General features: G+C 39.3%; 1 protein-coding gene across 1 annotated transcript; it reads left to right on the top strand.

Annotated features, from left to right (window-relative positions):
- The first annotated feature begins 47,262 nt into the window (after window positions 1–47,262).
- Window positions 47,263–130,257, top strand: Scn2a (sodium voltage-gated channel alpha subunit 2). Its single transcript, XM_038336059.1, is given in 32 exon segments — window positions 47,263–47,529; window positions 48,413–48,531; window positions 56,459–56,548; window positions 57,460–57,588; window positions 58,157–58,248; window positions 59,119–59,391; window positions 64,000–64,063; window positions 65,525–65,666; window positions 65,808–66,014; window positions 67,213–67,500; window positions 81,314–81,661; window positions 84,842–84,974; window positions 89,465–89,703; window positions 91,931–92,104; window positions 93,917–93,997; window positions 93,999–94,043; window positions 94,045–94,152; window positions 94,154–94,279; window positions 96,723–96,746; window positions 96,748–96,786; window positions 96,788–97,201; window positions 107,012–107,062; window positions 107,064–107,133; window positions 108,892–109,046; window positions 110,685–110,858; window positions 113,862–113,984; window positions 116,211–116,492; window positions 117,445–117,498; window positions 120,894–121,031; window positions 121,610–121,714; window positions 125,890–126,160; window positions 129,062–130,257. Coding segments are annotated over 32 exon segments (6,021 nt in total).
- The last annotated feature ends 13,922 nt before the right edge of the window (window positions 130,258–144,179 follow it).

Raw genomic sequence — 144,179 nt, 5'->3', positions numbered from 1 at the left:
GTGTAATTGTTCAGTTATTATCCTTCATTGTCCAGCATTTCCATGTATACAAGTGTTTTGTGTGTGTGCGTGTGTGTGCTCCACTTTGCCAACACACGACCTCATCATTAGAACTCTAGTTCTCAATGTCAGTTCAATCTGAATTTCAAAATCGCTATCTTGTATTCTTGACTTGCCACCACCTTCATTTATACTTTGTACTATGGCTTTGGACTTTGCTGTAACCATGGTGTAGGATATTTCTGGTCATTATCCTTTTACCTTTAGTATGTACGGTACATATATGTGTGGGGTGTATGTGTATACATACATATGAGTATGCAGGCGCACTACCTTGTTACTGAACATGGGCATGCCAGAGGTTGAATTGGGGAATCCTCCTCTATCATAGACTTCTTATTTTTTTTTTAGAGACATGGTCTCTCACTGAGTCTTGGGTTCAAGATTTATTTTTAGAATGACTAGCGACTGAGGAAGAGGATCCACCTGTCCCTACCGTCCTTCAATTATAGGTGTATTCCACCATACCTGACTTTTATGTGGGTTCTTAGAATCCAAACTCAAGTCCTCATGCATGGGTAAATGAAGCTCAGCCCTGGCACCACAAGAGATGCTTGGTACGTGTGTCCACATATCTAGTCATTCTAGCACTTTCTGGTCTGAAGCATAATTAATAAAAATTCAGGATCAGAAATTGGGGTTCAACCTGAAGATCAGAAAAGCAAAACAGCCAGCCACTGGTTCTTACCTTGACCTCAGTCTATAATAGCGATCCTTCCTTTAGAAGTCTCAGAATGAGACTGTGTGTGAGAGCTGTCTCCCCCCCATTTTATATACCCCTCAAGGGCTGGGATTAAAGGTGTGCACCACCATGATTAAAGGCATACGCCACGCAATTTCTATGGCAACTAGTATGGCTACTGGGATTAAAGGTGTGTGTTCCCATAATCTTGTTTGTAAGGCTGGCCAGTGGGACTGTTTTACTCTTAGATCTTCAGGCGGTCTTTATTTATTAAAATACATTTGAAACGCCACTACACTGGTCATTGATGAGAAGCTGTTAATTTTTTATCACGCTGCCTGTCACATTTACTGATTTTGAAAAGGTGAAATGTTTTATATGATCTTTGAATAGATTTGAAGCCTTTGCTTACCCAAAAGATCTATTTTCTTCCACTCTGCTTAGTGGCCTGGATGGTGTGACGGGAGTATGCTGGGAGGACATTGCTTTCTTGGAAAAACTCCGCCCCATTTTGTTTATGCAGGATGCTGGTTCTGATGAGCAGAAGATTCCACTAGAAATAAAGTCTTCTTTGAGACCTGGGTTACTCTTTGATCTGTGTCTCTAATTTATTATAACTGGTCACAGTCTGAAGGCATCCCTGCTCATCCAAGGCCCTTCTAGATCCTTTTCCTGTACCAGCGTATATATCTGTGGCTATATATCTTGATAGTGACATTCTATTCCAGGAACAGACCCATTTAAGCTATTTCTTTTATTTCAAAATCACTATTTCTACGTTAGTATTTACTGGCTGCTCTTACATGGGGATTTTGTGTTAACAATTTCAGACCAAGAAGATGCCCACTTTAATCAAATCAGCAGAACAAGTAATTGATTAAATAGACGCATCTTAGTGTGCTTTCTGTCCCTGAAACAAAATACCTTCAATAGCTAATTTATGAGGAGGTAAATTGAAGGCCCACTTAAGAAAACCATGCCAGGCAGTGGTGATGCACACCTTTAATCCCAGCACTCAGGAGGCAGAGGCAGGTGGATCTCTGTGAGTTCGAGGCCAGCCTGGTCTACAAGAGCTAGATTCAGGACAGCTAGGACTGTTACACAAAGCAATCCTATCCTGGGAAAAAACCCAAGGGAAAAAAAAGAGAGAAAACCATATCAAACCAACCAGTTCAGGTCTTGAAGAACTAAACACCTGTGATTTCTCTCTTCACCCTACAGAGACGCTTCCAGAAGCTTTTGTTGAGATCAATTAGTAACAAGATTAGTTTTTCCTCTCTTGTGTTCTCTAGACCACAGAGAGCAGAAATTGCAAGAAAGCAAAAAGCAGAGATTTACCTAAAGCACTCTAATCAAGTGAGCCTTTAAAAAAAAAAAAAGCGGATAATGACTATTGTCAGCAGTAACAAGGAAGACGTGCTTAGAAAAATACTGTCAAGTGTGACCACAAGAACAATCAGAGAAGATGAACCTGACGACCAGTCCTCTGCTGGCCAGGGGGATGTTTGTGAACCTTGCTGGGTCTATGGTGGTGTAGGGGTCGACCAATGTGAGTTTGTAAGACTGGATCTTTACCATGCCAGATTTAGTTGTTTGCTCCAGGAAAAAGCACACCTCCCAATTAGCAATGTCAGGACAACCTAAACGTACTCTCTTACCCACAGCAGGGAGCTGCCAGCCAGCAGAACTGTATTTCTGGAGCCACACACAGGAGCTTGGGAAGCAACTGTAATAACTCTTGGCCCCTGGGTCCTGGAACACTGCTCTCTTTTAGGAACTTCTAGAAAAGGAAGGAACTGAAATGGGGATTCTCTATGGGTCTTGTGTTTCTCCTTTTCCTTCACCGCCCCCCATCTCCCATATTATCATCTTGTGAGACCAAACCAAGTCTCCACTCTCCCTCATTCCTTCTGGTTTCTTTTCAGCTACCCCTTTCATCCTTGGCAAACCTGTTCTTAAAGGCCAGCGTGAAAAGAGCTGTTCTCAAAGAGAACCTTCTCACCCTCCTGACTCACGAAACTGATGAATAACTTAGACGAGAACAAAATTCTAAAGGTCAGTGAAATCACTTCCTCAGTTTGCTTCTTTGTCTCAAGCAGTACCCAGAAGGAATGCAAGTGCCAAAAACCAGCGCCTGAGTTAAGGTTAGCGTGTGTCATTTCCTAGCTTTCTCTCCCTGCTTTTTAAACAAAAAAAAAAAAATAATTATAATGAAAATTACTTCACAGACCTGTTTGAGATTTAATGGCACAATTTGTGCAAATTGCTTACTCAGCACACTACCGACTCAAAAATATACAATAAACTTTTTTTTTTTAACATTCCCTCTCAAAGACTGGAAAATATGCTGCTGCTCAAATTTTGTTTATGGAAATTAAAAGGTCTTGCTAGCCTAGTTTCTGTCCTGTTTTTGTTTTTTCATCTCTCTATGTATAATATTTTGTGCTGATCTGGTTTTATCCTTTCAGAGAAACTAGAGCCACTGGGAAGGAAAGACTCTCACTTGGAGAGTTGCCTCTATCAGATTGGCTCATGGGAAATGTCTGTGGGGCCTTTTCTTGACAGTTGATTGCTGTGAGAGGGGCCAGCACCTTGTGGGCAGTGCCGAACCTATGTAAGCGCTCCTAGGTTCTATAGGAAAGCCAGCTGGGCCAGTCATAAAAGCAAGCATTAAAAAAAGTCATAAAAAAGTCATAAAAGCATAAAAAAAAAGTCATAAAAGCAGTGTTCCTCGGTGGTCTCTGCTTCAGCTCCTGCCTCCAGGTTCCTGACTTGGGTTCCTGTCATGACTTCCCTTCATGAGGGGAACTGTAAACTGGAAGGTGAATTAAACCCTTCCTCCCCATGCTGCTCTTAGCCATGCCTTCTTCCCACAGAGATAGAGAGCAAACTAGGACATATTCCGTGAAAGGTCACTAACTTGTGTTAAGTGGAACTAGTGTGCTAAAAGTCTTATCTCATCAGTATTAGCAGGCTGTGGACATAGCATGAGATAGCTACCCCTTGAGGCTGAGAATGATACTTCAGAAGTCAATAGCACTTGATGCTTTTACAAAGACCTAAGTTTGGTTCCTAGTCACCACGGCAGGAAGCTTCCAACCTCCTGTAAGTCTAGTTCTGTGGTATTGGATGTTCTCTTCTGACCCCTCTGGGGATCTGCACCCATGTGTCCATATCTACACATAGACACACAAGCAGATACATAATTAAAAATATAATAAATCTGTAAAAAGTCTTCTCCTTGTATTGTGAAGGTCTGTGACGCTCTAGCAAATGATAAATATAGGAGAAGCATTAGACATGGAATCAGAGCTTTCAAACTGTCCTGAATGGGCAATGAAGTATTTAAAAGATGCTAGCAGACTTCACTGTGACTAAAACTGTATAAATTAAACCATGGCTGGGAATTTTGCATTCACTTTTATTTCCTTGATGCATATATTTTACATATGGAAAACCGAGGCAAGAAAAAAGGGAAACAACGCTAGGCATAAACAAGACTTGGAGTTTTGTTGTTTTCTGTATCACATGACTGATATGGAGAGGTAAGTGAGACACCGTAAAATAAAGTATAAAAAAGCATGTGTGCCTCAGTCAAGGCTCAAAATTTGTTTGAAGCAAAATAGGTCAGTTTTTCTGCTATCTTAAAATAATTTTGAAAGTAAAGATATCAAAAATAAGTACCTGGTATCTATGGTTAAAACAAAGCAACACAAAAGGACAGTGTCACTGGGAAACCACGTCATGGGCTTATTGTTGGTAGCAAAGTCATTCTCGAACTCAACCTGATTTCCAAAGGGGGAAAAAAGTGGACTCTATGTAAATATGGCTATATATGCACAAATTGTTGTGTATAAACATGCAAATACCTAGCACAGGAAACAGTGTTGATACTTTGCATATTTTCTTAAAACAGATAAAATGTTATAGATAAGAATAAAGGTTCAATGGTCACCTCAGAATCTGCTTATTCCAGGAAAGTGCAGGCAGGAAGTAAGATCTGCATAATGCTAATTTACCCAAATTTGGCAGAATGCCGCTGAAAACAGCCCAGGAATGTAGAATTTCATTCCACCACAGGCATTATCAAATCAATACATTTAACAGATACTGTATGTGTGCCCACATGTGTGTGTGTGATACAAACATATAGTTTAGATAGCCTAATGAAAGTGAATGCTATTTACTTCATTGATTTTATACTTTTTGCAGGCATATTAAGGAGAACATAGGAATCAAAACACAAAAACAGAAGCATTTGTACAATGAAATTACAAACCTAATGCAAATTCTTTTTCTGGACATTCATTCATATTTGGGCATAATTCATGTTTCAGGTATGCATTTAAGACCCAGTCTTATAGAAGTGACCAAACAGAAGCTACTATAAAGAAATCAGAATAGAGAGTGTGAGGATAAGACCAAACAGATAAGAGACAAGGGTGTGAGCCATACTCTGAGCACACGGCTAGGCACTGGTTTTAATGGAAAGGAAGTAAGTAGCCAGTGAGATGTTTTGAGGAGCATGTGGCACAACCCACAGTTTAGAGAAATTATTTAGAAAAATTATCCTAGCCATTGCACCACATAATACCATGCCAACTGAATACTGGATTTTTATGCCTAAAGATACACACAGCTCAAGTACACATTTAGATATGTGCCCCTAAACAATAAAATTTTCTCTAAAGAGTATGGAAGAAACACCTACTTGTTTTGAAAATATTTAAATACTACAGGGGTTATTGTAAAAAATCCCCTGAAGTATAAATATCAGTTAAAATATTTTAATAGTATTTCATGTTTGGGGAAGCTCAGTATTTGATCATATCAGATAGGAGAAAGACTAAAAAAAAACAGAAAACTTAATTGATGATGGCATAATCTATGTTACAGAACTTCGGCACACAATGAAATCTAAAGTAATTCTTTTTAGACTCATCAACATTACAATTTCTGATTTACACACATGTATATTTTATGACTACCACTAATCACGTATTAGATATTATTATTTATCGGACTGATTTGGAACATCTTACCTTTAACTTCTGAGTTATATGCATATGTGTGCACACGTGTGAGTTTGTGCCCCTGACTGCAGTGCCTGCAGAGACTAGAACAGAGCTTCGGATCATCTGGAGCTAGAATTACAGGAAGTTAGGAGCCCCCTGACATGAGTGCTGAGCATCAAACTCAGGTCCTCTGAAAGAGAGGTGAATGCTCTTAATCACCGAGCCATGTTTCCAGCCCCTAATTTAGAACTCGTAAGACTAAAACTTCTATCACATTTTAACAAAAATTTTATGTCAGCTTAAAACCTAGGACACTCCAAGAGAGCCTGTAATTGGGTTTCAGGACCACGGACAGCACCCAGGTTCTGAGCCCTGATTTCAGACCCTGCTTAGTGACATTAGTGTTGACAAAAGACAGACCTACCTTTTTTATTTCAAGTGGGTTATGACCCAGGATTTCACAAACAATTGCATAAATTAAGTAAGTAACCTTATGCATATTGAACTGATCACATACGTAGTAAAACTTTGGTTTTCTGACTTGTTTAACGATCAGAAAATTTTTAATTCTGCTCCTACCCTCCTAATGAGACCTAGCTTCATACCGTAGCACAACACAGTTGTCATATTTCAGATTGCCTGTACACTTTGAAATGTTTCAGAAACCTTCAATTGACTTAAGATTTATCTCCTCATCACTTCATTATTCTGTTAAACACAAAAGAAAACATACCTCTCCACAAAAAAAGATGACCAATAACAGTAAGATTAATCTTAACAATTATTTCCATATAGCAATTTTAGTAATGTCATGATAATTTAATCCTTATTTTAATGTAATAAAAACACATCCAACAATCCTTCAAAAGTTGAACTATAACTTTTTGAATTCATAGTATAATAATGACTTTTCTGTGTTTTATTTGTGGCTAATTAAGGTAGTTGAAGTCAAACACATTAGAATTCTGAACTATATATACCATCTAATCTTATTTGTTGAATGCTGTTCTGCCAAAGGAACTTGAATTACTGTGATTCCACTTACGACCAGGAGATGGAGCTGTCCCGCAAGCGGCTCCTTTAGATTTATTTATTTATTTATTTTAATTTAGCACGCTGTTTTCTAACAGACAGTGGGTACCATCGAGTGAGTGAGTGTCAGAACAGAAAGCTAAGGCAGAAGCAGAGAGGATGCAGTGAGTGTCCTGTCTTGGCTCTTCTTTTTTAGTAAGGACATTACACATGTGAGATTTTACTTTCTGCTGTAGGCTGAATTCTAGAGACCCGCATTGGAGACTGCCAGATTCATCACGCACATGGATTCTGTGCTATGATTACCATTCCCTTTATTTCAGGTAAGCAAGCATGATTCTATTTTTGTCGCCTCGGTGAATCATTATCCTGCCAAATGATGGCATTTTTTAATTAAGATGTGCTTTGTAATCTTGTATTCAAGCGCAAAAGGTTCGGATGCTTTAATTCTGGTTGTGCTGCATTTAAAAAAAAAAAAATCTTCCTATGCCAAAATGATCACTGGCTGTTCTATGCTGTATTTTCATGTGTCCTCGGCTTCTCGGCCGTTCATGTCGGTGACTGGATTTGTTTGACTTGGGAAGATAAAGCTTTCAGAGTGAGGGATGGGCCTTCTCCTCACAAGGGGAATACTGATGCCTAATGCGCTGAACACATCATAGAGAGGTAACGAAGCCGATTAACATGGCAGTGGCTCTGCCGGAGCCAGCAACTGAGCCCCCTGGGCACAGCTTGAGAGGCACTCCAGCATCCTCATCCCAAGGCCTTTGGAACAATCGCTCCTGCAGGGATGTTAGGATTCTGTGTGCTTTTGTTTTAACCTTTCCGAATGGTATGTAAGTCACTTCTCTCCCACGAGTGAAGATTGATGTAATGTGTTTCATAGACTCCTAGCGACAGCATTTGGCTCGCCCTCCCCCATGTGAGCAGAACATGAAAACTCACTAATTGTTGGGAGAAATTGATTTTCCCTATTTATGAAGAAAGGGTGGTAGACATTTAGAATAGTTTATATTGTGGAAAGTGCTCACATTTTAAAGGATTTTAGGTCATGTGATGTTAGCTGTGCCACAGAGTGGAATGACTCAGGAGGTGGAAATGGCATGCAACAACCTTTCTTTCCTCCTGCTTCTCATGATTTCTCATAAAGGTTCTTCTATGGTTATCAGTATAATCAGGGAATGAAATACAGACATGTCATATTCAAAAGCTGGGGTTAAAATTTGACTCACCATTTGGCGTGATGTTAATGAATTTTTAAAATGCATAAAAATATTTTTGTAAGATGATTAGCTGTGTCACTCCCTGTTGTGGAGGTGTGTGTGTGTGTGTGTGTGTGTGTGTGTGTGTGTGTGTAGGTGGCAGGCAGTGGGGTGCATGCATTCAGGCTGTTTCTAGCTCAGTCATCGCTTTCCTGTAAAAAGGTAGTTGGCTGTGTCTGAGCTTGTGAAAGCTGTGGAGGTTTGAGATGTTTAGGAATACTGAAAAATATATATATATAATTTGACTATGTAGGATCTACACAGAGTTCCCAGTAATGCGTAGGCGAATACATAGGTTGATTGAATCACAGATTTTTATGTAGCATGTATCCATCTTCCATGTAGAGAAAAACAACTGTAGCCGACAGGCTACATGGACTTTACATTAGATGAGTTATTGCACTCAGAGTCTGGGCTCAATTAGCAGCAGCAGGTGAGACTGGTACCCTGATTGGCAGTTTCCAGTTTCCTCTACAGCAATTATCTTCACTGTGAACATACCCAAATGGTATATTCCAGATGTGCTGATATTGACTCTGAAAGATGTTGACTTGGTAAATTCTGTAAAATAGTTCCTTTCAGTGTATGTTGCTCAAGGGATTATCATAGACAGGGCTAAATTTTCTCAAAGTTCTTTCCAAAATCCACAAGAAAACAGCTCAGTTAAACCGCTACGGAGATTGTATTCCTTAATACTGTGTTTTCAGTTCGTATTAGGGATATTGTCTACCTTGTGCTCATGAATGACATAGGCAGCCTTAGAGGCTCATCAGTCTGTTTCCTGCCCTATAGAATACTCTGTAAACAGAGAGAGTGATAGGTGGATGCTTAGATGGCTCTGGGTACAGATTATATACTTCTTCAACATCTGGAGAAAAGAAGGGCATTGACATGTGTCATTTCTACACACATATTTGTGGAATGCCATGTCTTTATCCAAGAATGGTCCATGGTAGGAACTGAAAAGTCATTACAGGAACTGGAGAGCGGACTCAGTGGCTAACAGGAAGTGCTGCTTTTGCAGAGGGACCTGCATTCAGTTCCTAGCATCCACTCTGGGCAGAGTACAATTTTCGATAGCTCTAGTTCCAGGGAATCTAACTCCCTCTTCTGCCCTCACTGAATGCTCCATTCACATGGCATGCTCATTCGCAGATACACACACAATTTAAAAATAAAACAAACCTTTAAAAGAGAAAATTTGCTTCAGAGGATATGACACTTTATCCTGAACTCCGTGGAACATCTACTTATTTACTTACACACTATTACCCCCCCACACACACACACTGACACATGCATACACACAAATAAAAAGCTAAATAAACTGGACATTGTGGTGGCTCGTGCCTTTAATCCCAGCACTTGAGAGGCAGAGGCAGAGGCAGGGGATCTCTGAGAGTTCGAGGACAGCCTGGTCTACAAAACAAGTTCCAGGACAGCCAGAGCTACATAGCCAAACCCTGTCTCAAACAAACAACAAATAAAACAAATAAGAAATGAAATCGATTTTAAATGGAAATATACATGTGCAGATACTGTCATTACTTAAAATATTATAAACACTAATGAAGAAAAGGAGAAAGTGAGTGGGACCAGGATGTGAGAGCCTGGTTCATGCTAGGTACTATGCAACAACTTAGCTTCAAAGTTTCTGATGATAGAACTCCCAGGAAAAAAATAAATTTGAAAAAAATTAAATATCATTTGATATTTAAGAAAAAGTTGACTATAAATTAACAATATATTTTAGGCATAAAGACGAGGTAAGCATATAGAAGAAAGTAAAACAGGAAAATTATGGAGAATGAGCAATAATCTAATATGTTTATAGCTTCTTGTTTGCTTATTTTATTTTTGTTGCTATTTTATTTGTGGCTAGCTACTAAAATTAAAGGAAGAAATTTGGTTTTCAGTGTTAAGCATTCAAGACATTCAAGCAAACTTTCATGCCAAGAGAAAATTTGACGTCTAATTAGAGGAAATGTTAAGGCTGGACTTACGAATCCATATGAAGTCATGGGGATTTTGTAAGTCTCACACAAATGCAAATCCACAGTGTACAGAAGTACAGCTAAATTACTGGAGTATAATCTTCAGGTTTGGCAAGCAAGGAAGATCTAGAAAGGATATTAATTCATCACAGGAAGTGATGGGAAAGACTAGACGAGTATCAATACGGTAGGAGACACAGTATATAAACTGTATTTCTGAATGAGAATTAGAAACAGTGGAAAGCCCATAAAGCTGTTGGTTGGCCTGGCAGCAGGATGGAGGCAGTGAACTTAGTTTTGATTAGTAAGTCTTAGATGAGTGTCAAGACATTAGAAAGCTGACCATGATCAGAGCCTCTGTGGAGAAATGAGGCAGTGGAGAAGTCTGTTTAAATATTAGGGAACTGACAAGTTGAAGCTAAGGTGATGCTCTACAGGATGGAGAGGGAGGTACCTTTGACGAAAATTCATTTCAGTTAGGACCACAGAAAAATTAGTCTATAAGTCATTGGAGAGATTGAAGAGAGAAGCAACAATCACAGTGTTAGGAGAGACAGAAAACAAGGTTCAGGGTCTGTTTAAAGCATAAGACCAGATTTATGCATATTTTTTAAGAAAGCATGAGACCAGGAGGTAAGGAGCACTGACTCTTCTTCCAGAGGACATAGGCTGAATTCCCAGTACCCACGTGGCAACTCACAATCGTCTAAAACTCCAGTCCTTGAAGATCAACCACCCTCTTCTGGCCTCTGTGAGCACTGAACACACATAACACACAGGCTAAACTTCCATACACATACAATAAAAATAAACAAATCTTAAGAAAACCATCACAAGACCGGAGGAGATAGGTGATGTTTCAAAACAATGCAATGGCAGTCATTTTGAGTGGTTTGCCCTTGTCTGTACAATAGAACATGTGATCTCTTTAAATCTATTGATTGCTCAGAACGGGTCATTTGTGGCATATGGACGTTCTTGAAGGAATAATTAATCCTCAGTAGCAAAACACTTCCCTGCAGAGCACAGTTTGGTCGCATTAATCCTTGAATGAGCGGCTTTATAACACTGCTTCGCAGCAAGTATGGCACACGTATCTCCGTCATATTTCTCAAGGATCACTTAAAACTTGCTCTTGGTTGCTCCTGTGCATGCCTATTGCACACATAGTGGTTTGAGTGGGCTATCCTCCATAGGCTCATATGTTTGAAGGCTTCACCAGGTGGTTCTGTTCTTTGTGGAGGCTGAGGAAGGTACGGCCTTGTTGGAGAAAGTGTCTCCCTGGAAACAGGATTTGAGAGTTTAAAGACCATCACAACTTCCAGTTCACTCTGTTTGCTTCAGGCTTGCAGTTCAAGATGTGAGCTCTCAGCCTCTCCTACTGTTGCTATGCTTGCGCCTTGCTGCCGTGATTACCCGCTGGAACCATAAGCCCAAAGAAAATCTTTTTTTATATAAGTTGTCTGGGCCATGATGCGCTATCATAGCAGCAGGAAAGTAACTAATACAACGTATCAGTACTCTGGGCTAGTTTTCCCACTTCTGAAAGAATTCTTCAAGGTCTTTACTCAACTATCTCATATCATTGGTACTTTAACCAGATGTGTGTAAAGAGAAAAGTCTCCATACTCACAAACATCCTTTACTAACATCTACGGAGCTTCCTACCAGAGCTCCTCTTCCTCCTGTCGGCAAGCGCGGAATTCTCCTTGTTCTTCCTTAGAGTTGCTCTCTAGTCAGTCCCAGTGGTGAGGTGATGCCTTGAAGATGTTGAGGAAGAATTTTTTTTTCCTTCATCTTGGAGTTGTTCTCCTCATTCAACCAAGCTCGGTTCAGTTTAGAGCTGACTGAATGAAGTATGGCATCTGGAAGCCAGAGCTCACTGCATACTGTGGGGCGAGAATGAGGTCAGAACACGGTATGTGAGATGCAGTGTGTCTGCAGATGGCTTTCTTTCCCTCAGGGCAGATGCTAGGAAGCGCAGTAAAGGCAGAGACCTCCAGCCGCTCTTTGTCCTCAGCGTCCCTCTTGTCTTCTCCAGAGGAGGATCTAGATCCCCTCACAACATCCTCAGCTAGATTCTAACTCTCCTAAGTAAGAGTATCTTTATTTCAGTACCTTGTTAATAAAATAAGATATAATTTAAATTGCATGCGTGGTTTCTAAATTGCTTCTTAACAAGTTTTGGTTCTGCGGTCATCTACAGGATTTATATCCTTGTAATTATCTGAATTTTGATATGACTGTCTTCTTGGAAGACTAACATGGACGTTTTGAATGTGTGGAGGGGATCTCACTGTGAGGAACGGAAAGACTAACTCCGTCTCATCCCCCTAACATCTGCTGAGCACAGGCAGTCGATTCTTCAAAGATGCCTCCATCTGGAGCTTCTGAGATACGTATTCACCACGGAGCAAACCCAGTGATCATTTCGCAGCTTGGAGCACTTCCAGAGGGTCTAACTGCTTGGCTTGGTTGTTACCTTTGTAAACATCTATTTTATTTTATTATCTTATTTTTGGGTTTCTTTGAGAGTGGGTTTCTCTGTGTAACAGGCCTGGCTGTCCTGAGACTCTCCTTATAGACCAGGCTGGCCTCGAACCCACTGAGATCCACCTGCCTCTGCCTCCCAAGTGATGGGATTACGGGCATGTACTACCACTGCCCGGCTAAACATCTATTTTATAACTTAGATGGGTCATAGAAAATGCAGAACAAATTTTACAATGACTGCCTTCAGCTTGCTGTTCCAGGCAAGTCTACTAAAGAATCATCTCTGGGTAGTCTGAAATTTTCATTGAAAACCCCTGTAATGAAGGTCACACAGCCCTCAGCCACTTTCAGATTCTACCAGCTGAAAAGCAAAAGGCCCATTATTTTTCCTGATGTCATCACTTTGAGCATAAATTACTAATACTTTTTTATTCAATGTGCTTTAAGTACCAAAAATGGTGAGTTTATTTCAAAGGAAAAAGCAATCTTGTTAAAAACAAAAACTAAAAGATTCAAATACAAACTCTGCATTTTAAGATTCTGTCAATGTAGAATTTGCTGACGGCTTCTTTACATACCTGTTATCTCTAAAATACATGCTTGCATTTTCTTCTCCAAATTTTAATACAATAGAAATAGAATTTATTTAAAAAGTTCACTGACTTTTGTTTGATGATGGATTCTAGTACTTGGAGTTCATAAATAAAAATCACTCATAATGTCAATGAAGAAAAATGAGAGACTTAATAACATAGCAGCATATTATACTTATTTCGAGGTAAGAAAGTTTTATTTACGTTTTGAAGATAAAAGGGATTATCATTGGCAATAGGGTGATACCTATTGAAATATTGTTTTAAAGTAGGAAAATATCAGTTGAATCAGGAGCATGGGATAAAATCTTATGAAAACCGAAAAGTGGATGCCCTTTCTTTGCTTTCTTTAGCAATCACACAACAATGTCATCTTCCCTTACAATCCTAAGCTGTAAAATAGCTCAGCATGATAGTTTTCATTAACTTTCGATTAAGACCTTTAATTGAAAATTAAATACCTTCATTATGAAGATAGTATCATTACTGTTGTCTAATATGAACAGCCTTAAAATTTAATTTCTGAAACTTTCACGGAGTTTAAGAGGCAAGCATATCTCTAATTTGCTAAATTTTTTGCATTAGTTTTTGAAACTAGGTCCTGGTTGACCTAGAACTCACTTTGGAGAGCAGGCAGGCCTGGAACTCAGAGATCTTCCTTTCTCCGAGTCCCAAGTGCTGGGATTTAAGGTATGTGCCACCATACCTGGCCTTGAGGCAAATTTAGTTCAACCCATTTTCTGTATCAAATTGTTGTAAAAAAAAAGTTTTGATGGTTAAAAATATATCATCTTAGTACGTTAAAGTTTTTAGAGGGTAAAGTCGTAATGGAATAAATCAACCTGAGGGGGAAAAATCACCCTCAAGAAGAGTTTTAACTGTTTCGATTACTCTTACACTTTTGAGATCCTCTCTTTTGTTGCTGTCTAGAAAAGGCTGAGATTCTGTGTTCTCCATGTGAGCATGTCTGGATGGTATTAGTGGATAAGTGTGCAATTGTGTGATTGTGTAGCATTATCTTAACTGTGTCTTGGGTTGGGAGCTATGTCGGAGAGGGCAACAACGGAATAACAGAATGCTTACGAGGCTTGTGTGAGGAGTTAGTTGGACTGTCATGATAAAGGAGAAGCTTTATCGTTAGAGCTTTTAAAAGATAACATGAACACTATTTCCTTTATGTGGATAATTGATGTCAGCTGTAAATAATTGACATCAAATGGGAAACACCTAAGACATGGAGCTCGCCATCTGGGGAGGGTGCTGATGCTGTCTTTTATCACCCAGCATCTACTACTAGCTAGGATGCTCTTCTCTTCACAAGAGACCATCCATGTCTCTTGTGGACTGAAGGCTTGAGAGGGTCTAGTGTTAGCAAAAACTCCTGAAAAGAAGTCTGCAGAAACCGATAGGTTGGTTTGAATCTCAGTACAGAGGAGAGATTGAAATGTTGCAGGGTCAGAGACTAATTACTTATCTTGGGCTAGTTCTGGCCCTCGCGAACAGCCATCTTTGCCAACCTATGTACGGGTACTAACATCTTCTGGGTAGTGGATGAGAACCTATTGGAATCTATTAACTTAACTGAGCAGTTGCTTCCACCAACCCAGCAGTTAGAATCTCATCAGGCAGCATCTTGGGCCTATAGAGAAGCTTCCCACATCTTGCTGTACCTGCCTCTCTGATGGACCCACCAATGTATTTTAAACTTGATTTGCTTTATGGATTTCTCTGTTCTGAGAGAATGTAAAATTTTATGAAACTGTTTCTGTTTTAGAATACAGAATTTGAGGTTACCTAAATACTATTCCCAGACCATGGTCACTTGAAACAAACTGCCCAAGACTTCCTTTAACATGAAAACTGTGGGGGTTTTTTTCTGACACTTGTTACAGGGAACGGGGCCCCTTGTTCCAGATGCCCCACTAGCTAACACTTGAAATAATCACAAAGAAACTATATTCATTTAAACACTGTCTGGCCCATTAGCTCTAGCCTCTTATTGGCTAACTCTCACATCTTGATTCAACCCATTTCTAATAATCTGTATGTTACCACGAGATCGTGACTTACCGGGAAAGATTCAGCATGTCTGACCTGGCAACTCCATGGCACTTTTCTCTCTCTGCCCTTTTTCCCAGCATTCAGTTCTGTCTACTTAGCCTACCTAAGTGCTGCCCTATCAAAAGGTCAAGGCAGTTTCTTTATTCAACCAATGAAAGCAACACATAGACAGAAGAACCTCCTATACCAGATGCTAACAGCTTTCAGACTGCTCAGATCTGCTGGGCAAGTAAGCGTTCAGACTCCATGTGAATATTTTTAGTTTATAGAGAGGTGATATGTAATGTAGCAACTGCCCGAGAATGTGATTTACTAACGAGTCTTGAAGAAGAAAGTGTGGACTGGTCACAGAAAACTGTGGATGTTTGATGGTCTTATTTCTATGGACTGAGAGGAAAAAAAGCAACCACGTCTTAAATTGAATCAGTGGACCCAGATCAATGAGTCATGATTTTAGTTCCTAGGTGTCAGAAAGTTCAAATGTAAAGTAGCTCACCATTTAGATAAAGAACATTCAGACAAGCTATCCTAGCCAGTGGCTATGATAGACCAGCAGTCAAAGTCCTGAGGGACACTTGAGCCCTTAGTTATGTCACAAGGAATGATATAGTTCTGTAGATTTTGAGACTGGTTTCCTATGGAAGTCAATTCTGTATAGAATAATAGTTAGTAAATTGCACTGACTACTGATCTAGATCCATAACAATCAGACCACAGAATCTCATTCTCCACTGGGTATACCTTGTCCACAGGCCTTTAAGGAGTCTGTAATTGTGACTTCTGGAACTAGCTCTCTGGCCCATGGCCAAAAGCTCTCTAGATATCCAGTAATTTTCCCCCAGCTAGTTTTAAATAAAGTAAGTCTACCAAAGTAAAAATAACAATTCATAGAAATTCTATCGCAATTTTAATTTCCCCCTAGATTTATTTATTTTACGTGTCTGCATGTTTGTATGCAAGATTTTTTTCTGTGTACCATATGCATATAAAATGCCTGAAGAGGCCAGAGAAGATAGCAAATACCATTGACAAGGAATAACTGGCATTTATGAGCCATCCTGCTGGTGCTGGGGTTGGAGCCCTGATCCCCTACAAAAGCAGCAAATGCTTTTAACTATGAAGCTATCTCTCCAATCCCATAATTTTTAGATGGAGCAACTTGGTGAACTAAATGAACAATAAATACTTTTATTAACATTAAAATAATTTCAATGAAAAGTCTTTAAATACAAATTTAAGCTCATAACTGTTATGAAAACCTCAATATACAAAAATAATAAGAGAGTTAAAAACTTAGATGACAAGCATGACCTCTGACCCAGGACTATGGGCAGACAAAAGGGGTGGTTTGTTGTTTAATTAAATGAATTAAAGTGGGAATTAAAGTGACGTTATGCTCTTTGTACTTCAATTTCTTAGTTCTAGTAAAATTATTTACTGCTTTATTTTTTTAGAAACCACCATTATTTAATCAAAATTACTCAACTGACACTCTTAAAGAGTTAAAATTTGTGTATTATTCTAAATCTCAGCTTAGATACTTTTTTTCCTATTGTCTTTGTTTGGTTGATTTAGTTTCCCTGTTTTCTTTTTTATAAAAGATTTTTATAAAATCTTTTTTATAAAATAGATTTAAAAAAAAGCCAGTAGTACTGGCTATCCTGAAACTCACTCTGTATACCAGGCTGGCCTTGAACTCATATAGATCCACCTGCCTCTTTCTCCCAAATACTGGGAGTAAATGTGTGTGCTACCACCTCCTGGGAACTAGATGCTTGTTTTTATGAATAGAAAACACAAAACTTTCCTTGAGCAGGCAAAATGGCTCAGTTGGTAAAGACACTTATCGCCTAGCCTGATCACCTGACTCCAATCCTGGGGACCCTGTGGCAGAAAGAGAGAACCAATTCCTGTCCACCACACTCACACTGTGGTGCACACTCACTCCCAACACACAATAAAAAATTTGAAAGAAATTAAGAAAGCATAATGTGTGTGCGTGCGTGTGCGTGTGCGTGTGCGTGTGCGTGTGCGTGTGCGTGTGCGTGTGTGTGTGTGTGTGTGTGTATCAGCTCTTTCTCTATCTTACACTTTGAGACAGGATCTCTCATCAAATCCGGAGCCCAGCAACTCCAGCAAGTGTGGCTGAACTGTGTCTCAGGCCTTCTCCCGCCTTCGTCTCCCCAGTGCTGTGTGGGCACTGCTTCTTCATATGGATGTTAGAGGCCAAACTCAAGAATTCTTGCTTGTGTCTTTTACAGTCCAACCCTGGAACATTTAGCACTTCCAATATGAGCATTTACTGAAAAGTTTCCATTGAATATATTTCTCTACCTTATAAACTTCAGAGAAATATCTTGTGACATAAAATATGAACAAAACTATCTCCTAATTATATCTATCTCAAATATTGCTTCCTTTATAGGATTCTCTGTTACCATGTGCAGGATAAATGTCCATTGCCCTAACCCATCTCTATACTTGTTATAATATAGATTAGACATCTGTGCACCCAGGTTATCATCCCTCAAATGAAATTTTGAAGATTAGTGAGACAGATATTGTGTCTTCTGTTTCCACCAAACTACGCAGAACTGACACACATGGCTGTGTTATTTGGCATTCTAATCACTGTGGGGAATGCCTGATATAAATAATTTAAAAAGTGGAAAGACTTCTTCTAACTTAGAGTGCCAGACATTCCTGTCTATGCTGGCCCAGCTGGTGGAGGTAGAGTAGTATCCAATCTGTAGCAGCCAGGGGGCGGAACAGTACAGGAGTGGGTGGAGGGAGGGCAAGATATAACAGCCAAAGACACTCCCCAGAGACCTGCTTCTTCTAGCCAGGCCTTACCTTTGAAAAGAATAGTCCTGTCAAATCTTTAATTCATCAGTGGATTAAATAACTCATTAGGTCAGAGCCCACATCATCTGATCGTCTCGGGAAGGGCTTTCACAGGCACGCCGCGGTGTGCTCCACTAGCCTCGTAGGTATTGCTCAGTTCAATCAAGATGACAATCAAGATTAATAATCACAGCTGACTTCCTTTGGAGGCCATCAGCGCGCCTGCAGAACTGAGTTATGAGCAGCTGCAATCCAGATACTGCTGGAAATCGTGTGTGTGTGTGTGTGTGCGTGTGTGTGTGTGTTTGTGGTGTAAATGTGCCCTGCCTCGGGAAGGTTACTGAAATAAGAGTCATAGTAGCTCCTTCTTATGCCTGTGCCTTTAATAGTTTAAGAGCCTCTTAATTTGATTTTAGTTTCAGTTTACTCCTGTTTATATGTGCAGTGGAGCAAACATACTATACATAAAATTGTCAGAGGAAACTAATAATTATTGTTCTTGTATCATCTGTCTGTCTCTTGAGTGTGCACATTCTCTCTGGAATTTTCTAACTCCATAATAGAGTAACGTTTATACTCCATGTCTCAGTTCAGTTTCTATTGCTATGAGTGATAAAGACCCTGACCAAAAGCAATTTGGAGAAAAGGGTGGTTTATTTGACTTACATTTGCTGGGTTACAGTCCATTGAGAGAAGCCCATGCAGGAACTCAAAGGAAGAACCTGAAGGCAAGAACTGAAACAGAGACCATGAAGGAATGCCGTGTATTGACTTGCTCCCCATGGTTTACACAGCCTGCTTTGTTATACAACCCAGGACTACCTGCCCAAGGGCATTACTGCTCATAGTGAGCTGTGCCCTGCCACATCACCCACACCAATCATTAATCAAGAAAATGCTTCATGGAGTTGCCTACCTGCAATCTGATGGAGCATTTTCTCAACTGAAATTCCCTCCTCCCAAATAACTTTACTTTTGTCAAGTTTTAAAATACAAAGTCCCCCCAACCCAGCCAGTAATTCAGTAATAGAATTAACCAATCAAAGACACACACACACATACACACACATACACACACACACACACACACACACACACACACCATATACATATGCAGCCCATATCCTTCCCTCAAAATTGCAACCTAAACAATACAAATACCTAATTTCCATTGGGGGAATGAAATATAGATAGCAACACTCTTTTGACATTTTGACTGCAAAGACTGTAGATTTGGGCAATAATTTCAAATCTTTAATTAATAATTTATACCACACTTTATCGTGGCCACATTTGACATCAAAGAATACAAAGAAATTAGAAGTTGCATTGCTCAGCAGTCATTCAGATTAGAAATGTTCCTAGGTAAAGCAAAATGCATGGAGATAGACATCAGATCTGGGTTTAGACTTTGTAATAAATGAATTCACATGATTTTAAAGAGAAACACAAAGAACTAAGAGAAGTATATGCCTGAAGGGTCTAAGTCCATACATCACACATTCAATAATTCTTGCACATCATGTTTATTGCAACACTGTTCACAGTAACCAAGATGTGCTGGGACTGGAGAGATGGCTCAGTAGTTAAGAGCATTGACTTCCAGGATCCAAGTTCAGTTCCCAGCACCCATCTAGCAATTTAGAGCTGTCTGTAATGCCAGTTCCAGGGAATCTGACACCCTCACACAAATAAACATGCCAAAAAAACACCATTCAATACAGATAAGATAAAAAAATAAAAGCAATATTGAAGATCTAGAACAGCCTACAAGCTATCAATAAATGAATAGCTAAAGAAAATGCGATCTCCACCTATCCTAAATGTAACCAAAGGCATAAAATTTCTCCTGAAATCATGATACTTTGAAATCCAGCATCAACAATGACCAGCAAACAGAAGAAAGCTCAGTTACTATGTTTCAGATATATTTATCTTGGGGTTGATACTTCTGCCTTCTTACATTGCTCTCTCTGAAAATGTACAGTAGCAGTTCCTCCAAAATAAGATTTTGCCCTTCAAGAGAAAACAAAAGAAAATGGCTAAAAAAATAATGAAACTGTATCATTCACTGGGAAATGGCTGGAACTGAGGTTACTATGGTCAGGGGAACAAGCCAGCATCAGGAAGACACACGATACATGTTTTATCTCTTATATTATGCTTTATGATATGAGAGAAGACATATTGTGAGTGTGGAGGAGGGAATTCCCAGAGGGAGAAGAAGAGGATAAAAAGGAGGAAAAGGAGACATTATATATATATATGTGTGTGTGTGTGTGTGTGTGTGTGTGTGTGTGTGTATGTATATATATGTATATGTGGTGTCACAATGATACCTAGTATTTTGCAAGCTAAGAAAAATTAAATTTCAAAAAGTTATACAGAAAGAATCATGTTTTGATGTATAAACTCTGCAAACAAAATATATGGGAAAATAGTAAGTGATAAATAAAAAAAAATGTAAAAAATATTGAGCTCACAAAAAAATAAAGCACAAAGATCTGGGTGTAGAAATAGCTTATGCACAAATTCTGCATTACCTGGATGCTTCAGGATATTATTAAGTATAGCTGTTCCTGAAATAAATGGAAAGAGGAAAGATAGCATCTTCTTTAAAATATAAACACTTAATGATTCAAATATATTTCAAAAATATCCATCTACTCCTTGTGATCATTTCTATTGTTCAAAATATATGACATACTGAGGGTCGAAAACTATATACTGTCTGAATATTTACAGTTCGGTAAAAACTAATAATTTCATTTTATTCATCAATTATTTCTCTGAAAATGCATACCGTTTTTACAGAATTGTATTTTCATTTTTAAAATCCATTAAATGTGCAATTAAGACAAAAAGTTTGAGAAATTATTTTGTATTAGAATGTTTTATTTTGGAATATTATTTTTTATTGAAAATAGATTTCTTTCAGACAACAGATTCTGGTAACAGTTTCCCCTCCCCCAACTCGTCCCAGATTCTCCCCCAAAATACAGTTTTGTTTTCACAGACACACTTTTTCTACAGAATCTCAAATAATTTAACACAGTTTTTCAAAGCAAGTTTCATTATTGCATTTAGTTATTGTTAGCTTTCTCATTTGCTGGTTGCAGATTTCCCTTGATTTTTAAGTTAAAACTGGTAGGATTTTCCATTTTTATTGGAAGTTTCATGGACTAAGTCTTAAGATACATTCTTAGATTGTTTTGTTTACTGATTTATGGATTTCTTATGCTCTTAAGTTATTGCTCTTTATTTAAGGTGATTGGTTCTTTTGTCTTGAAAAAAATCATTAATGGTTTTTTTGCTTGAGTACTAAATAATTAAGGAGTCATATAAGGTCTGTAAATTGCTTTTCTGAAAACCACTATAACCATATCACTATAAGATTATGTCTGTACTATAATTCTAAAATATTCTTTGAGCAAAGATTTTTTTTAAAGATTTTGGGGTTTTTTTAGGTTTCAGATTTCAATAAGTAGTTAACATTTTAGAGAATGTTGTAAGTTTGATTAATGTAGCCAAAACTCTTGGGTAAAGTTTCCAAAATATTGACTTTAAAAGCCATCATGAGTGTGGTTGGTAGAATACTTGCCTGGTAAAAATGCTAGGCCACAGAAAGCCTTGGTTTTGATCCTCTGCACAACACACACCTTTTATCCTAGCACTAGACAGCTGAGTCACAAAGATCAGAAGATTAAGGTCTTCTTTGGTCCCATGTTAAGTCTGTGGTCAACTGTTATACAGAACCTTGTCTCAAAAATCATTTGAAAGAGAAAGGAGGGGTTATTCTACAGGATTTGGGCTTTTATTACTTTATTCTTTGCTAACTGATCAGTTCAATAAATTATAAGGCAAATTTTCACAATGTAGTATTGTTTGATTCATTATCATTAATAAACTTCAATCACATCTCTAATACTTACATTCTGCTTGCAGAATTCATCTCTTAAAAATTGAGAAAGAAGAATTTATATATCTTGCAATTGTAAAGTATTTGTAGTAGTTTTATATGAGCCACTGCTGCTAACTTTGTCACCTTATGGATACTTTTATTAAAAATATACCAATTTAATATAAAATTATCTTATCTATACATGAAATTTTTTGTTCCTTGATACACATTTTGTCTCAAGTAGCTTTGCAAAACCTACATCTTTGTTTATATCTGACTGATGTATTTTTGCTCTCATCTTTTTTTAACTTTCGCAACTTGCTCCATGCCTCTTCGGAATAAACAGCATCTGCTCCTCTCTTGCATTATGATCTAATTTGGTGCTTTTTATTAGTTAATGTGAATCAAACAGTTCACAATTTATTATAGCCGGTTGGTATATTTGGTTTTCTGTCTGGTAATTTTTTTTATTGTTTCTATTTTTTAGTTCTGTTTTTTTTTCTCATTTTTTGATGACTCTTATGGCTTTTATCAACCAGTCTTTTTCTTACCTCTGCTTTTTCCTGGTTATTTATAATACATTTATATATTTATATATATATTATTTTATGATTTTTTTATCTTAAAAAGAAATGATGACGATCATGAATGAAACACTAGCTATTAGCCACCACTATGTAAGATAAAATAATAATTATTTACTTGCTTACCCAACAGTTTTCGCATATATATGGAGTGTAATTCAGTCCTCAGTTGGCGGGCTTGAAGCCCCGGGTATGATCCCTAGCACTGCGGACTCAATCAGTCAGTCAATCAATGTACTTTGACATTTTATACGAAGTTCTGAGAAACATCTTTTCTATTGTGATTTACCACCATTGACAACGATTTGCATGTAGCTCTCTGTGGACCTCACACTTTGCTAAAGTTCCTGAGTTACCACTTTCCCTTTCCTCTGTCTTTAAGTGTGCTCAGACTCCCTTTATCACAACACGCGAGTTGGTGGCATATTTCCTCAGCTGTGGCTGGGTGACTTTGTTTTTCTAATGCTTTTATCTAAGAAATACAAGTTCAGTTGGTGCACAAATATTTTATTACATAAATATTCCAATGTTTGGCTCTCCAATGTCTAATATGGGAAAAATATGACAGCAGACTCTTTCTCTTGCTTTTCCTTCCATTGGAAGCTAGGTTTTTCCCTACCAGAGATGAAACTCTTTGTGTTGTTTTTTTCATTAATGTTTACCTTCTCTAGCCACAACAGGATATGTTTACATTTGGGGTTTTTCCATTAATATGGGCGCTTTTCAATAATGCCTTCAAATTTAAAGATTTCCTTGGTTTGACAGTTCCATTCTAGGGAGGAAAGGGTGGCTCAGTGCCCAGTGAGTAAAAGCACTTGCTGCACAATCGTGAGGCCCTGAATTTGAATCCTCAGCATCCATATACAAGCCAGATATGGCCACTTATTACTAGAACCCCAGCACTTCACCAAGGGTCAGAGGGACAAAAAAGATCCATCGCTGGGGCTTCCTGTCCAGCCAGCCTAGCATAATATATATCAGCTTGAAGGTCACCTGGATAGAAAAATCTAGGGAGATGACAATGGTTCTCATTTGATCTGATAGTCTACACATAAAACAAAAGTCTTAATCAGGAGAGAGAAGACAAGGTTTCTCATGTTCATGATTTCTACTCAGTATAGTATTTAGAGTCCAAAGCCAGTGCAAAAGAAAAAGAAATAAAATTCCTTGAAACAAAAATGGAAGTTATCAAATGTCTCTGCTTGTGGATGACACAATTTAATATGTAGAAAACTTTTGGGATGACATTTACATTAAAACTATAAAATTAATAATGAACTAATTAATAAAGTTACAGGATACATAATTAGAATATAAAAATCAGCAAATACCATATAATAACAAGGATTTATCTGACAGAATAATTAATAAATAAATCCTATTTAAAATAGCACAAAATATTTAGGAACAAAAATAAGGAGATAGATGAATGATATCTACCATAAGAACTATAAGCATCAAAAAATATATTGAAGACACACATATATAAAAAGATATATCTGTTCACAGATTTGAAGAATTATAATGATTCCACGTAATCCATATGACTGTTACAATGAGGTTTAATATAAAAATGTTTTTAAGTCCTAAAATTTTAGGACTTAACCCAAATAAGCTAAGTAATTCTGAGCAGAAATATTAAAGCTAGAAACATTATAATAACTTCTTTCAAAATACAGTGTATGAAAAAATCAATTTTCAGTAAAAGAAAATAAGCTAAAATATAAAACTACAGTAACCACAGCATCATGCAACTGACATAAACTCTGACACACTGATTAGTGGAACAGAGCAAGGAACCCAGAAGTATGTTCATATGTTTACTGTAACCAATTCTTGTAAAAGTGCCACAAAATAGGAAAAGGACAATCCATTTAATAAATGGCAGTTGGAAATTGGTTCTCCACATGCAGTGGGATGAGATGAGATCCCAGTTTTACACCATATATAAAATCAACCTAAAACAGATTTACTTGAACAGGAAAACATGGATCATAGGAGAGGTTTCCTTGGACCGACCCGAGGAAGGGTCCTGTTGGCTATCATGGCCAAACACATCGGAAAGGAAGCTAAAAATGGACAAGTAGGATTACAACAGGCTAGAAAGCTTCTGCATGCTAAAGCCAGCAATCCACAGAGTAGAAAGCCTTTGCAGGCCAGCCATTCAATAAGAGGTTAAGATCCCAAATATGTCAGGGATTGCAAACCATTAACAGCTAGAAAGTCAATAACTTGATGGAACAGTGGATAAAAATACCAACATGTGTATGACTAGCTATCTAAGTTGGTATTTATTAAGAAAACCAATGTCTCTAATTTTTTGAATTAGCATTATTGCTGCTGTTAGTTAATTCTACTGTAAGTATTGAACGAACTCATTTCTGACTGGTGATAACTCAGATGGTCTTACAGAGCTGGAGAGCTAGCTCAGCCATTAAAGGCACCCTTTAGTCTTTTTAAAGGATGTGATTTCATTTCCTAAGTGGCCTTCTTATTCTCTCCAGCATTTCTAATTCTGCCGTCTTTCTTCTATCCTGTTTGTTCAGGATCCTTCTCATTGTAGTATTGAAAAGGCCGGGTGCACGTTGATGTCATCTTTGCTTTCTTCGTCATCCAACCTCAGGTTTCGTCTGCTTTGACTTCCCCCACGTGCTTAAAGTTATCCTTCCTGGTTTCAAGGTTCGTCTTAGCTCTTGAGTTCATCCCACCGCCCTTATTTTAAGATGAATTCCTCTTAAACACTTTCTTTTCCACGTGGATCGCTTATTCTCATTAAGTCCTTTATTTCTCTCTTCAATGAAGTGTGATTCTCTCACGCGGAGAAATGTGTGTTTTGGTGGAGATTTGCTTCCCACCCTAAGAGAAGCACCTCCTAAACAAGATGGGCTCTTCTCCTTTCTTTACTTCTTTGTAGCCCACTCACCACTTACCCACTTTTTACCAGAATCATAGATACACTGTAATATTAATTTAATCCTGTAGTACTTCATGTGTTCTGTGGTGTTTGTGTCTTGTTTCACTGTCTTCCTTAAAAGCTACAGCAAATCCCTTAGCGACCCTTCTGTATCTCTTTGTCACCTTCCCACTCAGCTGCATTCTTTCCTGACTAAACCTGCAGCTTGACCCTCTGTCCCCATCCAGCTCATCCCCTCTTGTCCCCATATGCTTCCTTTTCTATATGTCCAGAGCCAGGCCCTGCTGAGACCTGGGCTTGCTTATAATTTTTTTCAACTGCAATATTCTCTTACCTAGGCCATCATTGGCAGCCCTGAATAAGGGCCACCTCAGCCAAAAAGCCATGGGAATCACTTTGTATTAATTTCCGTTTCTATTGCTGGGAGAAACAATCTGGCTAATGCAACTTAAAGAATGGTTTATTTTGGCTCATGGTCCATCAATGTGGGGTAGGCATGGCATCAGGACCTTGAGGCAGCTGGTTTCATTGGATCCATAATCAGGAAGCAGACAGATGAACAAGGATGCTCAGCTTTCTTTTGCTAAATCTAGGACCTCACCCCATGGGATGGTATCATCTTAATTCATTGTTATTCTTCTTACTCAATTAACCCAATAGAAACTCCCTCAAGGCCATTCCCAGTGGTTCGTCTTCTAGATCAAGCTAGACCCTATCAAGTTCATGATCAGTATTAACTATCACAGCCCTAAGTGCCTGTAACCTTTTTCAAACAGAAAACAATATAGCTCTATGCCCTTTTGGTTGCTATTGAGAGGGACAAAATATAAGAACTAGTCTTGTTGTGGTAGGTGACATATTTGATAAAAACATCAGGTTCTTCATCTAAAATAATGATGTTCTATACCCTTTCTTGATTTCCCTCTCAGAACTGAAGTAAATGGTAAGTAGAATAGTGTATATAAAATCACACTGATCCATAAAATAATTTACATGCTGCAGATGTCCATTTTGCAATAATTTTAGAAATTATAAGCTCTAATTATTTTGTCACTATCAAATTGTAGGTGGCCTTGTTTTGCAGTTTTGTGTCTTTTATGTCATGACTGGACTTCTTGTTTCTGTCTTTTCGTAGGATTATTGTAACTACTTAGTTCACTAGGGGTCAGTAGCTAGTTCTTTTTTTTTTTTTTTTTTTTGACTTCTACTTTTGGAGATCAAATCTAGTATCTTGCATGTGTAATGCAAGAATTCTGCTATTGAGACACCCAACCTTAATTATCTAAGTTTTTTTAAATTCTTTGGAGGCAGATGGTGTGTTGGAGTGGGCTCCTGTTTATTTGGGAGCTAATTATCTCCAGGACATGATTGTGTGCACTTCCTGTTAAAGTGTGAATCCGTAAGAGAGAAGCTTAGTGCGTTCCTACTGGTCACACAGAGACAGCAAATTGAAGGTCACTGAGAGGTGCGCTTGGCCAATAGAAAGGGAAAGTAAGAAATCTGGAGAATGGGACAGATGGCTTGTTGTCTTAACCTACTCAGACCTGGTTTAGTGTAGCCACAGATTCTAGAAAACTGGAAGTAGACAAAGGTAATGGAGCTAGGGTTCATGTTTTCTTTCACTGAAATACAATTTCATTGAAATTAAAAAAAAAACATTTCTGAATATACACTAATTTGAATCTGACCATTGTATTCCTCACCTGACCACAATCCCAACTAAAATAAATAACCTTTGTGTCATCCAGTGAATGTCTTCTGCTCCATGACACATCACTGGGCTCTGACATTGAAGCATAGTTTGCCTGCTTAAAAGCTTCACATGAATGGTACCATGCCAAAATATTTTTTCTTGGTTTCTTTACACTTGCCATAATATTATTTCAAGTTAAACATTTCTTGTACATATAAGCAGTCATAACTTTTTATTATCAAGGAGTATCATTACTTTTTCATTTCCCAGTTGATAAGATTTGAGCTGTTTGGAATTTTAGCTATAATTTAAAAAAATTAAAAAGGTTGGTGTGATCATTTTTGGCTGGTCTTTTGGGAAGTAGAGACTTCATTATTCTTGTGATTGTCAGACCTGAAAGATCAAGTTCTAGAGCTATGCTTTTTCAAGTGATGTATTTTAAATGTAATAACAGGAGCAGTTTGAAAGTTAAACAGCAAAAGATGCAGAATGCAAATATTAAGCAAAAATGATGGGATTCTACTAGTAACAGATAATGTACATTTCTTGTCAGAAGACACTATACAAAATAGTCACTGGATAGGGAAAAAACAATTCATTTGTTTGTGTGCCCATGTGAATACATGAGGATGTGTGTCTGATGATGTACGTCTGTATTTGTGTGTGTTTAAGTACAGGTCTATTCATGTGTGTGTGTGGATGAACATGTGCCACAGTGTACATGTGGAGGTCAGAGGTCAGATGGCAGCGTTATCTTCTCTCTTGCCTGAGACAGTGCTTCTCTTTGGCAGTTATCTGCTTTCAAAGCCCAGGCTGTGGACCCTTGAGTTTCCAGGAATTCTCCTGCCTCCATCTTCATTCTCACCATAGGAGCAAAAGGACTGCCAATGCGTGCTACTGTGCCCCACTGGATTCTGGAAATTCAGGCTCACACTAACATGCAGGCGCACTTTTCTCTTGAGCCATCTTCCTAAACAACCCAAGTAGGCAATTTTTAACAAAATGATGATTTTCCAATAGTTTTCAAAACAACAGTCTAAAAAGTAACAGCATAACAACAAGTAGACAGATTTCATTTTGTTAAAATTACTTTTTTTTTTCCTTTTTTTTTATTAAAGATTTCTATCTCCTCCCCCTTCCCTCCCCTCCCTTCCACCCATACCCCCACTCCACCCCTCTCCAAGACAAAGAGCCATCAGGGTTCCCTTCACTATGTTAAGTCCAAGGTCCTCCCAGCTCCCCCTAAGTCCAGGAAGGTGAGCAACCAAACTGACAAGGCTCACAGTGAGCCCGTCCATGCTGTAGAGGTCATGTTCATTGCCGTTGTCCTTGGTTTCTCAGTCCTCCTCCGCCGTCAGCCACATTCAGAGAGTCCGGTTTGGTCCCCTGTTCCATCAGTCCCATTCCAACATGAATATCTTGCATATCACCATAGAACCTTCACCTAGCATTGGATGGAGAAAATGACAGAGCCCCACATAGGAGCACCGGACTGAGATCCCAAGGTCCCGATGAGGAGCAAAAGGAGGGAGATTATGAGCAAGGAAGTCAGGACCGTGAAGAGTGCGTTAAAATTACTTTTAAGACAGGACCTCACTATGTTGTCCTAGCTGACTTAGAACTCACTATGTAGATTGTGCTGACCTTGAACTTGAGATGATCTGCCTCACAAGAGCTGGGATTGTTTCAATAATCCTCTACTAGTAACTGGTAAGACAAAAAGACAAAAGGAAGTATAAAACAGAGGAAAAGAATAAGTATCAATTATCAAACATAAATATACTTGACATTTATTTATACCCTAAAATTTCAAGATAATAATTATTATTTTTGGCTGTACTGGTTTTGTTTGATTTTTTAAATGTATTTTTATTAATTCTGGAAGAATTTTGGTCATTTTTTCACTTCCAAACGCCTCCTAGATCTCCTCCTCCTCCATTACCCACCCAACTTCATGTCTAAAAAAAATAAATAAATAAAGACCGATTCTTTTTTTTTTTTTTTTTTTTTTTTTTTTTTTGATGCTTCCCCTTCCTCTGAAGCCTGGCTGGGTTAGCAGGACCTGTTCTCTTGGAGAAAACCAATCCTCCCATTCCCAATAGCTATTGGCTATCAATAGCGGTGGGACTTCATGCCCACCTCTCTTCTCCGTGCTGGATTTGGTCTGGCTAAAGCATGTACAGGTCTTGTATATGCTGCCATAGCTGCTTTGTGTTCATAGATGCAGCTACCCTGGTGTTTTCAACAGACACTGCTTCTTCATAGCCATAGATTACTCGTGGCTTTTATATTCTTTCCATCTCTCTTCAACAAACTTTCCTAAGCCCTGGGAAGAGGAATCTCAGTATACATGGTTCATTTAGGGCTAAGCATTCCTCATTCTCTGTTCCCTGTGCTTTGGCCAGTTGTGAGTCTCTGTGCTAGTCACCATCTATTGCAAATATCAGTTTGTCTATTTGGGACTGAGAAATTTACAAGTACAATGATAAATCCTTAGGAGTCAGGTTAATACTATGTCCAATTAAAAATAATTTTTACTAGGTTCTTTCCAAGAACATACTATCCAGTCATAAATCGTAGGCCAAGCAATGATGCTAGGTATGGATTTTATCTGATGGACTATGATATAATTTCAATTAGAATATGGTTAGTTATTGTGATGATATTTATGCCATTTCAATTTTCTTTCATTTTTTAGAAAATTTTGTGAATGAGTACCATATTTATATCATATCCACTCTTCTCCTCTACTCTAATGCCTCCTAGGTCCTCCATGACCTGTTTAATTACTGTTGCTAATACATGATATATATATATATATTCTTATATAATAAAAATATGTGTAAATATAGCCTACTGAGTCTTTTAGTGCTGCACACGTGTATATGTTTTTGAGCTTACCTCTTCAGGTTAGATAAACTAACAGGTGGGTTATTCCTGGAAAACACCAATCTCCTTCTTTTAGCAACTATCTATTGTCTATAGATCTTTATCTAGGAGTTGGGCCTTGTGTGACTTTCATATCAACACTGACATGTCAAATAACATTGTCATTGACTATGCCTTGTTTAAAGAACATTTGGTTGAGATTTACTGGGTATAGCTTCCCCTTCTTACATGGAAGATATCCTGATTCTCTGGCTCTTACAGTATTTCCACCCTTTCTTCCTCAATGTTCCCTGAGCCTTAGCTGTTATATGTTGCATTGGAGATGATCTACTGGGTTTAACCATCCCATGCTTAATTGTTCTCTACATTTTGACCAGTTGTGGGTTTCTGTAATGGTCTCCTACTGCTTTAAAAAGAAGCTTCTCTGATGAGAAGTGAAAGGTACACCTTTTGTGAGTAAAAGGATAGATATATAAAATGCACTTAGGAATTCCACTGGGTTAGGGAGATGGCAGTAATAGGTTCTCTTCTAGGTTCTGTGACTCACCTGCCGTAGAAGTTTGGCTCAGAACATGGCATGGATTTATTCCTGTTGAGTGGACATTAACTCATGGGCAAGGGACCTTCTTGTGAATTTGTGCCCCAACAATTGGGCACCAGATGTAGCATGATCCTAATTTGTCTTAACAATAAAAACCCCAACTCAATATTAGGGGGTGAAAGCTGGAAGATCAGAGAAGCAGGGCAGTCAACCACTAGAGTTCTTACCTCTCCAAATCCCCTGGCTGAAAGATTCTATCACTATGAATCCTCAGACTAAGTGGGGAGATCCTGTCTCTATGGATCCTCAGACTGAATGGGCTGAGATCCTGTCTCTACTCGCCTTATATTCCTGTCTCCACCACCCAGGTGCTGGGATAAAAGAGATCCCAAGTGCTGGGATCAAAGGTGTGTGCCACCATTGCCTGGCCTCTATGGCTAACTAGTGGCTAGCTCTGCCCTCTGATCTCCAGGCAAGCTTTATTTGTCAGAACACAAACAAAATGTTACACAACAACTCCTAATGGATAAGGGCTACTATTGTACCCTTGGAGACATCATGTCATGTTGGTCATTGTGTCTCACAGGATTTACAGCTGGGTAGGATAACTTTATTGCTCCCCCCACACACTTTAAGCTTGAATATCACCAGATACCATGAGAGTTAATCCTTCAATAGAAAGCTTTCTGGTCATTTCTACCTTGATTCCTCCAAGTCCTGTGTTCAAAGTGTGTGTTGTCTTTAGCAATAGGGTCTTATCTTTAAACTCTGGAATGTAACCAGGGGTGATGGCAATAGTCTAGATCATTTTGGGAGTCTATCGAACTGCCTTGGCTAACAACTCAAAGGGAAGCCTCTGGCTGAAGCTGGAATTTTTTTAGTCCGTGGCTCTTCCAGGAATCCTTTTCACCCTAAGTGGTATAACTTCATCGTGAGTGAGTGTGTGTGTGTGTGTTTGTGTGTGTATATGTGTGTGTAAGTAAATATAAAATAGTATGTTTCCTATAGCCTTTTCAAACATCCCTTATACTATTTATTACTCCTTCCTCACCCTCTACATTGCCTTCCCTATCCCCTTCTTTCTCTTCTCAAGCTCCTCCCATCATTTTTTCCTATTTCCTCCCTCATAGCAACTAAGTCCGACTAGTCCCTTCTTCTAGAACTCTTTCTCATGGCCTCACAATGGTACCTTTTTACTTTCCCAGTTTCTGTGGTTACTGCAGGTAACATACTTACATCTAAAGATTTGGAGCTAAGTGATCCACAAATTATAGAGGACATGCAACATTTGTCTTTCAGGTCTTGGTTACTTCACTGAATATAGTATTTTCTTTCATCCATTTACCTGCAAATTACATTTTTTCTTTACATTGTGTAGATGTACCACATTTTCATTATCCATTTAAATTCTTTTCAAAAGAACTTTTTGCCACAAATCAAATCCTACCTATAAAGTAAGTCTTGATCCATTTCAAAGATTGTTTTATTACAGTGGATTAATTTTGAAGCCAAGAGCAATAATAAATGTAGGGGAAAAAAAAGTCTGCTTGTTAAAGCTGAGCAGCACATGTTAAAAGTAAGCAATCCATAGATTAAACAAGGAATAGCAAGACTTAGAAAACATCCTGTCCTGAATGATGATTAAAACAGTTTGTTAAAAAAAATTCTATGTTGAAGCCTTTAATCAACATTGTGTCAGAAACTGTTTAGACAAATTATCATTTTATTATCTTCAGAAAGCATGAGGAAAAGATAGGCAGAGAAGCAGACAGGGGACTGAGAAATACGGGAATGATGCCCACATCAACCCATGTCTCCATCTTATAGCACATGTAATGAAGTCAGGGGGTCTTAACTATAACATTAGGTGAATGCAAACAGAACAGAGACTAAATCTTTGAGCAAGGTTTCTCTGGAAATCCTTCTAGCCTGGTGTACAATGGTGTCAGAAATGTTTGCATCAATATTAAAAAATATATTAACCGTGACAGCGATAATGACGAGAGAAAAAGTTAGATGGTGATTGCGGAGTTGGGTAGAAAGCCTAAGACAGCTCTGAGAACTGTGATGAGGGAATGAGACAAAGCCATCTGCTTCTGCTTCCAGTTTTAATCCATAATGACTGCATGAGATTTGACTAAACGATCTGGTGCAGGTCCCATCCAAACAAAACCCATTGTTTTCATTAGCATTGACTCTGGTGCCAACAGAAGAAAAACTGTGCACGATCATAAAGAAGGGGATGGCTCCGATTCCAAATCTGTCGTGTGTTCTGACTTACAAAATCTTCAATTTGGAAAAATATTTTCTTTCTAGAACTCAAACCATTTCCCTCCCTGGCTCTCTTTTATGAGATGCCAAAAGGAAATTGGTTTGCAGTTTGTGATCATGATTTGAACTTTTCAAAAAAGGTGTGAGTCATCCCTTGCTCTTTGATAATTTCCAAAGGACAAGGCTTTGCTTTCAGGGATCAGCTCTAGGTTTTCGTTATTTCAGTATATTTTTGCTTGGTTGGGGATGAGAAAAATAAATGAGAAATGCCACTTATGAGTATGAGTCCATTAATAAATTTGGAGAAAGTCAAGGGTCACCTTTTGGGGACAGAAAGATGATTTTTCTGAAGCTTTTGCCCTTTTCCTTTCTCCAGCAAACTCTTTTTCTTTCTTCCTTTTTAAGGTATCTGCTATAGGTTTAGGATGGGAATCACATAAACCTAACAAAAAGTTGCTACAACTCTGAACCTACGTAAAAGTGCAGTTCAAAAAAAACGAGTCACATTATGAATTCTAACCGTGCTTTTAAAATTAATGTATATAGAATTGCTTCCAAAATACTGAAATATGGAATGCAGGAGATGGCTTTTGTTTTAGGCACCCTTCTTCTACTCACTGCTATGGGAAAAAACAGGAAATTTAATAACATTAAAAGAAAAGAGAAAAAATGGATTCTCAAATGCTTTGCTCTTCAAGAGAATGTTCTTCTAATAATCTGGATTGTTTCCAGTAGCAGCCCTATGGAGCTAGCTGAGACCAAAGTTAATTCTTAACCTGCGAAAAACAGAAAAAAACAAAATTCAACCAGGCCAAGACTGATGGCCTGTGCCTGTCATCCTAATCTGTTTTTTTTGAGCCTGTCCTGGAACTAGCTCTTGTAGACCAGGCTGGCCTCGAACTCACAGAGATCCGCCTGCCTCTGCCTCCCGAGTGCTGGGATTAAAGGCATGCGCCACCACCGCCCGGCTGTCATCCTAATCTTTAAAGAGATGAGGCAGGAGGATCGCAATCTGTTTTAGGTCAACTTACACTATAAAGTTGAATTCCAGGCCAGCTTGTGCTATCAAAGAAAGAATCAAAGGAAGGTGCATGCAAGGGTACCTGCCCATATATGGAATAGATAAGACTTTCCCAACATGGTCAACATCCGTTCACTCCAGAGAGCAAGCAAACACATTGTGTGTCAGTACCTGTTTTAGAGCGAGAGTCTTTGCTGTTGCTATCATCTATTCTGAAAGCTGCATCATAGTTAAAAATAGCATCCCTTCTCCCCTCGAAGATGTTGACAGTGTTAAGGAAAGGCAACACTTTGTCTGTGTTTCCAATGTGCAGCTATTTCTGTGCTAAATTTGGCTACTGTGCTCCCTGTATCTGTAAGGCTGGTCCTGGATGCTGGCCCATTCAGCCATGCAGGTTTGGGGTTTTTTTTCCCCTCTAGTCCTGGGCAAGGCTGTCCTGCATCAGAATCTCCTATGCTTGCTTAAGTTGAAGCCAAGGCAGCTGAATACCAGAGATCTTTCTTTCCTCTGTTGTTTGATTGCTGGTTCTCAGGGCCTGGCTTGGGCTCTGATCTTGACATTTATGTCACAGGTGTCACTGGCGCAAGTGCTGTGACTCCAGATGGCAGGCCTTCCCGAGGTTGGCAGCGTCTGCTATCGTCAGGGCTACCTGTTCTACTTTCTGCTTCCTGCTCGTGTCCCATTGCCTGTGTTGCCATTCCATGTGTTCGGTGCTATTTGCCTTCCTTCGGGCCTTTCCAAAATGAACATGAATACCTTTCCAAAAGTCCACTCTGCCTGGATCTCTCTCTTCCGGGAAGATTCACAACAAGGCTGCCTTCCTCCCCTTCTTCCTTAAGCCACAGCTCTTCAGCAAGAACCTCCCTGATCACCCTGCTTAAAATTGCAATCTGCCTGCTCTCTCTTCCCTGTAGGATTACTCTGGTGTTCTACATTATTTTTTCTAAAGCAGTTACCATCAACTGCTGTGTTCTATATTTAATTTACAGAGACATTACATATAGTTCTTATAAACCCACAAAAGCAGGATTTTGAGTGCTTACTCAATATTCTATGTTGAGCCAAAGTAGTCGGGAAAATGATGCTCCTCTGTAGATGCTTAAATTTTGTTGCTTGGCTCACACATCCCCACCACCAACAAATAAAATATGAAAGTACAATAATATGTAAACTGTTGAATTATTATCTGGATTATTAATATTGAGAATATATAAAATGATCGCTTTACATTTAATTTTATTCATATGTTCAGCATAATGTCACATGCATAAGACCTTGAAAAGCACAGGGGTAAATGAATATTCATAGCATTCAGTATTTTGTGCATCTTCTAGCTCTTTTAACCCTGGAAATAACCTAAGTACTTTCATCAAAGAACCACAGCCAGAAAGCAGCAGAAAAAAGAAGCAAACAGTTGCATCTGCAGTGAAATTATTGCCTTTGTCCAGTGCCGTGGTTCTACCCAAGAGCAGAAAGCAAACCCAGATCTTCTGGATGGAAGATGCTGCATATGCACAGCTGGAAACAGAATGGCAAAAGCACACATGACTCTCCCACAGACAAAAGCAGCAACTGCAAAAGGAGACATGCCCAAGTATGGAGAGCCATAGCACTCTGAATTAAAAGGCTGCATTTCCAAACTCGTTAATCATTAATTTTTGACATAGTCACTGAAAATACATATTTATATATTAGTCAACAGTGTAAAGAATATATTTTACTCCAGATGCTAGAAAGGATATTAGAGGATCTCATGGCATTGCTCTTGAATGCTTTTCACAATATAGTCCAAAACACTCATCATTAATTTCATTTAAAAATGGATTCTTCTGTCATATATTACACCTCAACCACAGTTTTCCCTCTCTCCTCTCCTCCCAGACCCTCCCCACCATTTCCTCTCTACCCTAGATCCACTTCTCCTCCATTCCCTTCAGAAAAGGGCAGGCTTCCCAGGGATAGCAACTAAGCTGCATATTATATTGCAGTAAGACTAAGCACATCTCCTCATATTAAGGCTGGATGAGGCAACCTGGTAGGAGGAAAAGGGTCCCAAAATCAGTCAAGAGTCAGAGACAGTCCCTGATTCCACTGTTAGGTGTCACACAAGAACACCAAGCTGCACAACCATAACATATACAGAGGACCTAGCTCAGACCCCTACAAACTCCCTGGTTGTCAGCCTCTGTGAGCCCCTATTAGCCCTGATGAGTTATTTAGTGAGCCATGTTTACTGATGCAATAATCCCTTACTTTGTCTTCTCCTCTGACATATTTAGATCTAGGTACGCACATGCGAATTTGAATTCACTGTTACTTCAGGACCGTGTGTTTATGAAGACCTCACACGGTGCAGGAGTCACTAGAGGCTAGAGTTTCCCCACCAAGCCTGCACTTGTCATCTGCTCTGGAGGAGGGAGTGGGCGTGTGGGACTCTCCACTGATGAGGGGGATGACATGTTCTGGGGTCACCTCCAGAATCTGACTGAGGTCTTATCCAGACTTTACATAAATGATCTTAATAACTATAAAATTGTACTTTGACTTTTTATTTAGTACAAGACAAATTGCTGATAAATTATAGACTCTAGAAGTAAAAAACAAAACAATTGAAAAAAAACTATATATATATATATATATATATATATATTCTGGATAAGTACATACATATAGCCAAATGTCCTGATGATAGTATCTGCTTTGTTTCAAGCAATGGGGAATTGCGAAATATTTTTAACCATTCATTTTGTTTTGTTCAAGTCTTAGTATTTAACCATTATTACCCATATTTCTTTTTTCTTTTACTGAAAATAGATATTTTTTGTACAATATATTCTGATGACATTTTCTCCTTCCCATACTCCTCCCAGTCCTTCTTCACCTCCCTTCCCACCCAGATCTGTAGCCTTTCCGTCTATTGTTAGAAAACAAACAGGATTCTATGGGATCAAATAAAATAAACATAAAACAAACACATCAGAAAATGACAACCAAACAAGAAATAGAGCCAAAGAGATAGAACATAGATGCAGAGTTACACAAGGTCACACACACTAGAATTCCATAAAAATTCAAAACGGGAGGCCATAATACACAAAGCAAAGGATCTGTTTAGTTAAAAAGATATGTGACCTAACTTGACATTATGAGACAAAGAAATCCCAAAGATGACATTAGTTCCTATTGTGTTTTTCATCTATGCTTAGAATGAAGTCTGCCCCTACGAGTGGCTTGCTATATTTATAACGAAGTAAAGCTAAGGCATAACACAATTTTAGGATTTGTGGAAACATCAGTTCTTCATTCAAACAGCTCCAAACTAGAGGTGTTTTATAAGAGAGGGTTCAAGAGTAAATCAAAGGAAATCTGTGTTCAAATACAGCAGTTGGGTCACAAGGAAAATCCTTCCTTACATAACTGCAATGCTTGGTACTTCTGATTGGTTCACACTGAGTTTTATTTTTTACCGATTGAGGCAGATAGAAGGAAGTGTTTCAGTTGGACCTTGTGTCTTCAAATCAAGATGGATACTATCATTTGTAAGGTCCAATGGTCTTTGGCTTACTTTAGGGTACTAAGAGAGATTTTTAGTCAGTCAATATTAGTTTCAGATCTGCCCATGGAGTCACAACAGCCTTCTGTACACAAAATCCCCTCCAAGGTGCTCAGAACAGAGTCTATGAAATCTCTTGCTATTCAGTTGCCTCTCTGAGTGTTTGCTGTGTGCGAGTTATTACCTTATGTACTAGAAGAATGGCAAGGCAGAAAACAGGAGCGCCTCCCTGCTTGGTAATACAGGTGATTGCCTCTGTCTTCACAATCAGAGCTTGGGTAGCAAGTTTCCTGGAGGTTGAAGAAGTGAAAGAGCATCCCCAGTTGGAAAGCAGTGAAAATATTCTTGGAAAATATAATATTTGAGGCTTAAGGTTGCTAATGCCAGGTTGAACTGGTATATGTTGAATTTTGGGTGATGGAAACCATGTCAGGTGACTCTTGGTAGCAGAAACATGTCAAGAAACAAGCTTAGGAAAATTTAACTATCATGTCTGAACAAGGTAAAGATAAATAGAGCAGGAAAATCAGACAGTTGGCTGTTTCCTCCATGGTGCAGTTGGTACATGTTGGTACATCTTCTGAATGATAGTAGGGAAGGGTTGGAGTCTTTGGTGGAGGTGGCAGATGTGAGGTGATTGTTTACTGTTTTCAGCCAAAAGTAGATTAGGGGATGAACTAAAACAAAGAAAGCTGTTTTCAAAGGAGAGACTTGAAAGATTAATACCAAACAAACTTTCTACTTTAGATGAGAGATAAATTTAGATAATGAAGAACGAATTTAACAAAACTTCCCAAAGCAACTGGAAATTGATCAGCTTTTTAAAACATCAAATGAGTGTTGCCCTGGTGTGCCAGTGAAATAAGACAGAGTCAGAAAGAAATGCCAAGCAAGTGTGTTGAGTGTGAGTGTAGAACTGTGGGGGGGAGAGGTGAATGGAGGACAGAGGAGAGGAGGAAGAATGAGGAGGAGGGGTGAAGAGCCTGGTTGACTGTGGGTTGGGAACCATGCATTAGGAAATGGAGGTATCCTAAGTGTGCCCAGTTACTTACATAAACTTGTAAATGAAACTCTGAAACATCAGACTCCTATAAGATCCCTTTCACCCTACCAAGGGAGAGAGCTGGAGAGATGCTTCAGTAGTTAATAAATTGCTTCTCTGCCAGGGGAAGGAGAAGAGATGAATGAGAGTCATGCAGAGGTCTGGTTGACATCATAGGTTAGAGCAACATGAAGAAGAGAGAGCCAGAGAATGTTGGCACTACGAACACAGGAGATGGTGCTTCTAAAAGAAATAGAAAGCATAAGTAGTCTGCTGCATACCCAGAGTATCACAGAACCTGTGCCTGAGAAGCTACCCGTTACATATCTATATACTTTGTTCTATCTATATATTTGGTTCCTGTTAGAAACTAGAGATAGTCCTAAGCGTAGCTGACACAGGAACAAAAAAACTTACACAGTTGCCTCATTTTGACACCATGTTGCTCTACCCAGTGCAGGACCACAGTGGTCCTTTCTATTTCTTCTAGAGATCTCCTGCCTTTCTGTAGGTTAGTGGCTTTCTTCTAGGAAGCTGTAGCTATGCCACTTTTTGGAGAACTGCCTTTGGATTATTTGACTCTCTGTTCTCACTTAATAAGAATGCAGAAAGTGCCTACGAGTTTCTATTTCATACATAGTTAGCAGATGACTAACTACTACAGTTTCATGAAGAGTCAGGGCAGCATTTGGAAGTCAAATGTTTGGTTGGCTTCCTCTTTGTCCAGATCTGCAACTCCATGAAAGACCTTACCAACTCATCCTCCAGAGGCTACCTTAACCCAGTTCAGTTTCTGCTTCTGGAGCGACTGACATAAGATGTGAACTTTGCATTAGAATTGACAGAGACAGGAATTATAAGTAATCCACCCATATAATAATGAAACAATAAAGGGAAACACGGAGAAGATGCTGTCATGGCGTACATTTGAATGTGTACAGATGGTTTGCAATTTTATGCAGCATGGTGGGAGAAGGAATCATCATTGAAGAAAAAATTAGCAAAGATTATGACATAGGAGGGAAATGAGTCAAGCAAATGAGTAGCACTGTGTGTGTGCGCGCGCACGCGCACAAGTGTGGCACTTCAGGCAAAGAGAAAACCAGTTTATGTGTATAAGCTGAAGTTGTGTCTTGAGTACATGAGAACAGTGACCATGGAGGACAGCAGAGGGAACTGAAGAAAGACTGTAGAAGGTGATAGTGGTGATAGACAGAGCTTCGCAATGAGCACGCTTTGATTTTTTCCTTGAAAAATGGATTTCATTTTAGAAGTTTTAGTAATCTAGTGGCTGGGTTTGTCTTGCATTTTAAAATAGGCTGGCTTCTATACTGAAGAAGTAAAAAATAAATCAAGGAGAGCAGTTGGTTGAGAGTTTTATCGGGGCTGGATTTGCAGGGAATCTTTCAGACCTCTGTGTTTCAATCTACACCCCTGTCCCAGGAATCCCAAACTGGTTAGGATTCTTGTTCTCATCTCCTCCCAATAGCTATTGCCACACTCCAAGGAGAATACTAAGCTGCAGATGGGAAGAAATTCGTGTTCTACTGTCGCTAACTTTGCTGGAATTTGAAAGACACAAATGCATGCCAAGGTGCCATCAAGAGCACATTCCAGCCTGCCAATGCCATGGCAAGCAAGAGACATGGCTTTGAATCACAACTAACCCAAGGGTGCTCAGATATAAAGGCAGCAGCCCACTGGAGGGGAAAATCTACCTCAACAGCAGTGAGAGCAGGGGACTCACAGAAAGAGTAAATTGAATTCTCTGAGAGACAGAAGAGGCACAATCCCATTTTGAATCAAAGGAGACTTTGCAGACCAGTGCTTGCTCTGTATCTTCCTGCTTTAGTTAATGCAGCATTAAATAGCAAATAAAAACCATAAAATCAGAAGAGTGGTCACATGTCTTTGTGTGTGTGTATGTGTGTGTGTGTTCACGCCTGTGTGTGCTTGCACACATGCACACATGTGCACACAGGAACATGTGTTTATAGTTAATGTATTATATGCAAGTGTGTACACATGAGGGGGTTGCAATCACCTCTGTGTGCATTTGTGGAAGTCAGGGACTTTCTTAGTTAGGGTTTCTACTGCTTTGAAGATACACCATGACCACAGCAGTTCATAAGGAAAGCATATACTTGTGGGGGTTCATTTACTATTTCAGAGGTTCAGTCCATTATCATCATGGCAGAGAGCATGGCCATATGCAGTCAGAGGTGGTGCTAGAGGAGTAGCTAAGAGCCCTTCGTCTTAAGGGCAACAGGAAGACAACTGAGACACTGTATGGTATCCTGAGCATGGGAAAGCACAAAACCTGCCCACACAGTGACTCACTTCCTCCAACAAGGTTTGACCCATTCCACCTTCTAATAGTGTCACTCCTTACGGGATTATGGGGGCCAATTCCATTCCAGCTACCAGAGGGACCAACTCTGGGTATCTTCCTCTATTGCACTCTGATTTTGAAGAGCAGAGTCTCTCACTGAACGTGGATTGTGGAAATTTTGCTGGATGGCCTTGCCGACAAGTTTGCTAAACACATATCTCAGCTTCTCAATGCTTGATTTCAGAAGGCATCACCATGCCCCAATTTTATGTGGGTTCTGGGAATCTGAATTCAACACTTTATTCACTGATGCATCTTTCCAGTCCTGAATATCTCCCTTGATAAGTTACTTTTTCAGAAAAATTGCACGTACAATGATTCTTTTTCAATCGACATATCTCACTGAGTTCATCATGGTACAATTTACAAGCATTTCTGTAAATCAAAAAAATGCAAAGACATAACTATCATAAAAATGAATGTTTGTCTTTAACAAAAAATACCCAGTGCATATAAATATGAAGTCAAAGAACTGAAAATGAATTTGTTCCATATCAGAATGCATCTAGTATTGAAAAAGAAAAACTGACAGTTTTCAACATGTACATCCTGCACTCTGGTGCATTGTGCTCCCTTCCTAATATACAACAGAAGACATGAAAGTCTGGTTGTCCAGAATTTTCTCCCCCTTGGGGAAATTGTTCTTTACAGAAATGGGCTGGATTCAGGCTGAATACAGAGAAAGGAAACACAAAACCACAGCAGGAGACCACTAAAAAGCACAGGACAGACTCAAACGCCAGGACTACAGGCGCTGAAAAATCTGGAGGGAACAAAACTTCAAATAAGATTTAGCAAGTGTTATCTAAGTTTTTCCATATATTGAAGAAAACAAAGTCACTATTTAAAAACAGGACTTAAAGGGCACTGCTAGAAACCCGTATTTCTCAGATTTTCCCCAACCTTCTTCACACTGGGGTGCCAAAATCTCTAGGATCTTAAGTTACCCAGAGCTATTCATTATAAATTACTACATGATTACATCCTTATCTACAGTAAATAATAATAGTCATTTTCTTGCTGTGTTTATCTTTACAGTACTTATTACATTATATAAATGTCAATTCTTATGCAGAGGAATTAGTTATGCAATAGCTACTACATAGCCTTGAGTTTATAATTGTCCCTTTATGTAAGTATAAATGTATCATTTATGTTTATATCATTACGTATAATAAAATGGCTTAATTTACATTTTATTTCATCAATGTTCCTTTGTACATGTGTATGTTTATACACATATAGATTCATGTGTCTCTCTATATGTGCATGGTATGTGCAGATACATGTGCACACATGTGTGGAGAACAGAGGTTGAGCCCCAAGTGCCAGTCCCCTTGTTTTCTTTGTGAGATATGATCTTTCTCTGACATGGAGCTTGCCTGCTAAGATGAGCTGGCTGTCCAGGAAGCCGCAGGAATTTTCCTCTTTCCATCTTCCTAGCAAGCGGATTACAAGAAAGCAGGACTATCCTTAGACTGTCTCACTAACTCTTTATGCTCTTCATTTTTATGATTTGGAAAGCCAAAGAAAATAAATCCTTGACAGAGAAATAATCGAGCAATGACAATAGAATTTAGAAATACAATTCTAGTTCTTTCTTTTTCCAACTTCTTTATGTAATATTGCTGTCTCTCCAGTTTTTTATGAGTCTTCCAAAAATAAAACCTCACCTAAAAAGTTAGTACAAAATATTCTGCATGAGGAGGAACACAAATGAGTAGAACTGAAGTCCCCTGGTAACTACGTGTACATTCTGATATTGATATTGATTATTTCCAGGCATTCAAATTTCACTACTAGTATATTACTAAAGTGCATATTTGTATTAATATATCCTACTACATTAATCACAATTCTGTTTTTTGAAGACTTTTTTCATTTTTATTTGTGTGTATCATAGACAGAGAGAGAAAGGGAAGTCATCAGACATACCAGACCTGGAATTATGAGAATTAAATTGTGAGGCACCAACATAGATATTGGGTACCAAACTCAGGTCCTTTGGAAGAGCAGCAAGTACTCTTAACCACAGAGCTGTCTCTTCAGATCTCTCCCCACCCCATGCTAGTTTTGAGTACGTCTATTCCACCAATATGACCTTATGGTTCACATGCCTTAGGGGAGGATTTTCTATTCCAAAGCAAGTAGCTCAGGAAAGGCTTGTTCATTGGAAACATTGCTCTGTACAAACTGGCCCTTTAAGACCCATCTAGAACTGGGGCCAGTGAGAGACAATAACAGCTTTTTGGCTTTTGTTGTTTGGGGTGTGTGTGTGTGTGTGTGTGTGTTGCGTTGTTGTTTTTCTTATTACACTTGAGTTTGGGAAGTTGGCAATCTGGACTTTGTGTAGGCCTAAGAGCCTCTATAAAGTACCTCTCACTATAAGAGCGGAAAGGTACAGTGTTACTCTGTGCTGATGACATCACTTGAGGTCCTCCTGACTCCCCCTATACTTAATGTTAGCCTTGAACAATAAACTGCAAACCAACAAATCCTTACTTTTTTTTATCTTCTTTTTGCTGTAACCTATTTGAGTCCTTTTCTCTTACAACCAGAAGATATGCTCCAGTGAGTAAAATACTATTTCTGGCTAACTTTCGCCCTTCTTCATTTCCAACAAGTACAATCTCTGCTGAAAACAAGACAAGAAAAATGTACAGATATGTAACATTGGTAGATTAACTTGTATTATCTACTTTTCATGGAAGTTACAAAATGCCTGATTTAATAAGGTGCCCAATCCATCGTGGTGGGAAAGGCACAGGGACAAGAGGTGGCAGCAGCATGTGGCAACTGGGGACATTGTGTCTGTAGTCAGAAAGCAGAAAACTCTGCTAGTCCGTTGGCTTTCTCCTTTTTTTTTTTTTTCCCCTGTGCTATTCAGTCTAGAATTCCAAACTCTGTCACAGGGCCTCCCATAGTCAGTGTGAGTTCTCCTTCGTTTAAACCTTCCTGAAAACACCCCCCATAAACATGGCCAGAGGTGTGCCTCCTAGGTAATCCCAAAACCAGGCCGGTAGACAATAAGGACAAACTTGCACCACTGCCCAGTGTGTGGTTTCCTGTTCACTTTAGGCTGAAGCTGTGTGAGTGTTTCTTTTCATGACTGTGGAAAGGTTACAGGTTTTGTTGTCAGACTTGCAGCTTGAGTTGTGTTTACATGACTTCAGGAAGACTTCCTGATCTCAGTGTTCCTCTCTCTTTTCAAATACGAGTCCGGAAAGCATGACTTCATAGAGTTATGGGGCTGTGCGTGCAGGCATCTTAGCCCAGTGACTGGCACATAGTAAGCCCTCCATCTTATTATGTTATTAGTTGACAGAGTGCCAGCTGGGGTCTCAGTCTCCAGTCAGAATTACTTTTATTTTTCTGGTAGCTTTTCTTTTCTATATATATTTTTCCTTTAGGGCTTGTGTACCTTGATGTTCTCAACCCATGGGTCACAAGCCCTCTGAAGGTTGTATATCAGATATCCTACAAATCAGACGTCTACATTATGATGCATAACAGTAACAAAATTACAGTTATGATGTAGCAATGAATAGTTTTATGGTTGGGGGTCATGGCAGAATGAAGACCAGCATTAAGGCATCACAGCATTAAGACAAATGAGAACCACAGGTACGGATTGTGTATTTCAGTGTGTGTGCATGTTTGTGGAAAATGTACATGGAGCCCCGTGTGTCAAGGTCAGCTATTGGGCTAGGTATCTTCCTTGACTGTTCTCCTTTGTGTTTATTGACCTCTCAGTTGAACCAGGAGGAAAATGCTTTGGCTAGTCTACCTAGCTCAGCTTGGAGATTCACTGTCTCTGCTTTGGTAGCCCAGGGACTGCAGGCGGCCTGTAACATCTGCCTGCCTTTTTATGTAGGTGCTGTGGATACAAACTGAGGCTCTCATTTTTGTGCAGCAAGTGCTTTATCCACGGAGCCATCTCTCCAAATCCCCTCTGGTTACTCTTCAGTGACCTAGTCAGAGGGAAAAAAAATCCTTGTGCATTATTAAACATTTCTTACTGGAGAACATTTACTTACACAGCACAAGGGTTGCCTCTCCGTTATCTCTGCAAGCAATCTGTTGGACCCCAGATATTCTGAAACGGAGAGCACTGTTAAATCTGACTGTGTATAATGTGTCCATTAATATGATTTCATTAATAGAATCAGCAACCAACTACTGAGACTGGAATCTTTTTAACCCGTGGCTATTGGCTTCTTTATACTTTTGCATAATTTATTTTGATGAAATAACGCTCTGGCTTAGAAAATAGAAGGAACGCGTGGAAGCGTTGCCGTTCAGCTAGGTAACTCCGCCACCTGTCGCGATGCTTTAGGTCTCCCGCAGTTTACAGACCCTCCGGGCTCCACCCCTGAACTCTGCGGGCTGCCTGCTGCCTCCGCGGTGTTTTTCTGAGGTTTTTCTTCACAGCTCCCAGCCCTCTAGTGGCAGTTACAAAAATGTCACTTTGTAGTCCCCAGACAGGAAATGCCCGTTCTTACTTCAGTTACCAGAATCCTCTTGCAGGAAGTTAGGTGTGGTCTTTAAAGGAGAATTTGGAAAAAAAAATTTTTTTCTTTTTCTTTTTCTTTCTTTCTTTTTTTTTTTTTTTAAAGCATGATGGAATTTTAGTTGCAGTCGCCTTGGCTCCAGCTTCCCAAACTCTGAGTACAAAAGCTTCTGCAGGGGTAATGTGTTCCTGTTCTTACTATGCTTGCTCTCTGTGAGGTTTCTCTACCTTTGCAGTAGAATCCTTGGGGAAATCTATAGGGGAACCCTTTTCATTTTGAAACTGCCGGCTGCATGTTTTAGCATGTCTGTCCCCCTAGGCAGGGGTACAACAGTGTCCCCCTTGAATGTGGAAGGACCATCCTGATGCCTGTGCCTACCGCTAGGCAGGAGAACCTCTGGGAATGAGTGAAGGCAGATGAGGGATGGTTTGGAGACCCTGTGATGCTGACAGGGCAGACTGACACCCGGAACCGGGAAAGGTTCTGGTTAACTTCAAAAATTATATTTATGTACATTTCTTAACTGAAAACTATTCAGCAGCAGCTTGTGTTATTCAGATTTTCTTGTGTTTTACTAGGTGGAGACTGCAGAAATGAATTGCCAACTTGTGATACTCCTTGAAGAGGCATTTCACATATGACAGTGGCAACTCATTTCTGTAGTGTGGAGGTTAAAATGGATTTTTTAAGGAAAAAAAAACAAATTAAGTGATTTTTGAAGAAATGGCATTCTAGGGTCAAAAATGTTGCTGTATTCTTTAAATAGCACAGAAATTCCTGTAACTGGCTGAGATAACATTTGCAACCACATCTGTCAAGTTATCTACTTTAATAAATAAGATGTGATTTGAGCATCAGTTAAAGCCCATTTACATCATCAGGAAAACCCATGCCATGGGGCTATGCTTAAAAGAGAAACTGTGTTAGGCTATTTTATTTTTCCAAATCCAAATTCTGAAATAGATATTTGAACTACTCTGCTAGATTTTTGTGAAATGGGACTTCCTCGGAAACCTGGTATCCCTCTGTGGTGTTTCTTTGCGGACTGCGAACTCGTTCGTTTAAGAAGCAATTATACTAGTTGGCAACAGTTTGTTAATCTAGGAAGCCCAAGCTCCAGACCTCTGATGGGAGTGACATCCTGCCTATGCTGGCAGGTGCCTGGTCCCTTCCTGCGCAGTTTGCCAGCAGGTCCAAGCACAGCCAGGCATCTCCTGCTCCTCCTCACTCTGCCCCCTCCCCTCTTTCTCTACCTGTTTCTACAGGCAGGTCTTGCAGGATTTCCTGAGTTCTTTCTCAGTAGACACAGTTTTGAATGAACTCTTAAAGGTGATAAATTGGGTCAAAGGAAAACAAAAAAAAAAAAAAAAAAGAAAAGAAAAAGAAAGAAAATGGAGAAAGAGAATGGGGGGGGCAAGTTACCACACAGCCCTGCTTCTATGATTTTGTGTGAATATTTTTGCTCTTGTTTTGAAACTGACATATTTCCAGAAAGAATGCAAGAGAGGGAAATGACTCCCCCCAAAAAATATTCACACAGGTGAAACAGCAAGCATGCCCCAGTATCTTCCATTTGCAAGCTCTGAGCAGGGTGTTTTCCCCCAAGTGGCACAATCATTTCAAACATTTCAGGAGTGGGAGAACGGATTACCTCATACACACCTACTGGATGCGAGCGAAAGATCCCCATGCAGGCAGAGGAATGCATGCACGGGGAGAGAGCTCACGATGCTAGCTAGATGCAGTTGCCTTTGCGAAGTTCTCTAGCCCTTTGCTTTACGTACGTTGTGCTCAGTGTCCTGTGATTGCCGCCCTCACCTTCTTTCTTAATGGTCATTGCTTTTTCCCCTCCTGTCTCTGTAGCACTTTCTTATGCGAGGAGCTAAACAGTGATTAAAGAAGCAGGATGAAAAGATGGCACAATCAGTGCTGGTACCGCCAGGACCTGACAGCTTCCGCTTCTTTACCAGGGAATCCCTTGCTGCTATTGAACAACGCATTGCAGAAGAGAAAGCCAAGAGACCCAAACAGGAACGCAAGGACGAAGATGACGAAAATGGCCCAAAGCCAAACAGTGACTTGGAAGCAGGAAAATCCCTCCCTTTTATTTACGGAGACATTCCTCCAGAGATGGTGTCAGAGCCCCTGGAGGACCTGGACCCCTACTATATCAATAAGAAAGTGAGTGTGTAGTCCAGTTGCTTTTATTTTCATGTTTCCTTAAGACGGTGAAGAATGAACTTCCTTCCATCTCTTAAAGTATCTCTAGGATGCTGGGTGGGCCTGATCCAGCAATGGAAGGATTAGTTACCATAAGGGTTTGTGAAAGCACTTGTTTGAACCTGCCTTCTTGGGACAGGCAGATACTGAAGAGGCATCCCGCAAGAAGGCATGTGAGGGAGACAAAGGCAGTTTACTTTTATTAATAAATAAACATTACTTATTTTTATAATACTAATTATACCATAAATTGAGTGCAGATTCACCCTGTTTCTACTGCAGTGTGATGAAGCGAAAAGTGGAAATTGGAAGCATATGATTTTTATATTTCTAAGGGCAGTATCTAAGATATCCCTCTACCCAGAACTTGACAAAAGGCTTATGTCCTTAGCAGGCTTAATTATGCCTCCACACCACAGACCGTCGCTGCCCTGTGACTCCCCTCAGGAGAAATAAGACTAGAGTACTTGCAAATGCCTCCCCCCAAAAAAGCCTAACAAAGACCATATTTGGAAAACCCCAAGGTTTTCATGAGAAGATTTCCTAAATGAAGACGTTTCTGAATCAGCCTCATTGCTAGGTTTTGTGAGAACTGAAAATACGAGTGAAGTACTTGTCAAAGGTGCCAAGAATTCCTGTGGCGCTAATCACAAAATTATCTTTGTATCCCTTACCTCCCAACGTCCCTTACCAAGTTTGGGATACTTTGCCATGCCGAAAAACGCAATACCATGTGTTGGTAACTGTTACAACATGTGGTGTTTTAGAGGGGTCTCTTACTCTCTTACGGTGGCCTTGATGTGCTCGGTAAATTCTCTTCCACCTGTTGTGTTTTCTTTTTCAGACCTTTATAGTATTGAATAAAGGGAAAGCAATCTCTCGGTTCAGTGCCACCTCCGCCCTGTACATCCTAACTCCCTTCAACCCCATTAGAAAATTAGCTATTAAGATTTTGGTACATTCATATCCTTTTAGTAATATGGTCATATAAGCGGTATATTTTTTTTCTTTGACTTCATTATAAAATTGAGCCTTTTCAAATTATGTGTGACTGTCAGTGTTTCTCTCTCTCTTTCCTCTTCTTCAGCAGTAAGCCTGTGGCAAGGGGGGACAGCGGGTAAGCAAAGCTCTTGTCTACCTTCTGAGTAGCTCTCTCCTCTCCGCCTCGAAGCTTCTTTCTTTTCTCTTCTGTTTCCTTTCCAATGACTCGCTACCCCCACGACGTCATTCATTTTAACTAGACTGCCAGGATAGCCTTTCATGCCTCCAATTCTACAGTGTTATATTTGAGCAGTTTCTATGCAATACTTTCCCTCAGTAATTTATTGTTTAAAACACACAGGGACACCGAATCTCTGCTATGTATTCTGCATCTTTTTGGTCAGAACTGTACAAATTTCTCTTGTTACCTTAGCGCTTGTAAACTTTGAGTTCTTGAGTATTTACAAATAAGTTTACACACACACACACACACACACACACACACACACAACTTAATGTTTTTCCAGGTTCTCTCCCCAATGGCATTTGTACTGACTTTCTTCCCGACTCTGGATGGAAGAGAAAATCAATTTTGTCCTCCCCTGATGGAAGAAGTGTTAACCCTTGTATAAAAGAATGGGTAGCCCCTGTATCAAAGAAGGAGGCAGCATTCTGTTTTGAATGTAAGGAGATCATATCTTCTATATGACATTTCATAAAAGTTATTATCCTCACTTTATAAAAGGCCTTGAAAGTTAAGAATCCCAGGAGACAGCCTCAGCAAAAACATTCCCTAGTATAGGGCACAGGCAGTATCAGAAATTTTAGCAGAGAATCTGGCTGTCAGGACATGGCTTCTACTAGGATCTCTCTGGAGATTCAGATGATACATGCATTTGTCTTTTATCATAAGGAACACAGCTGCAAAATGGGTAAGCAGGCTTATATTGATTAAGGTGGCTAAAAGGAACTCATATTTTAATTTTTAGATTTGTTTGCATTTGTTTATTTGTGGGAGAGAGATTTGCACATATAAGAAGGTATAGATGTAGAGGTAAGATGACGAGAGGGAGCAACTTCTCTCCTTCCGCCGTGTGGATGCTGGGGATCAAACTGAAGTCATCAGGTTTGATGGCAAGCTCTTTAACCCACTGAGCCATCTGGTCATCTTCAAGATGAACTCTTGGGGTTCCCGGGGCCTTTTAAGTGATGCTGAGGCATAGATTTTTTTTCCCTTATAGGGAATTAAATAAGTTTACTCCCTAATTTCATGAATTAAAATGTTATATTTCAAATATACCATCTTGAAGTAGAGATACATGAAGAAAAGAGGCAAGAGGGCTCATAGTAAATGCAGATAAAGTCTTCTATCTTTTGGTGATAATGTAACTGGGCAGAGATCCCACCAAACAATGTATGTGACACTGACCGTTTCTAGCTGGTTTTTAGAATGCTCTGCGCTTCACGTCACACACAAGCTCAAGTTTTGGTCCTGTGGTTCTCATAGCGATGCCTTTCCTGTGTTAAAATGCTTGGGTGTGGCCACAGGGCAGTAGTTGACTATGGGCAAGAGAATCAAAGTGCCATCAAATTTACACGCATACTGCAGAAGGGCTGACAGTTTCCAGAGCAACTGAACGTGGGCAATAATGTAGTAAGAGAAACTAAAGATGGCACTAAGTGCTTAGTTTGGACCAGAGAGAAAACCGGAGTTCCTATGGACTGATTCTAGAACAGCTCTGAGGACAACACCTGTAGACAATCAACTGCTTGCTTTTCAGCACCTGCATTTGTGACACCTGTTAGATATCAGGACAAGAACTGAGGACTTAGGTACATATGCAAGTCTAAAATCCAGAAATGATGGGGCTAGAGAAGGATACTGTGTGGATGCTATGTATGGTCATTACACCCGATTAGACCACTAAAATCCTGAGACCCTCTACAGCTAACACTGAACTGTCCATCTTCCACAAAGGGGAGAAGAAGGGAAACTATCCTGCTAGCGATCAGAAGCCAAGACTCCAATCCTACCTGAGATGTATTTACTTAGCATACAAGTTAGCATTTTATCTCAGTTTCTCCACTGGTAAAACTGCAGCCATAGTATGTAAATCGTGACAATAAATTCATTGTTGGCTGGTGGAACAAACCTGTAACCCACGTGCTCAGCGACAGATGCAGATGGCTCACAAATTCGAGGCTATCCTCAGCTACAAATGTGAGTCCGGGGCCAGCCTGAGCTACATGAGAGCCTGTTACAAAGAGAACAAACAGAATGCGTGACAAGTACCTAGTACCAGGATCCAAGACAAGCACTTAGGAAGTACTTGAGAAAGAGTACTTAGGACAGCTCCTGGTGGTGGCCGCTGCAAATCTAGCGGCAACGCTACAATCACAAAAGAAAATCTTCCCATCACCTAGGTATTTCTGAACGAATTCTGCATGTATCAGTACTCTATTCCAGCTTGTACTGAGAAACAAAAGGTTCCTAGTCCTCCTTGGCATTTGAAGCTTGAAATGGCCAAAACGCAGGCAATCCCCCCCCCCCCCCAATACCTTTCTTTTCTGATGAGAAAAGCAGCAGAGCAGTTTCTAATGCTTTAGTCCTTATCTGAGACATAGCTTCCTTGCTCCCTGTCTCTTTTTGTATCTCTGTCTCTCTCCGTCCCTCTCTCTTCGTCTCTGTCTCTGTCACTCTGTCTCTCTCCGTCCATCTCTGTCTCTTTCTCTCTCCAGGCTCTCACTAAGCAGACCAGGCTTGACTGGACCTTTCTGTTGGTGCTCAGTCTTTCAGTCATAGGTGTGAGCCAGCAGCCCCAGATTCCTGAATGTTTTCGGTCAGTCCTGGGGCTAAAGGTTAAAATAAGTTATCCATTCTCAGTCAAGTGATGTTGCATTTTTCTTTCAATGGAAGAAAGCCAATTTTGGAACCCATATCTAATACATTGGAGGTATTAACAATACTCATCTCTGTATTTTTTAAACGTTCTTTTCCCTGATTCCAGATATTATATTTACATGATATTTGTGCAGACTTAAAAAAAGTTTTCTATATAAAACAATGATACTTCTCTGTAGAAAAGAGAATGGTTCAACCTAGTTCCCTTTCTTTTTCCTTTAATAGTCAAAGGTTGTTGCCTGACTATCTCCTAACAAGTTACATATATATATATATGGATATATATTTATATTTATTATATTAATCAGTAATTTTCCTGGCTTAGAAATATGCTCATATATCAAAAGAGACCTAACCCACTATTTAATCTTCACATCAAGTTAGAAACTAATAACATGAAACATTTTTCTGCCCATAGATTGTATGTGAGTTTTTTAAATTCCTCAATTTCTCTGGATATAGGCAAGACTACTCTGTTCTAAAATGTGTAGTCTTGCCTTCCTTGAGAGCAACAACAATGACAAAAGTTCTCCATATTCAAAAACCTTACTGATGAGTGATAATAAAAATAGCTGATAATTGTCTTAGCAGATAACGACTGTATCTTATGAGAAAAGTGTTGGTACAAGCACCCACATTAATACAATAAAACTGAGCCTGCCACTACATTCTGCTGCCAGTTCAAACTGAACCACACAGCTTGTGAAACCTGCATGGCTGGTGAAGAATGAGTCATACCCTTGAGTGCTGGACTTAAAGCTAAGACTGCCCTCGTGGGCATAGAGGTGGGCCTGCCAATGCTCCTTGTCAAAGCTACATAATCACTTTCAACATAAGCTTTTAAAAAAGCATTTTCTTACCACATACACATAGAAATTATTTAAAAATTGTCAACTGTTGAGTTAGTATCTATTAATAGGTCAAACTACGTTTATAAGTTTTTGGTACCAAGAAACCAATAAATCAAAAAGATTGGTTTTTTTTTTTCTTCTGATAGGCTACAGTTTAGTCTGCTTGTATTTTATTTTTATATAGTCAAACTGTTATGGATGTATTGTTTCAAGATAAGTTAGACTTTTGAAAACTATCTTCAGTTTATCTCTTGGCCTTTATATTTAGAAAATCATATAGGATGTCTATATTTACTTCTGGTTTTAGCTCTTAAAAATGTGCCTTGACGTGCAGTTTCACAGTTTTTCAATATGTGGTCCTGCCAATGTAACATACATATCTATACTATGTCTCTAATGTGGTTTAAATTTTGCTGAATCCTTACTAATTTAGTCACTCATGAAAATCCAGAAATTTGAAAATTATGATCAATTAAAAATAATAACTGATAATGATTAATAAAGTAGTCAAATTTGAAATTTTGTATTTGCAAATACATGCTCTGCTGGAAATATATGAGCTTGACTCTATCTCTTATTTTGAAAGGAAAATACTTGTGTTTGTTCAGTGCCTACCATGATTATTAACCAAAGTCCATATTTTGCTATCAAAGTGATAACTATATGATATGAACAGTTATTTTAAATGTGTTTTAGTATCTGTAATTTATAAGATAGTAATCATTATCTCTACCGTTTATCTTGGAATATATTTTACTTTGTTACATATAATTAAAATTTCCTGTTAGGAATAGCATTTTCTAAGAATTATAAGACCATGTCTCAGTCCACTGTGTGGCATAATTTCATGAGGGTTTTGGTTTTCACTTTGTGTCTATTCTACATGTTCAAACCTTTAACAGTAAAGGAACCTGCATCCATTGTGTATATAGACTTTGGCATTAGACTACTATGGTAAGGTAACACAAACAGACCTGATCAGATCAATCCCTGTGTGAATATTAAACAGTGTTCATATAATATGCTCATCACATCCCATAACTTTAAAACAAGTAAAAATGATTAGGATGAAGCTAGTACAATGAAAAGCAAAAGAGCTGAAGACATCTTAGAATCCTGACCCTATGTTAATATATTATAGCATCACATAGTGATGGGATATATAGGTTAGTGGGAAGCTGCCAAAATGGTCCTTGTTACATTTGCAAAATCCATTTTGGTGCAGTATGTAGAATGAACTAATTCAGAAAGATTATCTCTGAGGAGAGCACAATAATGTTCAAGCTTTGTTACATGTACTGTTGGTCTTGGTGAACACTTGACAGACTCAGTAAGATGGAAATGTAGAGTAATGGGCTGAATCCAGATATAGGCAACAAAGCTGGAAATGTTCCGTGGAAGTTAGATATGGAAGTTCAGGAAGAAAGAGAAATCCAAGCCATCTCCTAGGCTCCTGACGAAATCATGAGAATACAGAGGTTGTAAGGGAGCTGTAATCCACGGTAGCAGAGGGATAGGAAGGATGTGAGTCTGGTTTGGGAAACTAAACATCTTTCAAATGGTTTGGAAGAGCAATGGGATAGCTAAGTGCAGACGTCATACGCACAGCTTAGTGTATGGACCTAGAGAGGTGTGTCACCTGGAGAGAAGGATTTGGCACCTGTACAGACACAGATGACACCTAGAGCTTCCTATTGCACTTAGGTAGGATGCTGAGAGCAGGCAACAGGGTATAGATTAGATTTTGTTTCTTTTCACAAAGGACAAGGAAAGATTTCAAACGGCACAGAAACACAGTTGCTCCTGAGGCAGACACTATCTGGCAATTGGGGCCTTCTATAAACAAAAGAATGTAAAGGGGAGGGGTCATCTTTGGTGCGCTCAGCTGAAATGCAAGTCAGACAATAACCATATAATAGATTATCCTTTTCTTCTCAGTGCAGCAACATAGAGGTTTTCATCTTTAGACAGAATAACTGGAGGGCTGAAGATGAGATAGGGTCGTAAGGACAAGAAAGATAAATATCTCTTCCAAGAACCTTGGATGTGAAGTGTAGAAAAGATGTGAAACCGGAAGCTATGATGAGGGTTGTGGGTTAGAAGGCCTTCCCTTTCTCTCAAGATGGGGGAGACATAACCAAGTCTGTGTTGGTGGGAAGAGGCTAAGGGACACAAAAGGTAGGAGAATGGAGAGCTAAGATACTCCTAAAACATCTGGAAAAGGTAGCTGCCCAGAATACAGGTGGAGAGATGGAAATCTCGCCACTGTAACGAGGGAAAGAGGGCTAGTCCTGACAGAGAGAGCTTTGCCAAGTTGGGGTGGCAAGCAGAATCTGATGTTATCATTATCTCTCTGTGAAGTAAGAAATGAGGTCATCAACTTGCAATGGAAAGGGAGGGAAGGAGAGGATTGGAAATTGAAGGACGTAGAGAATGTTTGGAATTATCTTTGTGGGGGGTAGGAAATGGATCCAAGTCAGAACACACAGGACTGTGTTTGGAACCACTGTGGTTAAGGATCATGCATTTCAAATGTTTCCCATCTGCCAAGAAATTATGCATCTTCGCAGGCCCCAGCACAGAGGGACTTCTACTACCTTATACTGATTGTAAATTTCCATATGTATATATTAAATAATATATGTGTAGGTATGTATATATACACACACATATATATATATACACACATATATACACACATATATTTTGGTGTTTTCAGCAATGAAGGAAAATGTGTTTCCTCTTGAAAATCCTGTTTTCTATTTCTAGACTGTACTGCCCTCACATAGTTGATCCCGATCACTCATTTAGAATTACTCTTATGTAGATATATTTGATCAAACTGAGAATTAAGCATAAGCAAGAATATTATTAAAACCCAAAATCTCAGTTATTGCTTTGACTAATGCCTGTTATAAGTAAAAGCTGTCTTTCTAGATTAATAGAAAACTACACACTCCCTGGCCTTCAACAAGGCCTTTTTGTTTCATAAAAGAGATTAAATGGTTTATGATAAAAAGAAGCAAGAAAGAATACGAACACCATTTTCTCATCTATGAGATGATTACGATCATGTGTACGTTCATAAGAAATGGTGTTTTCTATAATTTAAGTGCGATTTATGTTAAATGTGGAACACCGATCGTTTCAAATATTTGGTTGTTGACCCCTTTTATAAGAAACTTTTTTTCTGCTTGTTTTCATTTCGCCAAAGGAATGAAAGATGAGTACTGGCTATACATTCGAGGGTAATGTGGGAAACAAATCAGATATTATAATCAGTGCTTTCTCTGTTTGGGGGGGGCAATAAAAAGAACTGTTTGCTGAGTATGGGCTCTCTATCAGGTATAATGAGTCATAGGATATTTAACATGTTTTGCTAGTTTGGTTTTCATGGTAGTTCTGTGATATTTTTCTGTTTTCTTCCTTTTAAAACCAAGTTGATCAATACTGCGAACCCAAGAGATAACAGTATTATCAGCAGCCATATTTTTTTATATTTCAGGATGTTTTGTTAGAAGTTGTGCCTTTCATTTAGAAAGGGACTTTGTGTACAACATTCTCCCAGGGTGACCCTTAGAATAAACCTATCATGTATTTCACTAGATCTTTTAATTCTTTTTTTTGTTGTTGTTGTTGTTGTTGTTGTTGTTTTTCGAGACAGGGTTTCACTGTAGCTTTAGAGCCTGTTCTGGAACTAGCTCTTGTAGACCAGGCTGGCCTCGAACTCCCAGAGATCCGCCTGCCTCTGCCTCTTGAGTGCTGGGATTAAAGGCGTGCGCCACCACCGCCCGGCTTAATTCTTTTGTCAAATGTTTACGAGCCTAGTTTATTTATAAAGTGAACTTGTGATTCTGTAGTTTGGTTGATTCTATCCTGAAGAAAATTTGCATCGATAAATTATTCACCAGTTACCTCAGATCTTTGCATTCTCTATACTTAATTACGTTTCTTACTAGTCTAAAGAGAGTCTGATGGTTTCTTGAATGTACATTTTGCATGTAGAGTTGAAGCACAGACACGAAAGAAAGCTGACGATAGAATAATACGTGGTATTTAATGAGCATGCCAGTTTTAGAGTTGGTGGGGTGACGACAGGGGCTTGCATGAAGGTGGTATGCTGCTGACTTTGTTTTCCTTGACAATATATTTCTACTTTATTCAATGTGCTCATCATGTGCACGATTCTTACCAACTGTGTATTTATGACCATGAGTAATCCTCCAGACTGGACAAAGAATGTGGAGTAAGTATGAAATGCATGTTTCCAATTACTCACTTAGTACTTCAAAACACTTCCGGTTTTCCTTACTACATTTTTTTTTCTAGCCGTTTGAATCATGAGTTTCATTCACATTCATGTCCACACCGACTTCCTCTAGGAGAGTGGTTCTCAACCTTTCTAATGTTGTGACTCTTTAGTACAGTTCTGCATGTTGTGGCGACTCCCACAACGATAAAATTATTTTTATTACCACTTCATAACTGCAAGTGTCCTACTGTTATGAATCACAATTTAAATATCTGTTGTGTAGGATATCTAATATTCGACCCTTGTGAAAGGGTCATTTGACCCTCCCAAAGGGGTTGCAACCTACAAGTTGAGAACTTCTGCTCTAGGTCAGAGGTTTCAGTGTCTCAAAGAGCTGCGTTGATTTGCCTGTTGATATTTGTGGACCTAACCTGCCTTTTGAATTTTGCATGCTCGAGATTACTGATAGCTGCGCCCTTACTCAGTGAGGGATTAGCATCCATCTGCTTAAATCATACTGAAAGTCAGCCGGAGTAGTTCAGATACTATCATCATACAGAGTAGTGTTTTTTACATCCTTTACATTGAATAATATAGCAAGCAAAATGTCTATTGATATGCAGTGGATGAGAATATCATTTGGAATGCAGTGGTACTTTTTGCCTTAAGCCCTGCCTAAGCATGCTATTAGAAACCAAGGTGGAGCCTGTATTCATGTGTGTCAGCCAAGTCAGATTTAAGATATGTACCATCAGGGCTTGGGAGTAGACCTCAGCAGCAGAGTACTTTCTTACTATGTGTGAGGCCTTGGTTTCAGGTCTGGCACCAAAACATCCTTTAAAAATTAAATATATCTATGGAACCACCTATAAAATCTTTAATGTGAACTCGGCTATTTTTCTCAGGTATACTTTCACAGGAATTTATACTTTTGAATCACTTATTAAAATACTCGCAAGGGGCTTTTGTCTAGAAGATTTCACATTTCTACGGGACCCCTGGAACTGGTTGGACTTCACAGTTATTACTTTTGCGTGAGTATTTTTGTAATGTTTTCTATCTTGGTAGAATGAATGCAATCGGAGCCTCTACTGTAGTTCTCGGTTGTTGGCTTCCTTTGACTTATAAAGGATCCTTATTAGTTATCATATGAATGTGGAATACTTTTTCCAGTCTAATTAATCAGTTTAGAGAAAGTAGGAATGATCCTAATAAATTATATGGCTTAGTTTCAATTAGCTGTAAAGTAGCAATAACAATTCCCAAGTAACAGCTCATAACCAATGGCAATGCCATTCTCTTCTTAATTGGGAAATCTGATGCCAGCACTCACTGAAGTTGAAACGGTCTTGCTTTAAGACCAACATAGACTTAGATTTCCCCAAATTCTGAATAACTCTGATTTAATTCTACAGGTATGTAACAGAATTTGTAAACCTAGGCAATGTTTCAGCCCTTCGAACTTTCAGAGTCTTGCGAGCTCTGAAAACTATTTCTGTAATCCCAGGTAAGAAGAAACTGGTATAAGGTGGTAGGCTCCTTATATCTCCAACTGTTTCCTGTGTTCTGTCATTGTGTTTGTGTGTGAACTCCCCATTGCAGATATGTGACAGAGTTTGTGGACCTGGGCAATGTCTCAGCGTTGAGAACGTTCAGAGTTCTCCGAGCATTGAAAACCATTTCAGTCATTCCAGGTGAGAGCTAGGTTAAACACCGAGGCTGACTTTAGCTGCATTGATGCCCTGCTTACAGCTTTTTGGCAAAGGCCTGGCTGCTTGTTGTGTACCGCAAGACAATGGTCAAAAGCAGAAACTGACCCATCCTCATTTGGATCGGTTTGATTACTTGCTTTTGAACGGTTGCTTTCTCTGAATTGGTTCTAAATCAGCCTTCGAGTTTAACGAGTTTAACGAGTTTTGCATGAGGCACTTACAGTAACAGGCTACCTGATTTGCATCTTACAGCATCAAGCTTTCCGCATAGAAGCTGAAATGTGAGACACGTGGGCCAAGGCAAAATTGAACAATTAGCTCTAAAACTGGCTGTCTCCTTAACTGGAGTTAAGTAGAGAAGCAAGACGGAGCATGAGCGCTGCATGGGGCTCAGCTTGCAGATGTCTTCCTTATTGTGGCCCATTCTCAAGCTTTCAAAGTTCAAACACGGTCATTCAGTGGCTTCAGGATTTTTCACTACTCCGCTACTCCTATAGATTTGTCTAAAATCCAATACGGGGTTAGAGAGTAAGACATCTGCAAAGAAAAGCGAACTCTTGACACAAGGTGGACGGTCCAGCATGAGTAACCCAATCGTATCTTTTGCTGTAAGGAGCGTGTGAAAACATTTGATTCATTTCCATTTGATTTTCTAAAAACCATGTAAGTTTGGCTTTCATCCATTTCCACCAGCTAGCAGGCTTTTTGTGACGTTTTTATTGGGCCACAAACATTAATATTGTTGGCATTATGCATGACATTCATACTTCCGGGACAAGCTCATATTTTTTTGTTGGTGAATTCTCTGTTGAATTGCAAGTGATAAGCCCCTCTCTCTGGTTTTGTTTGCAGGCCTGAAGACCATCGTGGGGGCCCTGATCCAGTCGGTGAAGAAGCTGTCTGACGTCATGATCCTCACGGTGTTCTGTCTCAGTGTCTTTGCGCTAATCGGGCTGCAGCTGTTCATGGGCAACCTGAGGAATAAATGCTTGCAGTGGCCCCCAGAAAACTCTACCTTTGAAATAAATATCACTTCCTTCTTTAATAATTCATTGGACTGGAACGGTACTGCCTTCAATAGAACAGTGAACATGTTTAACTGGGATGAATACATTGAAGATAAAAGTAAGATATACTCTTGTAGCCATTACATTGTTTGGTTCTTAAAATATTAAGAGTTGTATGTGGTAGAAAGTATCTAAAGTTGGGTATGAACCAAATGTCGTAGACTAATTTGCAATAACGTCTTACATGTCTTAAGAATACCAAATTTTATCGTTGCTTTATCCTAATCCAACAAGTGACATAATGAAATAGCCAGTGTGTAGCCTGTTCCTAGACCAGAGGTGAAAGTTATCCTACATCATGATGTATATAATCAAAAGCTTTTGTTATATAGACATTGGGCAGGAGTTTTCAAACATCTTTTTTTTAATTTTTTTATTGAGCTATATGTTCTTCTCTGTTCCCCTACCTTCCACACTTCTGTCCTCTCCCATGATCCCCACACTCCCAACTTTCTCAGGAGATCTTGTCTTTTTCTACTTCCCGTGTACATTAGATCTATGTATGTCTCTCTTAGGGTCCTCTTTGTTGTCTAGGTTCTCTGGGATTGTAAATTGTAGGCTGGTTTTTCTTTGCTTTATATCTAAAGGGCCACTTTATGAGTGAGTATATATGATATTTGTCTTTCTGGGTCTGGATTACCTCACTCAGTATGATGTTTTCTAGATCCATCCATTTGACCACAAATTTTAAGATGTCATTTTCTTCTGCTGTGTAGTACTCTATTGTGTAAACGTATCACATCTTCTTTATCCATTCTTTGGTCAAGGGGTATTTAGGTTCTTTCCAGGTTATGTTATATATATATTTGGCTATGACAAATAATGCTTGTATGAACATAGTTGAGCACATGTCCTTGTGGTATGATTGAGCATCCTTTGGGTATATACCCAAAAGTAGTATTGCTGGGTCTTGAAGTAGATTGTTTCCTAATTTTATGAGAAATTGCCATACTTATTTCCAAAGTGGCCATACCAGTTTTCACTCCCAGCAGCAACCGAGAAGTGCTTCCTTACCCCACAACCTCTCCAGCATAAGCTGTCGAAGGTGTTTTTGATCTTGGCCATTCTGACCGGTGTAAGATGGAATCTCAGAGTTGTTTTGATTTGCATTTCTCTGATGACTAAGGATATTGAGCATTTCCTTAAGTGTCTTTTAGCCATTTTAGATTCCTCTGTTGAGAATTCTCTGTTTAGGTCTGTACCTCATTTTTTAAATTGGATTATTTGTTCTTGTGATGACTAATTTCTTGAGTTCTTTGTATATTTTGGAGATCAACTCTCTGTCCAATGTAGGGTTGATGAATATCTTTTCCCATTCTGTAGGCTTCTCTCTTGTCTTGTTGACAGTGTCTTTTGCTTTACAGAAGCTTCTCAGATGCAGGAGGTCCCATTTATGAATTGTTGCTCTCAGTGTCTGTGCTACTGGGGTTAGTTATATTTAGGAAGTGGTCTCCTGTGCCAATGCATTCAAGTGTATTTCCCACTTTCTTTTCTATGAGTTTCAGTGTGGTTGGTTTTATGTTGAGGTCTTTGATCCATTTGGACTTGAGTTTTGTGCATGGTGATAGAAATGGACCTATTTTCATTCTTCTATATGTTGATATCCATTTATGCAAGCACCATTTGTTGAATATGCTTTCATTTTTCCATTTTATATTTTTTGCTTCTTTGTCAAAAATCAGTTGTTCGTAGGTGTGTGAGTTAATATCTGGGTCTTTGATTTGGTTCCATTGGTCCTCCTGTCTGTTTTTATGCCAATACCAGACTGTTTTCAATACTGTAGCTCTGTGGTAGAGTTTGAAGTCAGGGATTGTGATGCCTCCAGAAGTTCTTTTATTGTACAGGATTATTTTGGCTATCCTGGGTTTTTTGCTTTTCCATATGGAGTACCGTTCTTTTGAGGTCTGTGAAGAATTTTGCTGGGATTTTGATGAGCATTGCATTGATTCTGTAGATTGCTTTTGGTAAGATTGCCATTTTTACTATGTTAATTCTACCTACCCAAGAGCATGGGAGATCTTTCCACTTTCTGGTTTCTTCCTCAATTTCTTTCTTCAAAGATTTAAAGTCCTTGTCATACAAGTCTTCCACTTGTTTGGTTAGAGTTACTCCTAGATATTTTATGCTATTTGTGGCTATTGTGAAGGATGATGTTTCTCTGATTTCTTTCTCAGCCCATTTATCATCTGTGTAAAGAAGGGATACTGATTTTTTTTTTTTTTAGTTAATCTTGCATCCTGCTACATTACTGAAAATGTTTGTGAGTGGTAGAAATTCCTTAGTAGAATTTTTGGGGTCTTCAAAGACTTAATTACAAACATCTTAATGTGACATTAGTTCGACTCATTCAGTGCCTTATACTGCAGCGTCTCATGAGAACGACCAGGAGAGAGGCTGAAAAACAAGCTTAGAAAAATAATAAAGTGCTTGCCTACCATGCAGTTTAATCTCTAGAACAGCCTTAGCTGAACATAGTGGCATACATCTGCAATACCAGCATTTAAAAGGTAGATGAAAGGTCAGAAGTTCAAGGTTATCCTTAGGCACATAATGAATCCAACGCTAGCCTGGGATACATGTAATGAATAGACTTGAATCTTTTTGGTTGATTCAGTCCATATACTCTATCTGGATAGAGAAAACATTTGCCAAGGTGAAATCCAAAATTGTGTACTGATCAGAAAGGTAAGCAGCCATGATTTAGTTACTCCGTTACTGACAATTTAATATTTATTCCTTTGCATGAGTCTTCATATTAGAGTTGTGTATCATTATCATTTGATTTTATTTGAGAAAAGGATGTTAGAATAGGTTGATGTTATGTTGTAAGTTACCATTTTTTCTTATTGAAGCTGGTGTCTCTGTCACTTGATGACCTAAACTACTTCCCCATGAACTGCCAGATTAGTCAAATTCCACTCTCTCTTGGTAACCTGTATTCCAGGGAGTTTTTTTACTCTGCGATTTCCTTCATGGTCAGCATGGTTTTTTTTTATAAAAATATGAGATTTTATCATCACTCACTTGATACTACATTTATAGTTTATATTCTTATGAAGGTTTTACTTGAAAAGATTCATTGGAAAAAAATGAGAGATTTTAACAGCCCGAGTATGAGGTTTTCTACTCACTAATAATATAATAGATGATGAAGAACTTTGCCCATAAATCTTTTCTCTGCGTCTGTACTGCTACAGATGGATTTCTATTTATAGTGCTTCAGTGGGAGGGGTTGATTGTAGCTAAGAATGCGGAGACACAGTGTCCAATTGCTCTCCTCAGAGGCCACACTGCTTCATAGATTACCCCACTGGCAGGCTCAAGCCCCTGGACTGCGATGAATATAGATTCTTACCATATTTGAAAATCTTCCTGGAGAGGAAAATAAAAATCAGTACTTGACTGTTCTTTTTCTTTGTTCCTTAATTAATAATGTGGAGAATTTTAAAGTATGTTTTCTAGCATCGGTGGCACGTGATGTATCTCCTACCTTGTGGGATGCCTGCTGATGTTTGTGCACATTATTTTACCAGGTGGTAGCATTTTGAAGGAAGCCATGAGGATTCTTCATGAGCGATTGTTTTTGATCACAGCAAGTCTACTTTCCAGCGTATTTTTCATCTTACTCCTTGTTTGGGGTCCTCGGGTTTTTTTTAGGCAACCCAATCACCAATATCATTTGCACATTTTTTTCCTATTTTTGTGTTCATAAAATGCTTTTAAATAAAAGATAAAAATGAGCATTTAAATATTTTACCTGTACAACAGCCAAATGCATTTTTGGTAGTGTGTTAGCCTTGCCATTAAGTGCATAACAATTTGGACTTTTTATGGTTTTATGTAAAGATCTAAAAATATTTTGTAAAATTATGACCTAGTTTTTCCTACACAATCTATTCATGTATTCCTTGAATACAAGACTTTAAGTAATCTTAAGTATCAACACGGTAAATTTTTAAGGTATGTGTGAGTGTGTGTGTGTGTTGTGCATGTGTGTAGTTCCTCAAAACATTCCTGCAACTTCTTAAATTATATATGTTGGACCTTAAAAATAAATTGCATATATTTAGACAGCTTACATTTTCCAAGCTAAGAGTTTATTTTGCTCATTTCAAAGAGATAAATCAAGGGAAAAAAAGCTGAACCAGGCATTATAAGGAGGGAACTAAGCCCACTTCTCACAAGAAACTAAATGACAATTGGCGGGGAATGGCTGCATCTATATCAAGTCTGGGCAAAAAGTACTCAGAGTAAAATTCCTTTTGCATCCACCACTGAGAAGGAGGCATTCCTATGCTCTCATCCTGTGCCAAGCAAGCGCCTCAATGCTAAAGCTTTCTCTTGAAGTGTCCCTAAGCAGTTTGAGTTTGTTTTTTGTAATAAATGACGAACAGAAAGTATTATTATTATTATTATTATTATTATTATTATTATTATTATTATTGCTTCTGGAAAGATTTCTTCCTAAAGTAATTTTTCCAAGCAGTATTGAATCAAATAGTTGTTTGAAACTCAGTTCCTATGAAAAAGAAATTTAACCCATGACTGTCAATTATTTTATCTATTTTTTATTACAACTAAACACATTTATAAACTTCCTTGTCTGAGCATAATGATTAAATATTTAAAGGTCTTCTAATGAGTCTATCCTTTGCTCTTTAAATAGGTCACTTTTATTTTCTGGAAGGGCAGAACGATGCTCTGCTTTGTGGGAACAGCTCTGACGCAGGGTAAGTTACTCTTCTTATTGACACTCAGTTGACCTCAATAATCTGCCACCTCCCACCCACCTGACCCCTACTCACTCTTCCTTCAAAGCCCTACAAAAATTCTACTTCATAGCCAGGGTAAGTGTGGATTCTCACCTCTTTTACACGCTCAGAAGTAACAATTACTTTTCCATACCAGGTCACAACTAATCTTCCAAATTAGGACAAAGGAAAATAGATGCTCAGAGCAAAAGCATTAGAATTCATAATCATATACCAGTATGTGATCATTTATTTAAGCTAATCTGATCTCCATAGCTTAGAACATGAAATTCCTGAAGACCAGGTCACTGTATCAGACACATGGTGACTGGATGCCTGCTATATTTCAGCAAAGCAAAGTGCATAAAATAGACTCAAGTGTCCCCATGGGTTCAAATTCTGACTCTAGCCAATTTTGTCATTTCTGCTTGCCTTGTGTTTTTTCCCAAGTATAAACGGGTATTGTAATAATACCATAGATTAAATGTATTAGTGTATTATGGCTGCAATATAGAGTTTTTCATTATGTTTAACATTGTGGAAATATTTGTAATTAAGAAGCATTATACATGGGGAAAAAAGCCTGGGAAAGTTCAGAGAAAGAAGTAGCTTTCCCTTCTTGGACTGATATTACAAAACCCAGGCAAAAATCTCATGTGTTTTCTTTGATACTCTTATAGACATTTTGCAAATGATACATTTACCAAAGTTCTCATTGACAACATGGTTTACATTTAGTTCCTATGATCAAAACTGTGCAGACTTTATCTACTTTAATTAGATCTGTGATAGGTAAGACAAACATTTTAACTCCCCAACTGCATGGTATCAAAGGCTTGCCACATAGTATCTTATTGAATATTTGAATTTTTTTTGAGGCAGGTTCTTTTATTACTCCGTGATGATCTGTGAGGTCTCTGAAGGCTAACAGTGTACGGAAATTAGTATGATCAGCCCAAAAATGGCAGTCCCAATACTAAAGGCAGCTTTGGTTAATCAGTAAGGTATCAAAGAGATCTCCACTGTACAGTGTCATTCTCTCCTTTCAGGATGCCAATCCAATGGTGTCTTTTCTTCTCTGCTCTAGTGCACACACACAGACACACGTAGACACACAAACACACACATACCACTTATATCTCAAAACATCTTCAGTGAAAATAACTGATACTGTCTATCATCCCAAAATAAATTGTCAAACATAGGATTATCTTATATAGATGTGTGGTAAATATAAAAGAGAAATCCACAAAATAGACTTGGTAAATTACGTTTCTACATAGGAAAGCCCACCTAGTGCAGAGTAAGTGCTAGGTAAAGCCAAAGATACAGACTTTTGCTGGAGCTTGTACAAATAATTCACATCAGGTAAAATGAAAAAAAACAGACCAAATAATTCACAGATGCTGAGTTCCTCTTTCCTGTCTAATATAATTACAGCCAGTGTCCTGAAGGGTACATCTGCGTGAAGGCTGGAAGAAACCCCAACTACGGCTACACGAGCTTTGACACATTCAGCTGGGCCTTCTTGTCATTATTTCGTCTCATGACTCAAGACTTCTGGGAAAACCTTTATCAATTGGTGAGAACGGATGCAATGACTCTTCCGGGAAGCAAGGGATGCAGTGGCCAAGGAAACCGCTGAGGAATCTTTTATTGCTTAGAGAGGGAGCTCGGAACTGCCAATGTGAAATTTACCAACACGTTCCTTCCATTTTTACAGACCCTGCGTGCTGCCGGGAAAACATACATGATATTTTTTGTGCTGGTCATTTTCTTGGGCTCCTTCTACCTGATAAACTTGATCCTGGCTGTGGTGGCCATGGCCTATGAGGAGCAGAATCAGGCCACCTTGGAGGAGGCTGAGCAGAAAGAGGCGGAGTTTCAGCAGATGTTGGAGCAGCTGAAGAAGCAGCAGGAGGAGGCGCAGGTAGAGCTGGCGAGCATAAAGACCTTTGTGTTTATCTCCATTCTCTGATGTGCATGTTTCTGTTGACATTGGAAAAACAAAGGTGTGCATGGTGTCAGGGACCTGTTTGGTTGTAAGCAGAATATTGCTTGATTTGGCAATTATGGCAAACACTAAGGGCATCAAAATACAGATAGTTACAATTGCTTTGTTGGCACTTTCCTCCTTGTGACATCTCGAGGATGCTGACTATCAGTATTCTCACACCCTGACTCTTATAAAGTAGCAGAGCAATGTGCTGGCAATGGGAGTGCTTCCTTCCTATGCCAGCAAACAGGAACTCAGAGTGACTTCTTCAACACAGCATCACTAGAGGTGAGGGACATCAGGAAATTCAAGTCACACTACAATGATTTCACAAATTCTAGAAACACAAAACCCCATTCAAGATGAAATCATGGTCACACTAACACTCTCAGTTTCTTGTTCTGAAGACTCTTAACGTAGACTCAGTGAGGATGCACGGCAAGGCGAGTATTTTTCTAAACATTATTGCTTGACTTACCGGCGTTCACTAATCCAACCGACTGATTTTTTTCTTTTATTGTCCATTGCATTTAGTCACTATCATTCAGGGCATAATAAAGACCAAAATACTAGACTGAGATATTAGCAACTATACTATTTTTAAGCCACTTGGTTATCATTTACAAATCCATTCCTACAACCTAGGATTCTCTATTATATAATCTGTGACATGCTTGCACATTTCCTAACTAAATAATTAAAGTAAAAGGTTAAAGGTTTAACCAATAAATATTTGACTGAGTTTAATTCCACAACTCAGTTTGGAAGTCATTGTTGAGTGTGATGAAGAGCAAATACCTTTGATGGGTAAATAGGAAAATTTAATTCTTACATTTCTCTTTAAACCTTGTTTAGATCTCATGGGAAATGTGTTTATATTTGTTGTGTTCATGTTGGTAGATAATTAATATGCCATAAGATCAGAATTAAAAGATTTTTATTCGTTTGCATGTGTCTACGTCCGTATTGATTTTTATCCTCTGGTTTATGGAAATGTTCTTTTTTCAAAGTATGGAACAAAATTACAGAACTGGATTTCAGGATCACATGTGTGATGCTCTAGATAAATGAAGCAGTAAATGCATAACGTTGTAGGCTGTACATAACCTATGCTCACTTCGTGACCTTCTAGGCAGCGGCCGCAGCCGCATCTGCAGAATCCAGGGACTTCAGCGGAGCAGGTGGGATAGGTGTGTTCTCAGAGAGTTCTTCAGTAGCCTCAAAGTTGAGTTCCAAGAGTGAAAAGGAGCTGAAAAACAGAAGAAAGAAAAAGAAACAGAAGGAGCAGGCTGGGGAGGAAGAGAAGGAAGATGCGGTGCGGAAATCTGCCTCTGAGGACAGCATACGGAAGAAAGGCTTCCGGTTTTCACTAGAAGGAAGCAGGCTGACCTATGAGAAGAGGTTTTCCTCTCCACACCAGGTACATGTAGGAGGAGACTACTTGTTCCTTTCCAGGCTGCCCAGACCCAAATAGTGACACAGAAACCATATTAATTACAACACTGTTTGACCTACTAGCTCAGGCTTCTTTTTTTTTTTTTTTGATTTTTCGAGACAGGGTTTCTCTGTGGCTTTGGAGCTCTTGTAGACCAGGCTGGCCTCGAACTCACAGAGATCCACCTGCCTCTGCTTCCCGAGTGCTGGGATTAAAGGCGTGCGCCGCCACCACCCGGCTGAGAAAGAAAGAAAGGGAGTAAGGAAATAGATTGTATTTTCATAACAGCATAATAGGATTTCTTTAAAGTCTATGCCAGTGTTTAGTGGGGCTGAAGCTGCCTTCTCCTTGAACTTTGCCGTGCTTTGACCATGGTAATGAGTCATCTCAGAGATCCTGTAAGTTTTATTAACTTTTTTTGGAAGTACAGGAAGGCATTTTTCTACTGAGCTTGGAAAGGTTTGAGGTTTTGTTTAAGACTTGAGACTCTCTGGGCAGTGTTCCACATGGGGAAAGATCACAGATGGTCCCCATCCCTTCTTAGCTACTGTGCCTGGACCCAGTGAGCTGTAGGTTTTCTGAGTGGCTGGTGCCCAGAAGTGGACCAGGGACGCTTCTATGCCATCTGTGCAGTGTTCCCGTCCATGTGAAAGCTCTCGTGAAGAGTGAATTATTCATTGTTTCAAAGGGGGCTGCAGCAAAGTCTTTTCTAAACTGACAGGCGCTAACAAAGATGCATGCCACTAACCAGCAGTGACGTTTGATTGTACTTGATTTTCTGTGCCTTGTGTGTCAAGTAGGACTTGAATTTCAGAGAATGCACTGATTTGCATATTGCAAAAAAATGTTCTCTGCATGCCTCTGGCTTATGTACCCAATGAAGCTGTTGAAATTTCACTATTCATGTTCCTTGGTTTTTAAAAATTACCAAGAGAATTCCCAGAGATACACGGTTCCTTGGAGGATAATTTCACTATGAGTGTAACTACAGTATTCATGTAGTACCCATAACAATGACAACATTGTTGGTATTGGTACCCGCAATATAAATTCTTAAGCACCTTGTTACAAACCTAGGTAGCTACTACTTTAATTATTATGGCAAATGTTCGGACAGGAAGAGGGGAGGCTGTGTGTGGAGGCCCAAAAATGTGAGCCTATTGCCACCTTGTCTGATGGTCAGAGAACTTGGCGGTTGCTCAGAATGGTTGACAAGCATAACTGCATGTCCCAACTCAGGATGTGACTACTTGGTTCTTTTGACATTAAGATGGCTCATACAAGTAGATCCATTCCATCCCGACAGATGGTCAGGAGATGCAAACATACTTCTGCTCCTTCTTTTGTAACTATGAGGCCACCTGGGAAGTGGCTGCCTTCAGGACAGTGGTCTAGGGTGATTTTACTGCCTAAACAACAGAATGCTAATGATTTGATGCCTCAAAGTATTGAAGCAATTAACTGTTCGAGTTGTCCTATGCATCATGTTAAGTCTTTTGTTGCCTTTGTCCCCCTTTTGTAATGGGGTATAAAAGCATAGGGAAAATTAAGCACAGATGAATTTAGTATTCACTGGAATACCCTCCTGGTACTGTTCTATGGTTTCTGTTTTATTATTTTCACGCGTGTCTTCACATTCTTTACTAATATTTCTAAATCCCCACACCCCTACACTGGTAAGAGGTGTTTTGTTGAGGTTGATCCCTGAGATATGGCAATCCAATGTGGCGCGGTCATCAACAGCAGTTTTGAACAACAGCTTTGTTGAATGACTATTTTATGTACATGTTATTTACTTATTTTGAAATTTATTTTATTAACTTCTATTAATTATACAAAAATTGATAAACAATTTTAACTGAGATGATCTAAGTGTAATTTTGATGTCATATTTCCCGGATGGCTGATGAACATTTATAGATAGATAGATAGATAGATAGATAGATAGATAGATAGATAGATAGATAGAGATAGAGATAGAGATATGTAGATATATATATAGGCTATTTGTACTTATTATTTTGAGAATTAGCTGTTCAGTTTATTTGCCTATTTACTGTTAGGAATATTTCCTAACCAAGCCTTTCCGCCAATGCAAAATAATCCCAATCAAGCCAAATCAGACCAGATTAAAAGATATCCAGGTTTAATTAGACACCTGCACTTCTGGGTAGCCTTTAGGGAAAACGGGAAGCCGCCAATGTGACCACCCAAGAGGAAGAGAGAAAACCAAGTGTTTATTTTCTGGGAAGCAGTTTAAATAACCTGTGGGAGTGGTCGTGACCTTTCCTGGGGAGGGGGGTCAAGGTTTGGTGGGCTACCTTGACCCTTCTCTAGGAGGGGTCAAGGTTCAAGGGGCACAGGGGAGGGGCCTCCAAAGATGGAGGCTGAGGCTGGGATTACACTAATTTGCTTATTTGTTCTTCTAATGTTTAACATTTTTTGAGTTCTTGATAAGTTCTAGATATCACTCTCTCATTTTTTCTCACTTTTCTCATCAATCTCCCAATCTATAGCCATCTTTTCACTAAGGTAAATGTCTTTTCTGCAGTGCCAAAGTTTTTTAGTTTAATGTAATCCCATTTATCAATCCTGGCTGTTATTTCTTGAGTTGTTGTAGTGTTTTTCAGAAAATAGTTTTCAATGTCCATAACCTGAAGCATTTCTTTCTACTTTTCTCTGGTAGTTTTAGAAATTCCAGTCTTAAGATCTTTGGTTCAATTTTAGAAAATCAAGAAGGAATTTATGCAATGGTTAGATAAAATGGTGCAGTTCCCAGAGGGTCAGCGGCAGGCCGCGAGAGGCAGCAGGTCCCAGGCAGGGAGCCAAGGCTCACAGAGGGCCACTGTGGGTGGTTTAGGGAAGTGGCGGGTGGGAGACTACAACAGGCCATGAGGGGTAGCCAGTCCCACCACCTGAGTCCTCCTGGGTTCCAGGAGGTTCAGCAGGGCAGCTGGTCCCACAAGGAGCCTCGGCAAGTGAGAGATGGATAGGCATGCCAGGCAGAGAAAGTTAGTTTATTTAGTGGGTTATGGAAGGGAAGGGAAAGAGGGGGAGAGAGAGATAAAGAGAGAGAGAGAAAGGGAAGGAGGGAGGAAGATAGTGAGGAAGAGGGGGAGAGGAGAAGAGGCAGCATCCACCTCTTCAGATGAGGGAGAGAGAGAGAGAGAGAGAGAGAGAGAGAGCCCTCTCAGGTGGAAGATCAGCTTTTCCCAGCAGAAGAGGGGAGTGGGCAGGGCTTGTCTCTTAAAGGACAGGACAGACCATTACATTCTTATCTCTTTTTTATAATAAAAATGCAGGAAGTTAGACACATCAAGTTAAAGGAATTGGGATGACAGATCTCAAGACTGCTTCCTGCTTATTTGTGGGCATCGTCTTGGGTGGGAACCTGAGAAAACTGGGTGCTGGTCACATCCTGGGGTAGTTGGTCCTTTTACTCCTATTCAGGGTTTGTGGTATAGAAGTGTCCACTGTCTCTTAGAGCTGTTTAAGGTATTGGCAGAAGAAAGGACAAAGTTAGGTTTAGGAAGAAAAAATTTTTAGGACTAGGGAATTGAGAGCAATACATCTGACCTGTTTAAGTTGGATCCTTTAATTCGGAACTCACAAGAATGTTTTGGGTTTGTGAAAACATAAGTTTTAAACAGCAGCATATTTATACCAGAATGACTGTGACAGATATTTTTTCATAATGAAAAGTATCTTTAAGACTATGAAAGGCATCGTGAGAGAGAATTTTGTTATCTTGTATCTTATTGAAATTTCTTTGGTGAAGCTGTCCTTTTAAACAATAAAACCTCTCAGCTGTCAAACTGCATCATAGATCTTTGAGAAGGATAAAATTTTACTTGAGTTATTGATTTAAAAAAAAACAGAGAACTTACTTGAGTCCTCCATGGCTGCTAAGGGTCATATTTGCCTCTTGCTATTTAGCACAGAGCCTGCCAGGCTCCAGAAGATCCTGTGGGCTAAGAAATCTGTAGGAAGACAAGCCTACCTTGACCTGAGCAGCTAGGCTGTCGATTCCAGTGATTCTTTCCATTGTGTGATGATCTTCAGTTTAGATGAAAGGCAGTTTTGTCCAGTGGTCAGCACTTGGCATTTAAAGTAAATTGCAGATGGACATTGTTTTGTGCCCATTTGTCTTCTGTTTTCTTTGGAGGAAGTAGAGTGCTGTTCCTAGGAGCCAACCTGTCTCCTTTGGTCATAGAAAGTAGTTTAATAATTAAATGTTTAAATGCCATATTCCCCAGATCTCTGAGTAACTGAGAGCTGTTTACAGGGTATAGATGAGTTATAACTACAGTATAGAATCTGCCGGGGGAGCTGGGTTTGAGTTTGTCTGGGCTGGCTCTCAACTTAATAGGTACAAGATTTACACTTGTAAAAGACAGAAAGAAGAAAAACTGCTTTTGCAATAGAAGCTTAACAGTAGAACTGACAATAGTGGAAAACAGCTTAATATGTTTTAAACCAGGATTTGATTAAATATATAGTATTTTTTGTAAGAGACTTAAAAGTACATACCAGTTTAAAACATGAGACAGTACTTTTTAGTCTGGAATGAGATCTAATGGACAGTTATAATATTTAACAGTAAACATACATGCATTTAAGCCACATGTATGTATACAGGCACACATACACACACATAAATTAAACAGGAGTTGGTGAAGTGGATGCTTTTGGTGGGCCCTACCAAAGGCATGCAACTGTGCAAAACACACATGTAACAGAGTCAGCATGGGGGGACCAGGCAGGGTATACCTCAGTAAAGATGGTGGGACTTGGTCACCTGTCCTGGCCCTCAGTTAAGATGGCGGTAAGGTCACCTAACCTCAGTCAAAATGGCAGCGGTCACAAGTTATATGGAGAAGCCATGTTTTTTGAGCCACAAGAGTTTAAATATAATAACAAGAGAGACATAGAGGCTGTATAGAACATATATTTAAAACAGAATTACATCTCTGTGGCCACACCATTTACACATTATTTTATACATGAAGTAGAGAGGAAAATTACTCAGTACTGTGATCTGCCCTTTTGCTGAGCACCGTGGCACAAACCATGGTGGGGAGCAAAGTCAGGAACTAGAAACTGTTGCCTCATGGATCAGACTAATCTTGTTGGTTTCCGTGGGACCAACAGTAGCAGTGGCAGGGACGGAATAGAAGGAATGGGATGGGAGTGAGAGGAAAAGAACATTTTCAGACAGGTGGGGAAGGGGCTGCCCAGCAAAGGGAAAAGAGGAGCTGATGGGACACTGGCAGAGCATTAATAGGCTGGTGGCTGAAAACGTGAAGACAGTGGACACCTCAAGACCTGTAGAGGAACATCATCTCTCAATAGGAAGGGTGATAATGTAGCCTGACTGGCTTCGGTCTGCGAAACTTGGAAGCCAGAGGCTAGAGGCCACCCCGGTCAGTCTCTCACAGTGGGGACCACTTACAAGCAGTCCAAAAAAAAAATCCAAGGGACCCCAAGTCCGAAAGCAAATGCACTGCTCAGCGTGTGAAGTGCTAGCACATGAGGACCTCCCCGGGTGGTCCACTCACATTTTTTTAGCTAAGGGAAGCAACCAGAGATGAATGTTAGTGGAGGGATCAATCATAACCACAAAGGCTGTGGTTGGGGGCTTTACCCCATTTCTAGGAACACCAGAGGGTTGCCAGGAACTCAACAGTCAAGGCCTCAGGTTCGGAGAACCGGTTAAGCTAACTGAAAGGGGGAAACTCACCAATCAAAGCTGCTGGTGTGTGTGGTGGGGGGGGGGGGGGGGTCAGCCACCAGGCAGATAGAACATGGGGCTGTTGTGGAGAAATCCGGTTTTGGGTCCCAGCCCTGGGAGGGAGGGGGAAGAAGGGCCTACCAAGTCTGATGGCACCAATATAATGGTTAGATAAAATGACTCAGTTCCCCAAGGGGCAGCACTGGGCCATGAGGGATGGCTGGTCCCACCACCTGAGGCCTCTGTGGATCCTAGGTGGGTGGGAGGTGGTGGGTGAGAGACCTCGGTGGGTCAGCAGGATAGTCGGTCCCACAAGGAGCTGCGCAGGTGAGAGACAGATAGGCACGCCATGCAGAGAGAGGGTTTGCATATAGTTTATTCAGTGGGTCATGGAAGGGAAGGGGAAGAGGGAGAGAGAGAGGGAGGGAGGGAAAGAGAGAGTAAGAGAGAGAGCAAGAGAGAGAGAGGAAGAGAGAGAGGAGGGGTAGAGGAGGAGAGGCAGCAGCCACCTCTTCAGAAGAGGAATGGAGAGAGAGAGAGCCACTCAGGTGGAAGATCCACTTACCTCATGAAAGAGGGAGAAAGGGAGGGGCTTGTCTCTTAAAGGGACAGGACAGACCACTACAACTTATGTATTCAAAAATGTTATCAGAGAAGCATCTATTCACTGGGAAGATGACTGAGGATGAAGATTTGCATTTGAATGCAAAGAGCTAAGTAACAAGTCTCATGATTTACTCAATTTAATTACTTTGACTGCTTCATGAGGATCATAATAATATCAACCATCATGGTTGCTTTTGGCTTATAGAGATAAGATCTCATGTTTCTGAGGTTGGCCTCTCACTTGCTGTGAGCTGAGGATGACTTGAATTCCTGGTCTTAATGCCTCCACCTCACAGGTGCTGAGATTACAGCTTGTTGTATCTTCTTGATGTGGTCTTCCCTTTACTAATATGTAGTAACTTCCTTTCATGTCTTCTGAACCATTTTTGCTTCAGATCTGCTTTGTCAGATATGGGTAGAGCTGTGCACGCTTGCTTTCAGATTCCTTTCAGTTCATTCAATTGAGATTATCTTTTCGCATCTTTCCACTTTCGATCTGTTTATGTCTTTCCTAGTGACTTGTATTCATTGTAGTTAGCAAATAGGTGAATCTTGGTTTGTTTGTTTTTCCATTTAGTCAGTATACATGTTCTAATTTGAGAATTAAGACACCTTACACAGTAATTACTTAAAGATATGTGTTAATTTCCCCCCTGACTCATTTTGCTATTTTACTGAAGCTTGATGACTAAATAAATTTTTATATTTTTGATTCCTTCCCAATCCTCATTCTTTTAATGCAGTTATTCCTCTTCTGTGTGGAGTAATGCTTTAAGTATGTGCTCCATTTCGGGCTTGGTGGAAATGAATTACTTTATGCACAGCATAGAAGTCCCTTTTTCTCATTCAATTTTAAGACAATTTGGATGCTCTAATCTTGTTTGGCAACTATTTAGTTTCAGAGCTTAATATATGTTAATTGTTGCTCTCCTGGTCCTTAGAATTTCCTCAGCAAAGTCTTCTGCTCTGAATGGCTTAACTTTGAAAGGATCCTAGCACTTCCCTCCCACCGCTCCCCAGATTCTTTCTTTACTTTGATGTGTTAGCATTTTGGCTCTATTATGACCTGGAGATGTTACTTTCTGGTCATGCCTACATGGTGTGCTCTGTTCATTTCCTGACCTTCTTTATTCAAGTGGTATAGTCCATTGGCCATTTTTTTTTCACTGAAATTTTTTTATTTTAATTTTTAAATGCAGTTGTGATTGTATGTATCTTTATTCCTCTTCTGTGTGGAGTAATGCTTTAAGCATGTGCTCCATGTCTGGCATAGTGGACATGAATTACTATAGTTTATGTACAGCATGGAAGTCCCTTTTTCTCATTCAATTTTAAAACAATTTTGCTGGATGCTGTAATGTATTTTGGCATCTATTTTGCCAAACAAGATTACACAAGAAAACCTCATGGTTTTTTTCATTTCTACAACTACTGTTTAATCTCTATCTCTTTATAAAAATCTCATCCATGTGGCTGAATGCCATGTACAAACCTTGAGTGGATTTCTTTATTGAAGTTGTCTTCTTCCTCTAGTCCTCTTTGTGGTCTTATTGATCATTTTTAAATGTTTGGCATTTTTAATGTTTGACGCGTAAAACATCCACTGTCTGCGGATTTGGTTATCGAGAAGTTAATAACTTTTAAAGGCAGCTGGAAACACAACTGAGTTGCTTTAGTGCTTGTGTAGCATGCATGAAGCCCTGGGTTCAATCCCCAACAGTGTATAAATTGTGGTGGCATAGGTCTGTAGCCACCGAACTTAGGAGGTGGAGACAAGAGGACTAGGTTATCCTCAGTTACAAAAGGTGTTCTGGGTCAGCCTAAGCTACCTGAAAACTTGTGACTAAAACAAAACAGCAACAGCAATACAATGTTGTTGCCTTAGCTGGTCATAGTTCTTGTCTTTCTACCATTTCATTCATGCATCTGTATGGATGGATGTGTGTTTTGGCTTTAATTTGGGGACATTTTCATGAGCAGCATTATTTGAGGGTTCCATTCCCAATAAATGCTTAAACAAGATGACATGATGGGATTAAACCTGGTGTAGAAATACCAATCATAGCCGGGCGGTGGTGGCGCACGCCTTTAATCCCAGCACTCGGGAGGCAGAGGCAGGCGGATCTCTGAGTTCGAGGCCAGCCTGGTCTACAAGAGCTAGTTCCAGGACAGGCTCCAAAACTTCAGGGAAACCCTGTCAAGAAATACCAATCATAGAAATGAAGACAGCTGCTCTACCTGCATCAGCCACAAAAAAAGTGATAAAGACAACATAGCATAAAGTATGAAGTTAGAAAGATTAGATGTACAATCAATAACAATAAAAATGAAGTTAGAGTAATGAAAGGGAAAAAGGAAAAGAAAGAAGCAAGATTTGGGCTGGAGAGATGGCTCAGTGGTTAAGAGCATTGCCTGCTCTTCCAAAGGTCCTGAGTTCAATTCCCAACAACCACATGGTGGCTCATAACCATCTGTAATGAGGTCTGGTACCCTCTTCTGGCCTGCAGGCATACACACAGATAGAATACTGTATATATAATGAATAAGTAAATTTTTTTTGAAAAAGAAGCAAGATTCTAGAAATGAAGAGAGAGAATCTATGGCTGTATTCTAGAATTTGTGGACTTTAGGACTGCAAATTCCCAAACCTAGACATGTCCCTCAGGGTTTTGTAAAGTGAGAAAAGCAAGCACAGCTCTTCTGTAGAGGTTCTGCAGGGGAGGGAAGAACCCTAGGAGCCAGGCATTCTGCCTGTCCACCTCAGGACTTTAAATATCTCCTTAGTACTAGCCTATCTTCAGTAGGAAGAATCCTCAGAACTCAAGTCACCTGCTGGACCCAGGCACAGAGATCTTTGCCCCACTCAGCAGTCAATCCTACATGGTATGGGGCAGCTGCAGAAGAAGATGTACCTGACTGTAGCCCTCTGAAGTATGAGGAGCAACAAAATGGCTTCCGTCTACAGCTTTGGCCTGTCTTGCAGGAGGAAGTACTGCCAGCCAAGCCCTGTACTAGATTTGGGGCCTTCAGGAACTGTAGGTTTCTCTTGGAGCTAAAGCTGGCAGCCTGCTCTCAAAGGAGCTGCGAGTATACTCTAGACTTACTTTGTGAACGGCTTTCATCACCGCCATTCATTTTACCTACTCTTATTCGGCACTAACAACTGGATGGCAGAGTATTGCTTTGACAATAATCTGGATTCAGCAGAGTTAAAGGTCATCCCGTTTTGTGATTATGAGGCTAAGATAGTATTCAAACTTGGTTTGACGCTGAAACCCATGGACTTTTTGCTTCTTGAGGCAGTCTGAAAAACATCTTTTTAAACTGATGATGAAATGTATAGTTTGATTCCACTTAAAATATATGCATTTTTTCTTTCTCTTTTTATCTTATCAGACAGAGACTTTCTAATAACGTAATATTTAGTGTATGTGCATTTTGATAGGTCATCTGATTCATTCCAAAGCCAGATAACATTGCGAATTCAGATGAACTATGGTAAATTCAAACTGAAAAGAATTTGCTTGTTACCAAAGAAAAGGACTTTATCACAACCCTTATGGTTCCATCTGTTTAAATATAATTGATAAGTATGAGTCCCTTAAATGTTTGACACTCTTCTTAAATATTCTTTAAAAACATGATAATTTTGAAAAAAATGAAAATAAGTGAAGAAGGGAATGGAGGGAGACAGTTGAGAAGAGATCGAGATCAAGAAGGAGAGAAAAAAGAAAATTGTTTTGCCTACTCGTGAACTTAAAGTTGTGTAAATTGTAAACTAAGTTTGCCAACATTTGAAACTTAATATCCACTGGCACTATAGACATTTTTTCTGAATTTGATTCATTTTAAACCGGAGAGGACTAATTCTAATCTGTCAGTTATGCCTGGGATGCTGCTTCTGTCCCTGCTCTTTCTGTAGTTTCTCACAGAGACAACATTTCCCTTGGAGTGTCTGTACACTTCCCCTTGTGTCTGTTTTCCAGTTGCTTGGACATTTTAAGAGATCACTGTTATAAATGGCATGCCAGTTTTTTGCTCATTTTCATATTTGTGTCTTAAGCAATCTGTATAAATACAGTTAGCCACTTTTAAAATATTTGCCTGATTAAAAATATTAGTCGACAAGTCGCAGAGAAGATGGAGAGGTGCTTACCACTTCCAAGGTAGTGGAACCTGGAAGAATTGAGCCAACAAATGAGGCAGACTAAAGTCTCCTGCTATAGTCAACTTTATTTAGAGCATCTGACAATTTATACTCTTAGGGTTAAGAGGAATCATGTGAGTAAAATGTACAATCATAAGGGTAAGCTGCACATGGGGAACCTAGCCACATTTGGCAAAAACATGTTTTTCCAAAGAGGTAAATAAACAAATAACAATAGCCAATTGTAATGAACAATATGAAGTAAACTCACATGTATCTGCTATACCTGGGAAGGGCACAAATGCATAATCCGAGAACAATTGCATGTTTTTTAAAAAACTGAGGTCACAAGACTCTTGTCTTGGTTTCTTGGAGTTTTCTCATAAGCACTAAAAAATTCCTCATAAGATTCCATTCTTGGACCATATTTTGACAGAGAGGGAACAAGATAGGAGGGGGAGAGGTAGAGAAGGGGGCCAAATAAAGAGAGAGATAGAGAAAGTACCCAAATATTATACTAACCCCACTTTGAAAAAAGTAATACTGAAAATGTCAAACCAAGTAATGAAATTCTACCTGGGTACAGTGGCAGGAGCCTCTTGGGTTTTGTGAGATATTTTCAGAGGTCAAGGACCACAAACTATTAAGAAAGTGTGCTTTATAATGACATAATAGATTATGTTGATAACCACTTCTGCTTTCATACTGAAAAAATACACAATATAAACTTTTCTTGCAAGATTATAATTTTCAGAGCAGAGTAGGTGGAAATGTGAAATATCTCTTAGACATCTCTGACTTGTAAGTGTGGGGGAGGGAAGAAGAGGAGAAAGTCAAGAGTGCAATCTCTATCAAGTCTCAAAGGAATCTAGATGTTTCCTTTAAAACTTTTATAAGAATCAGGTCACCTATTTGTGTTATGGTTGCTGTCTATATTTGTGATGTCAGGAGTTATATTTTTTGGGAATTCACTGGGGGTGAGGATTTGTTTTCTTGGCCATCTTTAATTTACATCACAACATTTTATTACTCTAAGTTATGAAATCATTGTGGGCATGTCTGTAGTGTAAGTAGTGGTTCAAAGAGAGGCATGGGATTCTGTTTGGCCCATCGAGAACCTACCTTTTTCCAACTTTGGGAAAGAGAGATACCTTTACAATTGGGATTGTTGAGATTGCTGGCTCTAAGAGCTACAGTGGGCATCTTACCACGCACAAAGAAGCAACCTGAGCTTATATATGAGGAAAGACATGGTTTGGTTTTTTGTAATATAGCTAGCATCATATATAAACTCTGGACTTGAATGGATTAGTATGTCTTTTAGTCATAAGATATACTGTGTGAACTTTTATTGAAAATATTTCCCTCTATCCATCTATTATGTACTCCAAGTTAATACACAAACTCTACTAAAAGTGTTACATATACATTAATTTTTATTATATTTCCTTTTAATCCTCCTTATACCTTTCTTTTTAAGTTAATGAAAAATAATAGATTATTCATTAGGATAGGTAGTATTGATGCGGTGGCTTGAATGAGAACAGTTCCCAAGGCTCCTGTGTTTGAATACTTGGTCTCCATTTGATGGAGCAATTTGGGAAGGGCTACAAAGTATGGTCTTGTTGGAGGAGGTGTGTAACTAGGGGTGGGATTTAAGGTTTCAAAAGCCTTCCTCCATCTCCAGTGTGCTTTCTGCTTCCTCTTTATGGTTGGAGATATGGGCTCTCAGTTTCTTTTTTTTTTTTTTTGGTTTTTCGAGACAGGGTTTCTCTGTGGCTTTGGAGCCTGTCCTGGAACTAGCTCTTGTAGACCAGGCTGGTCTCGAACTCACAGAGATCCGCTGCCTCTGCCTCCCAAGTGCTGGGATTAAGGCGTGCGCCACCACCGCCCGGCGGGCTCTCAGTTTCTAGTTTTGCTGTCTTCCAGTTGTTGTCTCTGTTCTGCCACCAGGAACTCTAACTCTTTGGAACCGTAGTTCCAAATAAATTTTTCTTCTTTGCCTTGGTCATGGTGTTTTATCATAATAGTAGAGAAGTAACAGGCAGTTGGGTAAGGGGGAAGGAGAGTGACAATAAGAAATAACTTCTTCAGAGGGACAACGGTGTCTTCTTAAATGTTATTCTTACGTGAATCATGAGTGAACACGTAACACAGAATTTAACACTTACAGAATGTTGTATAGATATTACAAATATCTTTGAAAAGGTGATTATTGAGAAAGAAAATTGGAATAATACTTAGTGATCAAGGAATATAAGAACTTCATAGGTACAAAATTTTATTTGACTTTAAATTCTTCCAAAAGGAAAAAGATCAAACTCATCATATTAAGTTATGGAATTTGTTTTATTTTTATTAATAATTATAGATGTGATACAGTGAAGAATAGTTTAAGGAAAGAACAGAACTATTAGAAAATAAAATGGAAGGGATTAGATTAGTGTTTTCCAAATTAAATGATTCGAGAACTGAGGAGCTTTTCCTAACAAGGTACTATCAACAACAGAGAAGTGGCTATTGGTCTATGAAGGCATGAGTCTTAGGGGTTATATACATAGACTGGCATAGAGGAGACAATTCATTCTCATTGGGCTTTGATGGCCAAGAGAAGAACTTGCTGTAGAGATAGACAATCAATTAGAAAACGCTGACTGTGATCAGATGCTTAGTTGAAACCCGTTTTTTTTCCCCTAATATCAGTGTTTTTCAGATTCCTTGAGACAGAGGAGTGGAAATCAGGAAATGAATCATACAGTTATTTCAGCTTGATTTGTCTAATTTATTCATGAAGGCCATTATAAAATCTGCAAAGGGAGGGAGAGAACCTGCTCCTGTACTATAATTATGCAGGTCTACCAACAAGCTGGCTTTGATTCTCCTCTAGGTAAAAAATCGGCCTCAGGGTGTGGTCAGTCGTGAGCTCTTACTGCGACTATTTTAGGCTTCAAACGGCCTAAATGTAGGTGTGTGTTTAATTACGTTTCATTCAATTGTTAAGCGAAATTCAGTTCTAAGAGAACGGTCTAGCAAGTACTGCTGTCCCAGGCACCAGTCATAAGACCAGATGATGTTGCGGGAGTGCTTCTAACTAGACGGAGGCAAAGAAAATGTCTGGAGAGGAAGAAAATGAAGAAGAGGGAAAATAAAATGGAAGGGGTTAGCACTTAGCGCAGTAAAGGGAACCCTCAGCTCCTGCCCTGTGATTTATCCTGAGATAGCCCACAGCTGTGAACCAACAGCTCAAGCTGTTTTCTTCTGGGTGCACGTCCTTAATTCCCTTCACCTGTACTGTTTCTTTTGATTGTCTCTAGTCTCTGCTGAGCATCCGAGGCTCCCTTTTCTCTCCGAGACGCAACAGTAGAGCCAGCCTTTTCAGCTTCAAAGGTCGAGTGAAGGACGTGGGGTCTGAAAATGACTTCGCAGACGATGAACACAGCACGTTTGAGGACAACGACAGCAGAAGAGACTCTCTGTTTGTGCCGCACAGACACGGAGAAAGGCGGCCCAGCAATGTCAGCCAGGCCAGCCGGGCCTCCCGCGGAATACCCACTCTGCCCATGAATGGAAAGATGCACAGTGCGGTGGATTGCAATGGTGTGGTCTCTCTGGTCGGAGGCCCCTCTGCTCTCACGTCTCCTGTGGGGCAGCTACTGCCAGAGGTGAGGCCTATGAACAGTTGAGGGTACAGAAGAAGAAGGGGCCCTCGTGCAGTCAGTACTGTGGATTTGATGTCCACAGACAGTAATTTCCCTGCATCGGTTATTCCGAGGACAAGAGTTTTTTGGTATTACCAACCTATGAATTTATCTCGTCAAAACCTACACATCTTTACAAATTAAGATCATACAAGGAGTCCTTAGAAACATTTGTCCATTATCATTACTACAACTTGAAATTTAACAAAAAAAAAACCACATTTTTTTTGCTGTGCAAATATGTAATTAGTATGATTATTATTATTTGGTTTGTGGAGACAGGGTTTCTCTGTGTAGCCCTGGCTCTCCTGAAACTCTCTTCGTAAACCAGGCTGGTCTCAAACCCAGAGATCTGCCTGCCTCTGCCTCGCAAGTGCTGGGATTAAATGCATGCACCACCACTAGCCTGGAAATATGATTAACTATTAAGAAATTCATGTGCATGGTTACATAAATATGCATTTCAAAGGTTTTACCATCCTGTTCCTTTAAAAACACCTTCACACTTCCACGGGCTGTTATGCTGTCACTAATTGTATCTTAATTCCTTAGTCACAATTCTCTCTTTCCCCCCAGCACCAACTCAAATGACCCAGCTACTCTACATCCCTTAGATTTTTTTTTTCTAGTGGATTTCAACTTTCGTACATTCTTGTTATATGCAAGGTGCCCCAAATCAAACATATGGGAAAAAGACTTATAAATTGGTAATGTATATCAGGATTCATCATTGATGGCTTCTTTATAAAACAAGACACTCTTCATGTTGGCATTAAATAAAGCATCATTTGACCTTTACAAAATACTCCAACCATGTTGTCTGAGCATATCACAGTGTCCTGAGCTGAATTAAAATCACCTTTGTATAACTACTTTTATATAACTTCACGTTTTAAGGAGACCAGCCCCTTAGGACTACATTACAGTGGTTCAGTTAGCTTTCAGTCACTTTATAGAAAAGCATCTTGCCTTGGAATATGGCCGTCACTGTTGCCCACCACTCATTTCCCACGGTCTCTTCTCACCCTTTCCTCCCAGAGAAGTTTCCAGGTAGCCTGGAAAAATAGCAAGCCTCAAAGCCAATAGAACTTTGTTGTGAAACAGACAAGAAGACTAGTAAGGAAATGTCATACCTCCTTAGAAAAATAATCTTAGCCAGCTATGTACAACACATTGCTCGGAACACTGCAGAGCTAATACATTGAACCGTCACAACTACCCATTATAATATTTACTAATTCATCTCTGAGACCTGTGCATGGTACAGCTAAGATTTGATTCCAGATGTGCAGGCTATAGGCCCTACTGCATTTCATTCATAGTGAAATATAATATCCCATTGAATTTTTTCAATGGGAAGAACACATGAGTAAGAAAAAAAAAACAGTTTCATTTAAATCCATGTTTCATTTGGGGGGGTTGTTTGTTTTTTGAGACAGGGTTTCTCTGGTAGCCTTGTCCCTAGCTATCCTGGAACTCATTCTGTAGACCATGCTCACCTCAAACTCACAAAGGTCTTCCTGACTCTGCCTCCTGAGTGCTGTGATTCAAAGTGTGTGCCACCACCACCCAGCTTAACCAGTGTGTCTTTTCCATTTTTAAATTCTCAAAAGTTAAAACACAGTTTAATTAAAATACCAGAGACCTAAAACAAACAAAGAAATAAACCAAACGCCTTTGAATGCCCCTAAGGTAGGATGCAAAGAAGCTCTCAGATGAAATGGAGACGCTGAGAAAGGAAGGCCAAGAAGGCCATAGCAAGCTGGAACCAACCCAGTTTCGACACTCATGAAACACAGAACTGTTATGGGTAGATAAAGAAAAACCATGTTTCTCAAACTGTGTTTCAAACTCTCTCAGAATGAGTCTCAGAAACAGAAATTTCAAATCTTCTCACTGCACCCAGAACTACTCTAACGGAAGCTTTGAAGAGGGACCCTGGAAATCTTTTCCTTCTGAAACCTTCCACATGGTTCCTGATACAGAAGTAGGCTTATGACAGATCTTGATACCACTGGGGTATAATTCCCAATTTCATTGCATTAACATAAGTACAAATCCATCTATCAGAATCACCCTGACATTGTTCAGAAGTCAACATAGATTTATCCTATCAGAAAAGGTAGAATACACAAATGAAGGTCGATTGGGCCTACTTTGAAGCCAAACTTACTGTAACCAGATAACCTGTAAATTCCCACCCCTGCCTTCCTTCAGCCGTGAGTCAACGCTTTGAAGCAAGATTCTGTCCTACCGAAGGAGTTAAGGGACACAAACATGCAACCAGGAAACAACCAGCAGCAGGCAAATGGCCTGTCCCAAAGCTCACTAGTTCCTGTTTTTTGTACATACATTCCATTAAGACAATTAACTTCAGAAGAACTGTCTGAGTAATATCACTGGGGATTTTGGAATCTACCATTAAAACTTACGTAGGTCTGGAATTTTGAATGTGGTTTTGCTGGAAGCAGAAGAGTTGAAATGGCGTTTATATGACCTCCACATTTTCCTTACAGGAAGTAAAACATTTTCATTTTGTGAGCCCACCTTTACTTTAATGGTCTTATTTTCATTGAGGGATTCTCTCTTTTCTCCTTGATTCAACTTCTTTATCTTGAAATTAATTTGAGGTGACTGCATCTGTCTTTATCGCCGCTCATGGTAACATCAGCTGAGTCAAAACCACTTTGATAATGCGTGATTATGCAGATCAATAAACCCAGCAGTCATGTCCCTTGCTCGCATCACAGTGAGATCCAAATTAATAAGCAGCACCCATGCTGCTTTAAGCAATGGCAAAAACTCTTGTAGCTGATTGGTTTTTACTCTTTTAGCTCTTTACTCTTTTAGGGGGGCTGCCACCCAGCCCCCTACTACTGTCACCATGCCTTCCCTTCTGCCACCGAGTCTTCCCTGCCATAGGGGGCTATGGCCACTTGAACCTTCTGTGAGCCAATACAAGGAGCTGATCTCTTGTGTTGCTTTTGTTTGGTATTTTCCCACAGCAATGAGAAAGCAAGACACTGTCTACACCTGCGGAAGCCTGGTAAATTCTTGGTTAGGTAGTGTCTACAACCTGAATACTTTCAGGTTTGTTACCCAAGAATGGTGATTATTTTGTTGTCTGGAATTTTGGTATTTCAGGGCACAACTACAGAAACAGAGATAAGAAAGAGGAGGTCCAGTTCTTACCATGTTTCCATGGACTTGTTGGAAGACCCTACATCAAGGCAAAGAGCAATGAGTATGGCCAGCATTTTGACCAACACAATGGAAGGTATGTCAAAAGTTCCACACCATCGCTCATGGGTAGTGAACTGGTAATGTGTGAAACCCCTTGCCTAAATTTCAAGGCAATACTTCCTGAGCCAGTAGCACATCGCCACTTCTTTTAAAGGGTAAGGTCAACTCAGTGCACAGCACATGGAATCTACTGTTTTGTGTGGAGTTTTTAAACACGCTTCTAGGAAAGCTACAAATGTAAGGTACCTTTGGAATACGACTGTCAGAGCTTAAATTCCAGACTCTTGAAGCTTGATGATGACATTAGTAACAGTGTAATGACTTATGCTTATCACTATGGTGCTAACACAGTTCACAAGTTATAAAATGTAGCAAGCTAACACAAGCTATAAAATTTATTGACTCAACCAGAATTATAAATAGAAGTGTGAATGAAGGTGTCATGCCTCATTGAGGCTATATTTAAAACCTGACAGTTCTACTTTTGTTCTTCTCTTCTTCCCCTGCTCTCCATCTATATATCTCTGATTAAATATTAGATCAGCTTTGACTTTATTCAAAGATTATATCTGAGTAATTAATATACTACTGATAAGTCTGGCTTTCATACTACCAAAATGAACGTTTGGGGAACAGCTTAGCTGGATCACGTTCAGGCTCTGCCACAGGTTAAATGTACTAATTTACAATTTGAATTTCACTTTTCAGCCAAAATGTGGACTGTAATGTTTAGGCATAAAGTTGTTTTAAGGATTAAATAAGGCAACACGTGTAAAGCACCCCCGTCCTTTGCATGCTGAAGACTGTCAAAAGATGCTATGGTTATGAACTGTTCTATCGTGCTACCTACGTAAATTCATGCGGTGTTTTTTTTTCCTTTTATATTATAAGTGAAATCAACAGCACCTGTCAACTTCAATACATGGAAAATATATTCATCTACACTGTGTTCATCTGCAATCCCCAACCCGGCTGTTCGCTCATATCTTCCTTTTTTCCCTTCCTGCTTTCATACTAAATGTATTCTATCATGCCATCTTTTACAAGTCTCCCCGATTCCTGTTCCCACATGTGTAAAAGTGTGTTTGAAAATGTTAAGTCAAAAGAGAACGTTCATAGGGTGCCTAAGGATGAGAGAAAATGCGTGTGTGCATGACTTTATTCTTTAAAACTCCTCTCAAATTTTAGTAGCTATATACACTGTATCTTAATCATATTTCCACTTCCTCCTTCCCTCCCCTGGCCCTCCTCCCAGTATAGCTCCCTTCCCAATTTTAGTTTCTTCAGAGACTGGGTAGATTCTTAGAAAGAATTTTTTTAGTCATAATGTTATAAACCTTATCATTTCAGTATTGAAAATCCTGAAAATCATAACCAGAAAAAAATTACCATAATAGAAGACTCTGTCATCATAGACAAGATGTTGGTACAAGACCCAGTTTTCTCAGAGTCCTGATCTTTTTATTGCCTTCAATGGAATATTAAACTCGAGTCCATTCTTCCCCAACCTTGCCTGCCTAGCTCACACTCCTTCTTCCCCCCAGTTGCCAGTAGCTTGCTCCTCCCTATCCCTCCAGGTAAATCTTTTGAAGAATCTCTGGTCTTCTGCTCCTTGCCATAGCAAAACCACTGAGAGGAAGGGGCCAGTGGTTCTGCTTCCGATGACAGCAGCATGGCTGCTCCCCAAAGCAGGAAGTAGAGAAGGAGCCAGGGTAAGTCTTAAACCAACAGTCACACTTTGCACTTCTAGTAGCGTTAAGTTCGGACTAATGTAAGGAGTAACTGAAGGAAAAAGCAGTCAAACCATTATAAATTCAACTGGCCCAAGAACTGACATCCAGAGCTCAGAATAAACGTGCACACATCTTTCTACACAAAAACATGCCTCCCGGAGTTGGCTAGAATGAAGGGGCTGTTCCCGAAGTTAGAAGAACTTAGGAAGCAACACACTACAGTATTTTGTTCTTAATGTCTTCAGAGATTTTGTGTGAATGAAGTTCATTTTAGTGAGATAGTCGGTTAAACTTCATTCTTTTTTTTTCCCCATTTGTGATATAAAACGAAAGGCTGATATTTCTTTATTCGGTTACATCTGGACAGTTTGAACACGACACTGGCCAAAGTTAGTTGGCAGCAGTCAGACTTCTGCATACAACTTGAACAGTAAAGTTCCTTTGAAACAGTCCTGTTCTATTCCCACTAATGGTGGTTGTTATTAACTGTTTGTTTAAATGTGTTTTTTTTTTCTAAAATTTGGTTCATCTTTCCTTTCATGAACGAGGCTTGTTAACGCGGCTGGCAACTTTTGCTTTCCTTCATTTCAACTGCAGCCAACTCTCCATTATCCACAGTTATGAACAGTCATGCCTAATAATGAGCGAACGTTATTATGAAATGTGAAGTTGCATAGAAATGTTTCATGGACATAATTTGGATACTGTGTATGTTGGTGGATAAGCTAAAATTACTGAAGGAATTAAAGTGAATCAACAGAAGATAAAAACTTAGTGGCTACTACCTCTTAAGGTGGGAAACCCCCACAGGAATAATGGAGAAGCGGCTGTAGTTGTCTTGGGTGCTTCGCCTGTTCCAAAATGGGAGATGTCCCATGGGGAAATAATAATTGACTGATTTTATTTTAGACTTAAGACAACTTTGCTCTGGCTTTCCCTAGTGTCAAGACCATCAGCACCTGCTGACTTTTCCCTGTGAATGTTTCTCTGACTTCTTTTTGTTTTTTTCCCGTGCTATGCTCTTTGCTTTTCTTTTTCCTCTAAATCATAGCTTGTGTAAATTAAAATGGAACTTCTCTGATAGCGCATACGCAGAAACTCTGCAGCTTCTCTTCTGTCATTTGTTGCAAATTATATGATCTTTCTTAGTTTCCTGTGAGACCATAAACATGTTTGGGAGTATTGAAAGCACATATCAAATAATAATGCATATATAAAGTAAATAAATAAAAGTGAATAATAATTTTATTTATGGGATTTTTTTCACTGACTTAAAAAATATTCTTTATTTTTGACCAACTTACAAATCTTAAGAGATGGAAATAAAATGTCCACTTAAGAACCTCAGTATCCAAAAAAAAAAAAATAAATAAATAAAAATAAAAGAACCTCAGTATCCAGAGAGAAATTTAAAGTGTCTAACTTTAATAGAATTCTAATAAACCAGTTAAGAATAAATTGACTTAAGAAAGTGATTCACTTTATAGCAGAAATAAGTAGCAAATGTTTATTAGGAGAACAAAAATCTGGCAACATACTTCTCCATTTTCTATGCTGCCTTCTCCCTCATAAATTTTACTCTGTTGTAAACTATATCAGTGGTGAAGAAATAACCCTAGTTGCTACAAAAAATAGTACTAATGTGGCTGGTCAGAAACCACACGCCATGGAATGAACAAAGAGGGGAGTTGCCTTCTGTTAATGGTAAGAAGTGATGGTCACGTGTTTGGCAGAGCAGGTAATCCTCTGCAGTGGCATTGGCAGAAACCAATGGATTTGGTATTCTTTCCTACCGAAGACTTCACTAAGCGAGCATTCTACCAAAGGAAGATGGGGTGATGATAATATTTACTAAGCAGGTGACATCTAGAAGGGTTTCTGAGTTGCTTAATTTAGAAGAAATGACCAAAAAGCCTTGTAAAACAATAGTCAGAGAAGGTTGATACTACAATGCCACTTAGCTAAATCCTTCATAAAAGCAATGTTTCCTTAAACATTTTAATGGGGCAATTTTATGCCATGTGTTTGATACAACAGTTACAGATTTCAGTACCTTAAAAGGAAAAATAAATAGAAATGTATGAATTCTGTGAATGTTTTTTTGTATTAAATCTTGTATTTTATTAATAGTACCTGAATCTCACTTTTGTAATGTGTTAGCATGCTAACAGTGAGGACCCCAATTTATTCAATCAATGATTTCCTTTTTTTGGTACTTTCTGGTTATCGATGTATAGAGAGTACAAGAAACTTGTTGAACTTAATATGCAAGCCCATGTAACTAAAACTTATTATTAGCGTGAGAGGTTTTTTCTTTTTTAACTCAGAGGAGCAATTTTATTAAATGTCACTCATTAGAATCCTCCAGTGATATCTGAGAGACTGACGGTTCCATGTGACTCATCGAGGTTGTTAGGGTGTCCTCTGGGAAATCATTGGTAACTACCCTTTGTTTTGTCTGAAAAGTAGATAAACGTGTGTGTAATGAAATTTCTGCCATTTTGTTTCTTGTAACCTTGTAGACAATTTTTTTAAAAGAAAAAAATCAGTATTGAGAATAGAGTCTTAGAAACTATGTTTATCTGAGAATCCCTGGGAAATTTATTAGCCTTTCTGTGCCTACCCTTCCTGTGACTGCAAACACATAATTTTTCCTCTTTCATCAGATTATCTTCTCTTTTAAAAAATACATTTAGATTATTTTTTAAAGAATTGCTTTCAACTTACACCAAAGACTGGTGAATAGAAAGTAAAGAGTTTTTCATGAATATATTTACGTTTTCCTCCCCAGAACTTGAAGAATCCAGACAGAAATGCCCGCCCTGCTGGTATAAGTTTGCTAACATGTGCCTGATTTGGGACTGTTGTAAGCCATGGCTAAAGGTGAAACACCTTGTCAACCTGGTAGTGATGGACCCATTTGTTGACCTGGCCATCACCATCTGCATTGTGTTAAATACGCTCTTCATGGCCATGGAGCACTACCCCATGACGGAGCAGTTCAGCAGTGTGCTGTCTGTGGGGAATCTGGTAAGACTCCTTGAGGGTTCTTCTTCCTACTGGTTCATGAATGTTTATACTCATTTTATGTGTTACTGTCCAATAAGATAACAACTTTCTGATCATCTCCTGTATCTTTTTTAAAGCCGTAAAAATGGGTTGCTACACTTAAACACAGTGCAAACGATTCAAGTGTAATTCGATTTAGAAATGAATTTAAGTCGCTTCTCTATTATAATGATAATTATGGCCAGGCATCAGGGCACGTCACTGTAATCCCAGCAGTTGGGAGATGAAGGCAGGGAGGTCACAAATTCTAGGGCCATTGTGCTACATAGGGAGAGCCTACCTCGAAGCAAAAAAAGGAAGAAGCATAAACAAAATTAGTGCCATCCAGATGACTCAGCAAGAAAAGGAAATTTGCACCAAGTCTGATGACTGATGTCCTAAACTGGACACTTAATCCCAAAAGGTAGAAGAGAACCAGTTTCTGGAAGTGTGTGCCATTTAAAACATGTGGTTCTCCAAGCACACATGATAAGTATGTGAAAACATTATTAAGAAAAATAAAATTATACTAGGAATTTAGGAATATACATTCATATATAATATGAAATGAGTATTAAGTTCTCATGAGCCTTAAACAAATACCTTAAAACATAATACATTTCTTATATTTGAATTGAACACTAGGTGTATTGTTTATTTTGTTTCTGATAGATTACAAGTGACTCAATAAAATATGTGCAACAAACACATATTTATATGAAGTTCTGTATTAAATATCAAACACACTCCATTTTTTTCTCCCATCCTTTCCCCACCTTCCCAATGGAAACCATTTTGATTTAACAAATCATTTGAGAAAACAGAGATTGTGGATCAGGAAGTTTTCCCAAGAAGACCTTCTTCCAAGTGCTCTGCCCCATTGGGCACATGCCTTTTTGTAGCCTGAGGAAAGAAAATTTCGTGCAGAAACAGCCTGTTTGTCTTATAGTTGACCTTAGATTTGGATTAGTAACCTGTTTTATCATCATGTTTTCAATTATGATCAAGGTTTTTAACATTTCTAGGTTTTTCATTGGTTTAATAGGTATTCAGTTGCTACAATTAACTGAGACTCAGTAGGTTGGTTATAGGGTACAGTCGAATTTAGTTGACCATTTATTTACAAATCAAACTAGGTTACAGTTCACTATGTATGATGGCAACTTTGGGCCAAACTTGTTCTCAAAGAAAGAGACTGCTTTAGGATAAATTCGCTTTTCACTTTACATAAATACAATAATTTGAAAGAGCAGAGCTAGTGGATTTTGATAGCACACAAACTCTTAAAATGTATTGGTCTTTAAGAGGTAATAGCCAAAGGGGCAACTAAGGTCCTGAAGAGTTTATTGGTTCGTAGAGGTGGTATTTTTAATGTGAGGGAAGGACGGAGTCTCTGTTGTTTTCTGTAAAATCCTAACAGGGAAACAACCAGTAGTAGGAACGGATTGAGACTATAGGCCACTTTAGAAAGCAAATACCTCATAAAGTTCAAGAGACAGCTACCACAAAGGGGGAAATTAACTCAGAACAGGGTGCAGCTTCCATTTTAATAAGAAGAAAAACGTCAAGTGGGGATATAAACACAATCTGTTGGGTAATGAGAGACAAAAATCAGGTTGGCTAACTCCACTCACCAGTGAGAAATACTGAGTGTAAAGGGGGCAAAGAAGTCGAGATAAGTGGAAGAGAAAGAAGGGATTGAAGCGATTGTAGAAAATGGAAATGGAAAAGATTGATTTTATTTTCCAAAATTAACAATTGTTAAAAATGCTTACTGTCTTTAAAAGCACACGTGACTATGCTTGTTACGGTTCCCATGAAGTCTCCTTAACACCAGTTTCAACTGCAAATCCATGGAAGGGGGCCAACCTATTATACTTTGGCAACCAAAGTCTGTGCTTCTGGGGAAGCACCTGGGGAAGTTTTGGGGGACAAGAGAGATTAGCCGCAGATGAGCACAGTATGCCGGGTGCACTTTTTGTATCAAAATCAGAGTGTTCATTAAATATATGAGTCTATACTTTTGTCACCTGGCAAACCTTAAATATAATGAGCAATTAAATATTAGGTTGCATGTAAAACATGCAAAAGCATCAGCTTGTGGCGTGCAACCAATCTTTAAATCCAGAGTTTGTGTTGGATTTGCCATTAGTCGCATTGTTTCTTTTCGAGAGTAGCCATTCTATAATCCACCACATCTCTCATTTAGGTCTTCACTGGGATCTTCACAGCAGAAATGTTTCTCAAGATAATCGCTATGGATCCATATTATTACTTCCAAGAAGGCTGGAACATCTTTGATGGATTTATTGTGAGCCTTAGTTTAATGGAACTCGGTCTGGCCAACGTGGAAGGATTGTCAGTTCTCCGATCATTCCGGCTGGTAACTAATTAGCAGTATCTGTACTTAACTTTGTAATTAATTAGTCTTCTTTCTTTCCTAATAAAGGCTCAACATATTTCAAAAATATAATATAATTTGAAAACATATGAAAATGTAGTGCCCTTCCGTGAAATGCAGCTCTTTTCTCATGATGGCTTTGATAAATATATTGTTCTATTCCAATGAACAACCAATAATGGCTCTCTCTCACACAATCAAATGACGACTTTGGTGGAAGAAAAGGGAGGAGGAGTCACAAATCAATCCAGATTACAATCACCATACTCAACACAGTTGTCTGATTGTGTAATCAAGCATGAGGTGCCAATAGGGCCTTGGATTGTCTACTTTATCCCCTGAGAAACTAATACTTGGAATAGGATGTGGGGAAGGAGGAGAATAAAACAAAATCGCTTCTTGAATATTTTTCCTTCAGCTACATCAGGAAGTTATCAAACCTGCTCTCTGAGAAGCACTACCTATAGTTAATTTTGATTTTAAATTAATTACCTTTCATTTGATCTTTTTTATTTTGTAACTATTAGCTTCTTTTTAAATTAAAAGACCACGTGATTTGATACATTTCTGTTAAGGGTTTGGTATATTTTATTGTATATGCTCTGACTGGGACTTGGTTCTATTTTTGAATAATAAAGATGACTTACTGTACTGTTAATTAATCTCGAGACATTGATTTGATGTTTATTTGGTACTTCCCTTATGAATTTCAGAGTTCAAATTTGAGCTGATTTCCTTAGAACTATAATATCTTTCCCTAGTCTTCAACGAGAGTTATGAATCTAATTTGAAATTAGAAGGATGCAAGAATTGCAGAAAACAATTAGAATAATTATATGACAGGTTAATATAAACAATGACTTTCTAAGAAGAATGTTTAGTAAACCTTTGTGATAATTGATACAATGTAGGGAACTGGGGATCCCAGTATCATTATAATCTTGCATAATGTACTAAGTTGCTTTTCATAAATTATCCCTTGGAATGAATTAAGCAATCTGGGCTCCTACTCACTCCTAAGAGGCACTTAGGTGGCATTAGATACTCCACTACTGTCTGCCTGATGTTTACTTAAGCATCAGAAATAAAATGCTTCTGCTATTTAACTGATGATGATGCTTGAGGGACCTCTGCCAACCATCACCACCAATTTGCCAGGTCCAGTGGCAAGGGGACATGTACCCTCTATAATGACTTCATTCTTAAGTTACTGAAGACATCAAGGTTGAAAAAGCGCACTTTTCGGCTTAAGCCTCCCTCTAACATAAATCCTAAAAGTATAGTCTAATATTATAGCAGCTAAAGATACAGCTAGATGAAAATCATGCAAACCCTCCAAGAAACGAATTCATCTTTCTATTTTAAACTTATGCAATGTGTGCCATACATCGTTCACGCTATACTGAAAAACACGGTCACTCTAGGCTGTTAAAAACTAGCTCTACTTCTTTGAAAGTGACTCGCTGGTGGATTGACCTATACGACCTTTAAATGTCTTAGTTAAAAACAAACAAACAACGATAATAAAAAGAATGCAAATGCTTCTATTGCATCCCCTCCCTCCTTACCACCTGACCGTGTGTGTGTGTGTGTGTGTGTGTGTGTGTGTGTGTGTGTGTGTGTGTGTACAGTATACAATATCTGCTACATCTGGCAGATAATTCTTTGGCACACAAATAATCCATCATTCTACAGTTGATAAACATTTGCCATATATTTCTGCTGTAAATAATAATACAGATGCTTCTGCAGGGCAAAAGTGTTAACAATATTCTTCCATTATTTTTTTTCCAGCTTAGAGTCTTCAAGTTGGCAAAATCCTGGCCCACACTGAATATGCTCATCAAGATCATCGGCAACTCGGTGGGCGCCCTGGGGCAACCTGACCCTGGTGTTGGCCATCATTGTCTTCATCTTCGCCGGTGGTCGGCATGCAGCTGTTTGGGAAGAGCTACAAGGAGTGCGTCTGCAAGATTTCCAACGATTGTGAGCTTCCACGGTGGCACATGCACGACTTCTTCCACTCCTTCCCTGATCGTGTTCCGGTGGGTGCTGTGTGGAGAGTGGATAGAGACCATGTGGGATTGCATGGAGGTCGCGGGCCAGACCATGTGTCTCACTGTCTTCATGATGGTCATGGTGATTGGGAACCTTGTCGTAAGTAATAAAATCATGCTTCTCCTATTCAGTCACAAATAATATGGTTTTACAACTGTTTGAATGAAGAAAGTTTTATGCTTTAGGAAGGATTATTTTGGAAGGTGTTTATTTCCAATTGCCTATTACATAAGATTGCAGGAACCATGCATGATTTAGCGGTCATGTGGTTTACACCACCCTCTTGAGCCAAAATTCTTCCTTACTCTTCTATGGTGAAAGAACGTTCCTGGTTTTATATTTCCATACTAATATGGAAGTATAAACAAAATAACTCACTCATTTTATTTACAATTGTTAACAATGGTATCTTTGAAAAACGTTTTAATTTTGGGTCTCCTCAAAATTCAAGATGAAATCTTACTGAACCTCTTAACTGCAGACTGATATTCAAAGGCACCTCATACCTAGGAATTACAGCATGAGTCAAGGTAACAGTGACTTGAAAAAATTTATAATTTATTAATTTCTGTATTTATAAATTTCAGTCTTTATAATTTCTTAGTAAGTCAACTATGTGCTGGGTCTTTGAAGCAAGGATATGATAATAAGAAAATGAGACTCAGTGTCAGGACATTAGATGAGATAAGAGCCCATGTTCAGAATTTAAAAACAAAGCACTGTGTTTACCTTCACATAATAGAAATATTGTTTTGCTAGGGGGGCTCAGTTTTCATTAAAGAAGGTGGATCTGAAATAGCTGTGGTGTAAGATTTAAGCTATAGGGACAAAGACGATTGTCCCCAAACTAAGGAACAGTCATTGCTCCCTGCAGCTGGGAAACAGAATAGTAGAAGGAGCAAAGCCTCATACATCCAACCCTGAAGACTGGGCAGTTTCCATGGATGAGAGCTAAGGATTAAGAGCATCTGAGCTGTTGAAGCTCAGCCAGTCTTGAGATTGCTGTCAGGATGTTTAATGCGGCCACAATCTTGACTGGGGTGAGAGGAGCAGCTTCCAAGAAGGCTTCATATCTTGATTGTCAGCAAGTGGCTCCAGTTCTTCCCTGGCTGTTGGAGGAAGGCTATAGAATCTTTCTGTAGAATTGTTGAGTGTCCTCATTCCACAACAGCTTGCCTGCTCCACTTCAGACAGTACCAGAGAGAGGGCACGATGCTCTAATCCTGAAAACCGCACTCTATCACTGGGCTGTGATCTGTTTACAAGAAGCTACTTCCTAAAAGGAATGTATGTAACCTCAAAATATTACAGTGTTACTCTACAAAGACATGTTAGCATTGTATGTTGATTAAAAGTAGAACAACACAAGAAAGCCAAGTCCAATATTCAACATCGTATGGGAGGATTCAATGACATAAAGTGTTTCATGATAGACAAGAACATTCTATTAATATGCCTTACACAATTAAATCCAAATATAATTGTGGCACTGTTAATTCACCTTTCTTACAGATAAAAACTCAGATTGAGTATTTAATAATTTTTTTCTTATTTATCTATTTTTCACCCAAGTGAGAAATTTAAAGGTGAGTCAGAGTAAAAAGAAAGATATTAATAGATGTCTGAAGTAGAGGGACAGGTGGGTCTCAGTATGGCTGTCGGAGCCACGGCAGGGGTGATTGACAGGTGGTCAGTATAGACCTGACTTGCTTTCATCCTGGCTGACTCTTCTAACCTTACACACATTCACCCGCCACTTGTCACTGAAATTTTAAACTAGAATCTTCCAGCGTCCACCTTTGTACTAACAGCCTTGCATTTCATAGCTGTCCTATTTTATTCTGAATAATCAAGGACGGTGTCACTCAAACCCTGGGGAAAGAAATGAAGACAGCTATGTTCCCAACAATACCCTGATCCTCTGTTGCCTGCCTGGTCTACAGACTTAGAGATGATGATACCACAAGTGTCATTTTCATTCAATATTAGCAACAATATTATTATATAGCCACTGCATCTTTACTGTATTTCTGTTATATGAACACAGACAGCTGCTACAAAGGTTTTTGAAACAAAATTAGGACTGTCCTCCAGCAATAAATACATTTTTCTGGAACTTAGCATGTTGCCAAACTGGAAAATGTTGCAATGCTACTGAAGCCAAAACGGATGTAAGTAGGCAGGAGTTCTATTTGGTTCGAGGAATCAACTTAGACTAAATATTCACTGTCCTAAGAATTACAGATTATATGTTCAAAATAGCAAGTGTCTGAAAGAACGTGTTTCTTTGACTGCAGGGTTGTCTAGATTCTTCTGGATGTAAAGTTGATAAAGAAGTGCCATGCCATGGCAGCTTGGTGATTTTGAAATGGACCAGAAATCGAGTCTGAATAGTATTTGCTGTCAGCCAACTGTTTGTTTCTACTTCGCTCTTGTTTCTGGAGACTCCATTTTTAAGGGAATGTCTGAAGGGAATGCCATGTCTCACAGCGGACGCAAGGAAAGCAGGCTGTCTGATCGCTCTCCCTCCGCTCTCTTTTAGGTTCTGAACCTCTTCTTGGCCTTGGCTCCTCAGCTCCTTCAGCTTCTACAACCTTGCCGCCACAAGATGATGACAATGAGATGAACAACCTCCAGATAGCTGTGGGCAGGATGCAAAGGGGAATCGACTTTGTTAAAAGGAAGATCCGTGAATTCATCGAGAAGGCCTTCGTGAGAAAGCAGAAGGCTTTGGATGAGATCAAACCCCTTGAAGACCTGAACAACAAGAAAGACAGCTGTATCTCCAACCACATGACCATCGAAATAGGCAAAGACCTCAATTACCTCAAAGATGGAAACGGGACGACCAGTGGCATAGGCAGCAGTGTGGAGAAGTATGTGGTAGACGAGAGTGATTACATGTCATTCATAAACAACCCCAGTCTCACTGTGACCGTGCCCATTGCCGTCGGAGAGTCTGACTTTGAAAATAATACGGAAGAATTCAGCAGCGAATCAGATATGGAGGAAAGCAAGGAGGTAGGAATCTTAAAATAAAGGCTTATCTTGGTCCGTGCTTCTGTGGCTTTAACACTATTAGATATTTTATATTATACGTTGCTTCCCCGAAAGAAAATGGGAAAATATCATGTAATAGAGATGACTGGTACATTATGTTAGATTATCCTGGCTAGGCAAATGTCCATCATGGCTTAATTTTTCAAATAGTCGCTGTCTTAACTCGCAGTATTTATATGAATTTTTCTAAGCATTTTAAAAAGAGGTTTAGGATACTGCCTCAGTGTGTTTTGCTTTCTTCCTTATAATTCTCCACAATAATGGTTTAGTATTACTGAAAGATAACTAATGAAAAAAAATGGTTCTTGCTCTCATCTTGTTGTATTCTTGCCTGTAAGTGAAATACTTCATAAAGGAATAGTATCTACTTTTCTGAGATCTGTTAACTCATGGCTAAAACTGACTTGGAGCTTAGCTTGATGGTATTTAGTTTTGTGTTTCCTAAAGCTGATTTTTTTTTTTTTTAAGAAAGAGACGTTTCTGATAGGGAATTGTTTCTAAACCCAATTGAGTGCAGTCAACCCGTGTATGCACAGGAAGCCTCCATATGTATTGGAACACAAATTCTGAACTTACCAATGCAGTGTCTTCATAAGACAGTCTTTGATTGTGAGATGATTTTATCAATACCAGTGAATGCTTGTTTGTGTCCCTGAGATAAAGGGAAAAATGAGTGTCTAAATCAATGTATTTTTGAAGGGTAAATAACTGAATGGTCCAGAGGGTGTGAAGTCATTTGAATTAAGTACTCTTTTGTGTTTTTCCCAGATTAGCTTGATTCTTTATCAGCTTTCTGCAGTACCTCGAATATATCATTTAAAATCCATGTTCTAATTCTGGGGGTGGTGGGGGGCCTTGACTATATTTAATGCAATTCCTGTTACGATTCTTGGATGCCTGTTTCTCTTTTTAACTTTTGGAATATTTCTGGATCCATGCTTGAACGATAATCTCCTTTCACAGCGATATTTAGCGCTATAATACGGTGACCTTCACTTCTGACCCTTCTTGCTTCTCCCAGGCGTGAGACCAAGCTGGAGCCGTCAAGAACGCTGCTCTGGTGTTTTTTAAGCCGCCAGAGGCTCGGGCCATCACTTTTACCCAGGTTACCAAAGCAAGTTGTGCATATATACATATACTCGGTGTCGAAATGACTTGACTGGCCTGCATGTTACTCAGCTGCGTCCCTCGCCTATCCATTGGCAGTACTATAAGGACATGCACAGCTGCTCCTAGGTTGGGTCATTTAGAGCATGGTCAGGCAAGGCTGGCAGCCCCAACTTCTTTCTTTTGTTTGAAGGGAAGTGAATTTAGCTGCTAATTTCTTTGTGTAGATTTTAATAGAAACTATATACTCATTTAAAAGTGAAAGTGCATGCCTTTGCGGAATTTGTGACTTCCACTTCATGTCACAAGTTTGGAACATGCTAGTGGCCTGGAGGAGGCTTGTAGGTGCAAAAAAAAAAAAAAAACCACTGTAGAAAAGCTTCTGCCTCTTTGTTTTTGTATTTTTTTTTTTGTTTTCTTCTACTACTTTTAAAATACATTTCCAGGAAGTGTGTTTTGTTGGTTATATTTTGCTCAGTGTCTGAAGGGTAATATGCAAATTAAAGCAATCCCTCACCCACATGCAAATTTCCCAACAGACTTTCAATGTGATAATAATGTAAATGAATGGGAGTGTTTGCATTTTGTTGCTGCCGCCAAGAGTATAATTTTCATCCGCTTCATTTTTGGGAAAGGGCATGCTTTATTTAGAAATTGACCAAGAGCCTTTTTGCATTGAGAATGATTCCTTAGAGAGTCTGTTTATATTTACTCGTAAAATCCTAGAAAGAAATATACTCATTTACCAAAATAAAAATCAGAAAGAAAGAAAAAAATAGGAAGGAAGGAAGGAAAGGAGGAAGGGATGGTAGGGAGGAGGCGAAGGCGAGGGAGGGAGAGATGGAAGGAAGGAAAGAAGGAAGGAAAGGAAGGAATGGAATGGAAGGAAGGAAGGAGAGGAATTTTGTCTTCCATCTATCTTTATTGTGCTAATTGAGAAAACAGATCTGGAGTCCATCATCCTCATCCCTTTACCCATTGTAACTTCCTTCTCAACCCCTTCTCTCACAGCTCCTATCAAACTTAGCTCAGGGCATAGCGCACATGCGCCATGCTTCATAAAGTCCTCCATAGGGAAAATCACAGCGGGCGTTGTCTCTGTATTAGTGAGAGAACCCCATTACTGTGTGTAACTATTATGTAAGCTCATTTCTATTGAACTTTCATTATCTAATATTGATTTCATGCACAAGATATTTAACTAAATTGTTTCTTCAGTTTCATCAACTTTTGTAGAAATTTTCGTAGATACTTTTATCACTTAGAATTAGTGATGTTAAAACTGTAAAATAGCTCATACAGAAATGTTGAGCTTTTTTCAAAGGAGGAAATTCCATAACATTATCAAAACATTCCTTGATGCTTTGGGGAAAAATTTCAATTGCTAGTACTCCTCCTGCTTCTGTCAGAAGAATAGTGTATAAAATCTCTAAGATGCCAGTTTTCTCCCCTATTTGTAGTGAAGAGGTACGGGCCAGCTTCCCGCCGCCCAGCTCCCAGCCACCGGCTAGCTATACCCCAAAATAACCACACACAATTGTATTCTTTTAAATACTGCCTGGCCCATTATTTTCAGCCTCTTACTCACATCTTGACTAACCCATATCTAATAATCTGTGTAGCACCACAAAGTGGTGCCTTACCAGGTAGATTTTAGCGTACGTCCATCTTGGGCTGGAGCTTCATAGCGTCTGGCTTCTCTCTCAGGAGAGGCACAGCGGTCTGACTAACTTAAGAGAGGTGTGGCATCTGACTGAGCCATCTACCACACTTCCTTCTTCCTGTTCTGTCTACTCCACCCACCTAAGGGCCGGTCTATCAGATGGGCCAGGCAGTTTCTTTATTAACTATCCAATGAAATCATCAGATAGATAGAAGACACACCTACATCACCTATTAAATGTTAATTCTTTATTATCTTTAAGGTAATGATTTGCTCTTCCTAGTTTCTTATAACGAGGCAAGACTAGTTTCCTTAGCTTCTGAATATTCCACTTTCTACTTTCTTTAGGGAAAGGCACTGAGAGAAATGATAATCGAGTACATGACCTTTTAAAGTATATTTCAGCAGATACAAAGGAGAACTGATTCTTGTAATCTTCAACTTTTTTAAAAAAGTCTTTTACAATCTCTTTTGGAAGTATGGTTCAATCCCTAGAAGAACATACTAAATTCCCACATGAAGGAGATGGAGGAGTCTAAAGCATGCTGATTAGATATGAGCAAGCTTTGGTGGGGATGATATCAATGGATGATAACTCATGATTTTGTCAGAAAATGAGTAGCCCTCATTGGAAAAATTTTCAGTGGAGTAGTGATAATGAAAAAAAAAAAAACTCTACATATCTTTACTATCAGACCAAAATGGGCCAGACACATTGATATCTGCTGAGGGTCGTCCATCGCAATATACATCATTTTTGCAACTCCAAGAAACTTTAATCTAAAGTCTGTCATTTAGGATTTAAAGTTTGTAATAAAATATCCACCATAAGTAATAAAAATTTTTTTTGGTTAAATCACCTTAATGGACACGATGTTTTGGTTTGACAATATTTTGTAATTCCTGATTGTAAGGGAAATACCAACTCTTCCTTTTTAACGTCACTGTGTCACTGGGGCTGTAAGTCTATCACCCAATCAGACCATGCCCTCCAATGTTGTGATGTTAGCATCATCCCTGTGAAAGCAACTGGTGCTCCTGCAGTGTATGCTAGGAGCAGGATCCAGTACTAAACGCTCGCCATTCTTTGACAGTAAAACAGTAGAAACTGGAACGCTGGATTTAATCTACATTTGAGGTAATGCAGATTTTTTTTAAATCCTGGTATTTTATTATTACCATTGTTAGAACATATTTTATTCTCAAAATTTTGCACAGCACTTACTAATTACATTTAAAAATAGCCTTATAGTAGCAAACAAATGTGAAATAGAGTTTTCTTAACCCTTCTCCAAATGGGACTTAATTATTTTTAAAATTATTTATTTTCATTGGCTTTCTGGAGGGTTATTAATTTGGCACACTGCAGTTTAATAATAATTTATTGTTGATAAAAAAAAGAAAACTTGAAAACGTAATCTTTAAACTTAAAAGAGGGGTTGTAAGGTCAGGAGCAATAGCTCCGATTCTGAGATGCCTGCTGTGCAGGCACAAGAGTGTGAATTTGGATCTCCAGAGTCCATGTGTAAGCAAGGTATAGCAGTGAGTGTCTGTACCCCAGCACTGGAGTGAGACAGAGACAAGGGGATACCTGGGACTTTCTGCCCAGTCAGCCTCTCCAAATCACTAAGTTCTGGGTTCAGTAAGAGACCCAGATTCAAAAACTAAAGTAGAGAGCAGTAGAGAAACACATAATATCAACCTGTGACCTTTCTATGCACACACAGATATACATGCACCAACATATACATGTGCACAACATGACCTTGTATATACAACAACACATATATACCCCAAAACCATGCAATAGTGCAATTTGGTATTTATTAGATCATCAAGAGAAATGTGATTCTTCTCTATTCAGTTTATAGAATTTTGAATAACTACTTAATAATAAGAAGTATCTTAACATCATTGATATAAGCACTTCATAAAATGTAGTTTTTAACTCGATTATGTGTCATATTTCTAATGAGTTTTGATTGCTACTACTGGTTCATATAGCCCGCCCTCATGACTGTTCTTACATAATCTATTATCCCAGTCTTGTATTGTACCCATATTTTGTTCAGTTTACTGGGCAATGTTGCTTCAACACATGATCACATTCCACCCATTTATTTCCTACTAAGTTAGGTATGGAAGGAAATGTAATGTTCAGTATTGCCAGAGGGGAAGTAGAGAACTCACTAGACTGTCTATTATAGCCAGTTTGTATTTTGCTATTTCTTACTTTGGCAGCACTTTCTAAAGTGTGGTGCCCAGATCAGGGTACTACCAGACAGCCTGAAAATGCAGGCATTTTTGTTTAGAATGTAAATCTCTGGTGCCTTTAATCCCGCACTGAGGATTTTGTGAGTTAAAAAGCCAGCCTGGTCTACAGAGTGAGTTCCAGGACAGCTAGGGCTACACAGAGAAACCCTGTCTCAAAAAAGAGAGAGACCCAGAGAGAGAGCCAGAGAACACAAGTTCCAACAGTGACTGACAATGATATACACTTGACAGCTTTAAGTAGCAAATTTGCACAGTGGTCAGGGGCATCATAGCTAGGAACTGATCTGAAGTTTATGGTTTCTATAGTTCTTAATTCATTTAATTTTGTAAGATTTTAATACTTTTTTTTTTTTTTTTTTGGTTTTTCGAGACAGGGTTTCTCTGCAGCTTTTTTAGAGCCTGTCCTGGAACTAGCTCTTGTAGACCAGGCTGGCCTCGAACTCACAGAGATCCGCCTGCCTCTGCCTCCCGAGTGCTGGGATTAAAGGCGTGCGCCACCACCGCCCGGCTGATTTTAATACATTTTAAGCAACATATTTTATCAACATGATAACATTTAACTCCTATACAACAGAATGATTGAATTGAAATGAGGAATTTTATTGATCATCAGTTTTTGTTGTTCGTCTCCAGTATGATTTGTGATAAGGTTTTATTCGTGAGATATTTCAATGCATGCTTTCTTTTACATTAACATATACAGGAATTATGAAAATGACTCGACACTGAGGTTCTTAGCTATGATTCATCTAAGTCAGCAGCATCATAAACACTATCTTGAATCTATAATGTTGAGTCATACATCCAGTCTACTAAATGTTCCAAATTCACTAAGATTGCATTTACTCGTGAATCTTCAGAGAAATTTCCGAGAATGCTGTAGAAGAATAGAGTACAGAAAGTCTAGGGCATAGCCACTCATTAACTCTGACATTGACAAGGTGAGTAAGCCCACTGGATAGTGGTGTGATGCCTCGCTGTGCAGCATGGTCTTTGCTGTAGTAAATTAAACACCACAAGCGTAAGTACACACACTAACATGTATGGAAGACAGTATGCTATTGTTCCTTGGGGAACGGGAGGGGCAGCTGCTGCTTCAGGGATTTCGTTCTCTCTGGAACAGTAAATCTACATACTTAGTGTAGAGAGAAGGAAACTATATCTAAAACAATGGATTCAGTAGTAATTTTCCTTATAGCTGACCTCACGGGCTCCTCTTAATTATGAATGAATACTTGGCAGCCTGATTTCCAGGAGGCACTTCTAACTTTAAGAACTGTTGATCATCATTTAAGCATCCCTGAATATCTAAGGACCATGATACTCTGCGATTAATTATATTCCTTCGAACCCTGGAAGAAATCAATCAAGCAGGAAGAAGTAGAGGTACTTAAGAGGCTGAAGTCCAAAAATAGGTTGTGAGGTCACTCATTCATTGACACAAGAAACATTCCCTAACGACAAGAATGGATGTTCAGTGCGAGGGATATGGTAACAACAAAAATACAGTCTTCTGTCCCCAAACCTTAACCTAGCAAGGTACATATCCCAGAATCACAAAACACACTTAAGCTACACTTTGTATAACAGGAATAAGCTGAGTGTTGAAGTTCATTGCAAAAATTCTGGCTGTTGCTTCTTAAATGGCACTGAAGGGCCTCGATATAATGAAAAGTTGTGTATATTTCTTTTTCACTATGGTTTGAGGAAGAGAAAACAGAGAAGGGCTTTGACTAAATTATCCACAGATAAGACCTGTAAATATTTTTCAAAAGAACGGAAAAACACATAAAGAGAAATCTTGTTTACTTTCAGGTAATGATGAACTCTGAATAGAGCAAATTGACTTTCTCTATTTTTTAAAAAAAAATTCAACAAGGCATTGAAAACAAGTGATTGGCTTGGTGATTTGTTCACTCAATGAAGAGCAAATTGGGACTCAGAGTAAGCTGTGAGGCTGAACTGTATTGTCGTGCATCCATAAGGCTCAGGGTACTGTTTATGCCCCTAAATAGCTCACACGTGTGTGGCAAAGACTTCAGTTTCTCTCTCTGAAATACTTCCGCCCATCCTTCTTGAAAGGCCAAAATGAATGAAAAATCAGAAAAAGTTATGAAATGTCCAGAACACCCAAGGTAGCAAAATGGTGGAGCGGAAGAAACTAGGAAGTGGAGGGAGTCATATGTATAAGAGAGGGCAAACGATGGTTGTGAAATAAGGAAAAAGTGATGGATTCTGGTGATGTTGGTCTTCATGACATCTTTTAAATTATTGCCAACCCAGATATGTGGTCATAGGGGTGAGAGCTGGTGTTGCAGAGAAACTTTTGAAGATTTTGAATCCTATGACATTTTATGTGGTGACTACTTCGAAACATAGAGTACCAGACGTCATTCTGTTATGAAGCCCTTCATTTATATATCCACCCATCCATTCATTTCCAAATAATATTTATTGAGTCTCTATGCCATACTTACTATTGGTTGTATTAGTTAATTTTCCCATTGCTGTGATAAGATACTCACAAAAGCAACTTAAGCAAGCATGGAAGAGTTCAGCTCTCAGTTTGAGGATACATCCATCACGGGAAGGAAGGCACAGTTGTCAGAGTATGAGCGAACTGGTCCCATGGCATCCACAGTCACAAAGCAGACAACATTGATCTGCTCACCTTCTCCTTTTATTTAGTGAAGACCCCCGACCCCATGGCATGGTGCTGTCCACATTTGGGGTGGATCTTCTCACCTCTGTTAATTCTGTCTAGTAATTCTCTCACAGATAAGCTCAGGGGTTTGTCCCCGGTGTGATTCTGGACCTATCATCTTGGCAATCAGATCAACCAAATGCTGATGGCTGTGTTTATACAGCCATTGACCTGTGCCTGCGTGAGCACTGACATAAAGAGGGACCTGCATTTTTGTATTGGGAGCTCCATTCTGCATTTCTGGTGTTATCCTCGTTATTAAAAGGAATCTTTTCTATTCTTACTATGTAGAGTTAAATCGGATGTAACTAAACTTCAGGTTGTCCCGTTACCTGTGCTGTGTTTCTAAACCCTATAAATGACAAAGCCTGTATCATCTGACCTCTAAGGTGTAATAACTTGATGTTAGATGAATCTCTACAAGTGATGAAACAATGTTTTAGGAGTCAATCACATGGCTACAAATCCAAGAAAGAAAGAAAGAAAGAAAGAGTCAAACCTAAAAGAAAGGATATGCGATCAGAAAAGGCCTCAAAACTTGGAATATTTATAATAAATTTTAATTTGGTGTCTCATCAAAGAACAAACAATATACAAATTTTAATTGCAAAGGTGTTATTATCTGCTAATATCATAAAATATTCAATGAGGAGAAAATCAGTTTATAACTTTTAACATTGTTTGGACAAATTTTAAGAAATTACAAAACTAATTCTTAGAAAGCAGGAGTATATAATATTATCGGTATTGTTAAATTAGTTAAAACATTTCAATTTCATATATATATTATATCATAATACTTTCTTCATAAGAACTCAAAACATGCTAAGTCAACACTTCATAAAAATAAAATTGTGTTCATGCTAATAAAGAATCATCTTATTAGGAAATTATCCACATAATTCTTACCCAAAGTGTGAGTAGAGTCTTTCCCATCGAAACTCTAGCATCCATTTGATTCCAGTGTTCCATGTGTCAGTGTTCATTTTACCATGTGCTTCCCTCATCCTCTTGGTAAAGGTGCTCCCGGAGCTCAGCCACCTCCTAATGTTATGCACTGATGGTAATAACATTGTAACAGGTTCGAGAATGCTGTGGCCTAAACTACTCTGGTTCCATGTGGCACTCACACCTGGCCCTGCACCAAGCCTGCGGCTTTGTAAAATCAGGCTAAAGACTGGGACCCTGCTCTTTATGCTGGTCCCAGGGATAGATTGACCTGGAGAAAGCGAATGCATGCCAATATTTGAGACAACTTCTTACCTCTATAGTTTCCCTTGGATAATTTTGATTGAACCCAAAGGAAACAAAATAACATGCAATGATTTGTTTCTGCCGTTTCTAAGAGGACAGGCAAGAGTGCCAAAGTAACAGGTAGTTTCCAAATGCACAATGAAACCCAGGAGTGCATTGGCCAAAGAGAATGCGAGATAGCTGCTCTTGCTGGATAGCTAACAATGTGCTGCTCTTCTCCTAAATAGAGAGTTATAGAATGTCTCTAATAATAACCAGTAGTCTATGTTTTCATGTCAATGAAAAGCGGAAAAATTTAGAATGTTGCTGTTTATGTGCATTTGACCCAACCTTTTCTACATTTGACATGAAAATACACTTGTGCAGCTTTTGTTGGGCGGGTCACAATTTTAGAATAAAACGAGCTATACCGTTGACAAATGAATTTGCCAAAGCAAGATCCCAGTGACCATCTGGCTGGCAGTTTGCATAAGCTCTCTGTAGAATTCTATTTCAGAAACATCATAGATGGGCTTAAACAAAAGCTACTTAAGTTGCACTGTGTTTAAGAAAAAAATATATATATTCTACAGTGCTGTATCTAATCTTGTGACCCCCACCTCTCCCAAGCAGATTGGCATTGTAATTTAAGTTATTCTTAAATTACAGATCAAGAGAAATGCTTACCGAAGACTGGGGTGGGGAGGGGGGAGGGTGGGCACGACTTAGGAATCTTTGTTTGGATTAGAGAATGTGTTTAAAAGCTTTTTCTGTGGGGTTGGTTTTTCAGAAATTGAATGCAACTAGTTCATCCGAAGGCAGTACAGTGGATATAGGTGCTTCCGGCAGAGGGAGAGCAGCCGGAAGCAGAACCAGAAGAATCCCTTGAGCCAGAAGCCTGCTTCACAGAAGGTAAGCAAGCAGTGGGGTGGCTTCAGTAGCCTTTCTTTTATCTACCCATCTTTCCTGCGACCTCTCCTCATCTCTCTACCTACCACCTAAACCGCTCCAATCACCCTTGCCTGTTTATCTACCAACTGTTCATTAGTTTGCTTTGTTTTGAATCTCAAAACAAGCTCCCTTTTCTTATTCTAGGCTTAAATTATGTAATAGATCCTTTTGCTTTCGAAGGTACTGATCACCTCTAAGAGTGCTGCTGTTTGGTGTATTAGCTTGCTTCTCTTCCTATGATTTAAAAAAAAAAAAAAAAAAAAAAAAAAAAACAAAAAAACTCCCTGTACCAAAGAAACTGAAGAGGAAAGGTTTATTGGGCTTCCATTTCTATGTCAGAGTCTACCATGAAGAAAGTCAGGGCAGGAAGTCAAGTCAAAAACCTAGAGGCAGGGACTGAAGCAGAGGCCATGGAGAAATGGGGCTCACCAGCTTGTTCCCCTGCTTCCTTTAACAACACGTGACTGTGCTCAAAAGGTAGCAGCAGCACAGTGAACGGGGCCCTCTCATGTCAATCATGAACCAAGAAAATGCCAACACATCAGTCAGGTGGAGGCATGTGCTCAGCCAAGGTTCTCTCTTCCCAGATGATCTGAGCTTGTGTTGACAAAAAACCCAGGCAGCACAATTCACTCTTCCAGTCTTCTAAACTAGCGAACAGGAGAGATAGCTAAGCATGGATGCACAACTGTTGAAGTTGTTAAAAGCAAAGGAAAAGACAAGCATCTAAAATGAGTAAGGAAATACCTGACATTTACCGAGGGGTTGTGATGTAGTGTACTAATTGATAACCGTGCATCTCAGCCATATGAAATGCTCAAATCTAAGCGGATCGCCTGGGCTTGACTGCTACCACCTTGGGCATGATGCTCAGACTTTCCAGTCACTGATTTTTGTCTGTATATTTTAATTGATTCTTCTCACTTCGTGTTATCAATAGGACTCTTATATAGCTCCAAAGATCTATCCCCCAAACCATTTTATTCCATAAAATTCAGAAATTAAACTTTATTGGACTTTACCTTATAATAATAGTTTTCTGTGACTGAAAAGTCACTCCCACTAAAATGTACATTCCCGAAGGGCAAAGCTGTTTTATATACTGTAATTGGATTATGATTTTTCCAAGTACAATTCTCTGAATACAGCAGCTGTTCAATACATATTTGCTGAAAAGCCTTTTTTACCTAGTAACTCACAAATTACACGTAAAGGCTTGTTGCATTACTGCTGATAATGATCAGAAACAAAGCAACTCAATTATTCAATAATAGTGAACATTTATATAATTTCCCATAATCTTATGGAGAGAAACATAATAGAATCTTTCACAAACTTTATGGTTAGATGGAAAAATTGTATTATGCCATGAAGTGAACTAATCAGAATTCAAATATATGTAATTCTTATGTACAGTAGTAGGATTGACTCATGGGACGAAGGCAAAACAGAAAAGTAAGTGGGAGCTTTTATTTTATGTTTTTCTGCATTTGAGTGTTTTGTGGTGAGTTATAACATAGTTATACGCACATAAAAATAAATAACCATCTAACAAACCATTAAAAGGCTATTCTTTTGGTCTTGATGTCTGTAAGCGGAAGCTATCCTTCAAATAAAGTTGTCTCTAATCCACTGAGGCAATACGATAGAGCACGTCCTGCCTTCCCAAGGCACAGAGTGACTAATGGCCTTCCTTTCATCCACTGTCATGTATGATAGACTGTGTGAGAAAATTCAAGTGTTGTCAGATAAGCATAGAAGAAGGCAAAGGCAAGCTCTGGTGGAACTTGAGGAAAACATGCTACAAGATAGTGGAGCACAACTGGTTCGAAACCTTCATCGTCTTCATGATTCTGCTCAGCAGCGGTGCTCTGGTATGTGACTCAGTGCCTGTGCCTTCATCCTTCCCCCTTTCCCTCTGCTGAACCTCACTTTACCCATTTGTCAAACAGACGGTTGGGAAAAGCAAAAGTTATGTGTGGAAGGCCCCGGGAGAGCGGCTTATACTGCTCTCTCTGGAGGAACCAGATAGGATTACACTTAGACAGTGTCTGGTCCCATAAAATATCAAAAAAAAAAAAAAAAAAAAATCTCCCTGACATTTAGTCACCAGTGGAAGTTCATTTTATTTTTGCATAATAAGAGAATTTTATTCTTTTATTCTCAAGTCCATTACTATACTTATTAGTGTCTACTGAATTTTAAACATATAATATAATGTAAATGCAATTGTTTTCTTAGTTAAAAAGGTTTTAGAGTGTCCGTGCAATGCCTCAACTGACAAAGAGAAAGATCAATGGCACCTCTTCAGAACGGCTATGCAGATGTGATGTGGGGTTGCCAGCTGAAGTGGGGGCTGCCTAATAGAGGCCCCTTGCTGGAAGAAGTCACCTGACTGATTCACACCAATCCACTTGCCAGCCAAAGCCAGCGGCGACTGACTACCTTGCTTTCCGAAAGCATTACAAACCTCGTTTGCATCTGACTTCATTTAACAGGAGAATAATTTAATCAAATACTCATTAATATAATAAAATTAGCAATCCATTTTCCCATTTTGCAATGTGACGGTAGTCGCATTTTCTTTACTTTTAATTTTCTGAAAGTGTTTGTGAGTGGTTTTCAATAAGAGAATCACCACCTTGCTTCTGGGGGCCTTTAAGCCCACTTCTGGTTTGACTGAGTCCTGCATCCGGCCATCTACTCGGTTAGGAGAGTACCTGAGTCCTCACAAGGGCATGGCCTTCCTGTAAGAGCTGTTGGCCCCTTGGTCCACTCAGCCACAGCTCACCGAAATCCATGCACTTGCTCACACAAGAGCTGGATTCTGGGACTTCCAGCTTGAGCTCCAAACTAAACTCCAAAGCCCTTCTGCCCAGTACTATCATAAACCTGGTTGCCCTCCCTCTCTTAAAAAGAAAACTTTCTTAGCTCCTTGATCCAGGCCACCACACACTGTTTTGACGTTTCCTTTAAAGAGCGTTGTGTTACAAGATTTTTTTTCATTCTAGAAGGCTAAAGGGTTCCTGTAAAATGGTCATACCCTTTCTTTCCTAAGAGCTGCAGAAAGATGGCAGCTTCCAGAGACACCCACACAACTGCTGGAGAAAATGTAGAGATAATCCCTGCCCCCACCCCCCCCTTCCCGTGCTCAGGAGATTCCTTGTAGCTTATTTACACATTCCAAGGAGGGGAATGCCAGTCACTCTGGATTCTGAGCTATTTCTAAATGACACCTCCTCTTGATTGAGAAAGAAACATCTGGCCTTCTCTCACACATCTCAAGCTCTTTGGGGATAGTCTCAAGATCCAGATTTAAAATTGCGTGATTCTCTTTGATAGGCTGCAATGCCCACGTGCTCCTCACATTCGTAGATAACTGTGAAGCCAGGACAGCGTGACGACCCTCCTGCCCCTGACTAAAGAAGGCTTGCTTTTGCAATTTTTTTTCCAATACATAAAATAAAATCTGTTCTTGACGATGACGTTCAATACCATGTCTTCTCCTGTAGGCCTTTGAAGACATATATATTGAGCAGCGGAAGACCATCAAGACCATGCTGGAGTATGCTGACAAGGTCTTCACTTACATCTTCATCCTGGAGATGCTTCTCAAGTGGGTGGCCTATGGTTTCCAGATGTATTTCACCAATGCCTGGTGCTGGCTGGACTTCCTGATTGTTGATGTGAGTATCCTGAGGTTCCCTCTTCTCTTTCTTTCTCAGCAGGGGACGATGAGCCTTGGTCCTGGTAGCATGGAGCAGGCATTGGGGAAACACTGCTTGAGTCCAAATACAAATGCTATTTTCCACCTTTCCAGTGGAAGTATATCTGAGACACATTTTTTTTTTTTTACTGAATAAGCAACTTAAAGGTTACTTTTTATCTTAGTCTATTTCAACATCATTTCAATTCATTTTTATTAGGCTTTCTTTTGTGTTTTTTTATTTTTTAGATTTTTTTCATTTTTTTATTAAAAATTTCCATCTCCTTCCCTCCTCCCACTTCCCTTCCCTCCCCTCCACCCATACCCCCACTGCCTCCCTCTCCATGCCAAATTGCAGGCAGGGTTCCCTACACTATGGGAAGTCCAAGGTCCTCCCAACTCCCCCTAGGTCCAGGAAGGTGAGCATCCAAACTGACAAGGCTCACACAGAGCCCGTCCATGCCGTAGAATCAAAGCCCATTGCCATTGTCCTTGGCTTTCTGACACACATTTTGAGGATTTATAATATAAGTGCCACCTTGTATTTCATGAGTTAGTTTGAATATTCAAATCGGTATGAAAATCCAAGCTATGCAAAAGTAAGGTTGTTTTCTAACTTTGTCTTTAATTCTCACATTTCATACAATTGCAGTTGTTAGAATTCTTCACGAGCATCTTTGGCAATACAATTTGTCAGCAGTTGAGCCCTACTGAGAAATATATGTCTCATACAGAGAATATTAATTTTATGTAAATTCAAAAGTCCAATAAACCAAGTGATACCACTGGAATTTTCTGGCGACTGAAAACAGATTGGCTAACCAATATTTTAAGGATTGATTAACCTGTATTGGTACTTAAAGCTATTAAAGTAGAATATCAGAATATAGAAGTATTTAAAATAATTGGATATTGTAAATTATTCCTAAATGTAACATTCAAATGGTACATGAAGAACTCCATTAAAGATCTTCTTGAATGCAGAAAGACAATATATAAAAATTAAAATCAGCATATGTTTATGTTTGGCAGTTCCAAACAATGAAACATATACTACCAGTCCTCCTTTTGTGTGACAAATTGTAAGACACTATTCTTTTCACTTTTTTGCATGTACTTGTAATAGATCAGTAGCTTGATGATCGCGTAGCTAATATTTAATATATATAAACAAGGCTAAGTCATTATATTCATATTAATTAAGCATAAAGAAACCCAAAAAGAAAGTTGACTTGCTGCCTGAACTCACATTATCTAATCTATATTGCCTAATATGAACTCACATTGTCTAGTATGATTTGATATCTACTATTTTAGATTTGTGAATACTCTCATGAGTGTACATTAAGCTGGTTGATACTTTGTTTAAAATCAAATATGCTTTCCAATAATCTGCTTTCTTATGGAGCTATAAATTGAAAAGTCACTTCTCTGGTCCTAAGGGAGTTTAAGTTTGGCCAGTAAGGACAAATGTATAGTCAGTGACTTTCCCTGAGGATAGGTTTCTTGAGAGTAGAGAAAACCAGAGTCTGAGTGAAAAAAATGCCAGTAGGTCCAGAGGTGGGAGGAACACTGATGGGTGCCCACCCTGAGTACTTGAGTGTTGAGCGTGAGCTCAGGGGGCAGGGAGCAGGATGGAAAGGTTTGTAAGTGGAAGACAAATTAAGAGAGACAGCTGTTTGAGGAACTCATGATGCCATCAGAAGAACCATGAAGATGGAGAGGTTAGTGGAGAGGAAGATTTTGAAGACTATCTTAAACAAAAAACCAGAAGATTAAAGACTATTATGGTGTCCCAGGAAGACCCAGATGTATCTCCTTTTCCCAGATCTCCTTTTCAAGTGTCAAAACAACTCACTGAAAGTGGCATGGCTTCCCACTTCTTCAGTTCTCCAATACTTCTGCCCCAGTTCTTTCCTCTTCAATGTGTGCTTGTCCCTCGGATGCTGTCATCAGAGAATGTAAAGCACTCAGGTCCTCCCGGCTCCCATTCTGAAAGCCTTCACAGTTCTTGAAAATTCCAACACTTTGTTCCTTGGTTATCTATAAGAAGAAGACTTACATGGGCCTAAACTACCCAGATGGATTTTGTACCCCATCTCTCCCTTAAATTCAGAGGCATTGCTTTCAGATAATCTGTACAAAATAGTTTAAATAAACCAAGGTTTTTGTAAAAGAAGTTCTGTTTACTTCTGCTATTTTTCTTAGAAACCATTTTTCAAATACTTATCATAATGCTTTTAAAGACTGTATTATGTCTTTATTTCTAGTTATCTGATATTCAATTTTTTGTGTCCTTTAGAATGAGATAATATTCATAGTTTTCCAAGGTAATTGGGTATCTTAGTGATGGCTATGACATCTTTTCTTTTTTTTTTTCCAACTGAGATTTTTAGAATTTTTACCAATAGCACTAGTAATATGTATAAATGTCTAAAAAAAATCATAACCTTAAAATTCTTTAGTTATACCAACATCTCAATTTTCTTTCTTTTCATTCACTAATTTTATTTGCTTTAATTAATGGTAATTCTCAAAATGTGATTTATGAATCAACACGGCTTATTTACCAGAAAACACAGAAAAATATCAATTCTCAGGCCTTCTCCCAAGCATACTAAATCAAACTCTGGCAGCTCTCAATGTTATTTTAATTGAAAAGGTTTTTTTTTTTCCTGTACAAATTCTGATCACAGTTTCTCCTCCCCCGATTGCTCCAGATTCTTCCCACTGACCGAATCCATATCCTTTCTTTATCCGGTTCATTAGAAAACAAGCATCTAAAATGAAGGGTAGGAAGACAAGACTAAAATAGAGGATACTATTCCTGCTGTAGCTCTCAGTGATCTTAAGTTCTGGATGATGTGGAAACTCACACAAGTCTGAGAACCTCTTGCTTCTTTGTTGCATAGAGCAAGGTTGAGGGGGTTTGTAGACATTTTTATCCCTAACTTTAATCACTTGTGTTCTCTTTTTTGCATAGGTCTCATTGGTTAGCTTAACTGCAAATGCCTTGGGCTATTCAGAGCTCGGCGCCATCAAATCCCTCCGAACATTAAGAGCTCTCAGGCCACTCAGAGCCTTATCTCGGTTCGAAGGAATGAGGGTAAGACCAAACACCTTAGAATTTGCTGGAACTATAGTTAAGAACAACCTGAAACTTTCTACAGCAGGAGGGGCAAATCCATCTTCGTGTTGACATAACCAAACAATCAGTAAGATACATCCAGTGTCCCCAGTGTGTATCATTATTTGACTCAACAGAACACAGTGCCGGATGCCCTTAATTCCTTTCCTTTTCATTAGGAAATTCTTGATCATATCTTGAAGATTGCTGATATGACTCAAGATTACTGATCTTTCCTCGATTTTAAAATGTGCAGGACATCTAACTTGATGTCGTTTAAAACCACCTGATCATGAATCATCATTTCTTCCCTGCACCGTGTTGTGAACCTGGTGCCTGTTGAAGACTGAATCTGGCCTTTTGGTTTTTAAGCACAGACAAAGATGTCTAAAAAGTAGGTCAGCTGTAGAAATCTGATACTCCCTTAGAAAGACAGTACAAAGGACCAGGAGGAATTCTTGCTGACATTTGTCATCCCCTGGGACAAAAGCCCAAGAACACATACCGTCACCACCTAGAAAATTATTGTAGCCTGTCTCCATGGTACTGAGTATAAAAAAAAAAAAAAAAACCCTACAAATGGATGCTTTTTGTGATACTTAAAACAGTTCCCTGTAATCCTAGCACTCAGAAGTTTGAGGTCATGGGATTACCATCTTACATAGTCACTTCCAAGCCAGGCTTAGCTAAAAAGTGACACACTGTCTCAAAAACTCTTTACAAGACAAGACAAAAACAGAAATGAAAATATTTCCTTTGACTTCATCAGGGTATTACAAGCACAGCCATAGATGCCTGTTATGTGTTGGTGTGTAGGTACGTTGGTGCATGTGTAGCCATGTTTGTTCATGTGTAGGCATGTCCTGCTTTTCTATGTGTAGAAAGAAATGGTTGGCTAGCTGTTAGATTATTTTCTTTAACAATTAAATAACTTCATGTTTTTACAGTAGTAGGCTTAATAAACAAAGGATGTTAAATGTTCTGTACTAGAATATGTTTCATATTTTCTATGTCAAATTTATCTTTCAAATTCTCCAACTTCCCCTTTCTTGGCCTTGGGACCAAATCTGAGGTCTTGTGTGTGATATGAAGGTGCTCTGTATCACACTGTAGACTCAAATGTTCTCCTTTGCTCTCAGTTTGGTATTGTACACTTCGTATACAATACAGCACTGCATACTTTCTATTTTTAAAATATTGATTGTTCAGATGATCCTATACATTTATGTCATTATTTGTGGGCTTAGTTACATGTTTATCTTAATTATCTCCATTTCTTGTTGAAAATCTGCTACATACATGTGCTTACCCCCTAAGAAAACATTTCATAATGCAAAATTCATTTCACGTTTTTCTGTTTGATCTAAATTCTTAGATCAAGCTTTTGAATACTTCTAACAAATATTCAACTTTGAGGAGAGAAGTATTTTTTCTCTAATTTGATCATTATTTTCTTTGCTATATAAGGTTTTATATTTTGTATTATGTGTATGGATATTTGCCTACTGATATGCATGTGCACCATATGCATGTATGTTAGCCTTAGAAGCTAGAACAGGGTGCCAGAATCTCTGTAACAAATTGCATCCAGTTCTGAGCGCCTTCGTGGCGGTGATGGAAACCAAACTTCGATCCTCTTGCGCAGGCAATTCTATTAGTCATCCAGTGATCTCTCCAGACCTTTATTCTCTTTTCTTTTTTAAGATATATTTGTTTATATTCTTTGTATGTTCATGTGACAGAGTATATGGATGTGGAACATATGCATTTAGATGCCTTTTTTAATATTTATTTATTTATTATGCATACAATATTCTGTCTGCATGTATTCCTGCAGGCCAGAAGAGGGCACCAGACCTCATTACAGATGGTTGTGAGCCATCATGTGGTTGCTGGGAATTGAACTCAGGACCTTTGGAAGAGCAGGCAATGCTCTTAACCTCTGAGCCATCTCTCCAGCCCCGCATTTAGATGCCTTTGAGGCTAGAGAAAGGTGTCAGGTCTCTGAAACTGAACTTCCAGCAGAAAGTTAGCCACCTGACATTGGTGCTGGGAACCCAATCTTGGTCCTCTTGTAGAGCAACAGTGCCCATAACAGCTGAGCCATTTTCCAAGCTGAAATCATGACTTAACTAATAACCTCTGAAAGGAAGTGAACATAAATACCTGTCTTCTCATGATTTCTGTCTTCTCCTCCTGTGCCAGGTTGTTGTAAATGCTCTTCTGGGTGCCATCCCATCCATAATGAACGTGCTTCTGGTCTGCCTGATCTTTTGGCTAATATTCAGCATCATGGGAGTGAATCTCTTTGCTGGCAAGTTCTATCACTGCATAAACTACACCACTGGGGAAATGTTCGACGTGAGTGTGGTCAACAACTTCAGTGAGTGCCAAGCGCTCATAGAGAGCAACCAGACAGCCAGGTGGAAGAACGTGAAAGTCAACTTTGATAACGTGGGACTAGGCTATCTTTCTCTGCTTCAAGTGGTAAGTGGCCACCTTCATGTTGCTTGCCATGTGTCAAAAGTTGTCTTTCTCTGATGCCTGACAGCTATTAGATAAGTGTCATCAAAGAGAAGAAAGATATTGGGTTTGCAGCAACCTGCACACTGCTAGTGAAATGCTAATTAGTAAAGCATGAGAAGCATTGGAGGGATCCCTCAAAATGTAGAAAAGAACCATCACGTGATCTGGGGATTCCAGTCCTGGGCATGTGTCCAAAGGAAATGCAATGTATACTCGGTGTGTGAAAACATGTCTACATTCCCCTCTCTTTCACATACTGGTTGCACACTGCACATGGAAATGTGCTGGTTCTAATTGCAGCATCACTTATAACTGTTGTCTATGATGCTGGTCTAAGTCTATCAGTGAATGACTGTCTAAAGGCATAGTATATGCACAGATAGAGTAATATCCAACCTTGTCGCATGCTGATAATCTTCCTGAAGTGCTTTCCTCGGATCCTTATAATAATCATTCTAATAATCATATCAGAGTCAAAGGCTGTTGAGGTGACTTTCATACTCATATATTGTGAAGGGAGTTCAGGATTTCATTATACATGTTAAATATACGTCAAAAGATATTACAAAATTTTGCTTCGATCACCAAATACTATCCACGGAGTTTAAATAATAGCCATAAACCATGTTATACAAATGTCTTTGAATGGATCTTGTTAACTACTTAGACATTTTTAAGTTGTTTGTCTCTGTAGAGCACTATGGGATGTGTTAAAACCTGCACACACTGTGTGATGTGCAGTCAAATGAAGCTTATCTTTCACCCAACCCATTGCCATATTGTTGTTTGGTGGAAATATCTAGAGAACTGTCTCTCAGGGTTTAGTTTCCTCTTTTGTTTGTACTGCTATGCTGATAAGTTATTTTCTGAATTGTAATAAAGAGGTAAGGTAAACATTATGATTGTTTTACAGGCCACATTTAAAGGATGGATGGACATCATGTATGCAGCTGTTGACTCAAGAAATGTAAGTTTATTTAGGCAAGAAATTGCTTGTTTTGATCAAATGAATATGCCCATATTATTGTAAATCATCAAAGGCAAACCACAGCAAAAAATGGTGTAACTGTAGATCAATTTACAGGGCATAGCTATTTTACCAAAATGAAGTACTTAAGAAAATTTCTGTGGGGGATCCCAGTCTATAGTTACAGAGTTGAAATTTTTTACCATGCTGAAGGTCTAATAGTAACCATAGAAATAGTAACCAGAGAATTGAAGCCAACCAGTTTTTCAAATTTTAGTTACAAGGTTTTTCTCAAGTCACCATAAATTGTTTTTAAGATTTATTTTATTTTTTGTGTATCAGTATTTTTTGCTTAATTGTATGTCTGTGCATCACATGTGTGACTAGTGCCCATAGAGGCCAGAAGAGGGAACTAGATCCTCTGGAGCTGGAGATACAGACAGTTGTGAACCTCCTTGTGAGTGCTGGGAGCTGAGCTCTGGTCCGCTGGAAGAGCAACAAATACTCTTAACCTTAACCGCTGAACCATCCCTCGGGCCCCTTACTGTGATTTCTTCTTCTTTTCTCTTCTTTTCTTTTCTTTTCTCTTCTTTTCTTTTCCCTTTTTCTTTTATTTTTTTTGACTTTTCTAGTAAGCTTGGGCCCTGATGCTTGCTTAAATTTTTATGAATTGTATTTTCGAAATGAGGCATTTTATTTTTGTGAACAGAAATCCTCTGGGCAATATTTTTCATCTGCCGTAAGTTTCCTCCAGCATTTGATCTTCTCGGAGGACGGAAATGACTAATAATGACAAACGGTGGGGAACACAGGAAACAAAGCAAACAAACCAAAACCTAATAGCGTCTCCTGCTGGAGGTGGAAATGTGGGAGAGAAGGAGGAGATTTGCAAAAATCGACCTTAGATTTTTGCGTCAATTTTTGTTCATTTCACACAGTTTATCAAGGAAGAAAGTGGCATTTTGGAATGGAGTGGCTTCTACTTTGCTAGAGCCCCCGGAATATTCTCTGTATTATTTCTGTTATATTTCTGTATTATTTCTGTTATTTCTCTGCACCAGTAATTAGCTCTCTGTAGTAAAAAAAAAAAAAAAAATCCCTGAGTTGTTTATATCAGCCTCATAAAACCACACATCAGAGGCAAAGAGTGCTAAAAAGCCTGCAATGCCTCAGCAATCCCAACAATGAGTGTTTTCTGAATCATGTTAGTATGTTAGTAACGTTTTGCTTGTCACCTAGGATACCAAGGGCTACCTCCTATTATCTCACTTCGTTTTACACTGTTGGCTCGTGTGCTTGGCACTAACTGCGTTATTGAAGCAGAGAGGCTCAACATATACAATGCAGAATGTTTATGAACTCTGACCAGAAGCTGTTTCTGCAGGGCCTCTCTCTACCTCTTTGATTAGCTCATCCAGAGCTATTTCTACCTTAGCAACAGCCGACATGGCACACAACTTACTGTGCGTCTCTGTTAGTAACCGATGCTCTCGCACTTATGCAAGTGGCGGAAGACAGAAGCCAACTGGCGGCTGAGACAACAAGAATGACTTCCTGGCTTTCACTCTTACTTTCTTTTTTTTTATTTAATGTATTCATTCGAGGCAGGTTCTCACTGTGTAACCCTGGCTGACCTGGAAATCTCTATGCAGACCAGTCTAGCCGAGGACTCACAGGGATCTGCCTGCCTCTTCCTCCTGAGTAATGGCATTAAGGGCTGTGCCACCATGCCAGGTTCTGGCTTTTACTTTCATTAGTCATCCATGCACAAGTTCACAAACACACACACACACACACACACACACACACCACTAGATAAATAAAATAAAGTAGTTGGGCATTAAGATATTATTTCACAACAAGGCGGTGGTGGCACACACCTTTAATCCCAGCACTCGGGAGACAGAGGCAGGTGGATCTCTGTGAGTTTGAGGACAGCCTGATATAGCCAAAGCTACATAGAGAAACCCTGTCTCAAAAAACCCAAAATAATAATAATAATAATAATAATAATAGTAATAATAATAATAATAATAAATATTATTTGTCTTTTGAAACATATTCTTAAGCTATTTTTACTCCTGTACAAGTAAATGTATAGGATAGTTCATCTGTGTAAAGAAGTGAGAAAATTTTGAAGTGACAGAACTGGAATTAATTGAAAAATAATAACAATGAGTAAATATTAAATAGTGGTAGAAATGAATGTGGATGCATTAAGGCAAAGAAACTGCACATACACCATAATTTCATTTATTGGCTCAAAACTGGTACAAAATAAACCTCCTGTTCAAAAATATCAAGGTATCAACTCTCAAAAGTGGAGGCTAATGTGGCCAGCAGTGATGGTAGTGTCTACGTTGCAGAAGAATAAATACACCAGGATTTGTGAAGTACCTGAATTGTGTTTTCTTACAAAAATGTATATCACTTAGGTTTATATGTTAGACACTTTAATATATTGCATTTAATTTTATAAAACTTGAAAATATATTACTGTGTTAGGCATACATATACATAGATAAGTCAAATGATCTGCAATAATACCTAGTTTTGCAATCATTTTATATTTTACTTTATCATATTTCATTTAAAAATATATTTATTACACCCTCGGAATGGATGCCATGACACAGTAAGCTGCAGTTTGCACTCTTTCTCAGCCATGATTGATTAACTGAGTTAGTAGAAGTGTCCTGGGAGACTTGAGCTTTTGATGATATCGGAAGCTTTTGTTATCACTCATTTTCCTCCAAGGTCTGGACAACACAGAGGATCTTGGTAATACAAACTGCCTATTGGAGAGAGCGGGTCACTATATGCACTATCTGGAAGGACAAACCCTACCAACCTACTCATGAGAACGCGTACAATGTGGTTTCTAGCCGGCCTGGGAAGTGTGTACTATTAAACATTCCATACCTATCCATCACTACTGGCTGATCTTGGCCTTAAGCGCTTTTCTATGTATTAGCATATATAACATGCACAAGTTACTCTAAAAGGTATAGGGTCTAGTGTTTCCATTTCACAGGTGAGAGGACTGGGCAGAGAAGGTAAACATTAGCTCTTCTAAAATAGAGTAATGAGACTCCGACTTTGCTGTGGGATGTCCACATTCCTTGTTGAGATCTTTGCTTATTGAGGAAATCAATGTTCTCGGTCAGTTAAGGATTTATTTGGTGGGATTACTATAATGATTTAAGTTTTTGCATGAATGTTTTCATTTTCTCAAGTCATTGAATAGTCTCGCAGGATTCAACAGGCATCTCAGACTTGGTGGTTCCTGAACTCTGGCCAGTATTCGTCTGTTTCATCTTTAGAGCTTTGAAAACTCAATGATGTACTTTTAATGAAACTTTTCAATCTAATGGTTACCATTTTCCATATTTCAGGTAGAGTTGCAACCCAAATACGAAGACAATCTATACATGTACCTTTACTTTGTCATCTTCATTATTTTCGGCTCGTTCTTCACACTGAATCTTTTCATTGGTGTCATCATAGATAACTTCAACCAACAGAAAAAGAAGATAAGTATATCTAGACTCCCTCTGCGCCGGGAGGCGCGAGCTGGGTCCATGGTGCTGCAGAATGTCTTTGCCAAAGGAAACAATGCAACGTTCAGAAGTTCTTTTGAGATTTCATGAGTTTTAAGAGATTAGGTCAGCCAAGTGTGGTGGTGCCTATAATGCCAGCACTTGGGAGGCAGAGGCAGTCAGATCTCGGTGAGTTCGAGGCCAACCTGGTCTACAGTGAGTTCCAGGACAGCCAGGGCTATGCCTGAGAAGTCATGCCTTGAAAATACAAAATTTAAAAAGAAAAAAGTTGAGGTCATTTGTAATTCAGATACAACTCTTTGAAAGCTCCAGTGCATGGATGTGCCTGCTGTGACGTAATGAACATGTCGACTGAGCACACCATTAGCAGTGCTGTGACATAACTAGCGTGTTGACTGGGAGCATCATTAGCCATGCTGTGACGTAACTAACGTGTTGACTGAGAGCATCATTAGCAGCATAAGGGTGCCGGCTTTCACACAAGCAGGCAGACAGATTTCCCAGCTGGTAAAGAACATGGTTTTAACAGTGCTTTACTTTTCTTCCTTTACTTTGGAGGTCAGGACATCTTTATGACAGAAGAACAGAAGAAGTATTACAATGCAATGAAGAAGCTGGGATCCAAGAAACCGCAGAAGCCCATCCCTCGGCCTGCTGTAAGAACAGAGTTCTTCCTTATTAGTGAGACAGTCACTGGTATCTGCCATTTTCACAGTCAAAGTGCCAAGAGGAGTATTTCTCTGAATTTGCAGCCCCTTCTTTATAGCCTTACTTGATAGTCTAAATATATGCCATGTATGTGCATATGTCAAAATTATTTAATATATAGTATGTTATGTACAATCATGTAAAACACATGTGAATGATGTCTTTAATCTCAAATGGTGGTAGACCCCAGAGAATTAGTGACACTGAGAGTATTCTTATAGTGTAGGGAAGCTATTACAATGTTTACATATGTCATGTGGACACAACGGACAGCCTCTGGCTGTCTTTTCTCTTGATTGCCACAGTCTCTCTGCCTGCTCAGCTTCAGAGGGTGCATGGAATCATAAATCAATCACAGTCACAGGCTTTTTTTTCTCCTGGTTTTAAATACAACCAATATTTATATTTTCCCAACCCCTCTGCCCTGAAGTGGGGAGATGCCATACCTTTTACGGCTTTCATAGCTCTTCCAGTTGTTCATCATTTTCTTTCTTTCTTTTTTTCCTTCCTTTTTTCTTTTCTTTCTTTTTGTTTTTCTTTTTTTTGTAGAAGAGTTTATTTAGGCCTTACCATTTCAGAGAGCTAGACTTCATGCCATCATGGCAGAGAGCATGTCAGCAGGCAGGCAGGCAGGCATGGGGCTGGAACAGCAACTGAGTAACTGAGAGCTAACACCTTGAGCCATAAGTATGAGGCAGAAAGAGAGAGAGAGAGAAAGCTAACTTGGAATGATTCCAATATTTTGAACCTCAAAGCCCACCCCTAGTGACACACCTGTTCCAACAAAGCCACACTTCCGACTCTTTTCCAAACGGTTCCACCAGCTGGGGACCAAATATTCAAATATAAGAGCCTATGAAGGCCATTCTCATTCAAACCACCACAAGACTGAAAACTATTTTGGCTTATTTCTACATCTTGATGTCCTTTCCAACCTTTTTATTTTTATGGAAGCATCATGCGTGTCTGGTGAAGGATGTAAAATTAAACATTTTCTGTACAGAGAGGTTACATTCTACAACGGCCAACTACAACACTGTAGTTTTTATGGACGCCTAAAGTGCTATTGTCCATTTAAAAATTACTGTTAGCTCTTTTTGGAGATTGTTAAGGGAGTCCCTCAGTTCTTCCATCATTTTTTTTTTTTTTTGGTTTTTCGAGACAGGGTTTCCCTATAGTTTCTAGAGCCTGTCCTGGAACTAGCTCTTATAGACCAGGCTGGCCTCGAACTCAGAGATCCTCCTGCCTCTGCCTCCCGAGTGCTGGGATTAAAGGCGTGCGCCACCGCCGCCCGGCTCTTCCATCATTTCTGAAGGAACACATCAGATATTATTAATTCTTGGTGCTCTTCCAACTCAGTACCAACCGTTGAAGAACAATTTGTTTTCTCCAAGATTCTTCATTTTATGACTCCATTGGCAGCAATAAATAACTAGTTTCAATTAAGTGTTCAGTATGGCAATCTGCCAATAACTCAGAGCCAGTGAGTTGTCACATTAGACAAAAGATAAGAAAAGTAAAACTTGAGCACAGTCTTCAAGAAATAATACACCTTGAATAGTGGGAAACTGGTAGAAGATAGTCAATATATGATAAAATATATACTCTAAAGCCTTAGGAATAAGCATTTTAAGAACTAGAGGGGTACATTTGAATTACTAAGTAGTAGACTCAAGGTTCGAAATGTAATTTCCTCAGTTAACAATATAACTAGAACCTTCTTATGAGAACAGTGGAATTGCAAGAAGGAAATGAGGGTCGGAGCAGAGAACTGGACCTGGAAGGAAGTGCTAAAGCAAAGATAACACAGGGCAGGTCAAAATACTGTCAAAGTATTGCATCGAAAAAATGAACACATCACAGAAGGAGTAGAAGTGTTCAGCTATGAATACCACTAAGGAAAAGAGAGCTGACTAACCAGGGGAAACTTTTTTTTTAAAGTGATTCATTACTGAGGAGCCAAGAAGAATGATGAAGTATCAATAAGCAGCATGGTTGAGACTGAGCCTTGTCTAGGTGAAAGCCCTGACAGGAAAGTCACATGGAGTGCCGAGAGTGGGAGTCCATCTGGGTCCTGTTGATAAAAAAGGAATTAAATGGGTTAGCATTTATAGGAGTTATCTCCATCCTAAGACAGCTAGGAAACCATTAAAATGGTCAAGTCATTTGGGTTTTACAAGTTGGACAAAGATGGAGGTGTATGCTTTGCAGACAAAGTTTGGAACTACTTTGGAGATCATAGGTAGCCAACACCAGAGGGAAAGTGGATGGATTTGAGGACTGTTACTGAAGTGGAATAAAAAGGGGTCCACTCATCTAATATGGAAACTGTAAGTCAAGAACAGGAGTGATGAACTGTTGCAGTACCCAATGGGAGGCTCAGAGATGCTGTGTAGGATGTGTGAGGTGAAGTTCAGGGGCGTCAGTTTGTAGGAATCAGCAGCCAAAAATGAATAGAGAAGAGAAAGGAGATTCAGAAGTAGAACAAGGGTCTCCTAGAATTAAAATATTAAGTCTGAAGTGCAGTGAAAACCATTCTGGAAAGGAGAGAGTGGCTGAGCACAGAATAAATTGCACAGGATGTGAGCCAAGAATGAAGAGTTCGGGTTAGAAAAGAAAAGGAACTGAGTTTATCAGATGATGAGTGACTCAAGGAAGGAACATGGGAACCCAGCAAGTATTAAATGAATTAAGCTGATGAAGAAAATATTTACACTAGTTGACTTTGCTATTTCCCCAACAACAAAAAAGAAAGAAGAATATTAGGTAAAAGAATGGTAGAGGGACTGAGGGTTGGTAATTAGCGTTTAGGACCCCAGTTAAATTTATAAAACATGTTCTTTGGTTGGCCAAGTGATGTGGGATTTCCCTCTGTATGCTGTGAATATCATTGGTTAATAAAGGAACTGCTTTGGGCCTGTAGCAGAGCTATAGGGGAACAAAGCTAGGTGGGGAAAACTAAATGGAATGCTGGGAGAAAGGAGGTGGAGACAAAAGAAGCTGTGGAGCCACTGCTGGAGACAGATGAGCTCAAACTTTGCTAGCGGGCCATGACCTCATGGTGATGCACAGATTAAAGGAAAATGGGTTAAATTAATATGTAAGAGCTAGCCAAATAAGGCACTAGAGCTAATAGTCCAAGCAGTGATTTAGTTAATACAGTTTCTGTATAATTATTTTGGAGCTAAGCAACCGGGAACTAACCAGTGGCCTCCTCCAACAGCCAAGCCTCCAGGGCTATCCAGTTTCTTTTAATATACGTGGTGCCCTAAGATTCGTATTGGTAGGGACCCAGACTTGATATTGGACATTGAGGCAATGCCATTAAGATGCTATATCGGCAAGAAATCTGAAGGAGCTTTGTCTAGTCATGTTGACAAAATGAAGACCAATTGTTGCTTCTAAGAAAATCTGGATTAACTGATTATATCAGTTTTCTCACAAATATTCTTTTTCTTAAACTATAATTTAAAGCCAGGTGTGGTGTGTACAAGTTTAATCACAGAACTTGGGTGGCAGAGACAAGAGGATCTCTGTGAGTTTGAGGCCAGCCTGGTCTACAGAGTGAGTTCCAGGACAGCGAAAGATACACAGAGAAACCTTGTCTCAGAAAATAAACAAACAAACAAACAAAAACCCACCTATTTACAATTTAAAGTCTAACTATTATAAAGTTTGACAATGGAAGATAATGAAGCTTTGAGACTAGAACATAGTTGTAGGAGGCTGGGAAGAAAGCAAGAGGAAATCTAAGGCAAGTATCTATTCACTCTTTAAAAGTAGTATTCATACCCACCTCCCAGCACATGGAGTAAAAATGTTTACTATAACTGTAAATACTGACTGTCCATCCAAATCACATACTGTTGCTTGGGATACTGAGACCATCAGCTATTCTTAATACTCTTCTTTATAAAGTTCATAGTATGACCAATATTCATGAAGCAATTCACTTCGGGGAAAGTTGGCTATTCCAATACATAAAACTATCGACAACAGATGACACAAGAATGGTATGGTTTCACAGAAGATAAGTTTTCATATTACTGAGTCGGAACCAGGTAAGTGGGTAACATCTTCTTAACACATATGTGAGTGTGCTTGTCTGTGCTGTTTGTTTCAGAACAAATTTCAAGGGATGGTCTTTGATTTTGTAACCAAACAAGTCTTTGACATCAGCATCATGATCCTCATCTGCCTCAACATGGTCACCATGATGGTGGAGACGGATGACCAGAGTCAGGAGATGACTAACATCCTCTACTGGATCAACCTGGTGTTCATCGTGCTGTTCACGGGCGAGTGCGTGCTGAAGCTCATCTCCCTCCGCTACTACTACTTCACCATTGGATGGAATATTTTTGATTTTGTGGTGGTCATTCTCTCCATCGTAGGTAAGAAGGGGAGCATTTACCCCTTTACCTAATAGATCCAGGTGTGGGGGAAATACCAGTAACCTTTCCCCCCCCTTATTTAAGAGGTTCAGGCAGATATCAAATTCCAGGATAGCATGAGCTGCATAGTGAGACCCTGTCTCAAAAAAAAAGAAAAAACAAGAAAAAAGAGGGAGGGTTGGAGAGATGGCTCAGAGGTTAAGAGCACTGGCTTCTCTTCCAGAGGTCCTGAGTTCAATTCCCAGCAACCACATGGTGGCTCACAACCATCTGTACTGAGATCTGGCGCTCTCCTCTGGCGTGTGGGCATACATCGAGGCAGAGTGTTGTATACATAATAAATAAATAAATCTTAAAAAAAAGAAAAAAGAGGGAAAAAGTATTTAATAGTTATACTCCATGATTAAAAGTGGTAACGATACTTCTTAGCATTTCAAAATTTTAGATAAAGTCTAATAGTCCATTCCTTTTGGTCTTTCATATTTGCTACTTCATCTGTTCATGAAATTATGTACTTTTTTCTTTTTATTATCTTGCCTCAATATCAAATCCAATAACTACAATTTAGGTTGTCTCCTGTACTCATCATGTTCTTATATTATAAACAACTACTACTTCGAATAAACAAGTAACACTCACATGCATAAATCCTTAAAAGTAGTCAGATAATACATAGATATAATCTCTTTGATAACTGGAGTAGTGTGTGTGTGTGCATTTATATACATATGACACACAGACTTCACGGGTTCTTGAAGTTCAGATAATTCTCTATAGTTTAGAGTTTTTCTTTTTACAAGTGGATAGTGTATTCAGGATTCATTTTCCTCATAATATATTAAGTGTTCATGTAGAGGATATCAAATAAGAAGCGAAAAGCAAATACCACAGGATTTATGGAAAGTCGTGGCTCTTATTTTATTATTATTATTAATTACTGATACTGAGCTGAATCATCAAGGACCCTATCGTGTGAGGAAAATGATCTACCACTGAATGAGGTACCAGTTACTAGGTTGACTATTTGAGGAATAAGAATATAGATATTGAGAGGGGAAAAGCATGTCCAGGCGTACCTCATGTTTTGTACAAATAATGTGCTCTGTACACACTGAAGGCTATGACAGTCCCACATCAGTTTGCACTGTTTTTTTTTCAGCAGCTTAGACGATGATAACATTTTTAACAAAAGATATTTTTAATTAAGATCCACAGTTTTTTGGACATAATGTCATTTTATATTTAAACTGAAGTATATTGTAACTGTTAACATTTATATGCATCAATAAAACAGTCAGAATATTCATGTAATATTTTTAAAAAATATGTGTATGAGTATTTTGCCTGCGTATATGTCTGTGTGCCACACGCATGCAGGGCTCACTGAGGCCAGAAGAGGGCACCGGATCCCCTGGAACTGGAGTTAGAGACAGTTGTGAGCTGCCCTGTGGGTATTGGGAGCGGAACCTGGTTCGTGTGAAGGAGGACCCTTCGCCACTGAGCATCTTAGCTCTTTCGGTCCTGTAATCGGTTTTCTTGTGTACGGTTTTATTCTGATCATCGGAAACCGGAGCACAAAGACAGGGAGGAGCGTGTGTATCCAGGTTTTTACCTCTCACCAACATTGCCCCACTGTGACAGAGTTCTGCGGGGGCAGACAGAAGGGGAATATAAAACCCTGACCTCCTAGGAGGTGAGAATGGTTGGTGAGCCAAGGCTGCAGAGTATAAGGAAGAAGAGACGGAAAGAAGCTGACCAAGGGGAACCGAGCTGCAGTTCATAGAAACAAGATGTTCTGAAACGCACTGCAGCGCAGGATCACTACAGATAACTGTAATACATTTTATACTTTAAAGAGGCAAGAAAGGATTCTGAATCTGTTTACTATCAAGATAACATTTTCAAGATAAAGATGTTAAAACGTTAGACAACATATGCTTGTATAGAAATATGACCTGCTACCCCACAAATATGCACAGTTTTTATGTTTTAGGTATTAATTGAAACATTTTTAAAATTTTTAAAGAAAGAATTGGGGGTAAAGAAGCCATGCCTCGAGACTCCCTTCCTGGACTACTTATCAGCTCCCTTACCTAGGGCAAGTTCAGTCACTACTCCAATTACTGGCTCTCTGTTGAATATAGTACTGTTGCCGTGTCAAACTGTGCAGGCTAGTTTACGTGGCTCTCTGTTCATTATGAAGAAAAGACTCTGAAAATGTTGTTTAACAAAAACAAAAGTTGACTTTTTGGTTGTCTAGTGATGTATTAAGGCAATATTTCGAGTTCTACTCCGAGTGAATCTGCCTCCCCAGCGTGTGTTATATGGTACACGTGTTCAGCTACCTGAGAAGGAAATACTCTCATGAGTTCTCATGTGTAACATGGAGCTAAAAACTACACGCTTCACCCTGTAGTTCTTACACAAACAATAGTCCTTGTGTCTTAAAAGTATAAATTCATTTCTGTGCTCAGCTACTTTAAGCTTTTTAACATCTTTAGACCTCTAAGAGTTTGGTTATTCTCTGATAAAAGATATGTTAATGAAGAAAATAGCCATCAATATCTTCATTTAGAATAAAGACTTCAATGGTATAACACCAAATATTTTCATTATTTTAGTGAATAAATATTGTAATTTACTTGCATATGAGATGCTTATATTTTTATATATACATAAATATATATATTTCTATGAACTGTAACTCAGTTATCATTGGTTAGAGAAGGCATACACACATATTCACAATATGACCATGTTAGTTAAAACTATTAATAAATATGTATTTGTTGGTATTTAATTCTTATATGTGCAGTTTGTAAACTAGATAGTTCTTGTCTTAATCGTATAAAACTTTTTTTTTTCTGCTGCCCTTAACACTATTGGCTATCATTTTCCCAGGAATGTTTCTGGCCGAGCTGATAGAGAAGTACTTTGTGTCCCCTACCCTCTTCCGAGTCATCCGACTGGCCAGGATCGGCCGAATCCTACGCCTGATCAAAGGCGCCAAGGGCATCCGCACCCTGCTCTTCGCTCTGATGATGTCCCTTCCCGCGCTGTTCAACATCGGCCTCCTGCTTTTCCTGGTCATGTTCATCTACGCCATCTTTGGGATGTCCAACTTTGCCTACGTTAAGAGGGAAGTTGGGATTGATGACATGTTCAATTTTGAGACCTTTGGCAACAGCATGATCTGCCTGTTCCAAATCACGACCTCGGCAGGCTGGGACGGACTGCTGGCACCTATATTAAATAGCGGACCTCCTGACTGTGACCCTGAAAAAGATCACCCTGGAAGCTCGGTGAAGGGGGATTGTGGGAACCCATCCGTGGGGATTTTCTTTTTTGTCAGCTACATCATCATATCCTTCCTGGTTGTGGTGAACATGTACATCGCTGTCATCCTGGAGAACTTCAGCGTCGCCACAGAAGAAAGCGCAGAGCCCCTGAGTGAGGACGACTTTGAGATGTTCTATGAGGTCTGGGAGAAGTTCGACCCCGACGCCACTCAGTTCATAGAGTTCTGCAAACTCTCTGACTTTGCGGCTGCCCTGGATCCTCCCCTTCTCATCGCAAAGCCAAACAAAGTCCAGCTCATCGCCATGGATCTGCCCATGGTGAGCGGAGACCGCATCCACTGCCTGGACATCCTATTTGCTTTTACAAAGAGGGTTTTGGGGGAGAGTGGAGAGATGGATGCCCTTCGGGTCCAGATGGAAGAGCGGTTCATGGCTTCCAACCCCTCCAAAGTCTCCTATGAACCCATTACCACCACTCTGAAACGCAAACAAGAGGAGGTGTCTGCTATTGTCATCCAGAGAGCGTACAGGCGGTACCTCCTGAAGCAGAAAGTTAAGAAAGTGTCATCTATATATAAAAAAGACAAGGGAAAAGAAGGTGAAGGAACGCCGATCAAAGAAGACATCGTCATTGATAAACTAAATGAGAATTCAACTCCGGAGAAAACTGATGTGACGCCTTCCACCACCTCTCCACCTTCCTATGACAGCGTGACCAAACCCGAAAAGGAGAAATTTGAAAAGGACAAATCGGAAAAGGAGGACAAAGGGAAAGATATCAGGGAAAGTAAGAAGTAAAATAAGTGAATAACAAAATTAAAATTGAAAAATAAAACACAAGAAAATTCCACTTTGTGACCAACTGTTTACAGCCTGCGTTGGTGATGTATCCGTGACTCCCTCAGGAGGTCTTCGCCAAACTGACTGTCTTTACAAGTGTATACTTAAGGTCAGTGCCTATAACAAGACAGGACCTGGGGTCAGCAAGCCGGGACTCACTCCACCAGACAAACAGCGCAGACAGGAGGTCTCTGTTCTCACAACCAACTGTCACTGCTGAGCGGAGAGCAATGGCTACTCAGACAATAGAAACAACGGAAACAAACGGGGAGGGAAGTGAAATTTTTATGTAAATTTAACACGTGACACTTGATAGCAGTAACTATCACCACTGTTTCTGTTTTAACTGCCACACCTGCCATCTTTCTACAAAATGTGTGCTGTGAATTGATCACCTTTTTTTTTTTTTTTAAATTCACGGGTTGTTTACTCTTATATGTGACTATTTTTGTAAAGGGGTTTATGTTTGGGGAGAGGGATTGAGGCGGGGAGTCTACATTTCTCTATGTAAACGAGATCTATTTTCAATGACGGCATGCTGCAACGCTCATTCACACGTGAACATACCCCATCACACACGGAAAGAGTTGACGTCTTATTTCAGGATGTTTTTAGATTTTTGAGGTGCTTCAATAGCTATCCATATTTTTAAGGTGTTTCATCCAGAAGAATTTTAACGTGCCTGTAAATGTTCCATAGAGTCACAACCATCAAAGAGTTGTTTTATTTTTACATAACTCATTATATGTACATGTATATATGTATATATGTATATGGCGGTGTATATACATATACATGTATACGCACATGCATACACATGCACACAGAGACCATCACATGCTCAGAGTCCTGGCAGCATGACTATAACATTTTTTGATAAGTGTCCTTTGGCAAAAAAAAAAAAAAAATATATCCTATCAGTCCTTTCTAAGAAACCCGAACTGACCAAAAACCATCCCCACTGCCACTTTCTGAAGTTGATTCTGCTTTTTCCTGCAGTATTGTTTAGCCATCTTCTGCTCTTGGTAAGGTTGACATAGTGTATGTCACTTTAAAAACAAAAACAAGTCTGCTTTGTAAATAGTAATTTTGCCCAGTGGTGCATGTTTGAGCCAACGAAAATGATTTAAGCACAGTATTTAACTGCATCAAATATGTACCACAGTTAAGTATAGTTTGCAAGCTTCCAACAGGTGACATGGTGTCATTGGTTCCCTTAGAATTTGAAGCTGTCTCTGCTGCATGTCTCTCTTGCTGATGCTGCTGTATCTTAACCCTTCCGCTGTCTAAAAGGGAAGCCATATGTCAGGGTGAAGTGAAGCAAATCCTTCCATCAGGAACATATTCTTCATGACACTGAGCAATGGGTTACAGTGAACGAAGAAGAGCTCCCCTGTTCCTTGTCCTCCCAACCTTAACTGAACGCTCTGGTGAGAAGTCGGACCGTCTAGACAAGTGGCAAACTGCATAAATCTGTTGAAAGCGTATGGTTAGAATTTTCTAAGAAAATATAAATATTGTAAAAAAAATGGGGGGGTTCATTTTGCTTTATTTTTCAGCCTTTTGTACATAAAATGAAAAATTAAAAGTATCTTCAGGTTGATGTCACAGTCATATTGTTAGTGTTTGTTCCTAACACTTCTTAATTAAGACGCTTCACAAAGTAAGGGAGAAAGACGGAGAGGCAGTGGAAGTTTCTGCTCTCGCTGTTAGTACTGTGGACTTGCACAATTCTCAAGTCGAGTCTAATATTAATTTGCTTTCAATAGTAATGCCTTATCGTTGACAAGCAGTTTCAAAGGGAGCGGATGATACTCTTGGCATTGCTTGAATGGGATGTCGTCACCTAGCATTACCCCTAGTACTCGTCCTCTTTCCTAATGTTTGTTTACACAGATAGATAGATGGATAGATAGAATCTTACTGATGCACATGGCACTAGAGCTGTATCAGATACGATATAGGAGCCAAACTTTCTTCCTTCTTCCCTCCTTCCCTCCCACTCTCTCTGTAGTTTTTTCTTTTCTTTACCTTCCTCCTTTCTCTCTCTCTCTCTCTCTCTCTCTCTCTCTCTCTCTCTCTCTCTCTCTCTCTCTCTCTCTTTTCTTTACAACACCAGGTAGCGAAATGATATTACCAATTACAGCAAAACACTTTGTTTCACAAACAACATTCAGTGTAGATTCTTTATACTAAAGCTATTGACTTGTAGTGTGTTGGTGAATGCATGCAGGACAATGCTATTACCGTAAAGAGCAGTAAGCCACATTACAATCAAGCCAAAAGAATAAAGATTTTGCTTTTGTTTCTGTATTTATTGTTTTGTCTGTGTTTCTATCTTCAAGATGCCATTTAGAGGTAAATTTCTATCCTGTAAAAATTACTTATCTGAAAATTTAAATGTAAAAAGTACACATTAAGTATAATAATTCATCTTTAAATTTTTCACGGGATGGAAACTGAGAAGAGTGTATTGGATATCTAGTTTTAATATTGGCCAAAAAAAAAAAAAACCCAGCTATGGCACCAGGTAGAGTAGTGGGAAGTTAAAAAAATTAATAAAAAAACATTGACTAACATTTAAGTTGTGCATCTTTTCTCCTCCCCGGCTGCAGATTCTCTGACCTTCTCTTCCCCTTTCTTCTTTTTGCGTCCTTCCTTACATAGTGCCAACCAACCATCCTACGTCCTTTTTCATCCCTCTCTCAGACACTGGTAGTTTTCCTGGAAATTCTTTTCCTTGGTTCTCTGCTGTTCACCAAAATTTTGTTTAGCCCTGTCCCCAGGACCCTTACCTTAATAATCTTTTGCCACTTTGAAGATGACACACACTATTTGTATATCCATTTTTTAAAAAATGTTTTCAGCCAAACATCTAAGAAAGCTTAGATATCTGCTTTTCATACTATAAAACAGATCATCAAAATTCACAGGTTTGCCTTTCCCGTTTAATTATCAACAGTTTGAGAAGTGCCCCCTCAGCTTTAATTGCATCTTCGAATTGCTTGCGAAGCTTCTAATAAAAATGCCAATGCTGGATGAGCAGGCCAATTGAGTCCCTATCTCCGGAGGTGTAACTAGTCAGCTAGCATCTTTAAGACTCTCCACTGCTGATGAGTCATAGCAAGATTGGGAATTGATGTCCAAGAGGAAATATTCTACATAAAAAACTGTCATTTCCAGAGTCTGTTACTTAGTATGTAGAGAGGGTATTGGCATGCTTCTCAAGTATTTATCTTCCTGTAGGAGGAATAGGAGGAGTTGATCCTGGTCCACTTATACTCCTGCAGTATTCTGTTTGGTGGAAAGAATTAGAGGATCAATATGACCCAGAGAGCATCATCACATCACACATATGTGCCCAATATGATACCCAGTCCTCCATAATGTATACTGTGGGTAATTTGAATCTGAGAATAGTTGAAGCAGTATTAGGAATTCATAAAAAAAAAAATCCCTAGGCAACTCTAACATGTCCCTTTGCAGGAGAACCAGTAATCAGGACTAATGGACGTTCACAATGATGAGACAAGTTGTCATTCAAAGCTAGACAGTGGAGGCTGGGAAATGGCTCAGAAGTTAGGATCACTTGCTGCTTCTCCAGAGGTCAGGTGTTGGGTCTCAGGACCTACATGGTGGCTCATCCTGATCTGTATCAGGAATCCAACACCTTCTTTTGGACTCTGCCAGAAGAGAGCACACGTGCCAACACACAGGTAGACAAGATACTCATATACCTTTCTTAAAACACTAGATTGGAATGACTCCAAAACTCAACTCCTCTATTATGGAAGCTGCTCATCTAATCAATTGTTTCCCTAAGCTCCGTGGCATAAGGGCCGATTTATAGACAGCAGGGGAGACAACAGGAAAGTGGAGGGAAAAATGGAAGAGGCTGCTTCCTAAATGATCTTGCGGAAATGCCTGCTGTAGGTCCCAGTCGCAGTGCTGGGGAAAGGGCAAAGCAAAGAGGAATAAGGAAAAAAAATCTTTCCTGGTTGTCTATATTTGGGATCTGTAGAGTAAAAACATGTTTCTCCTATTACTTTCTGATAAAAAAAAAAAAAAAAAAAAAAACTATCTGTGTAAAATGTGAAGAGGACTCACTGTGACAAGGACCCCATAAACCCACAAATAGCGTTGTTTGTTTGGTTGGTTGGTTTTTGTTTCTGTCGTTGTGGGTTTTTTTTTTTTTAATCCTGTTCATATGCACTCAATAAAAGCCAAAGCAACTACTACCCGTCACCTTCATAATCAGAGCTGAGAGATGCAGACAAGCCTGAGCCACCAGACTCTGACTGCGGTTCTCAGTAGCAGGCCCAGCACTGGGAAGAAAAACAGCAACAAAAACGGATTTTTTTTTTTTTTAATTAGCTGTCTCAAGGAAGAGCTTCAGTTAGAAGCAAAGGCCCTGGAAAGTCATGTGAGAGTCTGTTGAGAATGCATTGCTCAGCAGACTGTGCCTGTACCATCAGAGAGCACTGAGCTGCAGTATTGCTGCCTGGTCTCGGCTGGTGTTCTCTAGGCAGCTCACTTTCCCACCTAAGTATTTCACTATCTGTGTATTCATTTTGTTTATACAAATATTCCTTTTTCAAGTTTCCACTCATTTGATGTTTCCATATATAAAAAGAAAATCCCAAGAGTCTCACCCCCATTAGCATGAAACGATCTCATGTGAGTCCGCGCAACCCATGAATCATGTTCCTGTATCGTATATCCATGTATTAGAATGAGACCGTCTCACGTGAGGCCATTCACCACTCAGTGGGAATACAATCGCTTCTCTCCTTCCTTGTGCCTGCTGTCATGATGTTGTGACAGACCGAAACACAACCTTTGATTGGTGCACTCCTGATTAGAAAATCACTTTTCTTTAGAAAAGCAAAACCGTGGAAGGCAACAGGCAGTTTCATCTTGCTTACAAGTCAGTTTGCTGTAATTACACCACAAACAGGCATCGTGACCGTGTGAACACTGCAAAATCAGAAGGGCTGAGATCCCACACCTTCAAATAGTTAATAGATAGGAGATTCAACTATTTAGTCTGATTGTTTTTTGAGAGGGAGAGAGAGAGAGAGAGAGAGAGAGAGAGAGAGAGAGAGAGAGAGAGAGAGAGAGAGAGAGAGAGAGAGAGAGAATTAATCTTCATAAGGATGATTGTTTTTCCCAACTCTGTTAGGCTAGGTTCCAAAATAATAAATGGATAATTCCGCATGTGAAACTTAAAAGTAAAAAACTGTTCTTTTCCTTTAAACAAATTATTGCTAGTTGAATAGACTAAATACAATTTCTTTGGTAAATAGTGCAAAAGTATTTTTTAAATATTAGTTTTTAACTTGTGTGAATGTTTCTATGAATGTATGTGTATAGGTGTTTGTAAAGGCCAGAAGACTGTACTGTATACCCTTAAAGCTAGAAGTGTGGTGGTTGTGAGCCACCTTTTGGCAGAACAGAAGCAACTGAGGAACGTGACATACCATCCATTTACATTCTTTACTGAGAATAGTTTCTTTTTCTTTTCTTTTTTTTTTTTTTTTTTTTGGTTTTTTGAGACAGAGTTTCCCTGTAGTTTCTAGAGCCTGTCCTGGAACTAGCTCTTGTAGACCAGGCTGGCCTCGAACTCAGAGATCCGCCTGCCTCTGCCTCCCGAGTGCTGGGATTAAAGGCGTGCGCCACCACCGCCCAGCTTGTATTTTCTTGATATTATTCTTCGGTTAGATGTGTACGTAGCAAAGATTTTTCTCCCCTTTTGCAGGCTGCCTCTTTACTGAGCCACTTCCTCTCATCTACAGAGGCTTTATAATATTATGAAGTCTCATTAGTCAGTTGCTGGCATTATTTTGTGAGTAACTGAAATCCAGAAACTCTTTACCAGTGTTGGTACCTTAAGTGATTTTTCCTGTACCCAGTTTAGGTCTTACATCAAGATGCTTGATCCATTTGAAGTTGATTTCTGTACGGAGAAAAAGGTAAGATTTGCTTTCACTCATACATTCTTTATTAAAAACAAACAAACAGGCAAATTAACTAATTGTTTGCTTGTTTGTTAAAACAATCTCACCTGTAGCCCAGGCTGGGCTGGGTCTCTTGATCCTTCTGCTCTAACCTCTCAAGAGCTGTGGTTACAGGAATGAGACACCATACCCTGCCCCTTTTGTCCTAAAGATTTCTGTATACACAGCTTTAGAATAGAATATATTTTAAAGGACTCTGACTACATTTTAAAAAATATTTGATCATTTAGTTTTAATTAACATTCAATCTTAATTGTTATCCTTATTGAATTTTTGTTTTACTTTCTCCTATGACCATATTCACAATTGTTGGTTTTCAAAAATTCCCATTCTTTCCTGGCCTCTTTAGCATTGTGTTTTCTTTATTTTGCTTCACAGCATGCCTGCTAGCTGGGAAGTTATCTTTGTACTTGAATTTTTGGAGTCTAAGGACATTTTACTAAGTTGGCCTTGCAATTCATTCTACCATAATTTAGAGTTCACAAATCTATTAGTCCTTCTAGTTCAGAACGTGTCAGGAAGATTACCACCTTTAAGCACTTACCACTTCAGCCTCTATTTTACTTCCCTACATTGTTTTCTTAAAAGAGGTTGATTACTCCCATAACATTTGTGCCCCAATTGCAGTAAGTATGAGTTGCCAGCTCATTATTGTTGCTGGTTGCAGGGTTTGTAGCTGAGTGATATTGATGGTTACCCACTGGACAGCCACAGAAATTGCCTTTTCTACACGGTTGGGAACTCCTTTACATAATCTTCCTCGAGTGGGGTCTGCATTTGTTAAGTTCTCTGAAATTTGGATCTTCACACACAAAACCCAAATGTTACTACAGACTTACATATTCCAAACACGAAGCTGAGACTGTTTCTTCATTTTCTAGGGTAACTGGTTTTTGTTACTTGGAACAGAAAGCCTCATAGTCTTCCTACAACACAGAGGCTTCAGGTAAACGAGAGAAGCTTATTGAGAGAGTGAAACACAATGGGAAACCTGCCAAAGCCTATTGCAGTGGGCATAAATAAGAATGCATCCATGTTTCCGATTTGATTAATCTCCTACTGAAAACAGTGTTAGCATACCGGGAGAGATAGTATCCTATGTCCTGTTCTAGAAGCTTGTCCAGAGAAAGATTTTCTTTAAAGGAAGAAAGGCCTAGTGAGGACTGCCATTCTTCTCCCAAATTAAAATCAATCCTTCAGGAAAACTTCTCGACACCCTAGAAAATTATTTTCTGCTGCTTCTTAGTTGTATTTTCTGCTCAGTTCCTCCAAAGATTTAACCCCGGAATTAGCATATGGCCCAGCAAATCTCTCTCCAGGCACACACCTAAGAGAAAAGGGGCACATATGTCGTGACAGAAAGGATATACAAAGAAAAAAATTGTTTAAGACAGAAAAACATGGAAACAAACCAAAATGCCCATCTGTGGATAGATGAGTCTGAGCATATCAGCACAGTGGGCTATTGCTCAGACCTTGACAAGAGCGGAGTACTGATAAATACTAACACTATATGGGCCTCAAGACATCGTGGTAAGAGAAGTAAGAAAGAGAGCACATGTCGTGGGCTGTATAATCCATTTATCGTGATATATCTAGAATACGTAGATGGAAAGAAAGCCTGGGAGGGCAGAAAAGGAAGTGGCTGGTGTTTGTTGTTTACGGAGTGTCCAAAGCTGTGAGTTATAAAGCCGGTGTTTAAATAACATCGAAGACATACTAGTAGCCTTCCAACTAACTACTTCCACTTGAAACTAGTTGCATTATCAATTTCAGAACCTCAGTGGAATTTTATGAAAACCACTATTTGGTAAGCATTATGCAGTCTTGTCCACGAGGGGGCGCTGTTTCCATTATAAAACACCCGAGGTTTTATTGTTTGGGTTTGGAATGGCTTTTATACTTGCAAACCCTTCCCCCGGTTTATTCTGCACGTATTTTAGATATAAACAATGGAAGCAAACATACATTTTAGTAACTGCTAATAGAAATTATGTTATATTTGAATGTGTCTTTTAAAAAGAAGCTTGTGAAGTGACTGTCTAGCAAATATTTTTTTTTCTTTGAACACAAATCTCATGGTTGGAAAATTAAGCCAGCACCAACAAACCACAACATTAAAGAAATGGCTCATGGAAGGAGTTCAAAGTCTCAAGTGAGACAGAATAAGGGAACCCTCCAAGTATTCACATCATCAGGGAATTTCAAACATTTCTTCCTGACCACTGTAACTGACGGAACCCTGAAAGCTTATTTTTCATAAGTAGAATAAAAATCATCTGTTCAAATTAGAATGACTGTATTAAAGTTCTTCACAGAAGCTACCTTTTGTAGCTCTCTCAGGAATAAAATAATTAGACCGTTGTGTCCTTGAATGTCTGTGGCCAGTAGCTGGGGAGAATAACTCAGTGCCTGCCGATGTAGCCGCCAATGTGGAATCCTTCCCAAGCTCCAAAACCACAGAATACATGACTCTTTATGCCACGAGAATGCCCTCTCTTCACCAGCCATAACAAAATCAAAACTCAGTACGGAAAGTCAGGCAGGGAAAATACAAACTCCAGAGTGGATCTGAGTCGAGGCCCTCCGACTAGAGCTTGTAATTACAGGCCTGGCTTCTATATAAAGCCAGCGGTCCCCAGCTTCTAAAACATGGTACAGGGTGGCAAAGGGACAAGCTGTTGAATTTTCGGACCACACTGAAGAAAACCAGAAGGGCTGGCTACTGGATCCTCTAGGAATCAGGAAGCAGCCTTTCAACAGGAGAGAATGATTTGGAAATAGTTAAGAAACTATTCTCAGTGGTGGCGCACGCCTTTAATCCCAGCACTCGGGAGGCAGAGGCAGGCGGATCTCTGAGTTCGAGGCCAGCCTGGTCTACAAGAGCTAGTTCCAGGACAGGCTCTAGAAACTACAGGGGAACCCTGTTTCAAAAAACCAAAAAAAAAAAAAAAAAGAAGAAAGAAAGAAAAAAAGAAACTATTCTCAGTAAAGAATGTAAATGGTATGTCACATTCCTCAGTCGCTTCTGTTCTGCCACTGTGAGAATAAGCCGTTACTGCTAAGATTGGACTCTATTGTCACCTGCAGGCTCACATGTTGATATGATCCGGGGACGTGAGGTTTAGCTGGAAGACATAGCTCACTCCGAGCCTGACCCGGTAAGATGTCTCCGTCTACAGGCTCTCCCCCTTCGGCCTTCTTCAGCCACGGTGAAGTGAGCAGCTGGCCCACGCTCCTACTACCTTCCTGCTCTGCCTCAGTGCAGGCCCAGTGAAATGGGTTCAGTCAACCGAGAGCTGAAACTGATCCAAAAAAATATTCCCTCCCCCTAAATAGTTTCTCAGAGGTCTTTGTCCCACCCGCGAAATAGAGGCGAATGAAGAAAAGCAGTACCAAAAAGTGGGGTCGCTGCTGTGACTACCTGACAAGGCGGCTCAGAAGCCTTTAGAACTGGCTTGTGGGAGACATCTGGAAAAGTTTAGAGGTGCGGGCTAAGAAATACAACCCGGAGTGTTGAAAAGAAAGCTTAAATGGACAATTTCGTGGCACTGAGAGGACTTGAGTGTGATGGGAGTGTGGACAGTAACAACTTTGCTCACAGCAGCTCAGATTATAATGCGTCCACTTTGGTGAATCGGACTAGAGGCTACTGACTAGATTTTGTCCATATCCTGAGACTTTGTGGAAGGCCAAAGTTCAAAGGTTATGGGGCTACTTGGCAGGGGAAACTTCAAGACACAACACCACACTTAAGCTTTACTGTGGGCTTCGGAGGACTACAAAAAGAAACATTTTTTTCAAAACTTAGGGTTGTGTGAGAAAAGGCATGCTGTTCAAGTTGAGACTAAAGAAGGCCTACTTTCCGAAGATGCTAGCACCATGACAAAGCATCCAACCACTTTTAACGAGGAAGCTAGAAAAGATGCTCTGAGGATGCATCAGGTGCCAGCAAGATGGCACTCATCCAAAAATATAAACTCATTTAAGACTTTTCCTCGGGCAGAGAATACCGCCTCGGGGCAGGCATTGTGCTCTCATTGGGCGGCCTAGGAAGTTGTCTCCTCTAAGATTGATTTCACTGCGCTAGGCCACCTCGGTTCCCATCTCAACAGGCTCAGCATTCACGGTCCAAGAGAGACAGGCCACAAGTTACTTAATCTACTGAAAATGGCCCACACCCATCCATGGTTCTGTGACTGGCCACGTCACAAAACGTTCGCCATCTATTCTTTGATGGGCTCTTGTGTTTATGATAGCTGGGTGTTCTTTTCCCTTTAAATGTCCTCAATACAGTATCTCATAATGCATTTCCTCTTTTTATGTGACTATAAAAGCAAGATTTATCTAAAATGCAAAAAGAAACAGTGTAGTAGTTATTTTACTATAAACAAGGTGGGTTTGAAGGCATATGAACCCAGATGAAAGAGCTCCCTGGATCATTCATGAGCCTGAGTTGGTGGGATACAAAGTGTTAACTGAAGTGTTCTGTTAAGTGGGTCAGTAAATGAGTCCAGCTCCTAGGCATCTTCTATCATGTTGCTATTGCTCGTGGGGACTACTGAGATCTCTCTCTCTCTCTCTCTCTCTCTCTCTCTCTCTCTCTGTATGTGTGGTATGTGTGTGTGTGTCTGTGTGTCTGTCTCTCCCTCTCCCTCCAGAATTGAAATAAAAATGTTTTTCATAAAATGAATTCATCTCATCTGAGTCTAAATTTATAACATTCCCAAGAGACTATACTGTGTATGGTAGAAGATACTATATTATCTTATTTAAGTGTGTGTGTGTATGTGTGTGTGTGTATATACCTGTGTGGCCATATACATCACATGAGTGCTTGAGCTAAGTCATCTCCTTGCCCACCTCCTCTCTCTCTCTCTCTCTCTCTCTCTCTCTCTCTCTCTCTCTCTCTCTCTCTCTCTCTCTCTCTCTCTCTTTCTCATTTGTTGTTGTTGTTAATTTCAGAAAGCATGAAAAAAAAAGATTTTTCCTTCATTCACTTCCTTGAAAACGGAGCATTACGTTATTGGAGACTGCCTTTAGTGACTCTCCTAGACTGGAGACCAAACAAATGAAGGAACAAACATAATTAAATGGAACTCAGTATGCAATTAGCATTAGAAAAAGCCTTTTATAGTGTTCAGAATGTTGCCCTGAGGCTATTTCTTCTTTAGAGGGCTTAACAGCTTCCCAACTGTAAGGAAACATTCTAGGTAGCCAAATTTGAAATATTTTTAATTAAAGGCAAAAGGTAACAAAATAAAAGTGGGATAGACTGAGAGACGCTCGCTTCTTACTCGGCTATTTTAAATAAACCTGTAAAAAGTGGGGCATGGCTCCGTAACCTGCATTGCTGTTATTATTACGTTTGCCAAAAGCCCATCTTCAGTGTCAGATTCTGACAGCGACATTTGACCAGCTCAGTGCTGTAGAGTAATCCGCTGGGTCAAAGTGCAAACTGGGAAGAAACCGCTCGGGCAGATTGCAGCCCATGTTCACCTGCCGGCATCACCTCCTGATACCTGAAGTCACTCAATGTACTCTGACAAAAGAACAAAGCGTGCTCATAATAATAAATGTACAGACTTGGAGCTGGACCTGCAACCCACTTATTTGGGTTCTGTTGTTGCTGCGTTATAATTTTAGTTTTATCAGCTCTAGAGACGATCACTTGGACGTAATAGTGACATTGCTTTGTTGTTCGTTTGATTGGTTTGTTGTTTGTTTTTTTCAGGACAGGGTTTCTCTGTGTGGCCCTGGTTGACCTGGAATCTGCTTTGTAGGTCAGGCTGGCATTGAACTCTGAAACCTGCCTGCCTCAGCCTCCCAGGGATGAAAGGTTAGCACCACCACAGCCTGGCAAATTGTCTCTTGTTATTCAAGTGTAACAAGACCAATCGTAGCCACTGTCACTATTATTTGCTTAAATTTTGTCAAAATTCCTTGACTACTCTCCCATCTTTTGTCAGTCCTTTGCCTTACTTCAGACTCTTTGGGGAACTTAAAGAAATGGTGAGCCCAGGTGAGCCCAGGGTCGCTGCTAATGACTTTATTACTCCTTGTAAAGCTCCTACAGTGTTGATGAAGAACTACGGGTCCTCACTTGAGCCATTTGATCAACTACTTCAGCTGACGGTGAGTGAGCCCTGGCTGGGCACAGAGTATTTCTAGTTATTCCCATGTGCAGCTGGGTTGGGGGAATGGAAGCGGGAGGGAGCCCTTGTAATTTTGTTTGTTTTCATTTTAAGCTAAAGAAGGAAATTGTCAAAATGGTAGCGGATAGATTTTTGTACCGGGATGTTAAGCTTCTCCACTGATGCAATAAATCAGATCATGCTGAGTTAAAGTCCCGGTTTGAGTCTGAGCAGAGCACTCCCGGGTGGTCCCAGGGGAAGAGGAGAAACCACAAGGGAAAACCAAGAGGGGAAGTCTGTGGGCCAGATCTTAAATAATGTGGGGGATGGGGAAGGAGCCGCTGTTTGGTGGGCTTTCTTTGGGCCGGAGGGAAGATGGCAGCTCCAGGGGAGATCCCCAACAGTGGTTGTCTTAGCAAAAAAAAAAAAAAAAAAAAAAAAAAAAAAAAGACAACAAAGAAACAAAATACATAAAGAAAAATAATAGCATAAAATTCTACTGAAATAATACATTCACAAGCTTAAAAACTGATTTCTGTCAAGACTTTGGTGCCTAAATCTGGTCCCTTAGAGACTGGAGATTATTCATGTAGGTGAGTTAGTCTAATGATACTGGGCAACAAAACTTGTTCTGATCATAAACTTGGAGGATTTTAATCTGTACTAGATTGAGAAGAACCAACTAGAAGGCAGGGGAAAGAAAAGTGTAACCAGCACACCGTTCTCTCACGGACTCTCAAAGTTCTGGGAGTGACTCATGGGTTCCATGAGATAAGTATCACACTATAAATGTTTCCTCGTGAGTAAAAAAAGGCAACACTTTTTTTTTTTTTACTTTTTTTCTGTTCTGTAAGATGAACAGAAAACGATTTTGCTACAGTAAAATTGCATTAAATAACAAGTCTGGGGCAAGAAGTATACACCACTAAAAAAGGTTTACTTCAAAAAAGTATTATGCAGAGCAGGAATTAATTTTTTTAGTTGGAGACATTTAATGATGATGAATCGAAAGCATTGCTATACGTAGGTGGGTCTAAAACCTTTCTGCTGGTTGGCAATGGGAGAATTAGTTGTTGATGTGGACCTGGGTCCCAACAGTTAGCACACCTAGAGTTGCTCACACTGAATCACAGCACAGGACCTTGGAAATATGGGCAGCTGCAGATCTGAGGTCAGGCAAAACTCAAGATGAGCCAATCATTATGTATACCATGACCAATCCCAAGTTTGGAGAGTCCAGAAGAGAGTTCAGAAGACTTCGTATGTGTTTATAAATTTTAGAATCCTATAATGGAAAATTAACATTTAGCATAAACCACATTATTTGTATGCACAATAAGCCAATTAGCTGTCCTTTTAAAAGTTATTCTATTTTACTCTTTGTAAAGCTGCATATTTTCACTAGGAATTGTTTGCCAGCAAAGTTCCCAAAGACTAGTCAGTGACCAAGCCACCAGCCTGACCTTTCTAAAGGATGTAGTATTGGGAGGTTAATTTTTCTGTGCAGCTTAAAAGCTATATATATTGTCAGACAACTAAAGCAATATTTTTTAAGAGCTGGAGAAAGGCCAGCCTAGGGATATTCAAGCATCAACATTATGTCAAATGAGATTCTGTATATGTATGTATGTACATGTGTATCTATCTATCTAATCTATGAGGTATCAAGTGATTGGTAAATAAATCAATGACATTATCACTTTTGGAAGTGATGTAGAAGAATCTAAGA

The sequence above is a fragment of the Arvicola amphibius genome, chromosome 7 (assembly GCF_903992535.2).
Source record: "Arvicola amphibius chromosome 7, mArvAmp1.2, whole genome shotgun sequence".
In the NCBI taxonomy this organism is placed as follows: Eukaryota; Metazoa; Chordata; class Mammalia; order Rodentia; family Cricetidae; genus Arvicola; species Arvicola amphibius.
Note: the sequence above shows the minus strand (reverse complement) of the source record. Positions and strands in the feature narration are given on the sequence as shown.